The sequence below is a fragment of the Henckelia pumila genome, chromosome 1 (genome assembly GCF_033568475.1).
Source record: "Henckelia pumila isolate YLH828 chromosome 1, ASM3356847v2, whole genome shotgun sequence".
Lineage (NCBI taxonomy): Eukaryota > Viridiplantae > Streptophyta > Magnoliopsida > Lamiales > Gesneriaceae > Henckelia > Henckelia pumila.
The window spans coordinates 139,628,490-139,772,668 of NC_133120.1; the positions used below are offsets into that span (position 1 = coordinate 139,628,490).

General features: G+C 36.0%; 3 protein-coding genes and 1 non-coding gene across 7 annotated transcripts; 2 read left to right on the forward strand and 2 right to left on the reverse strand.

Annotated features, from left to right (window-relative positions):
• The first annotated feature begins 8,205 nt into the window (after window positions 1-8,205).
• Window positions 8,206-13,439, forward strand: LOC140879177 (G-type lectin S-receptor-like serine/threonine-protein kinase CES101). 4 transcript variants are annotated; one of them, XR_012149374.1, is made up of 9 exons: window positions 8,230-9,553; window positions 9,625-9,729; window positions 9,831-10,021; window positions 10,096-10,306; window positions 10,407-10,644; window positions 10,734-10,884; window positions 11,074-11,422; window positions 12,017-12,162; window positions 13,162-13,439. XR_012149374.1 is itself a non-coding variant. In XM_073282853.1 (8 exons), the coding sequence occupies exons 2-8, from the start codon at window positions 8,512-8,514 to the stop codon at window positions 11,383-11,385; spliced, it is 2,250 nt and encodes a 749-aa protein (XP_073138954.1). In that variant the 5' UTR covers window positions 8,206-8,317; window positions 8,483-8,511; the 3' UTR covers window positions 11,386-11,568. The 4 variants fall into 4 exon arrangements, 3 of the variants coding, with proteins under 3 accessions (XP_073138954.1, XP_073138950.1, XP_073138944.1); XM_073282853.1 differs by lacking the exons at window positions 12,017-12,162; window positions 13,162-13,439 and having other exon boundaries at window positions 8,206-8,317; window positions 8,483-9,553; window positions 11,074-11,568; XM_073282849.1 differs by lacking the exon at window positions 13,162-13,439 and having other exon boundaries at window positions 12,017-12,236.
• Window positions 13,440-53,606: 40,167 nt separating this feature from the next.
• LOC140874114 (uncharacterized) lies at window positions 53,607-62,673 on the forward strand. Its single transcript, XM_073277392.1, has 5 exons — window positions 53,607-53,626; window positions 60,555-60,697; window positions 61,421-61,615; window positions 61,817-62,173; window positions 62,420-62,673. The coding sequence occupies exons 1-5, from the start codon at window positions 53,607-53,609 to the stop codon at window positions 62,671-62,673; spliced, it is 969 nt and encodes a 322-aa protein (XP_073133493.1).
• On the reverse strand, window positions 58,428-58,538 carry LOC140876980 (small nucleolar RNA R71). The gene has a single exon (XR_012149202.1). It is a non-coding gene; the product is annotated as a small nucleolar RNA R71 (small nucleolar RNA).
• Window positions 62,674-86,835: 24,162 nt separating the features above from the next.
• On the reverse strand, window positions 86,836-90,145 carry LOC140874616 (uncharacterized). Its single transcript, XM_073277939.1, has 5 exons — window positions 89,926-90,145; window positions 89,583-89,680; window positions 87,755-87,836; window positions 87,568-87,653; window positions 86,836-87,279 (listed from the first exon to the last, which is right to left on the reverse strand). The coding sequence occupies exons 1-5, from the start codon at window positions 89,965-89,967 to the stop codon at window positions 87,039-87,041; spliced, it is 549 nt and encodes a 182-aa protein (XP_073134040.1). The 5' UTR covers window positions 89,968-90,145; the 3' UTR covers window positions 86,836-87,038.
• Between the last annotated feature and the right edge of the window lie 54,034 nt (window positions 90,146-144,179).

The following is a 144,179-nucleotide window of genomic DNA, read 5'->3' on the forward strand; positions in this document are numbered from 1 at the left end:
TGTAGTGTATTGTGTGTAGTGTTTTAAAATTTTACTTGTACTAGCAAAAGTACTACTTGTACTATTAAAACTTTATACCTCAAACTTTTAGCTATTTTCAAACTTCTAAATTTAAAATTTCAACTCACAACATTTTGATTGAAATTCCACTAACCCGGATTTAATAAAATCATATTTTATGAAAAATTTAGGAAATAACCCAAGAAAATGATAAAATTGCTTTTTGACCCCTAAAAATTCAAAATTTGCATTTTTGGCCAAAACCCCCCCTTTTACCTCTAACTTAAAATCTTAAAATTAAAAATCTTGAAAATAAACCACCGAAGCCCACCGTCGTCGCCTGCCTGGATAAAAATTACTAACTAAACAGTTCAAGGCATTTAATTCAAATAAGTCAAGCAAGACTAACTTTAACTGAAACTTAAACAATTAACTTCAAGAAATTTAAAATATAAATACTGAAAATAATTTTAGGCATGATTTTCAAATTTTAGAAGTTCTTGGTGCTACAAGAATATTAATTCTCCCATCATTCTCATTAAAAACTTATCCTGCATGAGTTTGGAAAACGTTTGACACATTTTGGGGTTAGTTGATCCAAAAATGATATCATCAACATATATTTGAACAAGTAAAATATGATCACCTTTAGTATATTTAAAAAGCATTTTATCTATAGCACCGAGAACAAAATCATGATCAAGAAGAAATTTAAAAAGAGTGTCATACCAAGCTCTAAGAGCTTGCTTTAGTCCATATAAATCTTTATCTAATTGATAAACAAAATGAGGATGAGTTGCATTGACAAAACCTGGTGGTTTTTCGACATAAACTTCTTCTTGAAGAAGACCATTGAAAAATGCTGACTTGACATCCATTTAATAAACTTTGAAATCCTTGATTGAAGCATAATCAAGGAAAATTCTTATAGCTACCAGTCTTGCGACTGGTGCAAATGATTCATCTAAGTCAATTCCTTCCTCCGATTTATAACCTTGAGCAAAAAGTCGAGCCTTGTTCTAACCACTTTTCCATTTTCATCCTGTTTATTTCTAAATACCCATCTATTACCTATTAAATTTTGACTTTCAGGTCAAGATACTAAATGACATACTTTAATTCGTTCAAACTGGTTGAGTTCTTCTTGCATTGCATCAATCCAACTTGCATCAGCTAATGCTTCATCAACCTTCTTAAGTTCATTTTGAGATATCAAAGCTGCATGCTAAAATTCATCTATATTTTGTCTTCTTGTTCTAATGAGAGCAGTTGGATCACCTATGACCAACTCAGGTGGATGATCTTTGTTCCATTGAATATTTGTTTCAATAGGGTTATTTAGAACTTGTTCTTCTGATTGAACTACTAATTGATTCATTATTTTGTTGCGATACATTTTCAACTATTTCTATTTCAACTTCAGCAGTTGGTATATAAGCATTGTTGTAAAGTTGTTCTGAGCAGTTGACTTCATCATCCTCCTCTATCATAGTATGTTCAAGTCTATGGCTTAAATCATTTAGATTTATATCTCTTGATGTAGTACATACAGAGGATTCATCAAATACAACATGGATAGTTTCTTCAATAGTTAGAGATTTCTTGTTAAAAAATCTATAAGCTCTACTAACTGCTGAGTAACTTATAAATCTCCCTTCGTCTGATTTATCATCAAAAGCAGTCAGGTGTGTTTTTCCATTATTGTGAATATAAAAAGTACAGCCATACACTTTAAAGTATGAAACATAAGGTTTCTTGTCATTTCAGATTTCATAAGGGTTTTATTGTGTTTATTGTTGATTATTGACCTATTTTGAGTATAACAAGCAGTATTAACTGCTTCAGCCCAAATTTTTTGAGATATATTAGAATCTGCAATCATGTTTCGAGCTGCTTCTTTAATAGTCCGATTTCTCTTTTCAGCTCTACCATTTTGTTGTGGAGTTCGGGCTGATGAAAATTCATTTCTAATTCCATTATTATCTAGATAGGAAGTTAGAGTTTTATTTGTAATTTAGTACCCCCTATCACTTCGAATTCTATTAATCATACTCATTTTGCAGTCGATTTAGAAGTTTGATCAACTAGATACAAGTTTGATCTTTTGGTGATAGAAAAATTACCCAAGTAAATTTTGAATAATCATCTACTACTACAAGAGTGTACCTCATTCCCCCTAAAATTTTTATAGGAATGAGACCAAAAAGATCCATATGCAACAATCCTAGACATTCAGAAAAAGAGTTACAACCCTTATTTTTAAAGGTAGATCGTACCTGCTTACCTAACTGATAAGAAGTACAAATCTTTTCTTTGATAAAATTTCCTTGGGGAAAACCAGTAACTATATCATTTTTACTCAAACTATATATGGATTTGAAATTAAGATAATTTAATCTCTTATGTCATAACCATTGTTTCACATTTTGTGCAATAAAACACGTAGGAGATGATGGTTGACTGTGATGCCAATTTATCTTATAAGTATTTGATCTCTCAAACCAGTTAATATAACATCACCATTCTTAGATTTTATCAAGAAATTTTGTTGAAAAAATTCTACTGCATAACCATTATCACATAATTGACTGATGCTAATCAGATTATAGCAGAGATTTTCAACAAGCAAAACATCATTGATAATAATATTTTCACAGATAATCTTACCCTTACCCACGGCTTTACCATTCGAGTTGTCTCCAAAAGTAATCTTTGGACCTTTGATTTCAATTATTTTAGACAGTATCTCTTTATTTTCAGTCATATGTCTTGAGCATCCACTGTCTAAATACCAAGTGATCTTTCCAACTTTTTGTTCAATAATGAACTTTGGTACCCTTATCTTGTTTGGGTCCTTGATAAGTGCATTTTATGCACTTAATTTGCATGCATTTTAACTTGGCTTTTGTGATGTATCGAGCGGTTTTATGCATATTTTTTTGTTGTTTTAGTGATATGCATGAGATTGACAAAATATGATAAGATCATGAAAAGAGGGATTAAAGATGCAAGGATTGGAGTTAAGAACCAAGAAGAGATGCAAGAAGGAATCACGAAGTAGCAATTGTACAGAAATTATTGCCGAATATAGAGAGATCCGAATCCGATCTCCACCGTTAAGAATGTAGTATAATATTTATAAAGATGATGTCCAAATTTTAGCCCGATCCAAAGGCTAGAACTCCGGATATGATTTTTTCAAGAATTCAGCGTGCTGGACATGAAGCAGTAGTGCCCCAGCGCCTTTACAAGAGCTGCAACGTTGATAGTTTGAAAGAAAAGCACCCAGCATCTAAAAATGCTGGTACGAAGCACAAGCGTTGAGGCACTAATTGGAAGCACTACAGTGCTGCCTGCGCGAAAACATAACATAATTTTGGATTTTCGAAAGACTCGACTTGCTATGCTTCGTTCAACGGGATTCGAGGAAACATAAAATAAGAGAATCACACGCAAATGAGGAGACATACAACACACACAAGAGCCACACATCAGAAACGAGAGCACATAATTCATGCACGAGAGAAGTGAGAATTGAGAGAAAAAGCTGTTATGTTGAAGAAGAACTCGGAAGAGAAGAGAAAATATGAAGATGAAGGACGCGCACGCTACTTCGGCTTTTTTTCCTTAATATTTTCTCTTAAATTTTGGAACTTGATGTCTAGTTTTATAAACATGTTTTTTTTTGCTTTTCTTGCGTTGGGAACTAACTTTTGATTCTAGAGGGTTGATGTAGCTTAGTTAAAACAACTTCTACAACTTTTTGATTTATTTGTTTGAATTCTCCTAATTTGATTGTGTTTTCTTGTTTTTATTGTCTTTCAATTTAATATCCATAAATTTAAGTGTTATATTTATTTGAAATCTAGCACTCGGGAGAGAAAATTTTGAATAGGATCATTGGAAAATACATTGTTAATGTTTATATAGTTCGGAAGGCATATAACGTTAACAAAGCTTGAATAAGAACATAGTTTTTCACATATCATTAAGTCTAGATTTTTAATAGAGATATTGCTTAACCTAGAAACCACCGGCGACCCTTGATACCAAGCCCTGGTAACCGACTGACCACTGATCTCGCTCCTGGTCTACCTACATGCTTGCCCCGTCGAATGGGTGTCCAAAAAATACAACAACATGGATGTGAGGGAATATGCTCAGAACGATAAGTACAAGTATACAAACCTAGTATGATGCATGCAAATAACTGGGTACTAGTTAACAAGATATTTGCTCAGACTAGGCGCCAATGAGTATGCAGTAACATCTGGGGTCAACTCCGCTGGGTACCTCCACACACTTTTTTGATCCACCTTGACACCTGGTTCTTGCATGAGTTCAGAAGGTCCGAACTACTTCGCTCCTTCCAAACTGTCCTAGTCACCCGAGACCCTCCCTACCATTTTCGAACGTTGCAGAGCTGAGTTTTTTTACTTATTTTCACCAAATAATGAATCCTTAATCATATTTTGCCACTTTTAAAATTATATGCCATTTGATAGCATGTAAAATAGAGCTCGGGTTACTACAATCCGAGTTTCGCTAATCTCACCGTTGATGCTCTGAGTCGGAAGGTGAGACTTTCCGCACATCAGACATGTGTTATCTCCAGCATCGTCCAAGATTGTTGTTCTTCTAGTTTAACGTTCAAGCACAAAAAAAGTGTTCAGGGCATTCACATGTATTCGATTCTGTCTAGCCGCCTTCGTATTCTTGAATGAGGGATGCTTAGATGTTTGATCCAAGACACAACGATTGAATTGTCTAGCTAAAGGGGATATTATGTTTGTATTCCATTATCAGTCTGATGGTTTGTTGTGCTTGTCTGTCCGAGTCGTAGTTCCTGATGATTCGGAACTGAGGAATGAGATCTTATCTCAACAAGCACACCAGAGCCGATTCATGTTTCATTGTGGCAGTATGAAGATGTATTAAGGACTTGTGATCCAGATTCTAGTGTAAGGGGATGAATCGTAGTGTGTATCAATTCGTCTTGAGATGCCTTTTTTGCCAGCAGGTCAAGGCTGAGTACCGAGGACCTAAGGATTGCTACAGAGTTTAGAGGTTACATAGTAGAAGTGGGATCATGTGACTATGGATTTCTTCACCCACTTTCCCATGTCTTACTGGAGAAGTGATGGGATCTGGGTCGTTGTTGATTGGTTCTAGAAGTCTGTACACTTCATTCCATAAAACCTATATTTCACTTTTGATCACATGGCCCGATTGTACATCCAGGGTATTTTACGTTTGAATGGATTCCATTGAGCATCGTAATTGATCGAGATCCGAGATTCACCTCATGGTTCTGGGGTAGTTTTTTTGCATGCTTTGGGTACCACTCTGAGTTTGAGTACAACCTATCATCTGGATACTAATGGTCAATCAGAGCAGACTATCCGTACCCTCGAGGACATGTTACGGGTATCAGTGATGTATTTTGGCTTGTATTGCAAGGACCACTTGCCATTGGTCGAATTAACCTATAATAACAGTTACCACTTTTGTGTTGGAATGGTACCCTTTGAGGATTTGTACGGGCTCTGTTGTCGACACCTCTGTTTTGGGATGAGGTCGAAGAGCAACAGGTTGAGGTGTCAGAGTTTGTATAGTAGATTGCAGATAAAGTAGACCTGACAAGACAGAGAGTCGGAGCTGCTCATGATAGACAGGCTAGTTATGCCAACACAGAACGCAGACCCTTACAGTTCAATCCGGGAGAGCATGTGTTTCTGAGGGTTTCACCTTTCTGGAATGTTATGGGATTTGGCCGGAAGGACAAGTTAACAATGAGGTTTATCGGGAAATTTTAGATTTAGAGAAGATAGGAGATGTTGCTTATCGTATGGTGTTACCGCCATATCTCTTCAGTATTCACCATGTGTTCAACGTGTCTTTGCTTAGAAAATATGTGGCTGATGAGTCACATGTGTTGCATCTGACTGAGGTTCAGTAAGAGCCAAATTTGTCATACGTGGAGAGACCGCTCTGAATCCTTGACATAAAGGACAAGGTACACCGGAACAAGTGAATACCTCATGCCATGGTTCAGTGGATGCGACGAGGTACTGAAGAGGTGACTGGGGAGTTACAGAGTCATATGCGCTCAGAGCATTCCGAGTTATTTTGATCTGTATTTTGTGCATTTCAACAGTTTTATTTGTAATTTTCAAATGTAATAAAGTATGTTTCTCACTGATATTTTGATTTGCTTGCCCTCATCCTGATTTCGAGGACGAAATCTCTTAAGGTGTGGGGAATGTGCTAACCCACACTCCGTTTCACGAGATTAAAGGGTAAAACATGATTTAGGATTCATAAATTTAATTAACTAGTTGTTAAATTGGATCAAAAATAAAAAAATAAATATCGGACCCTCCGAAGATTTCGGACAGCCCAAAGATAGTTCGGAAGAACCGAACTGGTCGAAAGGAAGTTCGGTAGTAGAGGATGGGATCAGAACTTTCTATCAAAGCTAAGTCATGCAGATCTGAGGTGTTAAGAGTATACAAACACATGGAGATCAGAACATCCGAAGTAAGGATCAAAGCTTCCGAAGTGAAAATCAGAGCTTCCGATCCACACCAGCCTGAGACGTGACAAACATGCGAAGTTCGGACCTTCCGAACTCTTCCTATAAATAGTCCATCCGAGGCTCTGTTCTTAATGTCAATTCCGAAGTTTCTCTCCCTATGTTTATCTCCCTCTTCCAGTCTACATTGTGAGTTATAACCATTCTATCAAGGGTCGGGCGATAGCGAGGCGCTTCTAAGATAGCAGTGGAGTCGTGCCCAAGAGTTAAGGAGCCTTCGGCATCAAAGGGCCGACGATGGATGCATGTATAGTCCAAGATCCTTTCTTAGAAAATAGAAGTATCTACTAGCTTTGTTAAGGCTTTTATATCATTAATAGTGTGATCCGATAATCACTTGACTTTAGTCTTGGACTCTAGACCTTGTTAGCACTCGATCAATTGGTTAGAGGTACGAAAGTACTGACTGAGATTGCAGCTGAGTATGCATTCTTATATGTTGCATTTTATGTGCCATGCTATATATTTTTACTATTTTCTATATATATGGTGCATGTGCATATTCATATTGAGCCTTATCTCCTTCGGGATAGTGTTTCGAGTAGGGTCGCTCAGCCCTAATTTGTTGTATATTGTCTGACACCAGGAGCTACCATGATGACCGAGACTGAGGATATGGTGATCTAGACGAGTGTTTGAGCTACCCTGCGGTCGAATTCTCAGATGACACTATGCACTCTTTGGTGCCTAGTCCGAGCAGGACTTGATCAGTCACTCAGTCATTTCATTTTGTATGCTTTATATCGGTTTGTATACTCGTATTTTTTTGTACTGAGCGTTAGTCACTCACGTCTTTGGTTTTATCTTGGACACCCCATTTGATAGGGAATGTCTTAGGTTGGACGAGGCAGGAGGCTCAAGGCAGGGTTAGGCAGAGGACTAGTGACCGCAGAGAGGTGTCGTTCTGTTTCGGTCAATTTTGAATACAATACTTTCGATATGGTTGTAGAACATTATTATTTTGGGTTTTAATGCTGTTATATAATGTCTTAGGTTGGACGAGGCAGAAGGCTCAAGGCAGGGTTAGGCAGAGGACCAGTGACCGCAAAGAGGTGTCGTTCTGTTTCGGTCGATTTTGGGTACAATACTTTCGATATGGTTGTAGAACATTATTAATTATTTTGGGTTTTAATGCTGTTATATCCCGTCGGTTTGCGTTATATACTAGGTTTATGTTTCTGCTGCTTAATTATTTGCTTTGATTAAGTTTTTAATTGCATGCTTAAATAATTTAAGTTTGTAGGTGATGTCGTAAGGATCACTACGTAATATGAAGGATATTTTCTACTATATTTCATGTTGTAAAATGTATAAGATATATTCCATCATTAACTTCTATTGTTTAGGAAGTAAAATTTCATATAATTGAAATTGTTATATCATATTTATATGTTAAAGGAAAAATAAAACATGGAAATGGAGGAAGTAATTTCAATTGATGGGCGGAATGCTCTCCACGTTCTCTTCTAGACAACCATCGACTTATCTCTTTAAAAACCATTGACTTCACCAAAAGGACAACAGTCAACAAGTCAATAACACGTGATAATAATTACTTTATATTATTTTAAAAAATAAGAAAGCTGTTTGAGTATAAAGCTATGGAGAAAAATCAGTCCACGACAAATAATATTCCTTGCAGATTATATATTGAAACTTGATCAAAATCCATTTTCAGAGCATTCCATGAAATCAGCAATCACAAACTAACATATTCAAAAGGTACCATGAAATCCCGTAAAGCATTTAGCACAAACACCATTTCCTTGATTCTTTGCAGCTTACTACTGGTCTCCCAATTAGTTGCATGTCTTGACACCCTTAAACAAGGGGAACACCTAAATTTTACTTCTCACTTGGTTTCTCATAACAATAATTTCACCTTAGGATTCTATACACCAAAAGACAGTGGTAAGATGTATATAGCAGTGTGGTACACAGTAGGCGGTTACCATCCTTTGTGGATTGGCAATAGGGATAATCCAGTGGGCAACAATTCAAGCCCGATTCTTGCAATAAGTGGCACCGGTGCGATGGTCATCATGCACAAGGGACGAAACATCACCCTTTATGAAGGCGGATCGAGCCGTGACGTGTCTGCTACTCTGTGGGATTCGGGGAACTTTGTGGTAACAGATGTATCTTCAAGTACCGTGTTGTGGCAGAGTTTTGATTATCCCACCGATACATTGATTCCAGGGATGAAACTGGGTTTGGATCGTAGGAGCGGGAGGAAATGGATACTCACTTCTTGGTTCGGGAGTGCCAATCCTGCATCTGGTCCTTTCACTCTGGAATGGGATGCGAGTGCCCGTGGACTTGTAGTTAGACGACGAGGGGTGGTTTATTGGACTAGTGGTGTTCTGAAGCGTTATTATGGAGACTATCATCATTTTAAATATCAAGTCAATGCTTTTGAGAACTTGAATTTTGAACCTGATCCAGTGTACCAGAACTATAACTTCACCAACGTAACCACTCGGAACCAGGAATATTTTGCCTATTCTCTGTTCCAAGATCCTGCCAGCACGCCCGATTACCGAAAGTTTATTTCAGGCTGGAGGCTTGCTTATAATGGGACTATTTCCGATATCTCTATCGCCAGATCTTCCTCCTTGGCAAGGATTACTCGTTGTTATGGTTATAGCCGTGACCAAGGGTGCGAACTTTGGCAACAACCGAGGTTCAGGAATAGTCGTGAGACGTTTGTTCTGAGATCTGGGATGTTCACAGAGAATGGTGCTGTTGTGGATTTTATGAGTCAGAAAATTGATAGGAATTCTAGCCTAAGTTTTACCGACTGTCGGGACAACTGCTGGAACAACTTCGAGTGCTTCGGATTTGACGGGGTAGATCTGGGGTGCCTTTATTGGACAGGCAAAGATTTGCAGTTCGAGCAGAGTCTTGATGGTTCTAAAGACACTAGATATGTTCTTACCTCCACTCCTTTGGACACAGGTAGTTTGCAAAAAATATTTCCAACTATATATCTTAATAAAGATTAGAACTAATCCCACTTGTAAATTTAGTGGCAGGAGCTAGTAAGCTGAGATGGATCATCGTTTCAGTAGGAGTTCCGATAGTGCTGCTTTTCTTGGGCACTGCTTTGTTCCTTCTTCTTAGATTTAGGCGAGGTAGGTTTCTTCCAGAGGGAAAAAAAAAGAGAGGGATTTCATTTCAATTCTATTTCAAAACCTCTTTATTTATCCATTTGGCATCGATGATAATCTATTAGGGAAAAAGAGAGAGGAAGAAGTTAAGCGACTGCTGACATTAGAGGGGTATACCAATACATATGAGATGGAAGACGGAGGAGCAAAGGGCCATGATCTTAGGCTCTTTACATATGCATCCATTCTTGCTGCGACAGACAACTTCTCCTCTGAAAACAAACTGGGAGAGGGTGGCTTTGGCCCTGTTTATAAGGTATAAAGTTATCGATCAACTTGGTGATGCGGCTTTAATTTGGTGTCATTTCAGTTAGGAAGTTTATTTTACAGGGTGTGACACTTGAAGGACACCGCATAGCAGTCAAGGTTCTGTCTCGAAGCTCAGGGCAAGGACTGCTCGAATTTAAAAATGAGCTAATACTTATTTCGAAGCTTCAACATGTCAACCTAGTGAAATTGATAGGCTTCTCCATTCATGGTGATGATAAAATTATAGTATACGACTACATGCCTAACAAGAGTCTCGACGTTTTCCTCTTTGGTATGTAGTAATAAACAAACCTAGTTTCGATCAAAGAACGACAGACTTAGATACCTAGCTAGTACAATATGTGACAGTATCTGTTTTTATGGGACAACAGATTCAACCAAGAGGAGGCTACTGGATTGGCCAAAACGTTTCGCGATCATTGAAGGGATTGCTCAAGGACTGCTGTATCTGCACAAGTACTCACGCCTAAGGATAGTTCATCGAGACTTGAAGTCGGGTAACATATTACTTGATGAGGATATGAATCCCAAGATTTCTGATTTCGGTCTGGCAAGAATCTTTAAGCAGAATACGAGCGAAGCCAACACTGAAAGGCGTGTTGGGACCTAGTAAGAAACATATGCTCAACTCTCCATGAATTTTCTTTTTTCCACGTGTCTTCATTTTCCTGATATTGATAGACTGTTTGCTCTCGTAGTGGTTACATGGCGCCTGAGTATGCAATGCAGGGGATATTTTCCTTGAAATCAGATGTTTACGGTTTCGGAGTTCTTGTTCTTGAGATTGTGAGTGGCAGGAAAAACAACAGCTTTCACGATGTCCAAGGACCTCTGAATCTTGTGGAACATGTAAGCATCTTTTTTCCCCCAATTTTGGTAGAGTGTCTATCTAATATCAGGAGAAAATTGGGTTTTAAGCGACCGGCTATGATCAAGATTTTAGTCTGTAGTTTCTCTATATTTTTCGCAAGCTACGTTCGGAGGAACTCCACTCAAAACAACCACCAATACTAACTAATGTAGGCTCTCATTTTTCAGGCTTGGGAGCTATGGAGCAATGATTGTGCAGCAGAACTGATGGATCCAACATTGGGGGGTTCATGCAATAGTGAACAACTACACAGATGCATACACATCGGCCTTTTGTGCCTCGAAAATCATGCGGTAGATCGGCCAAGCGTTGAAGATGTTATACTCATGTTGAAGAATGAGATGAAGAATCTGTCCATGCCCAAGAATCCAGCTTTCATCACTAGAAATAGCGTGGTTGAATTGAGAAAGAGGATATCATCACAAAAGATCGACTCAGTCAATGAAATCACACTTACTCAGACAGAGGAAGGAAGATAGATACCCGGATTGGAATAGTTTGGATTTTGATCTAAAGGTGGTCAATATTTGGTTTTAGGACTATAATGGGAGGTGGGGGAAAACAACAAAACCAAAAAAAAAAACCTTCTCCATACGTGTTTTCACGGTACTTGTCATGAGCCGTTTTCACGTGTCTCGGGATTTAGCAAGAAATAATCTATGAAATTGTATATAGTACATAATTATCATTAAAATTATAATAAAATAAATTATTTTTTAATATTATTATATTAAATAATAGAAATAATTACTTTATAATAATTATGATAACAAATAATATTATTTTAATAGTTAATAACAATACTAGTAAAAATAAATAGTTATTTTTAGTTGGTTTCCCAACAAATGATTATTAATTTTATTAATAAAAGGAGCTGAAATTGTCTTTAAATCTCAATTAGTAAATTGAAGTTGATCTGAATCCCTGGTTCAGAGTTTGTGTTTTCACTTCCTGATAAAAGCATATATTATGTTTGAACTCTTTAATTGGGGCTAAACTACGAAATTGTCCTCAATTTTAAATGAAACTCAATAATACACTTTATTTATTTTTTGAATAAATTAATAAAAGAGCCTAATGAATCTTGTTATTTTTTCTCGCTCCAAACAGCTTCATCTTTGAGAAGGAAAAAAATGATATCTGGCGAAAAGCTTTCAATACATGTTATCAATGATGACGAAGAGTAACATTTTTCAAGAGAAGAAAGTGAAGGACGACAAAGGAGAAGAAATCGTCGAAACTAAAGTGTAAAAAAGGTTCGAAGTTTTTTTTTCGAAATATGTTTCCATCTTGGAATTTGACCAAAATTTAGTTGTTTTTTCACAAGTATTTAAGGGTTTTATAGTTTTGATGTTGATTTTTTTTGCTTTTTTATATTTCTCGATTGTGTTCTTTCTCCCAAATTTTTAGAGCTTTTTAGCTGATTTTGTTGCTATTTTTATTGTTTACACTATTTGTTTGTTCCTTTGATTAATTATTCGAATTTGTTGAATAATTATGCTAAAGTTCGTAAATTTTTTGTAAAATGCTCAGCATTAATCCGATTATCTAATTTTATAAGGTTTTGATTTTTAATAATTTGATAAGAGCATAACTTATTTATTTATTCAGTTTTTCGCAGTAAAGTATTTACTTGAAATCCTTCAACAGTAACTTAATGTTCATAAAATATTTTTTAGTTCTTTATTTTTATTTGTTTATCCACAATTTTTATTTTGTGTTCTTGAATTTTTTTACGTGATTTCTGTTTATATTATTGATTGTTTCAATGGAAAGAATATTATTCATTTGAAATTCTTAAATGATAATGGTAAATCCATTTTTGACAAAAATTTATTTTGCTTCTTGAATTTTTCTGAAACCGCTTCTTAATATATTTCGTTGTTGCATTTGATCAATTTTGAACTACTGAATTATTTGCTTAATGTCATAAATTTTGATATAGTTCTCAATTCTCATTATATTGTTTCCAAACTTGATATGTTTGTTATTGACATTGTATATTTCATACTGTGATATTTTAATAGATTTTTGAAAATGAAGATAATTTGAGCAGTGTCCATATTTCGTCTAATTGTTTTTTTAATGCATATTTTATTAATGATATATAATGTATTATTTTACTTGTGTGACTGGATTTAAAACAACAAGAAAGCAATATTTCAAATGATTGTAAATTTGAAAAAAAATTGTGTAAGAACAGATGGATGAGAAAAAATGTTGAAACTAATTTGGGCTAAATTTCAATGGGAAAGTGAAAGACTCTGAGCGAGGAGGAAGCTGTTTCTCGAGAAAGAAGATGTCGTATTGCAGGCAGAAGTTGCATGAAACAGTAATGGAAATGGTGTTTCAAGAATTATCCGAGTTCTGATGAAGATGTTGATGGGGTCGATGAGACCACTGAAGAAGAGGACTTCAATATTATCATATGGCGTAGATGGTCATTTTGATGTTTTTGTTGATGTGTTCATGCATAATTCTGTTGATGAATTGTTGAAAGAAAAGGTATAGGTGATGATGGTTACGGGAAAAAGTATTAGTGTTGATTTCGAAGAAAAAGTGTTAGAGTTGATGTAAGTATGACAGTAATTAATTAGTACAAATATATTTTTAAACTCAAGGTTGTTCAAATGTTATTTAAGTTTCAGTAAAACCAAGCTAATATTAGATAATAGTAAATTTGTTTTTCATAATTGAGCATAATTAATTGTTTTTATGAGTTCAGAAATTGGTCTTACTAAGATTGAATATGTCAAGTAAAAACATTTAAGATCGAATGATAAATAATTCAGAATAATTTGAAATTAAAAAGGTACAATATTTGACATTTACAACACAAACAATTCTGCTTTAAATTCTCATCGTCCATTTTTTTTTCATTTAATCTCATTGTAAATTTTTTTTTCTGAGTAATGTAATTATTCAATTTTAAATTATCATATTCAATTCTTAGCATACATTAACATTGAATAGTAAAAAAAATTAAATAATTTAGAATTAATAAGACATAACACATGGACAATAAGAATACACATGTGAACTAATTCAACATAAATTATTCTACTTATCGGGATAAAATTTTGGGACACTAAGATTCCTCAAGAAGTAAAAACAAATTAGGTTCGAATTGTCTAAGATTAGGAATCATTCTATATTAATTTAAAACAACCTCGGACATTTGCTGCACAAGTATACAAAGAATTGGATATAAGAGAATCATTCTTTGTATACACACGAAAATGTTATGATTTTGTATATAACACACCTTATAATATTTATGATAATTTTTTCATTGTCGCATGAATTATCGCCCAATTACACTGGCATTAGTTATCTAATGTCATGCGCACTACTTTGGAAAATGTAGAAGATGAATACATTACTCATTATTGAATGAGATCACATATGGTGATATCATTGAGTGTCCAATGTCTATATAATTGTGTACTAGATGTAATTATAAACTTCAAAATTTGTTAAATATAATATTTATACATTGATTGGCCTAACTAGTAAGACGACACGTGTATTTGAACTCCACTATTAAAAGAACATGTGTCATCATGAGGCCTAGCACAACACATGAATAATAAAAGTATATATGCTACCTAATTCAGCATAAATTTTCCTATTTATCGGGATAAAATTTTAAGTCACTAAGATCGACCTTACCAAGTGAAAATAAATTAGGTTTGAATTTTCTCGGATTCAAAATATTTCCATATTAATTTAGAACAATCTCAGATATTTGCGGCACAAACAAAGAAGCAATTGAGTATGCGAAAGACTCATTCTCTGCACACGCATAAGATGTTATGATTTGGTGCATAACACACATTATGATATTTATGATGACTTTTCATTGTCCTGTGAATTGTTATTCAATTATATTGGTATTGATCAACTAATGTCATGTACACTACTTTTAAAAATATAGAAGATGAATGCATTACTCATTACTGAAGAAATCACACACAATGATATCATTCATTGTCCAATATCTACAATTGTGTAACTAGATGTAATTATAAACTTCAAAATTTGTTAAATATGATATTTAAACATCGATTTTACCTAACTAGTAAGATTACTCTTGTATTTGAACTTTGCTATTAAAAGAGAATGCGTGTTCATGGGGTGTGGCACAACACATGAACAATAAGAGTACAGATGCGGTCCAATATAGAATAAATAGTTATACTTATCGGGTTAAATTTCAGGTCACTAAGATCAACATTTTCAAGTGAAAAAAATTAGGTTCAAATTTTCTCGGATTCGTAACCATTAAATATTAATTTAGAACAATCTCGGACATTTGAAGCACAAATAGAGAAGTAATTTAGTTTGAGAGAGACTCATTTTCTACATACACACAAAGATATTACGATTTGGTGCATAACATACATTATAGTGCTTATGATGAGTTTTCATTATCGTATAAGAGGGTGTTTGACTAAGCTTATTAAAAAGAGCTTATAAGCTCCTATAGCTTAAAAGCTGTTTTACGAGCTTATAAGCTGTTAGAACTTATTTTAAAAATAAGTTGTTAAAGTGTTTGGATAAACTTATTTTAAATAACTTAAAGATGTTGATGTGTTTGGTATTATAAGATCCTTTTATCGTCGAAATTACCAAAAATGGTATAATTATATGAAAATAATGTTTTGAGGTATACATATATAAAAATAGTTTTAAAATAAACATATATTAAAAAATAAAATTTTTATAATATTTTATTTTAGAAAAAATTATATGATTTGTCATTTTTTTAAAAAATAATATTTAATATTTAATGGGTGGAGGATATGATGGAGATTTATTAAAATATTTAAGGATATTTTAGAGAGATGAAATGTTAAAATAAGATCTTTTTGAAAAAAGTACCTCCCCCTTACTTTTTTAAAAACAGCTTATAAGCTGTCAAATAGCTTATTTTGACAGCTTATAAGTTGTTTTTTAAAAAAATTATCAAACAAAAATTTAGAGCTTATAAGCTGTTTGAAAGAGCTTTTAAAATCTGTCAAACACCCTCTAAATTGTCTCCCAATTACATTGATGTTGGTCATCTAATGTCACGTGCACTATTTTGACAAATATAAAAGATGAATGCATTGCTCATTGTTGAATGAAATCACGTGTTGTGATATAGTTCATTGTCAAATGTCTATAATTGTGTAAGTAAATGTAATTAAAAACATAAAAAATTATTGAATATGATATTAAGGCCTCAATTAGCCCAATTTGTAATAGGATGCTTATATCTGAACTCTGTTATTAAAATTGTATCCATGATCATGGAATTTAGCACAAGACATTAGAAATGAGAATACATATACGGTCTAATTCATCATAAATTATTTTATTCATCGAGATAAAAATGATTACTAATTTATGCTGAATTCTAACCAATTAGTACCAAATTAATACCAATTAGAGATGAAATTTTTAAATTTATATAGATTCTCTATTCGAATAATAGTATGACAATGTATATCATGCATAACAATTTTCATTCATAAATAAAATAATAATAAAAAATTTGAAACAAATTAAAGCATTTTATACACATATTACACACAACCATTCTATAAATCAACCGCTAGAACCTCAATGAAAAATAACATGTACAAATTTCACATAATATATTACTTTAGTGTCTGGTATCATTTTTAACTACACAATAACTTCTAACCACAAAAGGTCCAATAAATCAGAATTACAGAATAACTGCACACGATACATAAAAATGACTCTCCACAAATAGTTTCTTGACTTCCTTGATAGTTCCGAGGTGTCTTACAGTACCATTATAACAGCATTCTTAATTTGTGCCATGAATATCATCCATCACCGACTCCTTGCCCTTTCACTTTTTGTGGTAGTGTAATTCTATGATATAATTTCTTTGCAAGTTCTTCTAAATAGTAGAAGGACGATAAGATGACTCTTATCTCAGTTTTCTTTCACCACATATTCGTGATCCAATATACATTATGTAGTGACTCGCACCGCGATCACCTACTAATAAAAAAACTTAAGCATACATTTAAACTCAAAAAAACTAATCAGAGTTAAACTTGCGGAACTAAATCAAAATTCTAAACCAGCAGAATATAACTGGTAATTAAATCCAATAATAAAACCCAATTGAAAAACAATAAATACTTAATAACATCTTTGTCTAAAAACCTCTAATGACCCCTGCTACCAAGCTCTGTTCACTGACCAACCACTGATCTCGTTCCTGGTCCACCTGCAAACCTGCCCCGCCAAATTGGGTGTCCGAGATAAAAGCAGGGACGTGAACGCTAACATCCAGTACGCAAATATCAAATATACAAGTCTATATGATGCATATAACATGAAGTATGAATGCTTTGGATAAACTGGAATCATATCTGGAATAACATGCTCAGAACATAGGCGCCTCCAGTATGCGAACACTGCTCCGAAGATTCAGTGGGTGACACACATACTGATTCTGATCTTGGACATAGAACTGTCCTAGATAAACCTCACACGCTGCCCTATCGGTCCAATGGGTGCCACATGGTACCCTATCGTATAATAAAAACAACCCTAGTGTTGAGCGACCCTAGAACAACTGCTATCTCGAAGGATAATAGGTTCAACATGGTATGCAAATGACGCATATAAATCATGAACAGTATATCAAGCATCTAATGACAAATAATAATGCAACACATAATCATGCAACACATAAACATGTATATTCAGCAGGCTATCTCAGTCTGTACTTACATACATCTATAAAAGCAGTCCTAGAAGCACCACTCTAGGGTCCAATCCTACAAGACAATATTTCCATGCATCACTAATAATGCTCTAAAAACCTTAACTATGCTAATAGCTACTCCCAAAGGCTAATCATAGTCTAGACCTATACATGCGTCCGTCGTCAGCCCGCTGATGTCGACGGCCTTGACCCAAGCACAGCTCCGCTACAAGCCCCGTAGTACCTCGTTAGTGCCCGACCCATGAGAATATTACCCAAAACTCTCAAATATAGACTAAGAGTTCGAAAACCCTCTGAATTTGCATATAAAAATGAGGTTTGGACTCCTATTTATAGGCCAGAGATCGGAATTTCCGATCTGGGTTCGGAAGCTCTGATCTGCGCATGATTCCCACGTGTAGAGAGCATATGGACACCTCAGGCTGTACTTGACCGATGATTTCGGTTGGAAAATTCTAGCAAGTGAACTAGGTCAAGTAATAATATAATTGGATTGAGTCCAAGTCGATCCCACAGAGACTATTGTTTAATTACTAGGACATAAACTATTTAATTTAATCTAGGCAAATCAAAATGAGATATTTTTATGAATTATTCAACTAAATAAAATAAACTAAATTATTCTAAAGCAGAAATTTTAATTAAATTTAAAAGCATAGTAAATTCAAGAAGAATTCAAATTTCAGAAAAATGACCAGGAACACACAACGGTACCAGATATCAATTATTTCCACGTATTGGAATAAATCAAGCAAGAATTATTCACATTAACGATGAAATTCCCTAGAATAATTATTAATCTATTTCTAGAATTTACAATCCTATTTTTATTTAACAATCCAATTATTTATAATTGAATTTAATTAAACAAAACCGCATTCGCAACTATGAAATTTCAACTTTCGCCTAAAATCACACACTGAAACCGAATATTATTTCTAGTTAGTTTAACCATGTGTTGATAAATATTTTTGAAGCTAATTTCAATCTTTTTTTTTTCAAGTCCAGATCGAACAACAAACATGCAATTAATTGGCCAGATTGAAAGCAAGAAATATGTGTAAATATTAATCAATAAATATATCAAAAAACAAAAATCAATCAATCCAAACATGAACAAAAATCGATAGTCTGGCTGGCCCTATCATGGCCCCGGTCAAAAGACGACTACTCCATAATATCAAAATCAAACCAAATTCTAATGTTTTGAATTAATCGTAAATAAATTAGAAGAATAATAATAAACAAATTCTCAGCAATGGTGCGCGGATCTTTCTTGTGTTCTTCTCTCTTCCAAAGCTCTAGCCGTCTTTCGAAAATTTGGCAAAAGGTTCTATAAAATTGGGCCCTAGTTTTCTTTTATACTTTTCCTTCAAAAAGGCCCTAATTTCGCCCAAAATATGTGTTCAATATCGCCCAAAATAAAAGAGTTTCAAAATTTCCAAATTCTGCGCGTAATATTTTTTTCAAATTCTGCGACATACACGGACCCCGGACATAGGTCTGTGCCTAGGTCCGTGTATTAAATTGCTCGCAAAGACCATTTTCGAATGTGTACGGACCCTTATCAAGACAATGCACGGGATCTGTGTATTATTCTGCTTCAAAATTTTGTTCCTTCGAAGGTGCACAGACCCTATTCCAAAATATGAACAGGGTCTGTGCATTTTTCTTTCTTCAATCTCTTGGCTTTTTATGATTTTTTCTTATCTCTCGGGCAAACTCCAACGTGGCATTGCAATGTTTGAATTTTTCTTCAATATTCAAGCTTCTACCAATTTCATTCAAACCTACAAACAAATGAAAGTGTGACTATTTATGCGCAAAACTAGGAATAAAAATGTCAAATAAGCACAAATACAACAAAATAAAGTGTCAAATAAACTATAGGATTCATGCTTATCAAACCCCCCACAATTAGCTTTTGTTTGTTCTTGAACAAATCAGAAAAAAAAAATTAGAGATGAAAAATATCAATGATTTACAGCACAGAGTGGCACAATCAAAACCTTTCCATCTACCAAATTTTGTCACACCCGATCAAAAGCTCATACTTCAAAAATCACAAGCCTCTCTTTCGTTGCAATTCAAAACTCAAACACTACCCAAAAAAGATCAACAGAATGAGACATGTGTAGTCTGAGTGTCAGAACTTATACTCCTCAAAAGTTATTTGGTTCAAGGATCCCTAATTTTTATTCATCATTTTTTTTCAACGCCCCATATGCTTGTCTTTCATATCCCTCTCTACTAAATGTGAAACGATTATGACTTGGTTAATAGGTCTTTTAAGCTTATAACGTTAGGTCACGGCTCATGGCTACAATAAAAGATAGAAAATCAAAAGTGAGAGAAAACAAATAAGTTCCTTCTCTAGCACAATTAAGTAGCTATAATCTCCATCACATGTTGAATTTCATCACATTCTCTTCATTCATTAATGTCAACCCATTTCCATTTTTTTTCAATACCCTTTGAATTATTTTGGGTATTTTTTTCACACGTCAATTTTTTTTTCATTCAAGAATAATTCACCAACTCCTTCAAATATTTTTATGTAAATCAATTAAGAGTTTTTGTAAATTTAAAAACGCTAAAGGGTTTGTTTCTCTCAAAATTTAGGTAGGAAAAGTAGTGTATAGACTAAAAAATCATGTAAGCAATGTAGGACAGAATAAATGACGAATGGGGTCTAATTGTGTGCCATTGGCACACACCATTCGATTTTTATCAAACTCAATGGGATTACTAGGGACAAAAGTGATGCATCACGTAGGCTCGAAAGGCTCGAAAGGCTCAAATGGTCCAAAGATCGCCTTAATCATCCCTAAGTAATAATCATTCAAATTTTTGCTTTGAGGACTAATCAGACAAGTTCTATGGATACCAACTGTTTTCTCTCGTTTTTTTCATGAGTTCACCTCTTCCCAATTCATACCCGCGGTGTAGATTTCACGGGCGAGTCCTCTCTTGCATCAGCACCCAGGCACGTGCTCACCACCAATGTGATGACTGTTATGTATTTTATCTTTCGACAGGTTGGATGGTATAAAAATCCAGCTAGCAGAAACACTCATACCCATCCACGCGATCCACCAGTCTCACCACCTACCACTGCAGAGCAAGCCCGAGAGGCTCGAGTCCAGGAAGCAGCTGCTCATCCCGCTGATGCCCCTGTGCACACCAGCGCACCGAGGTATGAATTACCTGCATCCCAATGATATCCTTCTCCTCAATATTTGGAAAAAAATTGCCACACTAACTCAGGATAGTAATTATCCCTTACGTCCAAGATAGAACCTGTAGTGACCCGCACCATGATCACCTACTAATCAGAAGCTTAAGCATGCATTTAACTTAAATAATAAATTATCAAAAATAACAGCGGAAAATCATAAAGATATACAGCCCCAAGATAATTAAATCTTAAATACAACCAAATAGAATAAATACCATTTAAAATCTTAATCTAAAACTCTTCTTGAAGACTCCTGCTACCAAGCCCTGGTCACCGATCAACTACAACTCTCGCTCCTGATCCACCTACAAACCTGCCCCATCAAATGGGGTGTCCGAGATAAAAGTAGAGACGTGAGCGCTGACGCCCAGTACGTAAAGTATTGAATATACAGGTCTATATGATGCATGCAACATGAACTATGAATGCTCTGGGTAACTGAGATCATATCTGGAAAATCATGCTCAGTACACATGCGCCTCCAATATGTGCATGCTGCTCCAAAGATCCAGTGGGTGCCACACATACTGAACCCGATCTTGGACTATCACTGTCCTGGGTAAACCGCACACGCTGCCCCGTCGGTCTAGTGGATGTCACACGGTACCCGATCGTATAATAACAATAACCCTAGGGCTCAGCGACCCTAGAACAACTGGCTATCTCAAAAGGATAACAGGCTCAACATGGTATGCAAATGCTACATACAAACCATGAACAGTAAATCATGCATATCATGACAGATAATAATGCAACACATAATTATGCAACACATAAACATGTATATTCAGCTGGCTATCTTAGTCTATACTTACGTACCTTAGTTCTACTAGGCAAGCTATACCAGCTCTAAATTCCAATCATATAATCCGCACTACAATGCAAAATACTCATGCATTAAAACCTTATTCTAAAAGCCATAACTAATCTATAGCATACTCCCTATTTACTATAAGGAGCCAGAGCTATACCTGCGTCCGTTGTCAGCCCGCTGATGACGACTGCCCCAGAACTTGGGCACCGCTCCGCCACAACCTCGGAGCACCTGGCCAACCTCCGGACCAAGCCTAGGAAGGTTGGAAACACCCCTAAACCCCTAAAACCAAGCTAGAACCGAGAGAGAGAAAGAGAGAGTGAAATTGTGTGAGAAATGAGGCCCTCGGATGGCCTATTTATAGGCGAAGTTCGGATGGTCCTAACTGCCACTTGTCCGAGCCTTTTAGATACCTGGACCCTGCGGAGTTCGGATGGTCCAAACTCGGGTTCGGAGGGCCCGAATTGGTTCGGAGGGCCCAAAATGGTCCGTATGCTCCGAACAGTTTTGGTCCTTGCGAAGTCATTTTTGGACCCCCGGGACCTACCCTACCATTTTTGGACGTTTTGGATCTGATTTTCCACTTATTTTCACCAAATAAGGACTCCTTAAACATGTTTTTACACTTTTAAAATTATATGTCATTTTCTAACATGTTTAAAATCACTTAATCTTGTAAAATGGAACCGGGCTACTACAGAACCCCACCCAAAATTTTCAAATTTCTCTCTAATCGGCACTTGGACATCAATGGTTGGGTGGAAAGACTTTTCAATAATCATGTTATTCCCCTTTATTTTCTCATACCAACGGAAATTCTCCAAACTAGTAAACCGACTAACATAAAAAACACCACCTTGGCCACTGCGAGAGGACGAAGCGCCTCCTCTCGTGCGCTTACTAACGGTCTTCCTTGGCAGCATGACGAGATGCAACAAAGTGTAATACAACAATATCACCAAACTTTCCAACACAAACCAATAGAACCTATCGGTCAAGCACGACAACAATTCAATCAATGACAATGCAAGTCCTTCACAACTTCACCAATTATCTATTTCAAACAATTAACTCAAACCAAGCCGTCACAGTCAACGAACAAGAACCAAAACAAACCGCACAACCAAAAAAATTCAAAATAATGCCTTTACATCATCACCAAACGCCAAGTAAATCTCAACATTATCTCAACTATAAAAAAACACAACCCAAACTCAATCATGATAGAAACAAAAATCAAGAAATAACTATATGTCATTGGAGGATTCGAGCCACGCTTACCCTAAATGAAACCGAGAAACAGACGGAAAAGTACAAGAATTAGAGAAATAGGGGCGACGAAGAAGAGGCGGTGGCTCGGAGGTGGGTTTGCGGCGGTGAAAAACGGAACGACACCGGCACAGATGTGGGATGACAAAGGCACGGAGGTGATGGACGGATGTGAGTGACAGAGGCTGTGGATCCGAAGAACGGGGTCTGTGTGAGGAAGAAATGGGAAAGGGAAAGATTTGGGGATTTAGGGATTTGAGAGTGAGATGAAAGAGATATCGTGATTCTTCCAGATTTAAAAAGAAAATCGACTTGCACGGACCCCAGATATGGGTCCGTGTCCACCTTCGTGCACCTTCGAATGTTGTGAGAAAAATACAGGCACAAACCTCGGATACTGGTCCGTGTCTACATCCGTGTTCCCACGCATTTTAAAGAGAATGAACATGAACGGACCTTGGAGACAGGTCCGTGTACACCTCCGTGTTCCTACGTGGTTCGGAAAATTTTTTCTCGTAAATCTTTTCGTACATGGATTACGGTGCTTGTTGTACACGGACCCCGAACACTGGTCCGTATATGGGTCCGTGTACCTTCGCATTTTATTTTATTTTATTTTTAAAATGCACGAACACCCTCAAAAATTTGAAGTCAACATCATAATGACAAATTATCATGCATCAGAATTTTTCAGATAAACAATCAAGCACACAAGATTCAATATTATAAAGAGACTTCCCTGAATGATACGATGCCTAACAATGCGCGTGCTCCTCCTCAATTATTGATTTACTCAGCTTCAGTAATTTACCTGCATCCGCAACAAAATCGCTGGAATTAACTAAAAGAACTGATAAAAAATGAAATAACTTAAAATAAAAGAACAAAAGTAAATAAAACTGGGTTGCCTCCCAGCAAGCGCTAAATTTATAATTTATAGCCCGACTTTGCTTCCCTTTTAATTTGGATCTTGCAAATTCACAGTGATCTGCTCATCAACCATCACTATGGGTCCAAGTCCTTTTATATCATCGATGCTCCACCCCATTGTGCGAATATAATCGCGTAATATCCTAGCAAGATTTGTTTTTTCCTGACCTGCCAAAGATGATGATATTATTTCAGGTATACTAGAATCGTCCAACGTCAGTATTTCAAATAAGAGGGTAAGGATTTAGATTCAAGTCCAGGAGGCTCTATGATAGAAAATTTTGGATTTTGTGAGATTGTAGTTAATCCTTTCATCTTCAGAGAGGACGATTTCACTATGTTTCTTACCTCAAAATTTCCACCAATACAAGTGCTAAGAGCATCACAATTCATGCAATAATAATTGATTTTAGGATAATAAGAATCATTATTAAACACAACTTGCTTCTCATTCAGCCTAAATATTAATTCTCCTTTCTGAACATCAATTAGTGCTCTACTGGTTGTTAAGAATGGACGTCCTAAAATCAAAGGTGTTTCACGATCATCATCCATATCAAGTACCACAAAGTCCACAGGAAAGATAAATTCATTAACTTTAAGCAGCACATTCTCCACTATTCCTTTAGGATATTTAATTGATCTATCAGCAAGATTGAGGGATATAGTGGTAGGTTCCATCACTCCTATACCAATTTTTTTTGCAAGTAAATATGGCATTAAGTTTATACTAGCACTTAGATCACATAAAGCCTTATCAAATGACAACTACTGATAGCACAAGGTATAGAAAAATCCCTGTATCTCGTAGTTTTGGTGGGAGCTTGTTTAGAATTACCGCCGAACATTCCTCATTCAAAGTCACTGTATCCAAGTTGGTTAGTTTCCTCTTATTTGCTACAATTTCTTTCAAGAACTTAACATAACTCGGCATTTGAGCTGAGGCATCTGCAAAAGGGATGTTAATATGGAGTTTCTTGAAAATTTCAAGAAACTTATTAAATTGATAATCAAGATTTAATTTCCTAGATCTTTTGGGGAAAGGAAGACTAAAATATTAACATTAGAATTTAAGTCATCTTCCTTACCTTTCTTACCTTTGCGTGGAGAGAAAATGACTTGTTTTGGTGCGTGCTCTACCTTGAATTCTTGCTCCTTTGTCTTGATTGTCATGGATTGTTGCACAAAGATGGCATTCACTTTCTTAGGATTCTTCTCTGTGTCACTAGGAAGTGTTCCGAGAGCTCGAGAAGATATCTGGTTCACCAACTGTCCAAATTGAGTTTCCACTCTTTGCATCATGGCATCATGATTCTGTCATCTCATATCGTTCCTAGCTATGTATTTTTCTAGCATATCTTCCAAACTTTAGTTATTCTCAAATGATTTGAAACCCAGTGGCATAGAAGGTCCAACACCTTGTGGCTGTTTAACTGCTTGCTGAGGGGGCCTTTGTTGTGTAGGCTGTTGAGTAGGATTGAAATATTGTGGCTGGACCGAATTTTCAGCTTGTTTCCATCCAAAATTTGGGTGATTTTTTCAACCCGAATTATACGAGAAACCGAATGGATTATACTATTGTCGCCCTTGGTTCCCCACATAATTCATCGAATCTCCTTCAAAAACTGGCATCCCCTCAAAAAAATACATCTAGCATGAATGGAACATTACTTACTGGTTCTCCAATCACTTCAGTGTTTCTTTGGACTTGATTAACCTGTTTTAATGGTGCTGATTTATTCGCTTGCAGTTGAGATACTTGATGAGTCAGTCCATCAAGTTTCTCAGTAATTGCTGTCAGAGCATCCATCTCAAGAAATCCGACTTTCTTTTCTCTCATGCTGTCTTGCCAACCCACATTACTTTCAGCCATGTTTGATATGATTTCAAGTGTTTTTGTTGGAATTTTTCTATAAAGACTACCATTGGCAGCTGCATCAAGCATAGAACGAGCAGATGAATCAACTCCATAGTAGAAAGTCTCTACTTGTTGGCCTACTGAGATACAATGTACAGAACACACTCTCAACATCTTTTTGAATCTTGTCCATGCTGCATTCAATGATTCCCCATCCTTCTACCTAAAAGACATGATTTCATTCCGCAGTTGTGTAATTTTAGTTGGTGGAAAATACCTGTGCATGAAGACTTCAACCAGACCATCCCAAGTAGTAATCGATCATTCTGGTAAATCTCAAAGCCATTCTATCGCTTCTCCTTGTAGAGAAAATGGAAATAGCCTCAGCCGAATAACATTAGTAGTCACTCCATTGAATTTGAAGGTGTCACATATTGACAAGAATTGATCCAGATGAGCATTTGGATCCTCAGAAGGCGCCCCTCCAAATCTAACTAGCAATTGAATCATCTGAATGATAGATGGTTTAAGCTCAAAAGTATTCGCCTGAACTACAGGGCGAACAATGCTAGATCCATATCCTTCAACTACTGGTCGATAAAGTTCCATCAAAGTGCGGTTATTCTCATCTTCAGCCATCTCTTTAAACTCCTCTTCAGATTCAAAATCAAGAGCCAAGTTATTCTGCCTATGAGCTCTACGTATGTGACGAAGAGTGCTTTTAATTTCCAAATCAAGTGGTATGAGGTTTTTAATATCTCGAGCACGGCTCATATAACATGAGAAATACTCCTGAAATAAAAAAAAATAAAGCCCAAAAATCAACCATTAGATTAAAAATTAAACAAAATAAAATAAAAACCTAGTCTCAAATAAATAATCGATCCTATTAGTAAACAAATAATATCTGGCAACGGCGCCAAAAACTTGACCGACGATTTCGGTTGGGAAATTATAGTAAGTGAACTAGGTCAAGTAATAATATAATTGGATTGAGTCCAAGTCGATCCCACAGAGACTATTGATTAATAACTAAGATATAATTATTTAATTTAATTTAGGCAAAAGAAAATGAGAGATTTTTATGAATTATTCAACTAAATAAAATAAACTAAATTATTCTAAAGCAGAAATTTTAATTAAATTTAAAAGCAGAGTATATTCAAGAAGAATTCAAATTTCAAAAAAATGACCAGAAACACACAACGGTACCAGACATCAATTATTTACACGTATTGGATTTAATCAAGCAAGAATTATTCACATTCATGATGAAATTTCCTAGAATAATTATTAATCTATTTCTAGAATTAACAATGCTATTTTTATTTAACATTCCAATTATTATTTTTAATTGAATTTAAATAAACAAAAACGCATTCGCAACTATGAAATTTTAGATTTCGCCTAAAATGGCACACTGAAACTGAATACTATTTCTAGTCATTTTAACCATGTGTTGATTAATATTTTTGAATCTAATTTCAATATCTTCTTTTTCAAGTCTAGATCGAACAACAAACATACAATTAATTGATTAGATTAAAAGCAAGAAATTTGTGTAAATATTAATCAATAAATATATCATAAATAAAAAATCAATCAATCCAAACATGAACAAAAATCGATAGTCTGACCCTATCATGGCCCCGATCAAAAGACGGCTACTCCATAATATCAAAATCAAACCAAATTCTAATGTTTTAATTCATCATAAATAAATTAGAAGACGGAGAATAAAGAAATTTTTAGCGATAGTGCGCGGATCTTGCTTGTGTTCTTCTCTCTTCCAAAGCTCTAGCCGTCTTTCGAAAATTTGACAAAAGGTTCTATAAAATTGGGCCCTAGTTTTCTTTTATACTTTTCCTTCAAAAAGGCCATAATTTCGTCCAAAATATGTGTTCAATTTCGCCCAAAATAAAAGAGTTCCAAAATTTTCAAATTATGCGCGTAATATTTTTTTCCAAGTCTGTGACATACACGGACCCCGGACATAGGTCCGTGTATTAAACTGCTCGCAAAGACCATTTTCAAATGTTCATGGACCCTTATCAAGACTATGCACGGGGTCCTTGTATTATTCTGCTTCAAAATTTTGTTCCTTCGAAGGTGCACAGACCCTTTTCCAAAATATGCACAGGGTCCGTGCATTTTTCTTTCTTCAATTCTCTTGGCTTTTTATGATTTTTCCTTATCTCCCGGCCAAGCTCCGATGTGGCATCGCAATGTTCGACTTTTTCTTCAATATTCAAGCTTCTACCAATTTCAGTCAAACCTACAAACAAATGAAAGTGTGACTATTTATGCGCAAAACTAGGAATAAAACTGTTAGATAAGCACAAATACAACAAAATAAAGTGCCAAATAAACTATAGTATTCATGCTTATCAGTGAGTTTGGAAGCTTCGAACTACCACTTGTCCAATCCACCTTAAAACCTGGTTCCATTCGAGTTCGGAAGATCCAAATTGGTTCGGAAGCTCCGAACTGTTGCTCCTTTCGAACTGTTTTGGGTACTTCCGAATTGGTTTGGGACCCCGAGACCTTCCTTACTATTTTCGGACGTTCCAAAGCTGATTTTTCACTTATTTTCACCAAATAATGACTTCTTAATCATGTTTTGCCACTTTTAAAATTATATATCATTTATTAACATGTTTCAATCACTTAATCTTATAAAATGGAACTGTGTTACTACACATTGGCTCTTGGACATCGTCTGTTATGTAGCTTGTTTTTGCCGCATGTATCCATTTCTCTATTCTTGATTGTACGTCTTCCTCACGAACCCTTATAAATTGAATATAAAATTAAAAATATTTATAAGGAACAATAACTATAAAATTTTATATACGAGATACATAATGTAAATAATATTAGTGCTAAGACATTGATAAAATATGCAAAACAATATCAAAATACAATTTCAATCTTAATAGATGTAACATAAAACATTATCAAAACTTCAATATGAAGACATATCCAATATATATGTGTTTTACCTCCCAAAATTAAAATTTTCAGATTTTCATGTTTGCTCTTTTCTCTCGATTCAATCGTTGTGAGCTTCATATACATATAAAGATGAATTATATTAAGTACATCATTATCATCGTTTAGAGACATGAACATCTTATATTGTGGTGCTATGAATTGAAGAATCATGGATTCAAGAGAAATTTATGTACGTTTTTTGCTGAGCATGAAGATATGGCCACTATAGATTGGGGATCACATACATCTGCTTCTTATACTTACAATAGCCAAAAAATGCAAGATTGCAATAATCATTTTCAGATTCCATTCTCAATCCAATCAATAAAAGCATAACATTCAATACAATAAGATAAAAAATGAATACCATTGCTTTATTCATAACACATTCCAAAAAAAATCACAAAATCACAGTTTTAAGCATCAAATTTGAATACTAGACTATCCATATAATATTTATAATCCAGTACTAAACTATAAAAATTGGCAATGAAAACGTTATAATCGAGAATAATTACGAGGTTCAAATAATCAATCCACAATTGGTTAAGATGAACCACAGACCCACTCATATACGTAAAACATAAATATTGTCCATCAAATCTGTATAATTCACGCGATGTACGGAACTTCAACATAACCAAAATACAACATACACAACCCTCAAAGAATCATTCAATTGGAAAATAAAAAATCTCAATCATCAAGACGAAATTGCATCTAAAAAATTTCTAAAATTTTCAGAAAAAATTATACCTTGTTGTTTCGATGCTGGTTTTTCGTAAAGATTTTCAAAATCTTACTCTTCTTGGCTTTAAACTCCTTTCGCCTCAGTATTTTTGCACCAAACGTCGACACAAATGTATAGATCGTCGTTGATTTAGCTGTTAAGTGTTCAAGTGAATACATATTGGAGAAACATTGGATTAGAAAGAGAGAAGAACTGTTATTAAATAAATATTTATTGTTCAAATGATATTAATGTGTTTTCATATTATTTGAGGGTAATTTCCTAATTATACCTCAATTAGAGAGACCAAACAAATGATAGGCTTTTGTCAGGGAGTTAGAACAAATAAACTCTGAACTAGGGACTGAGAGACAACTTCAGTTTGCTAATGGGAATTTAAAGACAATTTCCCGTTAATAAAATTATATTATTACTATTATAAATCTAAGGCTGTCAATGTTTCTTGTGTGAAACTAAATCCAGGCGGTGGTTTGGAGATTGTAGGTGGGTCTCCATTGCGATTATTTTCTTGAGATGTTTGTGATGGAGTATGCATTCTCAATAATGTAGTAAACAAGTTCCCACGGACGGCGCCAAGCTGATGTAGCAAAAAATTGATATTACCCGATTGAAGAAAATCTGGATAACTTTTGGAGATCTGGATAGCCGGATCAATACTCGAACTGTTCCAAAGTCCGAATTTCGTGGGTTGTTACCTGCATCACAAAGCAAAGTGAGTGGCGCCGGGGGTTGCCCGGCAAAAACACTCCGACGCTCAAGTCAGTATTTGCCCAATAAAAGTTCTATAGAACTAGAGCATGTGACTATAGAGTGTGTACCTTAATAATAAGAGGACTTTAGCTATTTATAGATAGTCGGAGAGTTTCATGTGCTTGAGACTTTTATGGGCTTTTAGGAATTTATGAGCCTTGATAAAACATAAAAATAAATATATCGGAGTAATATGAGCCATTGTGTTTGGGCCCGGGAGAAAGTCAAATTAGGTAATAACCCATCAGTTATTATTTCTTATTAATGTTAAATATTATTAATATAAGTAGTGATAATAATATTATCAATAATTATAGTAATTGTTATTATTATATTTTTTAAATAATGAAATAACTATTGGATTAAAACAATACCCGAGACGGTCTTATTTGCGCTTCGATTAGTTCATGGCAAAAACTTGATACTTAAGGTCGAAATATGATAGCTGCGTGTGTTATAAATCCACCAAAACAATGAGCCAAGTCTAGTTGATGTTGTCTGTGGATGATATGCTATTGGCTAGTAAAGATAGACAAGAAATTGATATGTCGTAACAAAAGCATGGTGAGGAGTTTGAAATGAAGGATATGACACTACAAAAAATTCATTGAGTAGTAACGGTTAAATCGGTTACAAATCCGTTACGAGCTCAACTTATTAACGAATTATCCAAATAATAAAGTTGTGAGTAACGGAATTAAGTTACTAAAAATTTGAGACGGATATAATATTTTCATCACTAATATTAGACAAGGTTCCACCATTATATTTCTGATATTTGTGATAGAAATTTATAATATTTCACTAGTTTTAGTAGCAATAATATTAATTATGTCTCTAATTTTTTAACGAAAATTTTGAATTCTGTTACTAATACTGATACCCCTTCCCCACCCGTGCAAAAATTGCTAAACCCTTAAATAAAACATTCAACTTCAATGTACACAATCAACTACAATTCAACATAAAATATACAACAAATTAAATCACAAGTCAAATTCAGGTGACAATATTAAAATATGTAGATAAGTAATTGTTCAAATGTCAAGCAAAAGCACCCCTTAGGTATCATATTCGAGTTTATCCCATCCAAATGCTCATGTTGCGTATTTTCTGCTCGCACATTATGTCAATTTTTAATATATGATAAACAAATTATCATTCTCACGAGGAGCATGTATTCAAGATTATATTAATATCCATTCACCTTGAATATCTTTGAAGTTTCCAAACTTTGAATTTCAACTGCAACATTAGGACATTAGTAACAATAAAAGTTTCAATCCATCTTGAACGCAACTTATCTAGAAATAACCGAAGGCGTGAATGGCACATGAGGACTTTCTGACCAACTTCAAATTCCTTTCTAGAAATCATCTTATTATGAAAGGCCTTCATCTTTTCCTTGTTGATCTTTGAACTGTCATAGGCATCATTGCGTATTTCATCTAGTTCTTGCAATTGTAACTTCCTATGCTCTCCACTTTCATCCATCTTCATATTGAAATTCTTGATAGTCCGATATGCTCTGTGCTCCAACTACAATGGAAGATGACAAGGCTTCCAAAAAATTAACCTATAGGTTGACATTCCAATCGGTGTCTTGTAAGCAGTTCTGTAAGCCCACAAAGCATCATCCAATCTCAATCTCTAGTCTTTTCTAGTTGGATTCACTGTTTTCTCCAAAATGGGCTTGATTTCCCTATTTGACACTTCAACTTGTCCATTATATTGAGGATGATATCCAGTTGAAATCTTGTGTGTCACGTGATATTTCTTCTATAAGCTTTCCACTGTCCAGTTGCAAAAATAAGTACCTCTATCACTTATGATTGCTCTTGGAATCCCAAACTTCGAGAAAATATTATGCTTGACAAAATCTGCAAACCACCTTAGAATCATCAGCCCGGGTGGCTTTAGCTTCCACCCACTTTGAGACATAATCAACAACAAGTAATATATAAATATACCCAAAAGAACTAGGAAACGGTCCCATTAAGTCGATGCACCACACATCAAAAATTTTACAAACAAGAATGGGGTGTTGAGGCATCTCCTTGAGTTGGATATGTTATCCATCTTTTGACATTGATTGCATGACTTGCAAAAATAATCGGCATCTCAAAACATGGACGGCCAAAATAATCCACAATCTAATATCTTTCTTGTCGTTCTCTTGGCTCCAAAGTGACCTCCACAAGCATAAGAATGACAAAATGTAAGGATAGAAAGCCTTCAGGAACATATCTTCTCATCACTTGGTCAGCGCAATGCTTCCATTAGTAAGGATCATCCCAAACATAGTACTTGGCGTCACTTTTGACCTTATCTTTTTGAGCTATAGAAAAATCAGTGGGTAACCCACTAGTAACCAAATAATTAACGATATGTTCATAAAAAGGTAGTGTTGTGCTTTCAAAAAATAGTTTCTCATTAGGAAATTCGTCTTCCAAGAACAATTCCTCATCAACATGGACTAAACGACTCAAGTGATCTGCCACTCTATTCTCTAACCCTATTTTGACCTTAATTTCCAAGTCAAATTATCTTAGGAGCAGTATCCATTTTATTAATCTTGGTTTTGACTCCTTATTTTCCATTAGATAGCGAAGATTTACATGATCAGAATAAACAATAACTTTAGTTCCAAGTAAATAAGATCTAAATTTTTCCAAAGAAAAAACAACGGCTAAAAGATCTTTTTTTGTAGTTGAATAATTTCTTTAGGCATCATTCAGGGTTCTTGAGGCATAGTATATTGTAACGTCCCGTTTTTATCTTAAATGAGTTTATTTGAGTTAATCGGAGATTACAGAGTTCTCGAGCCGATTTGATTTTGATCAGGGTCCTTTTTGCAAATTTTGGAAATTTCAGGGACTAAAACGCAAATATTGATTTTTATATATTATCTACACTTAGATTAGAATTGAGAAAGTCTTCTTATCCTCCCCTAACCGAGATCCTCCATTATAACGCGTTCAAGCTTTTCCCAAGCTTTCAAAATCCAGTCCGAGCTCGATCCGTCCGTTAGAAATTATTTCTGAAGGCAAATTAGCGATCACTGCAGCGAGAGCTCCGTTATATCGTAAGTTTTTTCTACGATTGGATACATTCTAGTTTTTGGATGTTGTTAGAATCGTTCTAGATTCGAGTATGTTGTTCTCGACAGAGTTCTGATCGTTTATTACCTGTCGGTTTTGAAATAGAGCGACGTTCGGATTTGTTATGATTTTTGGAAGCCATTTTCGAAAATCATGGTTTTGAGATTTGTTGGGTTTGCATTGTTATGGTTGTATTGGTTTTGATATGAGTTGATATCGGTATTGAACTGCTGTCTGCGTTGTCATTTTGTTCAGTTTATAGCCGTTATGCCGTCGGTTTGAGTTTTGAGATTTAGAACCGTTTTGAGTTGTTGAACTTGGCTTGTAAGTTGATCATGGTAATTGATCTTTGATTTGTATCTGAACAGATTCATTTGGAGTTTGTCAAGCCCAGGGTTAACAGCATTTTGATCGTGAAGAGTTGGACGAAGATTGGTAAAGAGTTTTCCTTGAGTCGTCATTTGTTGTTTAGGTTGTATAGATGTTGATACAATCTTTTGTTGTAGCTTTTCCAGAGATTGGAACTACTTGCCTTGAAAGGTAAAAGCAGTCATCGTAGAGGGATAGCATACTCTGGATTGTTGGTTCTCGAGTTTCCCTTTCAAATCACATATTGCATCAATACTTGTTCTAGCATGTGGAACTTGTATTTTGGTTGTTATTTGAGTTGTTTATGTGGCTTATGTTTATGTTTTGTTATGCATTCATCTTGAGTCAATCTTGTTTCTAGCGGGCAGAACTGTCCCTTTTTGTTTAGACGTTTGGGAACTATGATTGAGTGGCCTAGGTCGTAGTCGTTTTGCCTGTGCTAGCATACTCATTATAGTTTCTCAAAGTCTAGAGGAGTGGGATACGTGGCACCACCTCGATTGGGAGAGTCGGTGAGTCGTTACGTGATCTCATCCTTGGGATCCCAAAAGCACAGCAGCAATCCCTCGTTTATCAGATTTGATGTCCCGGTTTAAAGACATGCATTTCATTACGTTGTTATTGATTTCGTTGTTGTCTTGAAAGCATGTTTATTGTTGTATTACTTGTTATGTTGCTTTTACTGGGATTATCATTCTCATCGGTTATCCGGCTGTTGCTTTGTTTTATATGTGTACTTGGCAACAGGTGGGGCAAGACCAAGTCAGCGAAGGTCTGGTTAGCATCAAGAGGGAGAGCTAGTAGTGAGACTCGGTTTAGAAGTCGTGTCAGCATGTCTACCTAGTGATATTGGAACATGTTTAGATATCGAACTTCGTTATGTTGTTGTATTGATTATGCGAGCTTTGTTGAAATGTTATAGTTGCATATTCTATAATTGGAGCGAGTGAGTGACTCCAATTCTTCTTGTATTAGTTGGAGAATTTGTGATGGTAATGCATGATAATATTATGATGGTATTGTACTTAAATTCTAGCATGAATTCTGCTGTTATTACTCTGTTTCTGTCACCGCTCGATCAGCAGAATGTTACCGATCGAGCGATGGCAATTCTTGCAATTCTCTATTTCTGCATTTCGTTGGCCGCTCGATCGGCAAGATCTTACCGATCGAGCGGCACTGGTTTTACCCAGGCAGAACTTGTGAAGTTTTTGGCTCGCTCGATCGGTAAGATCTTACCGATCGTGCGGAGCACTGTTCATTTTTAAAAAAAAAAATTAATTGATTTTAATCTTGGATTATAGTTTGCCTTAATTGTTTTTTAATCCCGAGATTAGATGTTTAGAACCGAGGTCTCACATATATGGCATGAGATGTTTTCCTAACTCTTTCTCCCAAAACTACTCTCACTGCACAGTCATTGGCATCAGACATAATCTCAAAAGGCTTACTCCAGTCTGGAGGTTGAATGATGTGTCCAGAAGTCAGCGAATCCTTCAATTTGTCAAATTCAATCTTGCATGCATCATCAAACTCGAAAGCCACTTCTTTTTTCAACAACTTGAAAATGGGTGATGCGAGTTTAGAAAAATCTTGAATGTACCTCCTATAAAAACCTGCATGTCGAAGAAAATAACGAACTTCTCGCACAAAATTGGGATAAGGTAGTGACTAAATAATATCAGCCTTAGCTTTATCTACCTCAATACCATTTGAACAAACAATATGACCCAAAACTATACCTTGCTCAACCATAAAATGACATTTTTAAGAATTTAACACAAGGTTAGTTTCTACACATATTTTGAGAACAAGTGTAAGGTTAGGCAAACAACTATCGAATGAATTTTCATACACCGTAAAATCATCCATAAAAAAATCCAAGATATGCTCAATATAATCAGAAAATATACTAACCATACATCACTGAAATGTGGCTGGTGCATTGCAGAGTCCGAAGGGCATTCGTCGGTAAGAAAAAGTTCCAAATGGGCAACTGAACATCGTATTTTCTTGATCTTACTGTGCAATTGCAATCTGAAAATAACCAGAACAGTCATCAAGAAAACAATAATAAGAATGACAAGCTAATCTCTCAAGCATCTGATCAATAAAAGGTAAATGTAAATGGTCCTTTCGGGTTTCAGCATTTAGTTTCCTATAATCTATAAAAACCCTCCACCCATTTTGAATTTGGGTGGGAACCAACTCATCTTTCTTGTTCTTCACCACTATGATTCCTGTCTTTTTGGGAACAACTTGAACAGGGCTAACCCACTTGCTATCTGAAATAGGATAAATCACTCCAACTTCAAGAAGTTTGAGGATTTCTTCCTTCACCACATCCATCATAAGTGGGTTCAGCTTTTCTGAGGCTGACTTCTAGGGCTAGCTCCTTCTTCCAACAAAATCCAATGCATGCACGTGGAAGGACTGATTCCCTTGATATCTGTAATGGTCCATCCTATCACTGTCTTGTGCTATTTCATAACTTGTATGAGTTTATCTTCTTGCTCGTTCTCCAAATTGATGGATATGATAACTGACAATGTTTTTCCTTTCCCAAGGAAAACATATTTGAGATGATCAGGAAGAGGCTTGAATTCAATAATGGGTGCCTGCAAAATAGATTGAACATGCCTAGTATTAGAAATTGGTAGAGAAACATAAGATACATTATCTGACTGCAATAGTTCAGGAAAATGATTCAAAGTGACCACAATTTCTTTCAATTACTCCTTCGAACAAAAGTCCTGGTCCTCTTTCTGAATGAGTGTAGTAATAGAAACCTCCAATTGATCTTTTCCTGCAAGGTCAAAAAATTCTTGTGATAAGTAATCAACAATATCGATAGAGTAAACATGGTCATCACCACAAGGATATTTCATGGCATCATAAATATTAAATTTGACGACTTCACCATCAAATTCCATAGTAAGTTTTTTGCTGTGAACATCACCATTTTCCATATCAAGCACATAAAAAATCAGCAGGGAAGACCAAATTATTTACTTGCACAAGGGCATCCTCAACTACACCATTAGGGTATGCATTAGATCTATCAGCCAACTAGATAACAACTCTAGTTTTATTCAAAGGACCGAGTTTCAAGGAAGCATAGATAGAATATGACATGATATTGATTAATGCTCCTAAATCCAACATGGATTTTTCAAGTTAAACGTTACCTATAGTCCAAGGAATAGAAAATATACCTGGATCCTTGCATTTTGCTGGAATCTACCTCTGAATCACAGCAAAACCATTTTCTCCTAACTCCACTTTTTGGAATCCTTTCAATTTATGTTTTCTTTTCGCAGTACACAATTATTTTAAAATTTTAGCATAGCGAGGTATTTGTTTAATAGCATCTAGCAAAAAATATTTACCTCACATCTACGAAAAGTATCATAAATTTCCTTAATGCCCTTACCTTCCTAGAATCCTTCAATGCATGGGGAAATGGGGGTATGGGCTTGTACTCGGAAAGGGGAGGAAACTTAACGTTTGGTGCATCTTCCTGAATAGGCTCATTCTCTTCCACCTTAGAGTCCTCCTCATTTTAATTCTTTGATGGTGATTTTACCACTTTTTCTTGAATCTTCAACTCCCTCCCATTCCTTAGTGTGATTGCACTTGCATTTTCTTTTGGATTTGGCACTGTCTGGGAGGGTAAACTGCTAGAGTTTTGTGCCTCCAACTTATTTATTGTTGTCGCCAACTGTCTCATTTTATTGTTCAAGTTTTGAATGCTTTCCATCGTTTCCTATTGAAAGTTTAAGGTATTAGTGGCCAGTTCCTTAACAATATTCTCCAAAAACTCACCAGGTGTTTGAATTTGAGGGGATTGCAGTGTAACACCCCAAAAATTAGCCTATTTGAGATTATAGGAGATTAACTTTGATTTTTAGAGATTAAGAGATTCGAGGATTAGATTGTAAGTTTCGGATTTTGATCAGGGACTGAATTGCAATTTTTGAAGAATTCAGGGACTAAAGTGCAGAAATGGACTTTGTTAGATATTTAAGCATGCTCTGACTTCTTCTTCACTCCATTTCTTCTTCCATCCTCCCTATCTCATGCCTCCAACCTACATTAATGCCTTCAAGATTTCTTTAATTTTTGGGTTTGACGATCCGTCCGTTAGAAGTTCGATCGGAAGGCATATTCGCGATCACAGCATTGAGAGCTCCGTTCTGAAGTAAGATTCTTTTATTTCTGCGATGTTTGAATTTTTGAAGGTTGTTAGAATCTCATGATATTTGGAGAGGTTGTTCTTGAGCTAGCACCTATCCTATATTTTATGTCGGATCGGAAATAGAAAGTCGTTCGGATTTGTTATGAATTTATAAGCATAATTCGAAATTGGGGCATTATATTTTGTTGGATTTTGAAGTGTTTTGGATGATTTATGGATGATGGTAGTTCGTTTGGATTGATATACTGCTGTCTGTGATTTTCGGTTTGTCCGTTTATAGCCGTTATGCCGCGATTTTGAGTTTTGGAATATCAATCGTTTTTATTGATGAGATTTTTGGATTTAGGAGTAGGAATTGAGTTTGAATGGTTTGAATTGGATGGATTGACATTGGAATTCTTTTATATCTCCTTTCAAATTCAGTTGCAGATCGGGGAGTCCAAAATTGACAGAATTCGAATCGTTGAAGAATTGATCGAGGTTTGGTATCGAGGTTACTTTATTCTTTGACTTGAATCGAATGATGTTTGATTGAGTCTTTTGTTCTTGTAGCTTGTCCGGATTGCAGCTACGTCAATCAAAGAAGAGGTAAAAGATGACTTAGACTGGAATGGAATGAGTGACTCGAATGCGACTTGATTCGAGTGTTCCAAAGAATCATATACTTGTATGTTATTTGTTTTACTTGAATTTAGTTGAATGAGTTATGAATTGCAATGCATTCATATTGAGCCAATTACCTTTGTTTTACGGGAAAGAGAGGCCCAGAAGAGTTAGATGTTCTGAGGACTATAGTCGAGTGACATTGGTGAGCAGAATTTTACCATTTGTCGAGAAACACTCTCTATAGATGCCCAGAGTCTAGAGGAGAAAAATATGCACCGTCCACCTCGATCGGGAGAGTCGGTGTGTTGGTGATATTTTTGTAACGCCCCGTTTTTATCTTAAATGAGTTTATTTGAGTTAATCGGAGATTACAGAGTTCAAGAGCCGACTTGATTTTGATCAGGGTCCATTTTACAAATTTAGGATTTTTTAGGGACTAAAATGCAAATATCAAGTTTATTAGATGTGACGACCCGAGTTCTAATCTTTCAATAAACATTAATCAACAATAATAGACAACAATCAATGTCTAAACAAAAGAATAAAAAAAAATTTTTAAATGGATTGCTCTGCGCACGCGCGGGCATCGCCCCTCGCGCGCGCGCCGGCCAATAAGCCAGAAGTCTCAAGGGCTGGCTCGCGCGCGCGCGAGTACTAGCTCGCCCGTGCGCAGGCCACGACACCAGAAAAAAAAAAAAAAAAGTGCTCAGCTTATGTCAAAAACTGTTCTTCATGCATTTCCATCCAAGCATCAACTCCTAATGTTTCCATACATGATATAAATCATATCAACATCTATCATGCTATACAATGGATACAAATAAATCAATACAAGGCCTTAAAATATAAACAAGTTATCACAACAAGCAAGAAGCATTGTTATACCATTCAAGGTCATGATACCCAAGTTGATTCAAAGGATTTACATAACATTTCAAATCCTATAAACATCAACCAAACCACAACTAGATCATTTATAAGTTGTGAATCAAATAGCTATAACAAGAACATGTTTAAGGCTCAATTCTACAACATGACAGCTCATTCAACTTCTAACTCGGATCATCACGCTATATTCTCTCCTCCTTTGTTCTTCAATTCCGCTTTTGTCCGGATCCACTCCCTCCTATTGCAATGACACATACAACAAAACAATAGCCGGATAACTCCGGTGAGAAATAGATTTTCCAGTAAAATCAACTAAACATGCATACAAACATATATCAAGATCATGATATAAAGGTAAATACAATGCATGTTTTCAAAACAAGGTTCATTTCGTCATTCGTCGGTTGGGATCCCGAGAAGTAGATATCATAACTAATCCACCGACTCTCCCAATCGAGGTGGGGTTACTTATCTTGCTTTTCTAGACTTTGAAGCAATCATATATGCAAATCAGACGCTAGGCTAAAACAACCACCCAGGCCATACATATACGATTCCACAAATCGTCTATTCGAACGTTTCCGTTCATTTCAAAATCAAGGAATAAGTCTTCAAGATGAATGCAACATATATCATCATCAAGGCATTCATAACATCAAAAACTTATTCAACAACTCAAATGAAAACACATAAGAGCAATTAAGCAACCAAGTATGTGATTTAGGGGAACTCGATACAAATCATCTCAAGTTGTAATCCCAATCAATTAGTAGTCCACTTTTACCTTTCAAATATGGTGTTTAGGATATCTTCGAAGTTTTCAAAGTCTGTAAAAGATCAATCACCAAAAACTCATCTCAAAGTCTGCTCACTATCAACCCAAACTTCAACAAGAACTTCAAGGCAAACTGTACCAACCTTGTTCTATCTTCTATCGGTTTCGGAGTCGACTTCTTGAATTTATATACACTGTTTATGCACTGAAACAATAGCATAACAATCAAGGAATCATCAGCTAATAGTTCAGCAACTTCTAAATTCAAGAATAATAGCAAATCACTTCAAATCAAGAGTTCGACGGCATATCGGTACAAACTCGGCGATTCTGCACATATCTACAACTAAACAAGTCTATAATCATATACATCTTTTCATCAGCTGAATATGACTCAAAATCAGCATAACATAAGGTATTGATTTCGACATAAGTGCTGGAGATTCATAAGAACATGATATACAACTCAATCCTCAACCCAACTTTGATAAAACAAGTTATAAAAGCTCTTCAACACCAATTCAACCATAATTCTGATATCTGTCATTTTCGAAATCTCAAACCCTGAAGAACAAAAAAGAAACTTACATCAAATCGAAGGTCTCGTTTCAAGGATTCCAAAACATCTTTCGAAATCTAAATTGGATACTCGAGTCAAAAGATATGGCAATCGCAAGATGAAGAAATAAATTGGAAAGATTTTTGTTCTTGCCTCTCGGTTCCTTCCTCTGATTTTCTGAATAATCTCATGAATTGAAAGAGAATCACACGTGCACAAGTTTAAGAATCACAAGTGTCCCACTAAAATTCAAGATTTTGCACTTTGGCCCCTCAAGACTTCCAAAATTGCAATTCAGTCCTCCATTTCTCTTTTTATTCAATTTCAATCCTAATCAATTTAAGAATATTAGAATTTAAATCAAAACTCCAAATATTCCCAAATTAATTATTCTTGGATTAAAATTAAATAATTCCGGGCGTTACAATTCTCCCCCACTAAGACACGATTTCGTCCTCGAAATCTAAAGTAATATCAACAGATCATATATCAAATATCAGATAATAGAAAATTAAAGAAGACTCACATCAATGAAACATCTCAGGAAATCTTTGCTTCATATCAGATTCAGTTTCCCACGTCGCTTCTTCAATACCATGACAACTCCACTGGACTTTCACAAGTGGAATAGTCTTCGTTCGTAGTTGCTTCTTTTTTCGATCAAGAATCTGAATTGTCTTTTCAAAATAACTCAAGGTCTCGTCGAGTTCAGTCTCATCAGATTGAAGCACATGAGATTCATCAGCAAGATATTTTCGAAGCATCGATACATGAAAGACATCATGTATTCCAGATAACGACGGAGGAAGAGCTAATCGATAGGCAAGATTGTCTATTTTCTCCAGAATTTCATAAGGACCGATGTAGCGTGGAGACAACTTTCCTCGTTTGCCAAATCTGACAGTGCCTCTGAACGGAGAAATCTTCAAAAATACACGATCCCCCTGTTCAAAAGACAACGGTCGACGTCGAATGTTGGCATATTTCGTCTGTCTATCTTGAGTTGTCTTCATTCGTTTCTGAATAAGCTTCACCTGATCATTTATATCACGTATCATATCAGGACCAGTATCAGGTACTTCAGAAATATCATCCCAGTACAAAGGAGATCGAAATTTTCTTCCGTATAAAGCTTCAAAAGGAGCCATTCCTATACTCGATTGATAGCTGTTGTTGTACGAGAATTCACAAAGAGGTAGTGATTCTTGCCAACTAGTGCCAAAATCAAGCACTACAGCTCTCAACATGTCCTCCAATGTTTGAATAGTACGCTCTGACTGTCCGTCAGTTTGTGGATGATAAGCTGTGCTCAAGTGTAACTGAGTACCCATAGCACTCTGTAAGCTGTGCCAAAAATGTGATGTGAATCAAGGATCACGATCTGATACAATAGATTTCGGCACTCCGTGCAATCTGACAACTTCACGGACATAAATCTCTGCCATCTGGTCGTGTCTATACGTCATACGATAAGGAATAAAACACGCTGATTTCGTCAATCTGTCAATAATCACCCAGATAGCATCACAGCCTCTAGAAGATCGAGGTAATCTAGTCACAAAGTCCATGGAAATAAGATCTCATTTTCATTCCGGTACAGACAAACTCTGTAACAAACCAGGCGGTCTCTTCCTCTCAGCCTTCACCTGTTGGCAATTCAAACATCGAGCTACAAAATCAGTGATATCAGTCTTCATTTGCTTCCACCAATACTGAGCTTTCAGATCGTTATACATTTTCCTACCACCAGGATGAATACTGTAACGACTACAATGCGCCTCTTTCAGTAGTTGTTGACGTACATCAGAAATATCAGGCACTACTAGGCGATTGTGAATGTAAAGAAGATCATCTCGAACCCGGTATTCAGATACATGCCCTGATCTAACTTTCTCAATCGAGTTCTGTACATTCTGATCAAGTTTCTGAGCATCTCGAATTCTTACCAATAAAGCTGGTTCAACTTGAATTTGATAGAGTCGTAATGGCTGATAGTTTGTATCAAATACTAATCCAGATAAACAAAAGTTTTCAATCAAATTCGATACACCAATCGTCGATAAGGATAAAGAACATACCTTTCGACTCAATGCATCTGCTGCTGCATTCGATTTTCCTGGATAATATTTAATCTCGCAGTCAAAGTCTTTCAGCAAATCCAGCCATCTCCGCTGTCTCATATTCAGTTCTGACTAAGAAAACAGATATTTCAGACTCTTGTGATCAGAATAGATTTCAAACTGTTCCCCGTACAGATAATGTCGCCAAATCTTCAAAGCAAATACAATGGCGGCCAATTCAAGATCATGAATCGGATATCTGGTCTCATGAGGCTTCAATTGTCTCGAGGCATAAGCAATCACATGACCTCGTTGCATTAAAACACAACCTAAACCTCGGTGAGATGCATCACAATAAACAGTGAAACCACCAGTACCTGAAGGAATCGTCAAGACTGGTGCACTGGTCAATCGTTTCTTCAACTCCAGAAAACTGGATTCACAAGCATCAGACCAGACAAATGGAGTATTCTTCTGAGTTAACTGAGTAATCGGCTTCGCAATACTGGAAAAATCTTTAATGAATCGACGATAATACCCAGCCAAACCCATAAAACTACGAATTTCAGGAACAGATGTCGGTCTCGACCAACTGATCACTGCTTAGACTTTACTTGGATCCACAGAAATACCATTTCCAGATATAATATATCCAAGAAAGACAACCTGTTTCAGCCAAAACTCGCATTTCGACAGTTTAGCATACAGTTTCTCGGCTCTTAAAGTCTTCAATACTGTTCTCAGATGTTCAGAATGATCAATCAAATTCTTTGAATATATCAGAATATCATCAATAAAGATAATCACAAAATCATCTAGATACTTCTGAAATACACGGTTCATCAAAGCCATAAACACAGCTGGAGCATTCGTCAAACCAAACGGCATAACTATAAACTCATAATGGCCATACCTGGTTCGGAACGCAGTCTTAGGAATATCAGAATCCCTAACTCTCAGCTGATGGTATCCAGATCTCAGATCGATCTTGGAATACACAGAAGAACCCTGCAACTGATCAAATAAATCATCAATACGAGGCAAAGGGTATTTGTTCTTTACCGTAGCCTTGTTCAGTTGCCGGTAGTCGATACATAATCTCATTGAACCGTCTTTCTTTCTAACAAACAGTACTGGAGCTCCCCAAGGAGAAATACTGGGTCGAATGTATCCCTTGGCCAGTAAATCTTCTAACTGTTCCTTCAATTCTTTCAGTTCAACTGGTGCCATTCGATAAGGTGCTTTCGAAATCGGTGCAGTTCCTGGCATCAGTTCTATGTTGAAATCAATCTCTCGATACGGAGGTAATCCTGGAATCTCATCAGGGAAAACGTCCGCAAACTCACTAACCACTGGCAAATCAGCCCGTTCGGGCTAGTTTTCAACACATCAACTGCATAAACAAGAAATCTCTCTGCTTCTTTCTGCAAAATTCGGGTCATAGATAATACAGAAATAAGAGGAATCTTGGCACGTGAACCCTTACCATAGAACCTCCATTCTCCAGCCATTTCAGGTCTGAATCTCACTATCTTCTGAAAACAGTCTACGGTAGCTCTGTACTTATTCAGCATATCAATCCCAATAATACAGTCGAAATCAGACATACCAAGTACGAAGCAATCTATCTCAATTTCATTACCCTCATACTGTAGTAAATAATTCTTAACTATCTGAATCGAGATAAGACCCCTCCCCAAAGGAGAAGAAACAGATACTACAACAGGTAATGTTTCAACAGACAAAGCATGCAATGCAACAAATTTGGCAGATATAAACGTATGGGATGCACCTGTACCAATCAAGACATATGCGGGATAACCATAAAGAGAACAGTTACCTGCAATCACGTCATCTGGTGCTCCCTGTGCCTGTTCCTTCGTCAGTGCATAGACATGAGCCTGCTGTCTCTGTGGCTGACTGCCTGCCTGACTTCCTCCTGGCCTCGACTGTTGCTGAGGTGGTAATGGTTGAAAGGAATGGACAAAGGAGGCTTGCCTCGCGGGTTGAGCCACTGATCGTGATGACTCTGCACCTCGTGCCTGTCCAGCACCTCTCTGAGGGCATACTCTCGCAAAATGGCCAGTCTGATGGCATATATGGCATCTCCCAGATACACCTCGACACTGATCAATTGGATGTCCTCCACCACAAGTGTTACAGAATACCCCAGAATTCTGTTTCGTACCACTGGAACTTGAAGAACTGCTTCCAGATTTCTTAAATTTTTTTCCTCTAGTTTGCAAATATCCCTTCTTGCCACTGCTACTGCCACCACTGTCAAATCGAGACAACTGTTGCTGAGTTGAAGCTGAAGGTTGTAACTGTCTCGGAGGCTGTGCAATATACGAAGCTCCTCGCTGCTGTATCAAGCCAGATTCTGCTCCTTTGGCACTGTTCAAGGCATCAGCAAAATTATTCGGTCGCCTTGTATTCACCAGTGTAAAAACATCAGGATTCAGTCCAACTGATCAGCCATAGCCTCGTCACTATCTGCAACATGTGGAGCAAAACGTAGCAATGTAGTGAATTTTGCAACATAGTCTTCAATATTCAAGTTTCCCTGCCTCAGGTTAGCAAATTCGGCACCCTTGTCTTTACGATAAGATACCGGAAAGAAACGTTGATAAAACTCTGTCTTGAAGACATTCCAGGTCAAAATAGTTCCTCTACGCTCCAGAGATTTCTTTGTTGTGAACCACCAGTTTAGCAACCTCATGCAACTGATGACCAACAAGTCTGACTCTTCGTTCATCATCGTAGTCAAGTGAATCAAATAACATCTCCATGTCATCAAGCCATCCTTCACATTCAACTGAATTCTCAGTACCTTTCAAAGTTGGCGGCTTGTAGGATTGAAAATGTTTCAACAATGTTTCCATTGGAGTTGCAGTCATATCTGTCATATCTCGTGATGTACTGCCCTGTTCATTACTCGGAACTGCAGTTGCAGGCACTATCGGTGTGACAACTGTCGGTGGAGTATGAACTGTCTGTTCTGGTAGAGAAATAAGAACATGGGGTCTCAGAGGAGGTCGTCCTAGTCTTCGAGACATATCTGATTATCAAAATGGTTAGGATACCAAATCATCAAATTATCTCAGTCCTCCTCTGATCATCTTACCTCTGATCAAGACTCGGTTCTGATTCAATCTTAAATAAATAATCACAACCTTCAAATAAAACATGCTTCCAATCAATGCAGATAATCAGGTAGCATGTCATAATTCATCTAGATACATGCCTCTATCAGTTCAGATATTCCAATAAGCATGCATCTTTAATCATCGTAATCATACTTTCAAATAAAATAAATACAACATCTTGTAATAAAATACTTGAAAGTAAATCATGCTAGCATTTAAAACAAGTAATTCAATCACGTAATTAAATCATAGCATGATAAAAAAAACATAAATAAATAAGGCAGAAGACTCGATCTACCCCACTCACTGTCTATCTAAGTCCAGAATTGTCTTGCTCTGATACCACCTGTTGTGACGACCCGAATTCTAATCTCTCAATAAACATTAATCAACAATAATAGACAACAATCAATGTCTAAACAAAAGAATAAAAAAAAAATTTAAAATGGATTGCCCTGCGCACGCGCGGCCATCGCCCCTCGCGCGCGCGCCGGCCAATGAGCCCGAAGTCTCAAGGGCTGGCTCGCGCGCGCGCGAGTACTAGCTCGCCCGTGCGCAGGCCACTGCACCAGAAAAAAAAAGTGCTCAGCTGCTGTCAAAAACTGTTCTTCATGCATTTCCATCCAAGCATCAACTCCTAATGTTTCCATACATGATCTAAATCATATCAACATCTATCATGCTATACAATGGATACAAATAAATCAATACAAGGCCTTAAAACATAAACAAGGTTATCACAACAAGCAAGAAGCATTGTTATACCATTCAAGGTCATGATACCCAAGTTGATTCAAAGGATTTACATAACATTTCAAATCCTATAAACATCAACCAAACCACAACTAGATCATTTATAAGTTGTGAATCAAATAGCTATAACAAGAACATGTTTAAGGCTCAATTCTACAACATGACAGCTCATTCAACTTCTAACTTGGATCATCACGCTATATTCTCTCCTCCCTTGTTCTTCAATTCCGCTTTTGTCCGGATCCACTCCCTCCTATTGCAATGACACATACAACAAAACAATAGCCGGATAACTCCGGTGAGAAATAGATTTCCCAGTAAAAGCAACTAAACATGCATACAAACATATATCAAGATCATGATATAAAGGTAAATACAATGCATGTTTTCAAAACAAGGTTCATTTCATCGTTCGTCGGTTGGGATCCCGAGAAGTAGATATCATAACTAATCCACCGACTCTCCCAATCGAGGTGGGGTTACTTATCTTGCTTCTCTAGACTTTGAAGCAATCATATATGCAAATCAGACGCTAGGCTAAAACAACCACCCAGGCCATACATATACGATTCCACAAATCGTCTATTCGAACGTTTCCGTTCATTTCAAAATCAAGGAATAAGTCTTCAAGATGAATGTAACATATATCATCATCAAGGCATTCATAACATCAAAAACTTATTCAACAACTCAAATGAAAACACATAAGAGCAATTAAGCAACCAAGTATGTGATTTAGGGGAACTCGATACAAACCATCTCGAGTTGTAATCCCAATAAATTAGTAGTCCACTTTTACCTTTCAAATATGGTGTTTAGGATGTCTTCGAACTTGTCAAAGTCTGTACAAGATCAATCACCAAAAACGCATCTCAAAGTCTGCTCACTATCAACCCAAACTTCAACAAGAACTTCAAGGCAAACTGTACCAATCTTGTTCTATCTTCTATCGGTTTCGGAGTCGACTTCTTGAATTTATATACACTGTTTATGCACTGAAACAATAGCATAACAATCAAGGAATCATCAGCTAATAGTTCAGCAACTTCTAAATTCAAGAATAATAGCAAATCACTTCAAATCAAGAGTTCGACGGCATATCGGTACAAACTCGGCGATTCCGCACATATCTACAACTAAACAAGTCTATAATCATATACATCTTTTCATCAGCTGAATATGACTCAAAATCAGCATAACATAAGGTATAGATTTCGACATAAGTGCTGGAGATTCATAAGAACATGATATACAACTCAATCCTCAACCCAACTTTGATAAAAACAAGTTATAAAAGCTCTTCAACACCAATTCAACCATAATTCTGATATCTGTAATTTTCGAAATCTCAAACCCTGAAGAAAAAAAAGGAAACTTACATCAAATCGAAGGTCTTGTTTCAAGGATTCCAAAACATCTTTCGAAATCGAAATCGGATACTCGAGTCAAAAGATATGACAATCGCAAGATGAAGAAATAAATTGGAAAGATCTTTGTTCTTGCCTCTCGGTTCCTTCCTCTGATTTTCTGAATAATCTCATGAATTGAAAGAGAATCACACGTGCACAAGTTTAAGAATCACAAGTGTCCCACTAAAATTCAAGATTTTGCACTTTGGCCCCTCAAGACTTCCAAAATTGCAATTCAGTCCTCCATTTCTCTTTTCATTCAATTTCAATCCTAATCAATTTAAGAATATTAGAATTTAAATCAAAACTCCAAATATTCTCAAATTAATTATTCTCGGATTAAAATTAAATAATTCCGGGCGTTACATTAGATATTTATAGGAGTTTTGACTTGTTTCTTGACTCCATCTTCTTCCTTAGCCTATTTCCCTCCATTAGAGATACCTCTTTTGGTTTTCAAGCTTTGAGATTTCAGTCCGAGCTCGATCCGGCCGTTGGAATTTATTTCTGAAGGCAGATTAGCGATCACTGCAGCGAGAGCTCCGTTATATCGTAAGTTTTTCTACGATTAGATACGTTCTATTTTTTGGATGTTGTTAGAATCGTTTGAGATTCGAGTATGTTGTTCTTGGCAGAGTTCTGATCGTTTATTATCTGTCGGTTTTAAAATAGAGCGACATTCGGAATTGTTATGATTTTTGGAAGTATTTTTCGAAAAAGAGGTTTTGAGATTTGTTGGAATTGCTATATTATTGTTGCATTAGCATTGATACAAGTTGTTATCAATATTAAACTGCTGTCTGCGTTTCCGGTTTGTTCAGTTTTAGCCGTTATGCCGCCGGTTTGAGTTTTGGGATTTCGAACCGTTTTTGAGTTGTTGAACTTTGGTTTGTGAGTTTGATGGTTGTTGTTGATCATCTATTGTCTCCGTACAGATTCGTTTGGAGTTTGTCAAGCCGGTGTTAACAGCATTTGATGAGATTGGACGAAGAACGGTAAAGAGATTTACCTTGAACCGTAGTTGTTTAGATTGTATAGTCTTTGATACAATCTTTTGTTATAGCTTATCCGGAGTTGGAACTACTGCATTGAAAGGTAAAAGCAGTCATCGTTAGCGGGATAGCATACTCGGGACAGCTAGTTCTCGAGTTTCCCTTCAAAATCACATATTGATTCAATACTTGTTCTATCATGTGGAACTTGTATTTTGTTGATTGAATGAACTCTTATTATGTGGCTTATGTTTATGTTTTGTTATGCATTCATCTTGAGCCAACTTTGATTTCAGCGGGCAGAACATCCCTTTTTGTTTAGACGTTTTGGGGGCTATACTGTGAGTGGCCTGGGTGTAGAGGTTCACCTAGTGTCAGCATACTCCTTATAGTTGCAACAAAGTCTAGGGGAGTGGGATACGTGGCACCACCTCTATTGGGAGAGTCGGTGAGTCGTTACATGATCTCATTCTCGGGATCCCAAGAGCTCAGCAGCAATCCCTCATTTATCAGAATTGATATCCCGATTTAAAGACATGCATTTCTTTTCGTTGTTACCTTGAAAGCATGTTTGTTGTTATATTGCATGTTATGTTGCTTTTATTGGGAATCTCTTTCTCACCGGTTATCCGGTTGTTGCTTTGTTTTGTATGTGTACTTGGCAACAGGTGGGGAAGGATCAAGTCAGCGAAGGCCCGGTTAACAAAAAGAGGGAGAGTTAGTTGTGGGACTCGGTTTAGAAGTCGATTTCAGCATGTTAACCTAGTTATGTTAGAACATGTTTAGTTATCGAACTTTGTCGTTATGTTGTTGTTTCATGTTCTCTACTTTTGAGCAATTGTTGAACTCCAGAATTTCATGTACTAATTGGAAGAATTGAGTTGTAATGTATGTTTATGTTTTGAGTATTGAATGGCCTTGATTGTAATTGGTTAGCCTTGCTAAGTGTTCTGTTTTTATTTTCTGGGCAGAGGGCGCGCTCGATCGCATGAGTACGTAGGATCGAGCGCGTCCCTTCAAATTTTCGAGCCGGAGAAGTTCAAATTTTTGGTGCGCTCGATCCCATGAGTTCGTAGGATCGAGCGCACGGATTGATTTTCCCGGCAGAACTTGAGGAATTTTTGGTGCGCTCGATCGCACGAGTTCATGCGATCGGGCACAGCCCTATTTTTAAAAAAAAATAAAAAATTTCTTGCTTTCTTTTTAGTCTTGGATCTTGTATGCTTAATTGTTGACTAATCCGAGATTATTTGTTTAGAACCGAGGTCTCACATTAAGTGGTATCAAAGCGTTAAGATTCTTGGTTGAACTAGAGTGAGCGGGGTAGTTCGAGTCCGCATGTATTGGCTCCTCGCATGTGTTTGAGTTCTTTAATTGTTTAATTAATACCATGCGAGCATGCTTTATTATTTGAGAATTAATCTAATTACATGATTTGCGATTTAATTTATAAAGCATGAACTACTTGAGATATAACTGCTTCTGTTATCGACTGATATCCGGTATTCCAAGTGGTTGTAAGGGCACCGAATTGTAGCGATTGAGATATATTGTGTCCTAACCTTTGATTATCAGATGGGTCCTCATCGAGTGATTAACAGAAACACACCTCCTGTCATTCCTACAACTGAACAAGCTAGCACTGAAGTTGATCAGTTGGATGCTACAGCAATGCCAATGGAAACCTTGCTGAAGAGGTTTAAGTCGTTTAATCCACCGTTGTTGATGGGTACTGAGAATCCAGTTGACTGTGAGAGTTGGTTGGATGACATTGATCAGTTGTTTGATTCCATTGATTACACAGATGACCGCCAAACCAGGTTAGTCATTCATCAGCTTCATGGTGTTTCCAAGAACTGGTGGATCACTACAAAGAGATCCATGGAGAACAGAGGTACATTTGTCAATTGGTCTCTTTTCAAAACTGAGTTTTATAAGCGGTTTTTCCCTGTTTCATACCGGAAGGACAAGGGAGCAGAGTTTTCCAATCTAAGGCAAGGGAATCTGAATATTGAGGAATACGTAGCCAAGTTTGACAGCTTGTTGCATTTTGCACCGCACATTGCCGACAGTGAAGAAGCCAAAGCCGATCAGTTCATTAATGGCTTGAATCCCGACATCTTCACGTTGGTGAACACTGCTAGGCCAGATAACTTTGCGGATGCCATGAATCACGCAAAGGGAGCTGAAGCGGGCTTGTGGAGGCAGAGAGGTAATCAGATGGTGCATCAGCAGCAGAGGCAGTCTCAGAACCAACCATCTCAGCATCAGAATCAACAACCTCAGTATCAGAATCAACAGCAGAGGTACGAAGGTGGAAATAGTGGGGGAAACAGAAGGGATTAGTACAAAGCAAGGGGGAAACAGTTCAAGAGGCAGGGGAATAGTTCTTCTAGTTCCAGTGGTTCCAAACAATTCGGTCCAGGACAGAGTTCTGGATCTTCATCCATGTACTGCAGCAAGTGTGGGGGAAGACACTCACCGGATCAGTGTGTGGGAGTCTTCGGGAACTGCAACACCTATCAGCAATCGGGACACTTTTCTAAGGTGTGCCCTCAGCGTAGTAGAGATCGAGCTCAGAGTGGGAGTTCATCTAGACCTACAGCTCAGCCTGAGAGGCAGTCTTCTGCAGTTCACTCTTTACAGCTTCAGCAGCAGAACAGACAGGGAGGTAACCCTAGTGCGAACCAGCCTTCGAGACAGCAGGCACGAGTCTTTGCTCTGACAGAGGATCAGGCTCAGGCAGCGCCGGATGATGTTATAGCAGGTAACTGTTCGATTTTTGGTTATTTTTCTCATGTTTTGATAGATACAAGTGCTTCCCATTCCTTTATCTCGGAGAAATTTGTGTTATTGCATGCTTTGCCTACTGAGTTGTTGCCTACTGTAGTAGCTGTTACTTCACCTTTGGGTGGAGGAATTGTTTCTGTCCGATTGGTCAGGAACTGTGAACTCTGTTTTGAGGGAAATTTGTTAGAGTTCGACTGTATTGTACTTGGGCTGTCAGATTTTTACTGTATTGTCGGTATAGATGCTTTAACCAAGTACAGGGAAACCGTCGATTGTTTTCAGAAAGTTGTCAGGTTCAACCTGAAATGGCATACGAGTGGAAATTCTTTGGTAAGGGTTCTCGCTCTAGAATTCCTTTGATTTTAGTGTTATCTATGACTCATTTGTTACAGAAAGGTGCAGAGGGATTTTTGGTGTATGCAGTTGATGTACTGAAATCTAGACCTGATTTGGTTGATATACCAGTGGTTAGAGAATTTGCTGATGTGTTCCCGGAAGATGTTCCTGGATTGCCACCTATTCGATAGATCGAATTCAGCATCGATTTTGTGTCAGGTACTCAACCTATTTCCAAAGCTCATTATCGTATGGCACCTATTGAACTGAAAGAGTTAAAGGAGCAGCTTGAGGATTTGATTGCCAAGGGATACATCAGACCTAGTGTATCGCCTTGGGGCACTCCTGTTATGTTTGTTCGGAAGAAGGATGGTCCTATGCGGCTCTGTATTGACTATCGTCAGTTGAATCAGGCTACAGTTAAGAACATGTATCCTTTACCCCTAATTGATGAACTTTTTGATCAGTTGCGGGGTTCTTCTGTCTATTCAAAGATTGATCTGAGGTCAGGTTATCATCAGCTGAATGCGCTTTTTGTCTAGACTGCAGATTGTGAGGCTAGCTTTGTTGATCTGAAGAGGAGACTAACCAGTGCTCCGATTCTTTCTATTCCGAAAGGTACTGGAGGTTTCACAGTCTATTTTGATGCTTCTAACCGAGGCTTGGGTTGTGTCCTTATGTAGCATAAGCATGTGATAGCGTATGCATCGAGGCAGCTGAAACCGCACGAGACTCGTTATCCGGTTCATGATCTTGAACTAGTTGCGATTGTTTTTGCTCTGAAGATATGGCGTCACTATCTTTATGGTAAGTCTTTCGAGATATTTTCTGACCATAAGAGCCTTAAGTATTTGTTTTCACAGGCAGAGCTGAATATGAGATAGAAAATATGGTTAGATCTGTTGAAGGATTTCGACTGCGAAATCAAGTATTATCCCGGAAAGTCGAATGCAGTTGCAGATGCCTTGAGCCGAAAGCTATGTTCTTTATCTCTTTATACTATTGGTGTTTCTCAGTTGATTGATGATTGTTGCACTTTTGGTTTAGAGTTTGAAACAGATAGAGAGACTATTAGAGTGTTTGCTATTCAAGTCGAGCCGGAGTTGTTTATTGCGATCAAAGAAGCACAGAAGTCTGATCCGAGCATTCAGGTTTCAGTAGAGAAAATCAGATCTGGGCATCAGTCTGAATTCCAGGTTAGATATAACGTGTTGTTTGTGAATAACCGTATTGTTGTGCCTGATATTTCTGAGTTGAGACAGCGTGTTCTACGAGAAGCTCATTGCAGTCGGTTCGTGTTCATCCTGGAGGTTGGAAGATGTACAACGATCTGAAGAATCAGTTTTGGTGGAAGAAGATGAAGATCGATGTTTCGAGGTTTGTATCTCGGTGTTTGAACTGCCAGCAAGTGAAAGCAGAGCGGAAGCGACCTGGTGGTCTATTGCACAGTCTATTTGTTCCTGAATGGAAATAGGATCACATCTCTATGGATTTTGTCACGAAGCTACCACGATCTGTTCGAGGATGCGATGCTATTTGGGTAGTGATCGACCGATTGACGAAGTCTGCTTGTTTTATTCCGTGCAGGATGATGTATCATCATGATCAGATGGCTGAGTTGTATGTTAGCAACGTTGTAAGATTGAATGGTGTGCCGAAGTCGATCGTTTCAGACCGAGACCCTAGATTCACTTCGCACTTTTGGCATAGTCTGCAGGAGGCACTTGGTACTCGATTGCATCTGAGTACAGCTTATCATCCTCAGACCGATGGACAGTCAAAGCAGACTATCCAGACGTTAGAAGATATGTTGCGAGCGGTAGTGCTAGACTTTGGCACTAGTTGGCAAGATTCTTTGCCTCTTGTCGAGTTTTCTTACAACAACAGCTTCCAAGCGAGTATCGGTATGGCGCCTTTTGAGGCTTTGTACGTCAAGAAGTGCCGATCTCCTTTGTTTTGGGATGATTTGTCCGAGTTATCTGATTTGGGACCGGATATGCTTAGAGATATGGCAGAGCAATTTAAGATCATTCAGTTGAGAATGAAGTCAGCTCAAGATAGACAGGCGAAGTATGCGAATGTCAGGCGCAGACCTTTGAGTTTTGAGCAGGGAGACCGTGTATTCCTTAATATTTCTTCTTTCAGAGGTACTGTCAGATTTGGGAAGAAAGGGAATTTATCTCCGACATTCATCGGTCCGTATGAGATTCTCAAGAAGATAGGCGATCTTGCTTACAGACTTGCACTTCCTCCGTCTTTATCTGGTATTCACGACGTTTTTCACGTCTCTATGCTGCGGAAGTATCATCCAGATCCTTCTCATATTCTTCAGCCTGATTAAGCCGAGTTAGATGAGACTCTGAGCTATTTTGAACGACCGATTCAGATCCTTGATCGGAAGGAGAAGCAGCTCAGAACCAAGTTGATTCCATTGGTGAAAGTGTAGTGGAGCTGTCATGGGGTCGAGGAAGCGACTTGGGAGACAAAATCTGATGTGAGACAGCGATTTTCGGAGTTATTCGGATGACGTGAGTTTTTCTTACTGTCTTTAGTTCTTTATTCTATCTTATGAGTTGTGATTCGTAATGATTTCGAGGACGAAATCTCTTTTTAGTGGGGGAGAATTGTAACGCCCCATTTTTATCTTAAATGAGTTTATTTGAGTTAATCGAAGATTACAGAGTTCAAGAGCCGACTTGATTTTGATCAGGGTCCATTTTGCTAATTTTGGATTTTTCAGGGACTAAAATGCAAATATATTAGATATTTATAGGATTTTTGACTTGTTTCTTGACTCCATCTTCTTCCTTAGCCTATTTCCCTCCATTAGAGATGCCTCTTTTGGTTTTCAAGCTTTGGGATTTCATTCCGAGCTCGATCCGGCCGTTGGAATTTATTTCTGAAGGCAGATTAGCGATCACTGCAGCGAGAGCTCCGTTATATCGTAAGTTTTTCTACGATTAGATACGTTCTATTTTTCGGATGTTGTTAGAATTGTTTGAAATTCGAGTATGTTGTTCTTGGGAGAGTTCTGATCGTTTATTATCTGTCGATTTTGAAATAGAGCGACGTTCGGAATTGTTATGATTTTTGAAAGTCTTTTTCGAAAAAAGGTTTTGAGATTTGTTGGAATTGCCTTATTATTGTTTTATTAGCATTGATACAAGTTGTTATCAATATTGAACTACTGTCTGCGTTTCCGGTTTGTTCAGTTTTAGCCGTTATGCCGCCAGTTTGAGTTTTGGGATTTCAAACCGTTTTTGAGTTGTTGAACTTTGGTTTGTGAGTTTGATCGTTGTTGTTGATCATCTATTGTCTCCGTACAGATTCGTTTGTATTTTGTCAAGCCGGTGTTAACAGCATTTGATCGTCAAGAGATTGGACGAAGAACGGTAAAGAGATTTACCTTGAACCATAGTTGTTTAGATTGTATAGTTTTTAATACAATATTTTGTTGTAGCTTATCCGGAGTTGGAACTACTGCATTGAAAGGTAAAAGAAGTCATCGTTAGAGGGATAGCATACTCGGGACAGCTAGTTCTCGAGTTTCCCTTCAAAATCACATATTTCATCAATACTTGTTCTAGCATGTGGAACTTGTATTTTGTTGATTGAATGAACTCTTATTATGTGGCTTATGTTTATGTTTTGTTATGCATTCATCTTGAGCCAACTTTGATTTTAGCGGGCAGAACAGCCCTTTTTGTTTATACGTTTTGGGGGCTATACTGTGAGTGGCCTGGGTGTAGAGATTCATCTAGTGTCAGCATACTCCTTATAGTTGCACCAAAGTCTAGGGGAGTGGGATACGTGGTGTTGGAACACGGTCGTTCTTCGGATCGAAAACGAAAGTGATACCCATTGCAGCGTGATGAAACTTAAAATTTGTAATTATTTATATGTTAAAAAGTGTGTTTTAAAATTGAAGTTTAATTAAAATTATGAAGTTGTATTATTTTAGTGTTATGTGTTTATATTTAAATGTTTTACTAAAATGTCGTATTTTACGGTTTGCGCAGGTTTGGTAAAAATAAAATTACTCAAGCTACAGAGGTCATAATGGAGTAATCTCAAAACCTGTAGAATCCCAAAAGAGGCATCTTCAACTTTGTAGAAGACAAGAAATTCCAAAAACTTCATTAAGATGATCAAAATAATCAAACATCAAAATGGAGACAGATTTACTTTTACTATGACCAGCTTGGAGTAAAAATATCATAAGTATTTCATATTTTATCCAAAAGGGGTGAATGAGTTGTCAAAACACATCTACAGACAAAGGGCTACGTGTTATATGTTTTGTGCAGAAGCAAAATCGGAAGTCTAAGGCATCAAACATGCCAATTAAAGTTGGGTCAATGTATTGACATTCAAGGAGACAAGCACCCACCAACTTTACTATTCCATATTTAATGAGTTTTGGACCCTTGCTCTCATTTGGCCTATAAATAGATGTGTTGTATAAGCTTTGTAGTGTGCAAGAGTGTAGAGAAGTCCTCATTTGTAAAATAAATATTGTGTGTGTGAGAATAAAATTTTGAGTGTGCATATTTCTCAAGTTCAAGTATGAAATTTATTTTATCCTTACTCTTGAGTTTCATGTTCATGGCAAGCTAAATCTTTTTATGTCAAGGTGAAAAGGTTTCATTGTTGGTCAAGTAAGATTGTTTATATTTTGTATATTCTTCTCTTTTTCTATTTCTATTTTGTTTTTCTAATTGATCCTTATTTGTAGGTATAATTTTGGAAGATTTGTTGTTATCTATTTACATCAAATACTTGGTACCTTGAATGTGGTTACCTTGATTTGTTGTCAAATATGATACAATAAATACTACAATAATTATATACTATAAATATAAGTATCTATTTATAATAAGTCATATATATTATTTAGACGATAGCGTGACACCGTCGGTTGTTCTAAATAATATATTGTGATTTGAACTAACATTTACTTTTTCGCATCTAACTTTTACTTTATCGCAACTAACATTTACTTTTCTGCAACTAACATTTACTTTCTCGCATATAACATTTATTTTTCCGCAACTAACATTTACTTTATCGCATCTAACATAAAGTCATATATTTTATTTAGACGATAGCGTGGCTCTGCCGGTTGTTCTAAATGAAATATTGTGATTTGATCTAACATTTACTTTTATGTCAATTTATATTTATGCATTTATATATATATTATGGGTACCGTGTATTAAATATCGGCTGATATTAATATAGTGGGAACTATATTATATGATATACTTGTTTAAATATTTCATTGTTCTTTTATGTTTATTCTTATTTTAGTTTCTTTTATTTATTTTTATTAAGCAATCTTAAATAAACCAACAATGAACCTTTGAAACCTTGACAATTTTATAATTTGTGTATTTAAAGTTTCATAATAATATTTCCATCTATAATATATCATGCTAAAATTAAACTTACAGCATCCTCTCCGTGGATCGATCTCGTACTCACGAGTATATTACTTGCAGACAACCTACACTTGGGTGAATTACAATTTAAGTTGTAGCAAGTTTTTGGCGCCGTTGCCGGGGAGGTATAAATTAAGTTTAATTTTGTTATTATATAAATAGTATGTTGTTTTTAATTGTATGATTGTTTGGAGTCGTAAACAAAGTGGTAGACTTGTTCGTGTAACTGAAAATATTTTAAACATGGACGATAATTCTAATAATCAAGATGATAATAATAATAATAATAATAATAATAATAATAATAATAATAATAATAATAATAATAATAATAATAATAATAATAATAATCATCATCATCATCATCATCAAGAACATGAACAACCAAGAACACTTAGGCACCATATGAATCCAATAAGAACTAGTACACTATCTTGTTTAGTTCTTCCTCCTGATGCATCTAATTTCAATTTTAAGCCACAAGTCATTCAACTTTTACCAAATTTTCATGGCTTAGATTTTGAAAATCCATATTTGCATTTAAGAGAATTTGAGGAGGTTTGCAACACTTATAATGATCAAAATTGTAGCATGGATACTGTTCGATTAAAGCTTTTTCCTTTTTCCTTAAAAGATAAAGCTAAAACATGGTTGCAAAATTTGAGATCAAGTTCAATAAGATCATGGGAAGAAATGCAACAACAATTTCTAAAAAAGTTTTTTTCTTCCCATAGAACAAACTCTTTTAAAAGACAAATTACAACTTTTTCTCAAAAACAAGGGAAAACATTTTATCAATGTTGGGATAGATATAAAGAGTTACTTAATACATGCCCACATCATGGTTTTGAAATATGGAGGATAGTTTCTCACTTTTATGAAGGTTTAATACCTAAAGATAGGCAAATGATAGAATTCATGTGTAATGGAACTTTTGAAGATAAAAACCCAAATGAAGCTATAGAATATTTGGAGTCATTAGCAGAAAATGCTCAAAATTGGGATAATATAGGCTCAATTGAACCACCAAGTAAAACCAATAATTCAACAAATGGGGGTGGTATTTATCATCTTAAAGATGATGTAGATGTTCAAGCTAAACTTGCATCTTTAGCAAGAAAAATCGAGTCATTAGAAATGAAAAAGAGTGATCAATTAAAAAGTGTTCAAGAAATTGTTTGTCATATATGTGACACACATGATCATCTTACAAAAAATTGTCCTACTTTGCCTTCATTTAAAGAATGTCTCCATGAACAAGCCAATTATGTTAACAATTTTAAAAAACCAACATTAGATCCTTTTTCACAAACATATAATCCTGGTTGGAAAAATCATCCTAATTTTAGTTGGAGGAACGATAATAATGCACAACCTTCACAACAACCTTTTCACAATAACCAAAATCATCAAGGTTATGCTCCTTATATCCCACCTCCAAGAAAACATTTTGAAGATGAAATTCATGCATACATTCAAAAGCAAGAGTCTATCAATATTCAAAACATTCAATCTATGAATGATTTGAAAGAAACTCTTGCAAAATTTGCATCTGCACTTAATATTCATGAAAAAGGAAAATTTCCATCTCAACCACAACCTAATCCTAAAAATCAAGAAAAATTTGATCAAGTAAAATCTGTTATTACACTTAGAAGTGGTAAAATAGTTAATGATCCATATAGTGATGAAAACAAAGATCAGTCAAACTCAAAGAGTAAGGATGAAAATCTTGATACTTTCGAGAAAGATGATACTTTGAGTCCTAAGATTAAGAAAGTTGATGATAAATTATCTGAAATAATATGTGAGTCAAATAAACATGTTCCTTTCCCTCATGCATTAGTTAATAATAAAAAACAAAAAAATGATTTTGATATTTATGAAGTTTTTAAACAAGTAAAAATAAATATTCCATTATTAGATGCTATTAAACAAGTGCCTTCTTATACAAAGTTTTTAAAAGATTTATGTACTGTGAAAAGACAATTGCATGTAAAGAAGAAAGCATTCTTAACGGAGCAAGTAAGCTCTATTATTCAAAATAATTCTACCTTGAAATATAAAGATCCCGGTTGTCCAACAATTTCATGTATTATTGGAAAAAATAAAATTAAAAAATCTTTGTTAGATTTGGGAGCAAGTGTGAATTTAATTCCTTATTCAGTTTATGAAAAGCTTAAGTTGGGAGATTTAAAACCTACATCTGTTACTCTTTTACTATCCGATAGGTCAATCAAAATACCTAGAGGTATTGTAGAAGATGTATTAGTTCAAGTCGATAAATTCATATATCCCGTGGATTTTATTGTCTTGGATACACAACCAATAGAAGTACATAACGAAATTCTAGTAATATTGGGACGTCCATTTCTAGCAACTTCAAATGCTTTAATTAATTATCGAAATGGAATAATGAAATTGTCTTTTGAAAATATGAATTTAGAACTTAATGTGTTCAATTTATGTAAACAACCAAGTATTAATGAAGATGAAGATGATAATGCAATAGAAACAATCGTGGAAGAAAATATACACCAAGAAAACTTAAATCAACAATCTGAAGTTTGTTTAGTGAAAAGTTTTGATTCAAAAAATGTTTTTAAATCAAAGTTATTTGAAGAAATTAATGAACTTGAAGAAGTAAAAGAAAATGATCATCCAAAACTTGAATTAAAACCCTTACCAATAGAACTAAAATATGCTTTCCTTGGTGAAAATCAAACATATCCTATTGTAATATCTTCTACCCTCTTACCAAAACAAGAAGAAGATTTAATAACACTACTTAAAAAACACAAAAATGCAATTGGATGGACTTTGCAAGATATAAAAGGTATAAATCCTTTAATCTTCACACATAGAATTCACTTGGAAGAAAATGCTAAAACATATCAACAACCACAAAGAAGATTAAATCCACACATGAAAGAAGTTGTTAAAAATGAAGTTTTAAAACTATTAGATGCCGGAATTATTTATCCAATCTCGGATAGTAAATGGGTAAGTCCAACACAAGTAGTACCAAAAAAATCAGGCATCACTGTTATAAAAAATGAAAAGGGAGAATTATTACAAGCTAGGATTCCATCTAGTTGGCGTATGTGCATTGATTATAGAAAATTAAATGATGCAACTAGAAAAGATCACTTTTCGTTACCATTTTTAGATCAAATTTTAGAGAAAGTGGCAGGTAATCCTTATTATTGTTTTCTTGATGGGTATTCGGGGTATTATCAAATACCAATATCATTAGAAGATCAAGAAAAAACTACTTTCACTTGTCCGTTCGGAACTTTTGCTTTTAAAAGAATGTCATTTGGTTTATGTAATGCCCCGGCTACTTTTCAAAGATGCATGCTAAGTATTTTTAGTGACATGATTGAAGAATTTGTGGAAGTTTTTATGGATGATATAACTGTTTTTGGAAACTCATTTGAAAACTGTCTTAAAAATTTGGAAGAAGTTTTAAAAAGATGTGAAGAAAAAAATCTTGTTTTAAATTGGGAAAAATGTCACTACATGGTTAAATCCGGAATTGTGTTAGGGCATGTCATATCTGAAAAAGTAATTGAAGTTGATAAAGCTAAGGTTGATGTTATTGCTAATTTACCATCACCAAACACGATCAAAGAAATTCGATCATTTTTGGGTCATGCGGGATTTTATAGAAGATTTATAAAAAATTTTAGCATAATATCAAAACCAATTTCAAATCTTTTAACAAAAGATGCACAATTTGAATGGACTCAAGAATGTGAAACTGCTTTTAAAAAGATAATTAATCTTTTAACTACATCACCTATTTTACAACCTCCTGATTGGTCTTTACCATTTGAATTAATGTGTGATGCAAGTGATTATGCTGTAGGAGCCGTGTTAGGACAAAGAAAAGAAGGTAAACCTTATGTGATCTATTATGCAAGTAGAACCTTAAATAGTGCTCAAATCAATTATTCAACAACTGAAAAAGAATTACTTTCAGTAGTGTTTGCATTAGATAAATTTCGATTCTATTTAATTGGTTATACTACTATTGTTTACACTGATCATTCTGCCATAAAATATTTATCAAATAAACAAGATGCTAAGCCGAGATTAATAAGATGGATTTTGTTGTTACAAGAATTTGATCTTGTAATAAAAGATAAAAAAGGAAAAGAAAATGTAGTAGCCGATCATTTATCAAGAATAATTTCTGAATCATCTCAAAATGAAATACCAATAAATGAAAATTTTCCGGATGATCAACTATTTTATGCTACTGCTATGCCTTGGTTTGCTAATATTGTAAATTTTCTTGTGACAAATAAAATGCCTTCTCATTGGAGTTCACAAGATAAAAATAAATTCTTGAAAGAGGTCAAAAAATTTTATTGGGATGATCCTTATTTTTTTAAGTATTGTCCTGATCAAATTTTTCGACGATGCATACCCGACAATGAGGTAAGTAGTGTCATTAAATTTTGTCATTTTGAGGCATGTGGAGGTCATTTTTCGTCAAAGAAAACAGCTGCAAAAATCTTTCAATGTGGATTTTATTGGCCTTCTTTATTCAAATATACACATTCATTTTGCAAATCTTGTGAAAATTGTCAGAAAATGGGTTCAATTTCAAAACGAAACATGATGCCTTTAAATCCAATCATGATTATTGAAATATTTGACAGTTGGGGAATAGATTTTATGGGTCCATTTCCATTATCTTTTGGATTCACTTATATTTTAGTGGCTGTCGATTATGTTTCAAAATGGATTGAAGCAATTGCATGTAGAACTAATTATCATAAAGTTGTGATAAAATTTTTGAAAGAAAATATTTTTAGTCGATTTGGAATACCTAGAGCTATAATAAGTGATGGGGGAAGTCATTTTATAAATAAATCATTTTCTTCGTTGTTAAGAAAATATGGTATTACACATAAAGTTTCTACTTCATATCACCCTCAAACGAATGCTCAGGTTGAACTTGCAAATAAATAAATAAAACAAATTTTGGAAAAAACAGTCAATCCAAATCGAAAAGATTGGTCTTTAAGATTAAGTTATGCATTATGGGCATATAGAACTGCATTTAAAACATCATTGGGGATGTCACCATATAGATTAGTTTTTGGAAAGCATTGTCATCTACCTGTTGAAATTGAACATAAAGCTTATTGGGCAATTAAAGCGTTTAATACTAATTTAGATGATGCATCTAAATTAAGAAAATTGCAATTAAATGAACTAGAAGAATTAAGAAATGATGCATAAGAAAATGCAAAGATTTATAAAGATAAAACAAAAGCATTTCATGATAAAAATATTATGAGAAAATCTTTTGAAATCGGACAAAAAGTTTTACTTTATAATTCTCGCTTGCATTTGTTTCCAGGAAAACTTAGATCGCGATGGTCTGGACCATTTATTGTTAAATTTGTCTATCCTCATAGTGCTGTTGATGTTGAAAATCCTAAAAATAATAATGTATTTAAAGTTAATGGGCAAAGACTTAAACCGTTTATAGAAAATGAAGTTCTTAATGAAGAGTTTATGCCTTTATATGATCCAACTTAATTGTTACTTATATTTTTATTTTATTTTTGCAGAATTGAGTTCACTTCCTGGTTAAGTGACGGATAACGGTACTCCGTGACTAATTTCAGTCGGTTTTATTTCAATTTCCCAAAATAATTGAATATATATATATATATAAATATATATTATGGATGAAGCTATCAAAAAACTTGGTAAATATTTTCCATCTGTTTCTAAAAGAATTCTGAGAATGATTTATGAAGGCAGATGTGAAAGATTGAGAATGCTTATGCAAAAAGGAATCCCGGAGGATATTCGTCTTATAATTGAAGCCAAGGTTCGATTAGGTGGTGAAGTTTCAAAATTCTTACTTGTTCGAAATATGTCTGGACTAGGTAAAAGTACCTATGCGAAGAAAAGAAGGGCTAAAAGGTTAGATGTTTGTCATAATTGTGCCAGATGAACTTGTAATAGACAATGCAGATCTTTGGGATATGTTTCCACAAATAGAGAAGATAAAATTGATTTCATTAAGAATGGGCTGAGTAAAGAGTCATTAGATGATATCTCATTGACTCTTGAGACGCATTCTAGTGGAGATGTTCAAGGTCAACTTCTCCATTTATGAAAACTATTCCAAGCGCAGCGTCATGGTAATGGTCTTGAGAATCTGACTAAAAAAGACCCTATTTTCCAATTTATAAGAAAATTGGATGGTAAGCCAACCCTCGACTCATAAATATTGAAGGAACACTGTGAGCCACAATCACATCACTATTTATACGCATGCATGTTATTATTATATATTATTGTTTTTTACTATTTTCATCATTTTGTTCACATCTGTATTCCTATTTCTGTCTTATTCCTTGTTTTCCTTATAAAATCACTCAACTCTCTCTATTTTTTTGAAAAGAAAAAAAAACATGACAGGATCTTCTTCACAAAAATTGAAAAATATTTGTGTCTTTTGTGGTTCTAATACTGGAAAGAATGAAATATTTGTTGATGCAGCAATTAATCTTGGAAAAAAGTTAGCAGAGAGAAAAATTCACTTGGTTTACGGAGGAGGCAATATTGGGTTAATGGGATCTATTTCAACAGCAGCTCATCTTGGAGGTAGTCAGGTTTTGGGTATTATTCCTACAGCTTTAGCTGAAGGAAATATTACAGGTGTTACGGTTGGGGAAGAGTTGAAAGTTTCATCAATGTACGAGAGAATAACTAAAATGATAGAAAATTCTGATGCTTTTATTGCCTTACCTGGTGGTTTTGGTACTTTAGAAGAAATTTTTCATGTTGTTTCTTGGGCACAACTTAATATCCATAATAAACCTGTTGGCTTGTTGAATATCAATAACTATTATGATGGTTTGTTGACTTTTCTTGATGTAGCCGTGGAACAAAATTTTATTTCAGAAAATTCACGAAGGATGCTCATCTCTGCTTCGAATGAAGACCAATTAATTGATGATCTCCAAGCTTTTGTTCATCAACCTGATTCGGCTATAACAAAGATCAATTGGTCTCAACCAACCAGTAAGAAAAGAAAACTAGATCATTGATTCAACATGTCACGAAATGGTTTGTGTTTGTTCCTCATCTTCAATAAATTTCAGGTGATATCTCTTTCATCATGTACTCTTTATTTTTCTTTTAAAAAAAATGTCATATTCAGGTTTGGGGGAGGGTTTATTTTTAAAAAAAAATTTAAAATTTAAAAAAAAATATATTTCTATAATAATATTTATTTTTCTTTTTCAATGGCAGAGTAAGGAGTCAAAAACTCCTGACACGCATTAGTTTTTATTTATCATCTTATCACAATAGATTAGATTTTAATATTCCGTATATATTTAAATTACAAACTACTAAGAAAATGAAGTCTTTTTGTATAGATGTTTATTTATCCTTCTTTTTATCAATTTAATAGAAAATATATAATTGATGGGATATAAGTTATAAATAATATATAATTGTGTGTTTTCAAATAAAATATTTTCTAAAACTTTTATGAGTATATAATTAAAGTGATATTGATTGAATGAATAATAACATGTATAATTGAGGGAATTAATTTGTAAAAGTGCAATATTTACTCACATAAATTTTGTGAGTGAGGGGTGAGAATTGAGAAAACAACTTATAAGCTATTATTGATTATTAAGAAATGGTTGATTACTAGATTAAACCCATTTTGAAAAAAAAAAGAAAAAAAAAAGAAAAATGAAAATTGACTGCAAAGTTGTTTGAAGTTTGATTGTAAAGATGTAGAGTATTAATATCTCTACTATAATTATTAATGTAATAGATTTACCTCATAAAAAATAAAAAAAAATAAATAAACTTTGAAAAAAAAAATGTTACATTTTCAAAGTTTATTGGAGGTATTTGATTATGTAAAAACAATTTTGTAGCCAAGCAAAAAAAAAAACAAACAAAAAAAACAAAAAAAAAATGGGTTTATTCTTTGTAAATCATCCTATCTTATTTTCAATATTAGGTTATTTGATTGTCTGCTTTACTAGCCATTTTCAAAGAGTGTATAATTTTCTTCCAACTCCATGAGTGAAAAACAGCTATATATGAAATACTTTAACCCGAGAGAATATGGAGTTGAGACTTTTACATTAATATTCCTGATGATATACATGTTATGAAAATGATTTCTATTATCCTTTTAATTATATTATTCTCAAAATTTTTAGAAAATATTTATGTAAAAAAAAATTATATATATTTAATATTTTGATATTGTGTGAAATATATATGTATAGCCCATCCAATTAAATATTAATATATTAGTTGATAATGAGATTTATAAATAAACATATGATCTCCTCACAAGTGTGTTTTTAAAATTTCAAAGTTTGCATATTTGAATATATATATATATATTAAGGAATAAAAATCTAACTTATGATTTTATGATATTTTATTACTAAGGGACTAGTAATTAGCCGGTTTGGGGGTGTGATGAAACTTAAAATTTGTAATTATTTATATGTTAAAAAGTGTGTTTTAAAATTGAAGTTTAATTAAAATTATGAAGTTGTATTATTTTAGTGTTGTGTTTATATTTAAATATTTTACTAAAATGTTGTATTTTACGGTTTGCGCAGGTTTGGTAAAAATAAAATTACTCAAACTACAGAGGTCATAATGGAGTAATCTCAAAACCTGTAGAATCACAAAAGAGGCATCTTCAACTTTGTAGAAGACAAGAAATTCCAAAAACTTCATTAAGATGATCAAAATAATCAAACATCAAAATGGAGACAGATTTACTTTTACTATGACCAGCTTGGAGTAAAAATATCATAAGTATTTCATATTTTATCCAAAAGGGGTGAATGAGTTGTCAAAACACATTTACAGACAAAGGGCTACGTGTTATATGTTTTGTGTAGAAGCAAAATCGGAAGTCTAAGGCATCAAACATGCCAATTAAATTTGGGTAAATGTATTGACATTCAAGGAGACAAGCACCCACCAACTTTACTATTCCATATTTAATGAGTTTTGGACCCTTGCTCTCATTTGGCCTATAAATAGATGTGTTGTATAAGCTTTGTAGTGTGCAAAAGTGTAGAGAAGTCCTCATTTTTAAAATAAATATTGTGTGTGTGAGAATAAAAGTTTGAGTGTGCATATTTCTCAAGTTCAAGTATGAAATTTATTTTATCCTTACTCTTGAGTTTCATGTTCATGGCAAGCTAAATCTTTTTATGTCAAGGTGAAAAGGTTTCATTGTTGGTCAAGTAAGATTGTTTATATTTTGTATATTCTTCTCTTTTTCTATTTCTATTTTGTTTTTCTAATTGATCCTTATTTGTAGGTATAATTTTGGAAGATTTGTTGTTATCTATTTACATCAAATACTTGGTACCTTGAATGTGGTTACCTTGATTTGTTGTCAAATATGATACAATAAATACTACAATAATTATATACTATAAATATAAGTATCTATTTATAATAAGTCATATATATTATTTAGACGATAGCGTGACACTGTCGGTTGTTCTAAATAATATATTGTGATTTGAACTAACATTTACTTTTTCGCATCTAACTTTTACTTTATCGCAACTAACATTTACTTTTCCGCAACTAACATTTACTTTCTCGCATATAACATTTATTTTTCCGCAACTAACATTTACTTTATTGCATCTAACATAAAGTCATATATTTTATTTAGACGATAGCGTGGCTCTGCCGGTTGTTCTAAATGAAATATTGTGATTTGATCTAACATTTACTTTTATGTCAATTTATATTTATGTATTTATATATATATTATGGGTACCATGTATTAAATATCGGCTGATATTAATATAGTGGGAACTATATTATATGATATACTTGTCTAAATATTTCATTGTTCTTTTATGTTTATTCTTATTTTAGTTTCTTTTATTTATTTTTATTAAGCAATCTTAAATAAACCAACAATGAACCTTTGAAACCTTGACAATTTTATAATTTGTGTATTTGAAGTTTCATAATAATATTTCCATCTATAATATATCATGCTAAAATTAAACTTACAGCATCCTCTCCGTGGATCGATCTCGTACTCACGAGTATATTACTTGCAGACAACCTACACTTGGGTGAATTACAATTTAAGTTGTAGCACAGCGGAAGTTTTAAAATTTTATATGGAACAATTCCATATCATGGGTATCAAATTCCTACGATTAAAATTGATAACATAAAATTTAAACAATGTAAATTTTACCTTAAAATCTCGAAGCGATATTATGAACACCAACAGATTAATCTGCTCTTGTTGTATATCCCAGGAACTGATGAACAAACGTTTCTTCAATCAGGTCCACGAACGGAGATTTAATCCCTCTGATAGACTGCACTAGAAAGTCTATCAGAAGTTTCTACGAAGAGAAATTAACAGATTTGATCTGTTAAACCAGACTGCAATTTCGAAAATTACAGGCTGGATTTTCGATGACAGAGAGGGAGAGGAGCGGCGGCCACCTAGAGAGAGAACCCTAGGGTTTTCGAAAATTTTTATGCCTTATTGTGTCAATTTTTGTACTGCAATAACTTATTTATAATGTGGGCTGCTAACAGCTTAGGGCCCATTAGTCATAAGTTCAAGCTTGACAAGCAAAGCCCGCATGTTCAGAAATTAATATAAAATTCATCGTGACTCAGATTGATAAACCAATTTCACCAATGTGCACAAAAACCATTTCTGCATCTTTTAAAGTCAAGACAAATTTTCTGAATCCGAATTCAGTGGTTTCTAAAAATGTCCATCAATATGTCATTTTAGGAAATCTTACTCCCTCTAATTTTAAATAAGAAGTCCTACTTCTTTATCCACTAAATTTAACTCTTTAAATTTAATTATCTCAACGGGGATTAGAAATCCATTACTTGTGTGACCCTCAATGGTTCAGGGATACACCTAGCCGTGGTCTTACAAATCCTTGTGACTCGGAACAACAATTTCCGACTTGCCCATCGAATCATGGTAAGAGCGTCTAGCAACATCGCCCCATGATTCCCTAGGTATCACTGATAGTTCCTGCAAGAACCAGTAGATTTTGGTTAGCGTACAGTATGGTCCCTTCATCCATATATCCCGATTGAATCAACAACCATTGGTACAACGAGAGTCGTTCGAGATTCGATAACTATGCAATGCATCTTGAAGATCAAATAGTGACATCGCATGTGCTACTAAGAAACCAAGTAACCTAAAACACATCATGTACTCTGTCCAGAGATTTGTCACACTAATATCTCCTCAGATTGCATAGGATATCCACACTCGCAAGTGTGCGGTGAATCCTTGACAACAAAGCATCGAAACCTATATGTGTCGTAACTGTACCCAATCCCGACACCTGATGACCCTAATAGAGTCGGTAAACGAGTCAAAGCACAATACTAGCATATAGAGTCTCAATGATGTTTCAAGTAATAAGGACTAATGGTGTACAACCAAAACCGCGGACTATATCCACTCGATAAGTGATAACCACTTGGAAAGTCCGAATAGGGTAGTTCGATCATTCATCATATGAATATCCATTTGCATGCTTCGAACATCTCTATGTTCCATACCAATGAAACATGGTACTCGGCATCGCAAATGCTAGTCTCAATCTCGAGCGATCCTTATCCTTATTTGTGGACGGCTCAATTGACTAGGAACTGTTTAGAATATACAGTGAACATAAGATGTGTTTCATGATAGTGATCTCTCTATATTCACTATCTCATCTTACTTTAGTATATTCAAGGTCTTTATCAAAATAGCAATAGTATATCATTATATAATAATAAGATAAAGTGAAAGCCATTTAAAGAACGTATATTCTATTAAACAAAGATTGTTTACAAAAAGAGACTCTCAAAGCCCTTAGCCACAAGTTGGATAACAGGGCATCAACTCTTTCACGTGGCACCACCTCGATTGGGAGAGTCGGTGAGTCGTTACGTGATCTCATCCTCGGGATCCCAAAAGCTCAGCAGCAATCCCTCGTTTATCAAAATTGATATACCGATTTAAAGACATGCATTTCATTTCGTTGTTACCTTGAAAGCATGTTTGTTGTTATATTACGTGTTATGTTGCTTTTACTGGGAATCTCTTTCTTACCGGTTATCCGGTTGTTGCTTTGTTTTGTATGTGTACTTGGCAACAGGTGGGGCAGGATCAAGTCAGCGAAGGCCCGGTTAGCAACAAGAGGGAGAGTTAGTTTTGGAACTCGGTTTAGAAGTCAATTTCAGCATGTCAACCTAGTTATGTTAGAACATGTTTAGTTATCGAACTTCGTCGTTATGTTGTTGTTGCATGTTATCTACTTTTGAGCAATTGTTGAACTCCAGAATTTCATGTACTAATTGGAGGAATTGAGATGTAATGCATGTTTATGTTTTGAAGTATTGAATGGCTTTGTTTGGAATTTGGTTAGCCTTGCTAAGTGTTCTGTTTTTATTTTCTGGGCAAAGGGCGCGCTCGATCGCATGAGTACGTAGGATCGAGCGCGGCCCTTCAAATTTTCGAGTTAGAGAAGTTCAAATTTTTGGTGCGCTCAATCCCATGAGTTCGTAGGATCGAGCGCACGGATTTATTTTCCCGGCAAAACTTGAGGAATTTTTGGTGCGCTCGATCGCACGAGTTCATGCGATCGAGCGCAGCCCTATTTTAAAAAAAAATTCTTGCTTTGTTTTTAGTCTTGGATCTTGTATTCTTAATTATTGACTAATCCGAGATTAGTTGTTTAGAACCGAGGTCTCATAATTTTTGTCCTCGGGATCCCAAAAAGAGCAGAGAACCTTTATCTTTTGATTATCCAGACTTGATAATCCCAGATTTTAAAGACATGCATTTCATATTAGAGTCTCATGAATTGCATTGTTGATGTTTGTATATCGCGAGTTGATATATTAATTGATATGAATGTTTTGTCTCTTTTATTGGGAATATATTTCTCACCGGATTTATCCGGCTATTGTCTTGTTTTGTATGTGTACTTGGCAACATGTGGGGCAGGTTCGAGTCAGAAGCTGCATGACTAGATCGAGTTGGAAGTGATAGAAGTGAGGCTCGGTTTAGAAGTCAAACTTAGTATTCAAACTCGTTTGTTTTTATTTATCGATGAATTGTAGAACTTATAATTGATCATGTTCTACTAGTTCGATTATTTTATAACTCTAGAACTACCATGTGTTGTATTTTGAATGTCGTTTTTGTTGATTATTCTTGTTGAGATTGAAGTTTAGAGGAATTCATGCCTTAGATAAAATTCTGAATTTTTTAGCAAAGGGGTGCGCTCGATCGGGTGAGTTCAACCGATCGAGCACGAGCCGCAATAATTTCGTAGGCAGTGAGCCCGGGTTTTCGCCGCGCTCGATCGGGAGCGGTGGCCCATTTTTTAAAAAAAAATCTCTTGAGTTCCGCCTTGGCTTTTGTCCAAGCTGTTTGGTTTTATTAAGTGCTTAGATGATTAGAACCGAGGTCCTCACATGCGGTTTTGGAGAATATGGCGGCCTAAATGGTTGATTATTTGGCTTCACGTGAAGTGCAGGCTGGTTCATCGCAGGATTGTCATATCTAGGTTTGGATGATCCCTCCAACCTGGATTATACGTGTTTGATTTAGGATCATACTTTCTTTTTGGTTGGCCCGAAAATCCTTCTGTTACATTGACTTTATCCTGAGATTCCTATTGAAGTGTTGGACACATGTCAGTTGAATTCCCACATAGCACAAATTCCACATATCTTCACAATTTGTCCATTTCCTACAGCAATTTGACGCACAAAAGACGTCAGATCAATAAGTTGCTGTTCAAGGGAAGAAACATTTACCTCATTGTTCTTCTTGGGCGAGGGTTCAAGCCTACTAGTACCAAATTGCTGAGAATTGGTTGTCATATTTGAAATTTAATTTCTCGCATCTTGCGGTGTTTTGTCTACAAAAACTACTCCACTGGAAGCATCGACCATGCTCCTATCATGGGGTAAAATAACTTCATAAAAATATTGAATTAAGAGATTTTCACTTACCTGATGTTTCGGACAGCTAGCACAAAGTTTCTTGAAACGCTCTCAATATTCATGAAGTGACTCCTTGATAACTGTGTTTTCATGCATCATTTTGTTCGGTGTTTGAGTTTATTCTGCATGCATATGTTATGAGTTTTAGTTTATTTTGTGTTATTTCGTGCATTTTATCTTCACGTCATTCCCCTTGGTTTATTTATATAAAAATAGAAGGAAGCTCGGAATTTTTGTTGAATAAAAAACAAGGTGCACCACGATGAGGATTTGAAGCATAGCAGCGTTGGAGAGTTGAACTTTTGCGCATATCTGAAGTAAGCAGAATAAAGATAGCTGTGTTTCTGCTAAGCCGTGAAGAACATGAAGATCAGAGCTGCTGCGCTTGATAAGAAAGAATAATGAAGGGTGCGTCTGCGAATGGAGTTGCGCATCTGCGCCGAGAAGTAAAAGAACAAAGCGCTTCTGCGTGAGGAATTGTGCAGCTACGCATACTGAAGAAAAAAATAGGCGCATCTGCGGCGTGAAGGGCGCTTCTGTGCAAACGGAGAGAAACAAGGAACGCGCATCTGCGCAACAAGATAGCGCAAATGCGCCTGATCTGTGTTGGAAGAATTCTCGAGAAGAACACATCTTGCTCGAGCGCAAGTTCTTGCGCTCGAGCGAGCTCGGAGAAACGTGAAAAAATATATTGGGCAGAAAACATCTCGCTCGAGCGCAACTTCTTGCGCTCGAGCGAGAGATCGCGAAACATTAAAAAAAATAGATTTTTGGAAATTAAAAATATTAACTTTTTGGGCTTTATTTTATGGGCTTTCAAAGACATGTGAATAGGAGACATCAGAACGTGAGAAGGGGTTCCGCATATCAGAGAAGGCGAGAGACGTCTAGGGCGGAGGATTGAAGCTTTCGACATCTGTTTTATTCTTTTTTCTTCTTTTACTTTTCAGTTTATGTTCAAAAACTTTGTTTGAATTATGATTTTAATTATGGAGTAGTCGTTTTTATTCGATTGAGGCCGCGAGATTGGGCCAAACAAATTATTTTCGAACACGTGGATGTTTATTTAGGATTTTTTATTTCTATCAAAATTATTGATTGTTGAATTTATATTTTGTTCTTGTGAATAACCTGATCAATTATTTACTTGCTTGTTAATTGATTTCGAGTTGACAGATTAGGAATTAATTTCGATCGCTCTAATAATTGATATATGGTTAAACCAACTAGAAATAGTATTCGATTTCAGTATGCGGCTTTAGGTGAAAACTGAATTCACATAGTTCCTAATGCATTTGAGTTTGATTAGAATTATGAAAATTAATCAGTCATAACTTGAATAGGTTTAACAAATTCTAGACATAGACTGTTAAACAGATTAGGAGAATTCGTTGTGATTTAGATTAAAATTGTATCTTAGATTTTGCCACATGTTTGTTAAATTTGTTTGGTACCTGTGTGCGCCTTGATCGAGTTTTTCTTCATTGAATTCATTACCCATGTCCTTTGCTGCGTTTTTATTTGTTTAGTTATTAATTTATTTCTGATTTTTTTAGTTTAATTGAATAAATCAAATCACTCTTTTATTGCTTAGTCTAGATTAAGTTTTAAATAATTTTATTTTGGTAATCATATAATTCAGTCCATGTGGGTTCGACACTTGGACTCTCTGTCCACTTTCTATAACTTGACCTGGTGTGTTTGCTAGTAATTATTTTTAATACCGATTTAAGTGATCACTCCCCCGCATATTTCTTAATTCCATATATCTCTTTCCTGATGTTCGCTGCTCTCGAAGCTGGAAAATACTTCTCCAAGAAAATCCTCTTCATCTCATTCCAAGTTGTGATGAATCTAGGAGGTAGATAATATAGTTAATATTTTGCAGCATCCTTTAGAGAAAAAAGAAAGGCTCTTAGCTGAATTTGTTCTTCCTTCACTCTAGTTGGTTTCATGCTTGTGCAAACCACATGAAACTCCATAAAATTTTTATGGTAATCCTCACCTGCAAGGCCATGCAAAAAAGACAATAAATGTATTAGTCCAGATTTTAGTTCAAAAGTGGCAGTAGCCTCTAAAGTAGGAAAAGTAATGCATAAAGGCTGTTAATTCAAATTAAGGGTGCCAAGTTGTCTCAAGCTCATATTTGCAGTCATCTCTTCTCTAGGTTATTCAAATGCGACCTCTTCTTCTTCTTCATATTTTTTCCGAGACTCTTTCTTCCGTCGATGAAAAGTCTTTCTATCTCGGAATCGTAGGGAAATTCTTCTTCTTTTGAAGATTCACCTGCATGCATGAGCAAACAAGAAACCAATGGAGAAAAGAAAATAAAACAAAAACAAAAACACAAATAAATCAAACAACGCCTCCCCGGCAACGGCACCAAAATTTGGTAGCGCTTTGTCATGTCACACCCAAATTAACCCCCACTCAAATCAAATAAATAAATATGTAGCAACAAGAGTAGGGATCGTTCGCACGAGGAGGATTGAAATTTATTGTGTTATAAATTAAAAATACCAACAGTAAATAAAAGAGGGTTTTTTTATCATATTAACTTCCAAAAATTCAAAAAATAAATAAATATTAATTCTAACATTCAAATTCACTAGCATGCAAGATTAAAATTTAACTTTACTAACAATGAATTAAACAAGCCTTGGTATCGGTCGAATACACTTTTGAAGTTTATTAAATCGATCATCGATTCTCTAAAAATAATCAATTCACATTTGATATTCGTCATTGAGATATCAATTTCTATCTCACTTTAATTTTTAGTTAAATAGAAGCAAGCGTTCTAATATTAACTCTTACCAATGAATCAAACAAAATACAAGCGATCAAGGTTTAAATCCAAGGTAGCATTAAAACTAATGAGATTGATGAATCTAAATAACAAAAATACAAGCGGTTGTATTTAATATAGTCAAGCGATGCTCCTGAGAATTAATAAATTCAAAAGCATAAATTATCAATCGCAGTTGCTTCACAAATTATAGAGATCAAACAATTACGGATTTGATATCTAATTTAGCTTTAGATTGTATGAAAAATTACTAGGTGAGCAAGCTAATAATCAAACACACAAGCATGATAATAAAATTCAAACAACTCTTCATATTCAAACCAAAAATCAAACAATGAACGTATCAAAATATCACAAGAAAAATAAAACTTCAAGGTATCGTCTTCCTCAACCAAAAATTAAAACTTAGCCACGAAGAGCCATGAAAAACTAACTATAAAATTGAAGATCAAAAGGAATCTAAGAATCAAAGGGAGAGAAACCTAGCCGCCAAATATGTGTTCCACCCTTTCTGCCTTCAAAAACCTCTAATTTTCGTGAGTTTCCAATTAATTATAGTCTAGAGTCCTTTCCATCCTTTTTTGCTTTTGAAAAATCTTTCCTTATCTCGGATGTGCTCAGCGGATAAAATTTGCCGCTCGAGCGCGGAACTTTCTGCCCATATATTTTTTTCTCGCACAGGTGGCGCCTAGGTGATACAGATCAGCTCCTAGGCGCTGAATTATTTTCTTCCATGGCGCGCCTTTCCTACGGCGCAGGGGAGCTGCTCGCTCGTCTTCAACAACGCAGGGTCGCTGCCCACTTCCATCATCGCGGAGCAGGGGTGCTCATTCCTAGCACAGGGTGCTGCGCCTTCTATATTTTCGTAGTCGAGCGGCCAGAATTTACGGCTCAAGCATGAATACTTCTGTCCAACATTGAAAATTCTTCTTTTTGTTAGCTTGAGTGGTTAGATTTGCAGGCTCGAGCGCAAATACTTCTGTTTTTCTTCTCAATTTCTTCTCTTTTTCTCAATCTCTTCTCTTTCTCCATATCAAACCAAAAACCATGATAAGGAACTATAAAATCAATTTAATCAATGCAAATTCACCTAATCATAACAAATTAACTCAAGTAAACATAAGCAAATATGAACACATCACATGTATAATCCAAGAGATAAGAATGAAGCATACAAGTGTGTATACTACGCTTGGATATCTCAGTCAGTATATCACGTACATCACTAAAATATCTTAACAAAGTATACTCGTCTGAACCTAAACAATACCAACATACTAAAATTACTATTATACCAGATCCAAAATTACTAAACATGATTCTTAACTCATTACTGAAGGCTTTAGGGTTATACATGCATCCGTCATCAGCCTTCTAATGGCGTCTCGATCTAATGGTAATCCCTCCTCAAGCCGAAACTAGCTTCGAAGCTGTTAGGATCAAATATATGTGTAGAGGGGGGTGAATACACACTTAAAATATTTCAAAATATTTTCCAAAACTTTTCGCAAGCAGTCTCGATAGTGTTAATTATCAAGACTATTTCTGTTGTTCTCAAAAGTAGTTTGGACTACTAAAATAGTGCGGATAGATAGTCTAAGTTCCTTTGTGATATCTATATATGTACGAGTAAGAATAACTTGTGCAGATAAAATAAATGAGACAAGATATTATGGAAGTTCGAAGCAAACTGCTTCTACGTCTCCCCTTCTTCCACTTAAGAAGGAATTTACTAGAAGAATTTGGTTTATACACTTCTTTGTATACAACTCACTTCAATAGTAGAACTTATCATTTGCCTAGATTGAAACTCTTAGTAAACCACACCAAATAAGACACAAAGTCTTAACAGCAACAAGTGAAACAAATTGGGGTTTGAATGAATTTGTAGATTCAATCAGTTGAGCAACTCTTCTTTCAACACTTCGTGAATAAGCAGTTGAGAGTTGTCTTGATGCTCTTGATGATCATTTAGATGATCTGATGAATGACTTGTATATTTGGGATTTTTTGAGCAAATGAGATCTGTAGATTCAAAGTTCTCAGAGAGATAGCTTTTGTATTTTCTTCTTTGTGTGTATCTTAACTAACTCTTTTCTGAAGCTTTCTCTCTAGTATTTATAGTCATCTTTTGCAACGTTCTTCTAGATGTCTTAAATTCTCTCTTAATTGTCTTGTTATATTTTCTAGAGTCTTCATAAATATCTTCATAAATGCGAGACGAGATCCAAGATGAGTGAGATTTAATCCTTGCGGGTTATTAATATGTTCAATAAATTCTCTCTTGGAAATCTTCAAATATAACAAAGAGTCTTCTTGAGCTGAAGAGAAGCCTTTAATGCTTTGATCATTTCAAAGAATCATTTGAGCAGTTCAGGCAGTTCGAGGATATGATTAGTTCAAACTTTGAGTAGTTCAGATATTCATTTGAGCAGTTCAAGCAGTTCGAAGATCTTGTTGAGCAGTTCAAGCTTTTTACCTGTTTTACAAGACTTTGCAGTTCAATTTTGTGATCACCAAAAATAAAGGCCCAACAGAAGCTCCTAAACACTAAACTGCCCTAAATGGATAGAAAACCTAAGGTATATGGCTAGAACTTGAAAGAGAACTGAGGGAAATCGATGAAGAAATCCAATGAAACCGACCCCTATTTATAGGATGGATCCGGACTAGTTCATAAGATCCAAACTTCACAATCTCGTTCGTCTATTTGGATTAAATGAGATAAGATAATCTGAATTAGATTGGTCGATGGATCCCTACATGTTGATCCTCAATTAACCGATTCATTAACAATGCTTAATTAACAACTCTTTAATAACGACTTAAATTATACTTTATTCAAATAAATATTTTGGTTATTACACTTTTTTGCTTGAGTAAGTTTTAAAAATGTTATGTTGTTGAACAAAACATTGGATTTAGTTTGTGTAATTGAATGCATCTGATATGATCGATTTGGGGAGACTCTTTGAGCTATAATAGCTTGTTCTTGAAATGTTAAAAAATGAACCGAGCATCGAGAGATTAAATCGAGTTTGGATTTCAAACCAAGAGGATGACACTCAAAATAATCCTTTGAATAAACTGATTAATCAATTTGTAAATCATTTTAAAAGATATGCAAGTTGAATGTGTAAAAACGTTTGGTTGAATTATTTTATCAAAAACTTTGTATGCTACATTTTTGTATTTGAAGAACAAATAAAATGATTCAACAATGCAACCTAAAAAACAATAGCGATAGTAAAGTAAATACAATAAATAAATAGACACAAATTTTTTTTATGGATGTTAGGAGATAAAACTCCTACGTAATCCCTTCTTCCTCACGAGAATGATCAAGTAGAAGACTTTGGATTATACAACCCTTGTATACAATCCACTCCAATCGTAAGACTTATCCCTCGCTAGATCGAAACTCCTAGCACTCTCGATTGTAGGTCTCAACCTCTCAATCTGCATAATTTTTAACGTCTCTTATGTAAAGACTACAAATACAATATTTAACGTCTTTGTGTGAAGACTCGCTCAACTAATCTTTGAAGCTCATCTCTCTTGTATATGTGAGTGACTATGTGTGTGAGAAAATGATTTTTTACATTGTATTTATCTCTCAAATTTATCCTCACACATTGGGGAAAAAACTCTCACAAAGCTAATATATATATTTTGGCTCCCCTTCTTGGGTTTGCTCTTATTTAAGTTAATTTTCTTCATATATGTTGCACATGCTTTGAATACTCTTCCAAAGCTTGTATTTATCTTCAAAATGTTGTATATATATATAGGCTCCAAAAGTGATATATATGTTAGACACAATAATATGCCTGTTGGAAAATATTCTGTATTGTTTTTGACAACACAATGGTCATATTTTCCTTGCTGGCCATTTTTCCCGTCTTGGATTGCTCTTGGAGTAGTCGACCTGAAGCAGTCGGCTTGGAATGGAGCAGTAGGCATTTGAGTGAGCAGTTGGAATATGATTCGTTGATTTATGTGCAAAGTGATGAACATGAAAGTTGTAGCCCTTCGTCTTATAGCTTTCCAACGCATCAAGAATCAATCAATTTGGATTTCATATGAGAGAGTTAAGATTGAAATACCAGACCTGCTCCAAAATAGTCGAGAACAAGACAGTCGGGGAGCAATCGGCACTGGAGTGAAGCAGTCTGTACTTTAGGGAGCAGTGGAGCATGATTTGTGATTTCTGGGCAAAGTGATGAACTTGAAAGTAGTAGCCCTTCGTCTTATTCCATGGAATCAAGAATAACTCCATTTCAAGTTTTTATGAGAGATACATGCTTGAAATACTAGACTGTGCCAGAAATACTGGTCTGCAGAATTTCAGTGCAGACCTAGAGACTTCAATGTCGTTTATCATCTCTTTATGCTCTGATTCAGACATTGACTTGTGAAGATGATTTGTATAGAATTGTCTTATCTTCGTAACACATACTGAATCATCTTTGGGATAACTGGGCTGCAAGATATGGCCAAAATACCAAAATTGGTCTGTCAAACTGTTTGTTGTCATAACTTCGTCCAGTTTAATGTTGAGACACCGGTTTGACCTAGCTAACATCTGAATTGGTCCGACTAGTCTGAAATATGACTTGAAGCTTTTTGAGTTGGTTGTTCAACGATTTTTGGGGACTTGTCATTTGGATCGCCGAACTATGAGATATGATCAAAACAATAAACTGAGCCAAAAACTAAGTTATCACTTCTAATTTGTGATCAACCAACTACACACTCAAGTAAATATATTAGAAACAAAATAACAAGTTTTATTATCATCAAAATCAAGATTGTTTGCATATTCGTTTATGCATTAATCATTAAATTATGTGTTCGATAATAGTTTTATGTATGTTTTGTTTTGTCGTGGTTTCTTAAAATTACAAATAAATCGTGTCAAATATTTTCCAGGAATGGTTTGCAAAAGTACTCACTTTTAAGCTTCGGTACGTAATTTTCTCAAAGTGACACCCAGTTTTGTTGTTAATTAATATTATAATTTTAAATATCGATTATTTGTCATTCACCATAAATTCAGTCGCTCATAGCGTTTTCAAACAAGATGCATTTGGATGATTTATTTATGTCATTCCTTTTTATTTATTTTTAAAAAAAATATGTTCCTAATTAATCATGGAATATTTTTGATGTATTTAGTTTTACTAATGAAGTGTGCCTGATTTGAGTTTTCAAATACTTGATTTGGTCTTTTAGATATTCAGAAGACGTAGTAAAATACTAGATCTTCGAGTTGACACCATAAATTCAATAAATGTTGGTATTTCCAAGATAGATGTACTTAGATGACTTATTCATTTAATTTAATTTTTTTTTAAAAAAATTGTTCACAACTAATCGTGGCATTTTTTAAGTACGTACTTGGTTTACTTCAAAAGTACCTAATTTGAGTTTTCGAACATTTTATTTGGTTTTTCAGATACTCCAAATATGTAATAAAATACTGGATCTTCGAGTGGGCATCATAAAATCATTAAAGTGGTGTTTCCATGAAAGATGTATTTAGATGACTTATTCATGTCATTTAATTTAATTATATATATATATATAAACAAATTCCCAACTAATCATAGAATTCTTTTAAGTACTTAGTTTTACCAACAAAGTACCTAATTTTAGTTTCCAAATACTTAATTTTTTTCTTACATACTCATAATATGTAATAAAAAAAACTAGATCTTCGAGTGTGCACCATAAATTTACTAAGAGTCGGCGTTTACAAGGAAGATGCATTTGATGACTTATTATGTAATTTTTTTTAATTTTTTTTTTTAAAAAAAACAAATTTCCAACTAATCGTGGAATATTTTTTGAAGTACTTAGTTTTACCTTCAAAGTACGTGATTTGTGTTTCCAAATACTTGATTTGTTCTTTTAGATACTCCAAATATGTAATAAAACAATGTATCTTCGAGTGAGCATCATAAATTCACCAAGTATTGACATTTTCATAGAAGATGCATTTGGATGACTTATTAATGTCATTTAATTTTATTTTTTTTGAAAAAAAATAACAAATTCTCAACTAATCATTGAATTTTTTTAAGTACTTAGTTTTACCTCCAAAGTATCTAATTTTAGTTTTTAAATACTTTTTGATCTTTTAAATACTCTGAATATGCAATAAAATACTTGATTTGACTTAAAAAAATATTAATAACTATCATTATGATGAGAATATTCATTATAACATCGACAATGTATACCTAGACATTGCGAGACATGCAATATGATGAAAGTATTCATTAATTAGCAATGATTTTAATAAATATTTACCCAAAATAAGTTAATAAGAAACAAAATTCTGGTATTTTGTTGTTAAATCTTGAGTTCCAAATAAGTCATTCTGGATTATGATCCAAGTTTATTTTTCGACAAAAAAATAGTCGAATATAAGTATTTATAGGCTTATACACTATTTGAGACATATTAGGTACTTTTTGTACTAATTCCAGTATCTGTTTCTTAATCTTGCATGTCGAATAAGTCATCGAAGAGTAAGTCTCAATAAATATTATGAATTATTACTATTAACTATAATTGATTATTATCAATAAGTATAATATCAAATTAAGTATCCTTTTGTTGTTTCATTAAAATCAATTAGTATAAATGAATGCTACCAATAAGTACAATATCAACTTAGGTATCCTTTTGTTGTTTAATTAACACCAATAATATCATGAATGAATACTAGTAACTATAATGGATAATTATCAAAAGGTATTATGAATATAATATCAAATTAAATATTCTCATGTTGTTTCATTAATACCAATAAGGATTATTAATGAATACTATTAACTATTATGGATAATTATCAATAAGAATTATGAAACGATACTACTTATTGTATGATATCAAATTAAATATTTTCTTGTTGTTTTATTAATATCAATAAGTATTATGAATAAATAATATTAATTATAATGACTGATTGCCAATAAGAATTATAAATAAATATTAATACGTATAATATCAAATTTTTTATCTTCTTGTTTCATTAATACCACTCAAAAAATCAGTATTTTATTACATATTATGAGTATCTAAGAGGCCAATTCAAGTATTATTTGCTAAATAATAGATACTTTTTATATCAATTGAAGTATCTTTTATTTTTATTTCATGATTGTCAAGTCATTCAAAATTAAATCTCAAATGTACTTTTGCCCAATAAATAATCGAATATAAGTATTTACGGGGCCAACACAAGTATTATTTGATAAAAAAAAATATTAGATACTTTTTGTACCAAATTAGGTATTCACTTGTTAAATTTTGAATTCCAGATAAGTCAGTTAAGATCAAGTCTCGTGTTTATTTTTTTTTACAAAAAAATAATTGAATAAGGGTATTTATAGAGCCAATTTACGTACCATTCGAGAAATATTAGGTATTTTTTTGTACCAATCCAGATATCATCTTCTTAAATCTTGAATGCTGGATAAGTCGTTCAAGATTAAGTCCAATAAATATTATATATGAATTTTAATAACTATAATTGATGATTGCCGATAAATATTATTAATGGATACTAATAATTATAGTATCAAATTAAATATCTTCTTCTGGTTTTTGCAATTCTCAAGGGACTCAATATCTGTGAGGACATGGATTTTTTTTTCCGCAATGGTTAGAGGTTGACTCGAGGGTTGCTTTGGCCATTATTGATGCAGATTGTACTTGTTGGGATTTAAGCTTTACGTTGGTTCAGATTCAAAATAGTATTTATAACCACTCGGTTTACAAAGCTCACATCTACTGGGAGGCTAAAGCAGCGGCGGATGAGCTCGCTAACATGGGAATTCTCCAGGCTTCGACAGTTCTGCTTTCGGGATAGATACATGGCAAACTTAGAGGCATTTGCAGATTGGATATAACAGGCTTCCCTTATATTAAACTCACTTCGAAAATTTGTAACTTTTGATTTTCCTTAGTGTTTTTTTGCAAGCTTCCTTTTTTTAGGTTTGTAATTTTCTCCAGAGGTTTTGGTCTAGTTCTCTCTTGTATTTTCTTTTTTTTTTTTTTTTTAGAATAAAAGATCCGCCAAACTCTCCGCCACAAAAAGCAGCTTTCTTAAAAAAAAAAACGTATTACGAATGAATACAAATAAGTAAAATCAAATTAAGTATCCTCTTACGTCCAAAAAAAATTGAAGTATCATCTTGTTGGAAACGACAAGAGTGACTTAATTTATGGTGAAAACTTGAAGATCCAATATTTTATTATTTTGAGTATCCAAAAAATCAAATCATTTCTGGAAAAAAAATTTGAAAGGATTTATAATTGTAAAAAAACACAACAAATCACATCAGATTTTAAACTATCACTGATCATAATACTTTAATTATTAATGGATGAACCAAATCATAATGCATCTCCGAATTGCAATTGCACAAACAAAATCCAATTGATCAACGGCATAATGTTATTAAATCTTACTCAAGCAAATGAATTTGATACCAAACCAGTGATCTTGTTGAACACAAATAAAAAAATTAATCACAAAATGGCACCAGATCTCTCTCGTACGTCATTTTCAACAACCTTCAGTACAGCTTTCTTGGTTGAGCAACGGCTTATGCCCGCAAGACATTAAAAAAAATATTGATTTGGAATTTTGAAAAAATAATATATATTGATTATATTTGATTTCAAACAACTATGAAGATTATCATGTTTCGGACATCATCATCTTCATTTAGAATTAATGTAATCTTCTCATGAGGCACTATGTATTACAATACCGTTAATTTAATATTAATAGCATCACATTTTCGTCCTAAACTCTGGAATATCTCTAATAGAGTGTCACAATTAGGACGTGGGAAGAAATTTCTCAGCGTTGCGGGTTCGATCTTCGTGTGAAGCATATTCCTCATTGAAATATTTGGGGGTATGCTCTGGGAGTTGGACCATGTTGTTCCCTCCCTCAGGTCCCTGCCTACTCGTGCACATCCCTCGATTTAACCCCGCATGAGCCAATGGGCCTCTGACTCATGTGGGATGGGGTCCCCTTCGAGGTCAATCCTTTTTCTTTTTTTTTTTTAATTCTAATATACTAAATTAGCGCTCCCAGATCCGGATTCCATCAATAAAATGACCGTGAAATATTTGAAAAAATAAATATTATTTCATCGATCTAGGCATGGTCAATAAAAATGGACATCCAAAAGATAAAATGATTTCTACAGTGTTTTAAATTTTTTAACAGCATTAAATTTGTATTCAATATCAACTTTTTTGGGAAAAAAAAACATTGAAATTCAACAGCGCAAGTATGAAAATAGCAAATAAAGACAATATTTTTCATGTTTCGATGCATGAATTTGGAAAATATGATTCAAAATTCATATACAAACCCTCCTTAGGTAGGGAATAATAGCTCAAATAATTTGGAAAATCACAACCGAACCAAATTGTCATATATGCTCTGCCAATATTGAAACAGAAACTCAAATTATTCACATTATATTTCAACAAAATCATCCAAACATTTTGGTACGAATTTTAGAAATTATTTACTGCAGGATCATCCCAACATTTCGACAATTACTTTCATAATTGTTTGATAAAATGTTAGTGAAGTCACGTGAAGAAAATAAATCAATTGTGAAGCATAAAAAAGGTATAAGATAGCTCAAATTAACTCATACTCGAAACAAACTCATAATAATCAATAAAATCATGTACGATGACCACTACCAACCGTAACTGAATTTTTCGTGACTACTCAAAAATCCAGTATTTTCATACATATTTGAGCTCAAAGGACAAAAGCAAGTATCAAAAAACTCAAATTAGGTACTTTGTAGGTCAAAATAAGTATTTACTCGAAACACACACATAATCAATAAGATTGGTTGTTTTGCTTATCACAACTAAAGCAAATCATCAAACACATAAAATGCATCACATGTGACCAACAATAACCTCATATCCATGAAAATACAGATTGATTATTTTCTTCACCATATAGGTTGAACACACTCTCAAGACTTCTAAATAAATAGGTAGGTTGAACAACAATAATCTCACATCCATTAATCACAAAAAATTTAATCACTATGAAAAAAAAAAAGCAGAATTCATTTTTTTATAAATTGACTTTCATAGATATTTTAAACTTGAAATTCGAAATTACTGAAACAAAAGGACAACAATGAACTTACCCTACTGAGCTTCACCTTCAATGGCCTTTTTGAAGCAAGAAGGGAGGATGAGAGATCGAGCAAATGGATTTTCTTGGGAGAGGGGCCGATGGTATGTCGAGGGAGGAAACATTTATTTAAGAAATTATTTGGGCCAATGGATTTGGGTTGAAGGGAAGTATATTTAGGGAGTGTTTTGTAAAAGATTATGCTTTTGTATAAGCGATTAAATTTATAGATTATAAAAAAATTAAAGAAAAATCAAAAGTTGGTAGTGTTTAGAAACAAATATAAAAATTTAAAAATCAAAGTTAGGTAATATTTGATAAATAAGTGATTAGAGTGATTTTACATTGACTTTTTTTATTAGAATCACTTTTGAAAATCATAATCACTATATGACTAATTTTAAAATTTCAATTAAGTTAAACATAAGCTAACACATAATTTGAGTTCAAGAAACACACAAAAGTAATTTTTTAAGACAAAATATAATCATTTTTTTATTGATTGCAAACACTCTTAATATTAATGTAAATAATTTAAATTTAAAGGGTAAAAATGAAAAATTGTTTGTGGAGAGTTAGAATTATGTTTCGACGATTGTCATATATCAATTGCCAATTTATATTTCATAGGGACTGAATTCTAAAAGAAAAGATTTGACAGGAATTTTTCTTTAATTTACCCTCGAAACTACGAAGAAAATAGCGATATTCGAGAAGCAAATATATTTTTCTTCTTCTTACGATTCTTTCACGTTTAGAAAATTGATGCAAGATAGTGTTATATTCTAGTAATACATGCGATTTCATATTAATTTCAAAGAGAAACTTGAAACTATTTATAAGATTGTATTATGAGTTTTTCCCCCCATAGAATTGGGGAATTAATGCAAGTAGATGTGTCTGCATAACATATACTACAATTAGGGCTGAGATACTGTACCAAAATACCAAATTATCGGGATATCGTATCGAAAACTTTTCGATATACAGACATTTTTTTGGTATTTTTACGGTATCAATATGGATTTTTTCCACACCAAAATTTCGGTATCGGTATCGATATCAATACCGATATGAATTTTTTTATACCGATATTTTTTATACGGTATACCAAAAACTCACTCCTAATTACAATTAGGGGTACAAACGAGTCAAGCTACTCGTGAGCAGCTCGTGAGCAGCTCGGTCAAAACTCGACTCGAGCTCGGTTTAACCAAACTCGAGTAGCTCGAGCTCGAGTATTAAACATGTGTGTTCGAGTAGCTCGCGAGCTACTCGATAATATATATATATTTTTTTTTTTCGAGCTCGAGCTTGAGTAACTCGAAATATACACGAGTCGAGTTCGAGTATGAAATTAGTTAGTCGATCGAGCTCGAGCTCGAGCTTGAGTAGACAAATACAAGTTGAGCTCGAACTCGAATAGTATGATACTCGAATCGGCTCGACTCGTTTGCACCCGTAACTACAATACATGATTTTGCTCGTGAGTACATTGTCCCACCGCTGTTTTTGTGAACCACAGGATCTCAAATCGGGTTCCAAGGATCGGGATTTCTACACCCTTGCACGTAGTTCTTGGCCTGTTAGGAGCCGGTTCAATTTTAGATTTTACCGTCCACTATTTTAAAATTTAATTTAAATTTAAAAGTAATTTTAATTATTATCTAGCTTGAAGTATACATTAATTTTAATTTTGTAAGTGCCGCACACAAGTACGAGTATGAAACATTGGGAGATTATTCAGCCATTCTACAGACCATTGGACAAATGCCCAATTCCAAAGAATGTGAAACACTGATAAGGAAGCGGTGCCCGCGACATTTTCTAAACAAATATATGATGACTGTCAAAACAGTATATAAAAGAAACTAAAATCGGGTTAAGTGGTGTTTGTGAAATTTCCTAAACGACATCCGAATAGGCCTGTAGCTAGGTAATGACACAAACTTCGGCACAACTGGGCATATCACATTCAGTGGAGTGATTTGGGTAATGATAAAGACCAAGCCTAACCTTTTTTGCTGGAACCGAATGGCTTAAATTACATGAGACCGAAACAAAAATCACATATAGCTTCAACAGTATCAATGTTAAATAAAGATATCAAGAATCTAGGTTTAATCGATAGACCAATCAATAAAAAGAGAAAAATGCAAAAGCAAGAAAGTTACTACAAAAAAGGTATTCCAGATTGCTGAAAAGAATTTGTAAACACCATCCAACAGAAAATGTAAGAATATAACGGAGAAAACTACCACAATTCTTAAACACTTACCTCTTCTTGTTCTGATGCTTAGGAGGTCGAAGAACGTTCCAGTCCAGCTTTTCACGTTTTTGTTGTTTCTGAGAACTGTGACTGCTTCTAGGAGATGAATCTTGATGGTCTAGGGAATTTTTCCATGACTTGTTGGGATAGGATGGATCTGAGGAAAGATCAGGATGCTTCCTCTTCATATCCCCGACATTAATTAAAATATCTGATTCCAAGTTGTCTTGCGGGGAGGTGTTTTCTCTATATTGACAAAGAACCAGGTTTACTTGAAATTATAAATAGGAATATTCAATCTCAATAACAGAACATTATCCTTGAACCATTTCAGAAATGATAACAATGAACCATCTTTAATAACAATGTCAATTCGTGCATCTCATTCTCAATCCAGTACACAACATTAGAAAGGGATACCAAGACTGTTTGAGCAGGAAGCAGAAAGTACGAACAAAAGTTATTTGCATAATATTTAGCAAGAAAATTAAGAAGATAGGATATACATAATAAATAGGCTGATAAAAAAGTGACCTTGTGGATGATGTTTCAGTTAGCCTGCCAGAACTAGTGGCCGTGGATCCATTTTCACCGAGGCCATATGCCTCTTCATTGAGTTTCTGCCAAGATAAGCCTATGAAGTGAGATGCCCAAAAATTGAAAGATTCTAAAATCTTGAAGTCCTTTAGGAATTGCAGGTCATTTGAACCCTTGTACTCACATCAATAGAAGGATTAAAACTTAAAAATGACATTCGACCTCTTCTTGCCCCTGGATGGGGTTCACCTTCAATTACAACCACACTGCATATGAAGAGATGCGGAATTAAAAAAAAATGCTCAACATAGTGTTAATGAAAAGCTAGCTTCAAAGGTTAGTAGTTTTAGCGACTAACGAGCAAATACGTTCAAAACCCAGAAGATGTTACATCGGTGAACCAAACATATTAGCAGGGGGATTTATCGAACGAATGATGCGATTAAACATCAATATGGAGCCCAACTTTAAAGTCCAATATTGCGCAAGATCAGGAAAATTAAAGTCTGCATCTAACTACTCAACTGCAAATAAAGAGCTGCAATTCAGGGGACCTCCGGGGGGGTGGGGAGGGAGAGGATTGCATGGACCCAGATGATGAAATCATGTGGAATTATTGAGGCATCTATAGTGCATCACTGGGTAGTTGCAGAGAATGTGCTAATGTGATTTATTCAAATCATGTAAATTCCCTACCCATAAAGCATCCTCCTCGGTTGACCCATTCAATGCACCACCAAAACCCACTTCATATTTCATCAATTAAGGGTCTGAATTCTTTTTCCATCTCATGCTTGCAACCTTGAACCAACCATAGATCAAGATATGCAAGACAGCAAGAATGTTATCTTTCAACACAATTCAAAATGCATGGAAAAGAAAGGATAAGAGAGCAACAGTTCATGTCTGCGGTCCAAATTTGCATACACAACTATATGTCCACTAAACTTGCCATAAGGTTAGAATACATGGTGTTCATATATGATTATAATTTTGAATTTTATTCAGGGGATTCAAAATCCCTACATGGGCTGTCGATCAAACAGGGGTTTTCTTATAAAATAAGCTACCGGAAAAAATCATGTTTTTTCGGTTAAGGAGCAACTATTCGTTGCTATCACTCCATCTCAGCAAATGATCATCTTAACAGCACTCAATAAGCAGATGCCCATACTGTATTATAAAATAAGCTACCAGGAAAAAATTTGTATTTATTTTCCAGTAAAGGAGCAACTACCCCTTGTAATCGCTCCATCTCAGCAAATAACAACAGCTTAACAGCACTCATTAAGCACATAATCATCCCAGTATTCAGGAACCAGGTTATAAATATCATAAGATCTCAGGAATTCCCATGATAATGATACAATATGCATGCGAAACGAGAAAATGTTTTCGAATGAAGTACGATCAACTTGGCATTCAATAGTCTCATTCATATCCCTTATAGATTTTTTAATGATGGAATCAAAATTAATTTAACTGTCCGCTTGAAAATTCATCCTTTCATCTTTCCATTTATTTGCAGAAGGATGAAAGACAGATAACAAACTCCATGGTCAAACTGAAAATAACAAGACTATGAGCGTACACTTCTCTACCCGAAAATTCAATACCACTTTGTTTAAGTTTAATTTGTAATTAATTATCACTCCAGTCCAAGACCAACTTCCCATCAACATCACAACATCAGTACCTGGAAAGTAAATTCTCAGGTTTAAGATATCTCAACTAAATTCAAAACTAAATTAATTGTACTTCTGAATAGCAATAAAACAAATCAGCCTCCATGAATTTGAGCCAAATCACAGTTCACAATAATCTCGCGCCAATGCCCCTCCACTATTGTTTTTTAATTAAGGTGTATTATACGCTTAAAAGTCTTAATCCCTCCCAAATTGAAGTTTCAGCTCCATTCCTCAGAAATCAGCAAAGTTTAACAACTAAGTACGTTCAAGAAACAGAAATTAAACTAAACTGAAGAATTTGAAACATAAAAGCACAAAAAATACCATCTCTTAGGGGCGCTAGATGAGGGGAAATCTCCAGCAGTTATAACCTGTTCTTCCTTTTCAAGTTTCTCAACTTTCTGAGACGCCCTTTGCATAAACTTAACGCATAGAAGAAACACGAAAACAATTAAAAATCAAGAATACAGTTTTGATGATTCCTACAGACTAAAAAATTGCTGTAACAAGTAGAATCGACGAAATAAATTGAACCCAATTAAACAACCACTAATTAAAAAAAATTGCACCCAGATGAACTTACCACCAATTAAACACTTTCAAGTGTGATACAGAAGGGAAAGAAAATCTAACTAGTAACTACAATAGCTTGAATTGTGTTGTCTACCTTCAAGTTCTTCAAAGTACTGGATAGCTCACGCTTCGCCATTCTTCAAGATAGTGAAATCGTAATCAAGGCAAAAAAAATTGTTACCGCAGTTTTCTTCTCTCCGTCTCAATCCTCAGTTCTTGCGAATCGTGGAGTAACAGAGAGAGGGCGCCCGGGGCGAAATGTCTCCTCAAGCCCTAGTTATTATCAGGAGTCAAAATCGCCTAATTCACAAAAGATTCTATTTTTTTTTTTTTAAAATCACACAAGATTCTCTCTCTCCAAATAAAAGAAAAGAAAAGGGGAAATTTCTTTTAAATCTACTTTATAAAACTTCACTTTCTGTCCGCCTCCATGTATGATAAAATTTTTTACAAATTTCTGACACGCACACAATATTTGTTTTAACTTTCTATTATATTATTTTGTTAATGACCCAAACTAGATCACGTATAAATTACAGTCTTAAGCATGCAATGATCTTAATATAAAATATTTATTAAAACACAGAGTTTATTGCGAAAACTTAAACAATTTAATACAAACAAAACTGGCTGAATACAATCGGTACTAAAAACCTAATTATTTTTCCCAAGAATATTTACAACATAAAAACCGACTGTAGGTAAAACTTCCAGCAGCGTCTGGACCTGCATCTAACTCTGACTGGATCTTCCTGCTCCGTCCAGTCTAAGACCTGTCCCGTGAAATGAGGTGTCTAAGATAACACCGTGGATGTCAGCGACTAAAGCTCAGTACGTAAAAATAAGAATACCAAACCAATATGTTGCATGCAATGTGAGATGACTGAGGTGACTGGTCAACTACCAAGTCCTGCTCAGACTAGGCGCCAATGAGTATGTAGCACCATCTGAGAATTCGACCGCTGGGTGGCTCACACACTCGTCTAGATCACCGTAGTATCAGTCCCCGCACATTGCGGTAACTCCCGATGTCAGACAATATAAATAGGTGTAGGGCTGAGCGACACTACGAGAAAGACTATCTCGAAGGAGATACGACTCAACATATATGTTAGCATGCAGTATGTATGAAAAATAGTAAAATATGTATCATGACACATAAATGCAATATATAAGCATACTGTTGTGACATGCACCGTGATCACCTACTAATCAAGACCTTAAGCATGTGTTTATCTTAATTAAAAAATAATCAGAATTAAACAGCGGAAAACATAACCAAACACAATTCTAAGGAAAGGACTATGTAAATACTTAAGTTATACAACCATATCGAAAAGTGTATCAACAGCTCTCAACAAAACCAAACTAAAGTACCCAACTCCACCACTGCATCCACCCTACATCTATGGTCTCCCTGAGTCTCCTGCTCCATCAAGTTTGAGACCTGCCCCGTGGAATAGAATGTCCAAAAATAGTACGAGGACGTGAGCATAAAACGCTCAGTACGAGAGTATGAGTATACAATATTATATGTGCATGAATGCAAGTGTACTGGTTACCAAGACTCAAGGTCAAGAATATCAAGATCGAACATGGGCCCTGGGTAATGTAGCACTCTGCACTGTCGCACCAGGAGGTGGCTCACATACCCGACAGTGAAAATAATACCAGTGTCCTGACATGAGTCTATGTGTCCAACCAAAATGCCGGTGACCTGATACTGATCAACATGTCCAACCATCCACTAACAAGATAGGGTCAATAACCCTTATTCCGGATATCACAAGGATATAGCTCAAAATGCTCATGGAATGCAGCATAATAACATGTCATAATATATGCAAATAAAAATCATGTCATACAATCAATGAAACACATAATACATGCATACTTAGTCAGGGTATCTCGATCAGTACTTTCGTACCTTAATTCTATTAGGCAAGCCATAACAGCTCTATGTCCAAGCCTATAGTCCGCACTACAATGCAAAATATTCATGCATCATAATTTTTTTTAAAAAGTCTTAACTAAGCTAATAGATACTCTCAATTTATTTATAAGGAACTTGAGTATACCTCCATCCATCGTCAGCCCTTTGTTGTCAAATGCCTCAAAACTTGGGCACAACTCTGCTACGACTTCTGGACGTCTTGCCAAGGCCCCGCCACTTGATAACTAAGGCTAGGAAGCCCCTAAACCATCCAAGAATCGAGAGAGAAAGTGTTTGTGTAGTGACCCAACAGTGAGTCACCTACTAACTGGCAACTATGACATGCATTAAACTTAATTAAAGCATAAATACTAAACAGAGAAATATGTGCGAAAAGATAACCCATAATTTACATATCAACTTAGTAAAACATATCCAGGCTTATTCTCAGTAATGATACAACCATATCGAAACAACTAGAAAGTAAATATTATACAGCTATATCGAATCCTACTGTATAAATAACTCCTCAAGGCTCCTGCTCCCTAGTCCTGCCTCGAACTCCCAGCTCCGTCCATCATGCAACCTGCCCCGTGGAATGGGGTGTCCAAGATAATAACTAGTACGTGAGCGCTAACGCCCAGTACATAAACATGAGTAAACATATGTATATGATGCATGCAACCGTGATGACTGGTAAAAGGTCATCTGATAAATCATGCTCAGTACATGCGCCACATGAGTGCTGTAACCTCACGGATCAACCTCTGGGTACAACCACACTCGTCAATTATACCAGAGTAGTCAGACATACATGTCCCTGCCTTCGCGGTACTCTCAGTCAGACTAACAAGTATAGAGCTGAGCGGTTCTATAATCAGGTATAAAAAGGTATAGGCTCAACGTGTATATGCACATGACATATGAATATGAAAAGTGATAAATCATATATCATGTCATATAATAATGCCAAATAAATGCAACACATAAACATGTATACTCGCTGACAATCTCAGTCAATGTGTACGTATGTAATGCCCCAAAATTAGCCTAACCGAGATTTTAGGAGATTAAAATTGATAATCGGATATTAAGAAATTTGAGTATTTAATTGATATTCGATAAGGGACTGAATTGAAATTTTTGGAGAATTCAGGGACCAAAGTGCAAAAATGGGATTTAATATATATATTCTTGGCCTTGACTTGGTCTTCATTCTTCTCCTTCCTCCCTCCTTGTTCCTCTCGACCGAAACCTCCATCGAAACGCCTCTCCAAGCTTTGAGATTTCATTCCGAGCTCGACCCGTCCGATAGAAATTCAATCTGAAGGTATATTCGCGATCACGCTGAGAGAGCTCCGTTGTACCGTAAGTTTTTATTCGATCCAGTATACTCCGATTTTGGGATGTTGTAAAATTTTGTCTAAATTCGGATATGTTGTTCTTGAGCTAAGATAGATCGTATATTTGAAGTCGGATCGGTTAAAAAAACGTCGTTCGGATTTATTATGATTTTAGAGGTAAAATTCGAGAATTGGGTTGTGAGATTTGTTGGATTTTGGATTGAATGGGATAATTTGTTGTTGTTGGGAGTTGTATTGGATCTTTTTATTGTTGTATGTGGCTTTCGATTAATCTGATTATAGTCGTTATGCCGCTGGTTTGAGCTTTGGGTTATCGTTTGATTTGAATTGATTGAACCATGTTAGTTTGGATTTGATTGTCGTTATTGATCCTCTATTGCCTCCGTACATATTGGTTTGAAGATTGTTGAGCCCAGATTTAGCAGAATTTGAATCGTCGAAGAGTTAGTCGAAGAGCGATAAAGCGTTTTACCTTGATCGTTTTGAAATATTCGTTGATTAGATTTTGATATAAATCTCTTATTATAGCTTATCCAGAGTTGGAGCTTTTGAATCAAAAAGGTATAAGCAGATATCGGTTAAGCGGGATAGAACACTCAAGATAGATGGTTCTTAAGTTTCCCCTAAATCACATACTTGCATCAATACTTCTTCTAGAGTGGTGAACTTGTATTTTGTTGATTGAACTCTTGTTATTAATTGGATTATCGTTTACTGCATTTCGTTTTCTATATTCATTCATCTTGAGCCTAAATATTTGATTTCAGTGGGCAGAACGACCCTTTTATTTTAGATGTTTTGGGGGATATATTCGAGTGGCCTGAGTTGTAGAAGTTCACCTAGTGTCAGCATACTTATTATAGTCGCATCAAAGTCTAGGATGGAGATACGTGACACCACCTCGATCGGGAGATTCGGTGGGTTGTTTACGTGATCTCATCCTCGGGATCCCAAAAGAATAACAAAAATTCCTTCGTTTATCAGAGTTGATATCCCGGATTTAAAGACATGCATTTACTCGTATTAACATTTGAATATGTTGTTATTGTATCATGTTTTTGAGATATTACTTGGTGTTGCATGTTATGTTGTTTTTACTGGGAATATTATTCTAATCGGATTATCCGGTTGTTGTCTTGTCTTTGTATATGTACTTGGCAACAGGTGGAACAGGTTCGAGTCAGAGACAACATGACTAGATTGGGATTGTGGTGATAGAAGTGAGGACTTGGTTTAGAGTCGTTTGTATTTCGAACTCGTTGTATCTTGTACTATATTTGAATTATAGAACCTATAGTTGTTGTATGTTCTACCTTCCGAATAGTTGATCAACCTTAGAACTATCATGTACTGTATTATGTGAGTTGTACTGGATTTATGCATGTTAGAATGAAGATTTTGAGTGTTGGATTGGAGTTGAGATAAATTCTGGATCTTGGTTCAGAGTTGATCTCGCTCGAGCGGAGGATTCTTACCGCTCGAGCGAGGCGTGTTATTTTTTTGAGGCAGAGTTTGCCTCGCTCGAGCAGATGATTTCTACCGCTCGAGCGAGCGCTTTTGTTGGCTCTCAGGTAGAGTTTTTCTCGCTCGAGCGGAAGACTTTTATCGCTCGATCGAGGCCCCTTTAAAAAAAATTATTTTATTTTATTGATTAATCTCTTGGTTCTTGTGGTTGATTGTTTGATTTATTTTGTTTAGATGATTAGAACCGAGTTCCTCACATTAAGTGGTATCAGAGCGATAAGATCTTGGATTGAATTAGAGTGAGCGGGGTAGATCGAGTCCGCATGAATTGAATTCTCGCATGTGATTGAGTTATTTAAATGATTATTTAAATGTCATGCGAGCATGCTTTATTATTTCATGAACTATGTTGTGAAAATTACTCGCAAGCGTACGAGTGTCAAGTTTTAATATAGTGATAAAATCAAGTATCGATCCCACTAGGGGTGGGCATAATTCGGTTAAAACCAAAAAAACCGGCCGAACCAAAAAATTCGGTTTATTTGGTTTGGTTTTTTCGGTTTTTCGGCCAGTTTCGGTTTTAGAATGAATGAAAACCGGTTTTTCGGTTCGGTTTTCGGTTTTATGCCCCCAAAAAACCGAACTGGACGAATTTTGATTGAAATAAGAATTTTATGAATATTGACCATTGGGCCTTAAAAATGAGCCTTTTTTTAATCACTTCTATGTTTTTTCCTTACAAGATGTAAGCCTATTTTAATTAAATATGATTTTTATAAAACTTAATAGTCGCTTTATTGTTTTAATTGAAGTTCATATTGTTAATTCTAATGGAATAATTTATGTTTTATTGTTATTAGTTCTCTATTATGTATTACATGCATCAAGTGAGATATCATTTTAGTTCTTAATTTTTTTTAGTATTAACCTTTTTATATTTTGGTTTTTATTTTAGTTTTAAATCCATAATTATTTTAAACAATTCATAATTTTCTTTGTCCCTAAACTAATATATGCAGTCGTGCAAAATAAATTTAATTCATTACTTAAACCGTATAAAATCGACCGAAAAAACCGAACCGTATCACAAAAAAAACCGAACCGAACCGTAATAAAATGGTTCGGTTTCGGACCAAAGATTTTGAAAACCAAAACCGAAAAAACCGAACCGAAATAGAGTAAAACCGAACCAAACTGGCCGATGCCCACCCCTAGATCCCACAGAGAGTAAAATGAAAATATTCAGTGCTTGTAATTAAAATAGTCCAAACTTTATCTAGAAAATCAATATTTGAGAATTTTGCAAAATAAAATAATTAAATGAGTTTTTGATAGCACGCACACAACTTTCAGATAAATATCAATCAGAGAAAAATGATCTAGAGGTATAGATTTCACCTAGTTTCAACAACAATCAATCCTAATTAATTAATCTTCATGAATTTCAATCAATTAATAGCCAAGAACACTTAAGTGTATTATACCTTCTCCCGAGTGCCGAATAAAATATATCAACTACAATTCAATTCCAATATCCCTATTAAGAATCTACTTGCAGTGATCAATTCAAAACAATTTTTTTTTTAAAAAGCTCTGTTAAAATCATACACTCTCCCGAGCGATATAAATAATTAACAGTGTATTTTCTATTGATCCTATTCAAAATCTCCTCTCCCGAGTGCCAGATTTCAAATAAATATTACAAATCAATTATTGATCAAGTAAATGAAAAGACAATCAATTCTAGAAAAAAAAAACAATTAATCTAAAAGAAACTAAATTCAATAAAATCAAAAATTCATGAAAGCGTCTACACCAGGTTCCATCCGACCTCTAGACTCTAAAAAATTATTTCATAATAAAATTCTGAATAAAACAATAATTCATAAATCCAGACATAAATTCAGAATTAAATAAATAAAAGATAAGAATCAAATCCGTCGTCGATGTCGTGTCCGGTCTATCGATCTCCGTCTTTGTTCTTCAAGTTAAAAGCTTTAGAATTTCCTCCCAAAAATCTCACAATCACGATCAAGCTTTTCTCTGATATGTACGTTTGTGTCTGTGGCGGCTTCTCTTTTCTGTCTGATAAAGAATACCTTTTATATCGTCACACAAAAGCCCACAAAATCAAGCCCATAAAAATTGCCCGAAATAATTAAAATCTGAGATTATGATCGGGGCGGGCACTCCAAGGACACCGCGTGGGCACGCATAGAACTCAGTCAAAACTCTCTCGCTTCAGGAAAAGTTAGCGCGATAGCTCTAGGAATCTCCTCTTTAGCGCTAAACAAGCGCTAACGTTTCCTTGGGCCCAAAAACCAAAAGCCCAATACTCTTATCTGTACGTTCTTTTCTTTTCCTGTTCTCTTCATTTCTTCATTTCTTTTTTTTTTCTTTTAGTCTTTTCTCCATTATTTTCATAATTCTCTGCAAGCACAAAAACAAAAAAATCCAGAAATAAATCTGCTCGAAACAAATATTTAACAATTAAAATCATATATAAATTAAGTGTATAAAATACACTTATCAAATACCCCCAAACTTACACTTTTGCTAGTCCCGAGCAAAACTATCAAAAAAAATAAATTCTAAAAACTTCATATCACAAAAACCAACAAAAATAGCCAAGAAATATTATGGAGCAATGGCCTCAGCAATGATTTCAAAGAATTTTCAAATCCAATCATATCACACCCAACTAACACTTGAAAGTTTTCAGTCATAACAAAATAACCGCATAAACTCATAATCCCCGCAACTCACGTTTCAAAACACCCTTATCCAAGTTCAATTCAAACATTCATAGATCATGAGGACTTTTCAAGGTAGAATAGGATCAAATAAAGGATATGAAATAAAAAACACTCACAATTAGGTAAATGCAAAGAATAATAGTGTGTGTGTGTTTCGATCAAAATTCATAATCATTAAAGCATCATTCAACAGTCCATAGGCTAAATTTTCGCAACTCTTATCCACTAGTATATTGGACAACTGAGACTCGGTCAATAGGACTTAATTAGCTTATAATGTAAGCTCTGGCTCATGGATACAAATGAAGGAATAAGAAGTCAAAATAAGGTGTAATTTATATTTATGATTAATTCTAATTTCAACTCCCTTCATTCACAATTTCACACTTTTTTTTTTCTTCACTTCAATGATTTTTTCAACTTTTCACAACTTCTTTCACAACTCTTTTCATACCAACAATTTTTTTTTCTACTACCTTCTTCATTTTTTCTTTTCAAATCTTCCACCACACCATTCCATTTTTTACAAATAACACTAGGAACATATAACAATTTAGCATTCAAATTACTCCCTTAAAGGTAGGAAATAGTGTTTAGGCTATTCAGGTAGTCAATGTAGGACCTTGAAATAATGACGAATGGGGGTTTTATCATACGTTTACACGCATGCCATTCGATTTTCAATAAAGCTCAAACAAGGTACTAGGGATAAAAATATTAATAGGTAGCTTGAAAGGCTCAAACAAATTCAAAAAAATCGCATAAATCATCCCTAATCACAGTTTTGCCCGTATTTCACCTCGAAGAGTGTCCGAACTAGTTTTAGACAAGTCTCAATCCACAATTAAATCATACAAATTCAATCAGTGCAAAAAAAAATAATCATCAGCAGTTAACGATGATTTTCCAACAATTTCAGAATTTTGTACCTCAATGTACTCATATACGTGTAGCTCAAATGGGCAACTAAGGATAAATTTCATCAATAAAATTCTGGCCCAAAAATTTTCAAACAATGCCTCAATCTATGTCTATATGTTTCAAAAATCAGATTCAAGTATTAATCACAGAGTATATAGGAAATTGTTCATCTAATTGGTTCCATTTTTTTCCAAAAATATTTGTTAGATAGGTAGACAATAATGGATTTCAGTTATAGCACAAAAAAAATTATTATTTCATCATCAGCCATTCTTCCAATTCTTTCTCGACTTCTTTTAAACTCAACTCTCAACTAACACAACAAATAAATTCAACAAAAATTTTTTATCTATGAAGCACACAATAAACTCAACTAATCAACTATCAACCAAACAACTAAATCAAACATTGATTCACCCCCCCCCCCCCCCCCAAACTTAATGAAATTATTGTCCCTAATGATTAAAAACAATAAAAAGAACAAGGAACACGTACCTTCGATACCGAGCATCAGTACTCGGTGTAATATCAAAATTTCCAGTAAATGCATCATCAACCTTCAACATTATCATCAGCATCCAAACATCGGAGAAGCTGATAAATAACCACCGCAACAATTTGAATCCTATAAAAAAAAACGCTTAGCACACGGTCAGATAATAGCACAAAAGTGAAATCCAAAGCAATCGATAAGCGATTTAGTGGATTTATTATGCATGAGGTGATGCTGCATATTGTGTGGCTCCGCTGACTTGCACCATTGTGCATGGAAATTAGATGTTGGGATTTGTTAGCGCATGATAATGCGCGATTGAGGAAGTCAATCACGCATCTAAAGTGTGACACCTGGGGATGCAATTTGTAAGGCCCGAAAATATTACGTTCTTAATTACAGGATTTAAGATTTAACTTCCTCATATGAGAGAAAATATGAATTTAACAATGTATGGAAATTAGAGATTTTAATTTCGGGTCAAAAATATTTAATTTGAGGATTTTTCGAATTTTAAGATTTTAATATCCGGAATTCTTAAATTAAAAAGATTAAAAATATTTGAATTGATATTTATGGAATTTAAGATGTTAATTCCAAGATTATAAATATCAAGGATTGAATTTGAGGATGAAATCCGAGCAAGGACCCATTTGCAAATATTGAGCAATTCAAGGACTAAAATGCGATAAGGTCCGAAATAATTTAATTTTAATCCGAGAATATTTAATTTTAGAATATTTAGAGTTTAGAATTAAATTCTATTATTCTTAAATTATTTAGGATTGAAATTGAATTAAATCGCTTGTCCGGAGACTGAATTACAATTAGGTCAAAGTTCAGGGACCAAAGTGCAATTTACCTTGCAACTTGCCATAAAAACGTTTAAAGAAGGGAAAAGCATCAGAATTCCCAGCCAAGAACCGAGAGAGGAAGAGAAAAGGGGTTCCAAGCCATTTTGGCACTTTTAAACTCCGATATCTTTCGATCCGCCCGGTAGAATTTCTGATTGAACATATATTTGCGATCACAACTCCGAGTGCTACATTTTGACGTAAGTTTTATGAAGTTCTACCATGTTTTAATTTTATGATGTTGTTATAATTAAGATTTGATTGTATAAACATGTTCTAGCATATACGACGATAGCATATCTAAGACAGATCGAGAAAAGATCGTCGTTTAGACATGTTTTGAATTATTGAAGAATTTTGTACAATCTGAATTTTTAAGAGCTGCTGGTCACGTGTATAAGTGGATGAATTGGTGATGATATTGAGCTTAAATGATTAACAAGATGATGTTTATGCTTTTGGAATTTCCGGTTTTGATCCGTCACGCCGTCGGTTTGAATTTCGGTCACGGGATCAAGTTGTTAGATTGTTTGATCCTAAATAAGAATGAAATGATATAGAAAGCTCTTCTTGAATGATATATCAATGCATTTCAGATTTGAATTGCAAGAGATCGAGTTCGAGTTGACGAGTTCGAGAAGTTAGCCTTTGAACCAAGAAAGAGGGAAGAAGGTTTGAAGCTAGTTCGCCTTGAATGATTGCAATGATATGAGCAGATTTTGATAAGAGTTCTTTGATGTTATTGTCAAGAATTGGAGCTTCTCAGATTCAGAAGGAAAGGTATGAATACACATTAATAAGATGGGCAGAATAACTCGAGATTGTTTCTCATTATCGAGTTGCCTAAAATCACATACCTACATGTTTTAATATATGTTATTGTTTACGTTTACATAGATGGGATAGATTATTCAAGATAGCTATTTTCTTGACTTCCCAGAATATTTATGTAAATGTTTACTTGTTTAAATTGATTTATAGTATTTTTTGTATTGAACATTTTTACGTGTATTATGTGATCATACAGATTTATCAATATCCTTATGTGATTAGATGCTTTGATTGCTTTGTTGGTTTAATTGAGTAAGTGTTCAAGGTGTTTTATAGAATTTAAAGCATACAGAACATGTTACATTCATCTTGAACTCCAGCCTGTAAAGTACAGAGGGTTGAAAGGCCTAGAGTGCATATGACGTTTGGAGGGCTGTAGTTGAGTGGCACGGAATGTAGACTTACTTCCAGAGCCAGAAGACTTACTATAGTTGCACCAAATTCAGGGGAAATGAAGTATTCAACTTCACCTTGATTGGGTGAGTTGGTGTTTGTTGAAGATTTTATTTCCTCGGGATCCCAGAACTACAATTTATTGATATCAGATTTGATAGCCTATTCCTTGGCACATGCATTGCATTTATGCATTAACCTAGAGATTTCTATGGTTTAGAATATGCATTTATAAATGCTAGCATGTTATTTAACGTTCATGATATGAATGAGTTATATGCTTAAATGATGTATATGCATGTTATTCATACTGATATTTATTCTCACCGGAGTTATCCGGCTGTTGCTTTGTTTGTATGTGTGCATTGCATCAGGTTGGGGCATGAGAAAGTCAGTCATAGCTTGGATAGCTCGAGAGAAGAGAAATAGCACGTGGTGACTTCGGGTCTTAGCAGCTGTCGTATGATATGGTGAACTTAGATAAGATGACATCTCTTTTGTATTTATGAGTTGTTGTAAACAATTGAGATTTAGATCTATATATCACCAATGTTTCTTGTAATTCTTCATTATATTTCCTATTTGTTATATCTAGATGGTTAGACAGGAGAAAACCAACTAGAATTGCTCAAGAGTAGAATTTCAGCAAGCCGGGCAGAGCAGGGCTCGCTCAAGCGGCACCCTAGGCTCGCTCGAGCGAGCCATGGTTTGGTGTGTCAACCCGAGAATTGCTCGCTCGAGCGAGAGGGGAGGCTCGCTCAAGCGAGCCACCTTGGTTTAAAAAAAAAAAAAAATTTGTGCTTGTTGATTGTTCTTGAGTCTTGATTGAATTATCATACTTTGTTGTTGATTATTCATTAATAGCCCCTTAAGATGAGATTAGCAACCCGAGGTCCCCACTACAGGTGGTATCAGAGCATAAAGTCTTGGACTAAGATAGAAGTTGAGCAGGATAGATTGAGTCGCATGCATTTATAGTATTGCAGGAGTATGCTTTACTTGCTTTACAGAATTATATGCTACTATGATTGTTTGATTAAACACTACTTGCTCTATTGAGATAAGAATTACATGCTTATATGCTGATATGTATGCCTGATTTCTTGAATTCATTTGAATACATGAATTCATTGCAAGCATGTAATATGTGAAAAAGCATGAGAATTTGCAAGAATGTGTTTTATTCAGAAGCATGAGAGTATATGTATGTTATTTATAATCTCTGCCATATATATTGCCATATATATTGCTTCTGTTATCGAATAAGACAGACTATGCAGATAGCATGAGAACCACAGATAGAACAGAACCGCAGATAGAACAGAACAGTGTTGAGGTAAGTTTTTGAGCCGATGCACTGAGGAGTATGTGAGTTGAACAACTCCAAAGCTATTACTCACCAACTCAAAAAGATACAGAACATGCTATGTCTAGAAAGGAGTTGATTTAAAGAGCTGGATCCGTTGTTCAAGAGAAGAATATTCTGATGAACATATAATCAGCTTGATTTTATATCAACTTCGAGACTTAACAAGAAGTTGGTGAAGTGGCCAGAAGAAGTACTGAAATTGTTTGGCAGGTAAGTAAACAGAATTGTTTCTTTCCATATATGCTAAAGAAGATAGAACAGTAGACTTTGCAGACTAGAAGCATAAGTTGATTTCAAGCCAGTAATAGAAGAACGAAATCATGAACTGGTAGTATGAGGAAGAGTTGAATTTTTTTTTATTCACGCCTCTGTAATTGTGGAAACACTATAATCATCACCTTCACTAAACTTTCATAGCAGTATAGCTATGAAGCAAGCGATAGTGACAATAACAGCAAAGATCGAGTCAGTCTAAACGCCAGCAGATGAAGATATATAAGTATAGCTCCCCTAACTGAAAGGCTCAAGTTGTATCAGATAAGAATATTATAGGTAAGTGAGTTAATTCTAGTTAACCGCTTATATATTGATTGCATAACATACATTCATAGATCAGTGATTTGTTATGCTATAATCTGTATCTGATGAGCCTGTATTCATCGTATTTGCTGAAATTTTTCCTTTGAGTAGATGGAATACATTTGTAAGATTAGTCATAGAAGATGAAATACAGAATTGAGGAAATAAGATTGAATGTGCTGATATCAGGCGTGAGATATTAAGCTAGAATGCATTATAGATATTAATGCAATAACTGAGTACCAGTTACCAGTTGATTGAATCCGTGCACTGATAAAGAAATAGACATGACTAGCAATTTATGATATGAGTTTCAGAAAGTAGATTTTGTTATTTCGGTACTGGTTATATCATGTTTGACCGTGGAAGAATGTCAGTAGAAGTCTAGTCGATATATTGAACTAGTGCAGAATTAACCTAGAATTGACAGCTATGTCAGTGGTTAGAATGTACAGACATAGTTCAATGACATATTTCGACCTTTCTACGACATGAATGCAGTTCTATATAGAGTGGTGTCTAGTACAATGGTATTATGACAACTTGTATAGAAGAGCATTACTTAAACTGAAGAACTTAAAAAACAACTAGCAGATTGAGTAGAAAAGAGTTATGTAGTACCGAAATGATGATTAATTCTATGACAATAAGTTAAGTTGAAAATAGTATATTCGACTATTGTCAGCTGAGACGTAAGAATTAATAAAAGAACTCATATCAATAGAGAATAAGAAAAATCAGTTACAGTTGAGCTTTTTCTTCAATTTTGCTGAAGCTATTCCATCATAGAAATCATGATTCTTGAATTTCTTGCTATCGATTCAGAGGTTTTTGTATTCGACCTCGATCGATTTTGATTGACTCTTATTTCTTTGCTAGAGTTTGTTTTGATTCATTTGCGTTGAGTTTTGAAATGCAAGTGAGTTGTTTTCACTTAGCAGATTTTGTCATTAAGAATAGTTGATTTTGGATGACTTTGAATTGAGCGAGTTCCTTTGATTTGAAATTTGACAATTATTGATTTATTGATGTGTTTATTCAGTATATCTTGATGTATTTGGCTCGTAACTGATAGAAATTCAGATTCAGATCATCAGTAAGATTTATGGGTTTTAGCTAATTGCTGGATTTATTGAGTACAAATATATACTTGTTGAATGTTTATGCTTGACAGATAATCAAACGATCAGAATTGTTGCGATCCAAGCTAAACTCGAATTGGTTTGGAAAGATAAAGCAACATATTGCTTGAGAATGGTAGATTAAGATAAGAGATAAGACAGCAGAGCAGAACAGATGAATTTTTGCGGTGAATAATCATTTGATTATGCCAGATATTCTAGATATGGAATATCAGATTCTGAAAGAGGCATATGACAACAGATGTAATATCCATTCAGTTGTCTAAACATGTATGACTTACACGTAGTCAGTACTTGGAAATTAGTATTGGAAGAAGAACTGAAAACAGATACGACAGAATTGACATTACAAATACTAAAATTCCAGTAAAAGAAGCAGAAAAGAAGAACGCAAGTGGTTTATGTAACAAATTAGTTACATAAGAGTTGAAAACAGATCAACTTTGTGAACGACTTTATTTTGAATCTACTCGAATTGTCATGATTTTGTGGTTTAGAGTGTAGTAGATTTCGACAGATTTATGAATATGTTGTATTAGATATGATACAAACATAAAAGATATTTGTCATGCATGTAGCAAGATGATCAGATTACAGAAATTATGGAAATCTATTGTCAAGATAGAGACTTTAGATTTGTTTTCTAGATTGTGGCATTGATTGTTAGATGTTCTGAGTGTTTGGTTATATGAGATTTCATTATGCCATCCTCTGATTAGTAGACTATCAGATGTGATTATCCAGATTTTCGAGGATATGCTCAGAACTATAGTACTAGATTCGGTACTAGTTGATTGATTATTTGCCACGTGATTACTATGATTCCTGTGACAGTTATTTGATAGATATAAAGACAATATTTTGATGATTTATTGATCAGAAACACAAAATTGTCTTTATATTGAAACAATCTTACAGAAATATCAGCTATCAGACCAGATATGAGTCAAGAAATGATAGAGAATGTGAAGATTGCTTCGAACAGAATAAGAATAGAGCAGCATTAACAGAGCTAGTAGATGAGTAACAGATAGAGATTTGAAGCCTGAACAGAATGATCAGAAAAGAAATTCTTTCCCAAGCATCATTAGGTTCAGAAAGATATTTTAGAAGCTATGAGTATTTGATCTAGCTAGTTGATTAATACTCAATCGTGAATTGTCAGATAGATGAATTGTTATCCATATGCATTGGCTGAAGAATATCAGCTAGAATATGTATGTGCATTCAATTCAGATACAACAGAAGTCGATAAGATTGTACGCAAGACAGACTAACTAATGCAGAGTTAGATAACGAGAAATAGCAACTTAGATATAAGTTGACTCAGTGATTATATGTATTACATAAGCGATCAGAAAGAAGAATAAGATACTATAGAAGAGAAGATATCAGAATAGATATCAAAAGCTCAGAGAATTGAAGTACTTATTACTTCAGTCAGCTATACAGCTTACGAGAATCAGCAGTAAGATCGAATGCAATTTCGAGGACGAAATCATTCCTTAGAGGGGAGGAAATGTAAGGCCCAAAAATATTACGTTCTTAATTACGAGATTTAAGATTTAACTTCCGCATATGAGAGAAAATATGAATTTAAGAATGTATGGAAATTAGAGATTTCAATTTCGGGTCAGAAATATTTAATTTGAGGATTTTTCGGATTTTAAGATTTTAATATCCGGAATTCTTAAATTAAAAATATTAAAAATATTTAAATTGATATTTATGGAATTTAAGATGTGAATTCCAAGATTATAAATATCAAGGATTGAATTTGAGGATGAAATCCGAGCAAGGACCCATTTGCAAATATTGAGCAATTCAAGGACTAAAATGCGATAAGGTCCGAAATGAATTAATTTTAATCCGAGAATATTTAATTTGAGAATATTTAGAGTTTAGAATTAAATTCTATTATTCTTAAATTATTTAGAATTGAAATTAAATTAAATCGCTTGTCCGAGGACTGAATTATAATTAGGTCAAAGTTCAGGGACCAAAGTGCAATTTGCCTTGCAACTTGCCATAAAAACGTTTAAAGAAGGGAAAAGCATCAGAATTCCCAGCCAAGAACCGAGAGAGGAAGAGAAAAGGGGTTCCAAGCCATTTTGGCACTTTTAAACTCCGATATCTTTCGATCCGCCCGGTAGAATTTTCGATTGAACATATATTTGCGATCACAACTCCGAGTGCTACGTTTTGACGTAAGTTTTATGAAGTTCTACCATGTTTTAATTTTATGATGTTGTTAGAATTAAGATTTGATTGTATAAACATGTTCTAGCATATACGACGATAGCATATCTAAGACAGATCGAGAAAAGATCGTCGTTTAGACATGTTTTTGAATTATTGAAGAATTTTGTACAATCTGAATTTTTAAGAGCTGCTGGTCACGTGTATAAGTGGATGAATTGGTGATGATATTGAGCTTAAATGATTAACAAGATGATGTTTATGCTTTTGGAATTTCCGGTTTTGATCCGTTACGCCGTCGGTTTGAATTCCGGTCTCGGGATCAAGTTGTTAGATTGTTTGATCCTAAATAAGAATGAAATGATATAGAGAGCTTTTCTTGAATGATATATCAATGCATTTTAGATTTGAATTGCAAGAGATCGAGTTCGAGTTGACGAGTTCGAGAAGTTAGCCTTTGAACCAAGAAAGAGGGAAGAAGGTTTGAAGCTAGTTCGCCTTGAATGATTGCAATGATATGAGCAGATTTTGATAAGAGTTCTTTGATGTTATTGTCCAGAATTGGAGCTTCTCAGATTCAGAAGGAAAGGTATGAATAGACATTAATAAGATGGGCAGAATAACTCGAGATTGTTTCTCATTATCGAGTTGCCTAAAATCACATACCAGCATATTTTAATATATGTTATTGTTTACGTTTACATAGATGGGATAGATTATTCAAGATAGCTATTTTCTTGACTTCCCAGAATATTTATGTAAATGTTTACTTGTTTAAATTGATTTATAGTATTTTCTGTATTGAACATTTTTACATGTATTATGTGATTCTTACAGATTTTTCAATATCCTTATGTGATTAGATGCTTTGATTGCTTTGTTGGTTTAATTGAGTAAGTGTTCAAGGTGTTTTATAGCATTTAATGCATACAGAACATGTTGCATTCATCTTGAACTCTAGCCTGTAAAGCACAGAGGGTTGAAAGGCCTAGAGTGCATATGACGTTTGGAGGGCTGTAGTTGAGTGGCACGGAATGTAGACATACTTCCAGAGCCAGAAGACTTACTATAGTTGCACCAAAGTCAGGGGAAATGAAGTATTCAACTTCACCTTGATTGGGTGAGTTGGTGTTTGTTGAAGATTTTATTTCCTCGGGATCCCAGAACTACAATTTATTGATATCAGATTTGATAGCCTATTCCTTGGCACATGCATTGCATTTATGCATTAACCTAGAGATTTCTATGGTTTAGAATATGCGTTTATAAATTCTAGCATGTTATTTAACGTTCATGATATGAATGAGTTATATGCTTAAATGATGTATATTCATGTTATTCATACTGAGATTTATTCTCACCGGAGTTATCCGGCTGTTGCTTTGTTTGTATGTGTGCATTGCATCAGGTTGGGGCATGAGAAAGTCAGACATAGCTTGGATAGCTCGAGAGAAGAGTAATAGCACGTGGTGACTTCGGGTCATAGCAGCTGTCGTATGATATGGTGAACTTAGATAAGATGACATCTCTTTTGTATTTATGAGTTGTTGTAAACAATTGAGATTTAGATCTATATATGACCAATGCTTCTTGTAATTCTTCATTATATTTCCTATTTGTTATATCTAGATGGTTAGACAGGAGAAAACCAACTAGAACTGCTCAAGAGTAGAATTTCAGCAAGCCGGGCAGAGCAGGGCTCGCTCGAGCGAGCCATGGTTGGGTGTGTCAACCCGAGAATTGCTCGCTCGAGCGAGAGGGGAGGGCTCGCTCGAGTGAGCCACCTTGGTTTAAAAATAAAAATAAAAATAAAAAAAATTTGTGCTTGTTGATTGTTCTTGAGTCTTGATTGAATTATCATACTTTGTTGTTGATTATTCATTAATTCCCCTTAAGATGAGATTAGCAACCCGAGGTCCCCACTACACAATTGCTCTTGAAGTTGAGGCACAGCGCGCGATAGCGCATGGAATTAGCGCAGATGAGAATCGGTGGCGCTGGAGGGCTGCGCAGTATGGTTGCACGATTGCTCTGAGATTAGCGCTATTGGGGAGATGGGACGCGCGATTGCGCCTGAATGTAGCGCACTTGAGGAATGGTTAGCGCATGGATGAGGCACGATAGCGCTAAGGTAGGCGCAGATGGTAGCTGTTAGCGCTATGGATGAGGCGCGGTTGGTGATTGTTAGGGCTAGGAGGTGGTGCGCGATAGCGCTAAGGGAAGCACTAATTGTGTGCACGTTTGCGCTAGTTCTTGCACTGTTGTTGCATCAGTGTGGCGCAGAGGAAGCGCGGGTGGTAGCGCTTAGTCGCGTCACTCCCAAATTACCCAACTCAATTAGATAATCACGAAAAATGTATTAGTGTGAGTAGGGATCGTTCCCATGAGGAAAGGAAAATTTAATGTGTTCTAACCAACTTAAAGTGGATTTTTGAGTTTTGGATTAACTACTGAAAATTAAACAATTAAAATTAACAAGATTACTAGCATGCAAGATTGAAAATTAAAATAGATAAATCAATAAGAGACGAGACTTGGTATCGGTCTACTACACCCTTGATATTCATTCAAGCAATCATCGATTCCCTAAAAATAATTAATCTTATCAAATATTCATCATTGGAAACCAAATTCCTGTTTCACCTTAAGTTTAGCTAATCATAAAACAGCATTCTAGATTAACCCTTACCAATAAATTAACCCGTATTCCAGCTATCTAGATTTAAATTTATGATAGCATTCAAACTAGTAAAACTGACGAATCTAGACAACACAAACACCAACGGTTGTATTTAGCCTAGTCAATAGTGACCCTACGATTCAATAAATTCAACAGCAGAAAATATCAACGTAGTTGCTTCACAAATTAGTTGATTCAAACAATTACGGATTTGAATTCTAATTTAGCTATAGTTTTCAAAACAAAATCCTAAGATGGCCAATCCTAAAATCTCGCATATAAGCATGAAATAAACCAGATCAAATATTGATACTTAACAAGAATTAAACACTGCAAATCGAATCTCATGAATAAACTATATCAAGGTTTCGTCTCCCTAAACAGAGTAAAAAGGTTTAGCTACAATGATTCATCACCAATTCCATAAAAATTCAAAAGAAGAGAAGAAAACTAGAGAGAAAATTGAAAGAATAAAACCTAGCCGTCTTTTTGGGTCTCCAAAATCTGATAATAATCCCCCAAAAACGGAATTAAAAGCCTAATAAAGTCTAGAGTCCAACATAAAAGAGTTTCCAAAATTACAAAATCCTTCCCGAACAGACCCGCTCGCTCGATCAGTAAACATTGGCCGATACAGCGAGCGAAAATATTTAAGCTACTGCCTGGAAAAAACGTGCGCCGCTCGATCGGTAGAATGTTGCAGATCGAGCGGCACAAAATTCAAAAGCTACTGTCTTCAAAATAAAGACGCCTGCTCGATCGGTAGAATGTTGCAGATCGAGCGGCGCAAAATTCTTCAGAAATTCCAGCTTTTCCATTGCTTCAAAGTTCCATCCTAGTATCCGCCAAAATGTACAACCTAACCACAAAATCGGGAAACCAATCATGCAAACACGGAAAATGAAATACGAACAAAATGCATAAATAAAACACGTAAACAAATGCAAAACAACAGCAAAATGACACTAACAAATGCAATGAAAACATAACTATCAAACTCCCGCACACTTACTCCTTACTCGCCCTCGAGTAAGTCATGCAAAACAAAATGAAACAAAATAAATACACAAGCAAGAATGAGCATACACAACATAGCCTCAGAGAAAACCACTGTCATCTAAAACAAGTTCATAGCTACTCTCAATCATCAATGATACACCTTCAGTCGAATGCGAACGTGTGTGTGTATCATGTGTTGTGAAAATTTACTCGCAAGCGTACGAGTGTCAAGTTTTAGTATAGTGAAAGAGAGAGTGTCGATCCCACAGGGAGTAAAATGAAAATATTCAATACTTGTAATTAAAATAGTCTTAATTTTATCTAGAAAATCAAACTTCGAGAATTTTGCAGAAGAAATAAAATAAATAATGAGGAATTATCAAGCTCACACACACACAAATTTCAAGGAATTATCAATCAGAGAAAAATAGTCCAGAGGTTTTGATTTCACTTGGCCTCAACAATATTCAATCCTAATTAATCTATTTTATGAATTTCCTTCGATTAATAACCAAGAACACTTAGATTATTCTATTCCCCTCTTTCGAGCAACAAATAGAGTGTATCAACTACAGTTCGATTTCAATATCCCTATTAAAAATCTAGATGTAGTGATATGTGTAAAATGATGTTCCTTAAAGGTTCTATTAAAGCTATATACTCTCCCGAGCTATATAAACAATTAACAGTGTAATTCCTATTGATCCTACTCAAAATCCCCTCTCCCGAGCAATGATTCTAAGTAAATATAACAACTCAATTTATGGCCAATAAATTAAGAAGACATTCAATTCTAGAAACACAATTAATCTATAGAAATTCAATTTATTAAAATCAAAGATCCATGAATATGTCTCAACCAAGATACGTCAACCTCTAGACTAGAAAAGTTTAGTTCATGCTCGAATTCAATAAAAACCAAATCATGTTTAATATTTCAAACATAATTTCAAAAATCAAAAGAAAAATAAAAAGAAGAAACAAAGCCGTAGTCTTTCTTCCGTGTTCGGTCGAACAGTCTTCGTCTTCGTTCCAAGAAATCTTCAATTCTTCAACTCCAAAAACTCACAAAAGTACTCTCTAGAATATTGTGTGTATTGGCGGCTGATAGATCCATTAATGACTCAGAAAAAAATCCCTTTTATATGACCTAACAATCGTCCAAAATAAACCCAAGAAAACCCCAAAGTTTCCATAAACAGTCGGACTCTAATATTCCATACAGACGACGGCGCAGGCGCGCAGGGAACAGGGCGGGCGCACCTCCAATTCGGAAAACAAACTTCAGAATTTCTTCATCAGTGCGGGCGCGCCTTAAGCTCGAGATTTCTTTTTGGGTTCTTCAATAACAGCGCGGGCGCGTCTATGAATAGGGCGGGCACCTCTTAAGCTCGAACTCAGCCTTTTTCTTCTCTTTTTCAAGTCTTGAATTTCCTTGTAAACTTTCATCTTTTAAGCTTATTTCCACTTGAACACATCGAAGTCCATAACTTTCTACAAACACAAAAACAACAACAATTTCACGCAATATCTACCAATAAATTCCAAAAGTCAAGTAAAACCATATACAAATTAAGTGCACAAAATGCACTTATCAAATTCCCCCAAACTTGAACTTTTGTTCGTCTCGAACAAAACACAAACTCCACTCAAATGCAAGAACAACAACCATAAAGAATTACTCTGGATCAATGACCTTAGTTTGAAATTCCAAAACAATTTAAATCCAATCATATCTCTCCTACTAACACTTGAAAAATACGTTTGCCAGAAAAATAATTCAACCTCATAAACTCATAAACTCCGCAACTCACGTTTCAAAATACTCTTCTCTTAACTCAATTCAAAAATTCACAAATCATGAGGACTTTCATGGTAGAACAGGATCAAATTCAAGGATATATCATCACAACCACACTCAATTGGTTTAATTCAAAGAACGTAGTGTGTGCGTGTTTCGATCAAGAATCCATAATCATTAAAGTTTCAATCAACAGTCCATAAGCTAAATTCTCGCAACCCCTCTCCACTAGTATATTGGGCAACTGTGACTCGGTCAATAGGACTTAATAAGCTTATAATGCAAAGCCTGGCTTATGGCTACAAATGAAGGAAAAGAATTCAAATAAGGAGTAGGTAGAGCAGGCGCCCCTTCGGCTCGAGATTGGCATCCAAAATATTGAAAAAATCATAGAAAAAAACAAATTACTTCCAAAACAACAAAATTAATAGTAAAAACTAAAAAGCAAAATTAAAACGAGAAAGCAAAAACAAAAACTAAAAAGTTTGGGTGGCCTCCCAAAAAGCGCTTGGTTTAAAGTCCTCAGCCCGACTTGCACCAGTCTTTAGTTGAGATCATTAAGCAATGCGCTGGATGCGGGTGGTACTTCATTGCCAAAGTAGTGCTTGACTCTCTGCCCATTGACCTTGAAAACTCTTCCATCTGTACATCGCAATTCAATGGCACCATGTGGATAAACGGTCTTTACGAAAAACGATCCTGACCATCGCGATTTCAACTTCCCTGGAAATAATTTCAAACGAGAGTTAAATAGCAAAACTTTCTGACCCGTTTCGAATTCCCTATGCACAATGTTTTTATCATGCCACTTTTTTGTTTGATCTTTGTATAGCTTGGCATTCTCATATGCTTCACTGCGAAATTCATCCAATTCATTCAACTATAGTTTCCGCAACTCCCCGGATGCTTCGAGATCCATGTTTAGCTTCTTGATAGCCCAAAACGCCTTGTGCTCCAACTCCAAACGTAAATGACATGCCTTACCAAAAACCAGCCTGTAAGGAGACATCCCAATGGGCGTTTTGAATGCGGTGCGGTAGGCCCAAATGGCATCATCTAACTTGATTGCCCAATCTTTCCGATTTGACTTAACCATTTTTTCCAAGATTTGCTTGATTTCCCGGTTAGAGATCTCCGTCTGGCCATTGGTTTGAGGATGGTATGCACACGCCACCTTATGCCTGAAACCATACTTAGTGAGCAAGGTATTAAAAATTTTATTGCAGAAATGCGTACCTTCATCACTGATTATTGCTCGTGGAGTTCCAAACCTCGTGAAGATATTCTTTTGCAAAAATTTAACTACAACACGAGCGTCATTAGTCGAGGTGGCAATGGCCTCCACCCATTTCGAAACGTAATCAACTGCTAATAAAATATAAGTGTACCCAAAAGAAGGGGAAAAGGGACCCATAAAATCAATACCCCACACATCAAATAATTCTACTTCTAAAATATTTGTGAGGGGTAATTCATGCCTTCTTGAAATATTTCCCATTCTTTGACACTTATCACATGATTTCACCAAGGTATAACTATCTTTAAACAACGTAGGCCAATAAAAACCAGATTGTAGTACCTTAGAAGCAGTTCGGGTGGCTCCAAAATGTCCTCCATAGGGTGAGGAATGATATTGTTCCAAAATTTTATTTGCCTCTTGCCCCGCCACACATCTCTGAATCACTTGATCGGCACAACATTTGAAAACATAGAGATCATCCCACAAGTAGAACTTAACGTCATGGAAAAATTTCTTTTTCTGATGTCGGTTCAATTCTGGAGGCATGGCACCACAAAACAAGAAATTCGCAATATCAGCAAACCATGGAATAAAGGAGCTTACCTCAAAGATTTGTTCATCCGGAAACAATTCCTTTATGCTCTCCTCCTCCTTCACGTCTTCTAGCTCCAATCTTGACAAGTGATCAGCAACTTGATTTTCACTACCCTTCTTGTCCTTGATCTCAAAATCAAACTCTTGTAAAAGTAGAATCCACCTTATCAAGCGTGGCTTGGCGTCCTTTTTGGCAAACAAGTAGCGAATCGCTGCATGGTCAGTATAAACAACTACTTTAGTACCAATTAAGTATGGACGAAATTTATCAAAAGCAAAAACTACTGCAAGCATCTCTTTTTCTGTAGTAGTGTAGTTTTGCTGCGCGACATCCATGGTTCGACTGGCATAATATATGGCTCGAAACATCTTATCTCTCCGCTGGCCTAATACAGCGCCCACTGCATAGTCACTAGCATCACACATAAGCTCAAAGGGCTCCTTCCAATCTGGCACAATCATGATGGGTGATGTGGTCAATGTCGTCTTGATCTTTTCAAAGGCCTGCAAAAAATCATCATCAAAAATGAATGTAGAATCTTTTTCAAGTAAATTACATAAGGGTTTTGTGATTTTAGAAAAATCCTTGATGAAACGCCGATAAAACCCTGCATGGACTAAAAAACTTCTGATGCCCTTGATATTCTTTGGAGGTGGAAGCTTCTCAATTGCAACCACTTTGGCTCGATCCACCTCTAATCCATTGGATGACACTTTATGTCCAAGGACAATGCCCTCTTGAACCATAAAGTGACATTTTTCTCAATTGAGCACTAAATTCTTTTCTTGGCATCTCTGCAAAACAAGAGACAGATTATGCAAGCAATGATCAAAAGAGGAACCAAATACTGGAAAGTCATCCATAAACACTTCCTTCACGTCCTCCACCATATCTGCAAAAATCGCCATCATACATCGCTGAAAAGTTGCAGGTGCATTACACAGTCCAAACGACATCCTCCTGAAAGCAAACGTGTCATAGGGACACGTAAAAGTAGTCTTCTCCTGATCCTCCGGTGCTATGGAAATTTGATTATAACCTAAATACCCATCTAAGAAACAGTAATAGCAATAACCAGCAAGTCTATCAAGCATTTGATCAATGAAAGGAAGTGGAAAATGATCTTTACGAGTAGCTTTGTTCAACTTCCTATAATCTATACAAACTCGCCAGCCAGTTACTGTACGTGTGGAGATTAACTCATTATTCTCGTTTTTAACTTATCTTTCTCTACAGCAGACAAATGAGCAGATATAATAACAGGACAAGTAGAATTTTCACCAAGGAATTCATAACATAGGTGCGCAGGCAATGCTTTCAGATCATGAGTTTCAGGGGATACCTCTGGTGCACTATTTTCCAATGTTTCAGATTCCTTAGAACTCACCATTTTTTCTTTTGGAGCGCTGTCTAGGAATAATTTTTGTTCATGTAACTCCCAATCTTCTTCCTTATCAACCACCTTGTCCGCCACCAAACATCGTTCGAGCGGATCAGTACTTCCTGCACATGAAAAAGAGTTATGAGAATCAATAATTTCAATGCTCTTACATGTACTTACCTCATTTGGGCCCCTCATGGTGTGATAAATATTAAAAATCACCGCTTCACCACCAACTCGAAGTGTGAGTTCTCCCTTGTGGACATCGATCAATGCGCGTGCAGTAGCTAGAAAAGGTCTCCCAAAAATCAAGGGTGTTTCTTCATCTTCATCCATGTCCAAAATCACGAAGTCTGCTGGAAATATGAACTTATCGACCTTTACCAAAACATCCTCCACAATACCCCGTGGGTATGTGATACTCCGATTAGCCAGCTGTAATGTGATGGTGGTCGCCCTAACTTCTCCAAGCTCCAAAGTCCTGTAAACAGAAAAAAGGCATTAAATTTATACTTGCTCCTAAATCACATAAAGCTCTATTTACCTTAGAACCACCAATAAAACAAGGGATAGTAAAACTCCCTGGATCCTTCAGCTTTTGTGGCAACTTTTTCTGCAGGATTGCGCTACATTCTTCTGTCAAATTCACCATTTCGTTGTCTTGCAATCTCCTCTTCTTAGACATTACATCTTTGATGAATTTTGCATAATTAGGCATTTGTTCCAAGGCATCTGCAAATGGAATATTGATGTGTATCTTCTTGAAGATATCTAGAAACTTGGAAAACTGCTCATCAAGGGCCTTCTTCTTAAATCGCTGTGGTTAAGGAAGTTGTGGCTTGTACATCGGTTTAGATTCAGCTTCCTTCTGGGCTCTTCAACCACAATTTCTTCAGCCACTGGTTCTTCACTTTCTTTGGCTTTGCTATGCTCTTTTGCTTCTAACTTCTTCCCACTTCTCAACTCAACTGTTTTGCACTGCTCTTTTGGATTCACTTCAGTATTGCTGGGAAACTGTCCTCTGTTTTGATCCTTCAAAGCATTTGCAAGCTGTCCAATCTGTGTCTCCATGGATTTCATCATAGCTCCCAAACTGCACATATGTGTCTCCATGCTATCCATTCGAGTTTCAGTCCTCGACATCCTCTTGTTAGATTCAGTAACAAATGTAGACACAACATCCTCCAAAGACGCTTTACCTTCCCCTTGATTTGTATTGAATCCCGGAGGGGGTTTCAACACATTCTTGTTGTTGGCATAAGAAAAGTTTTCATGGTTACGTAAACCAGGATGATAAGCATTAAGTGGAGGGTTACCTCGATAGTTTCCATAGCCTCTGGGATTGATATATTGAGCTTCCTCAGGTGGATGAGATTCATCTATGGCAACTGACACACCTGCAGGTTCTGCGATATTCACCTTGTTCAGAGAAGCCACTTGTGTACTCAACGCAGATAGCTGTGCAGTAATGGATGTAAGAGGATCCACACTGTACACTCCTTTCTTGACTCCCATACGTTCAGATGGCCATTGATAACTATTGATAGTCATCTATTCCAGCATATCATAAGCCTGAATGGGGTCCTTGGCAAATATGGTACCTCCAGCAGCAGAGTCCACAGACATTCTTGTAGGCGTATTCAGTCCATTGTAGAAAAACTCTATTTCTTCCCAATCTGCAAAATTATGATTAGGACAACGCCTTAACAAATCTTTGTACCTTTCCCATGCCTCGTATAGCTGTTCTGAATCATGCTGTTGAAAGGTACTGATCTCAATCTTCAGCTGGGTTGCCTTGGATGGTGGAAAGAATTTCTCTAAGAATTTTACAGCCATGCCCTCCCAAGTTGTTATGCGTCCTAGTGGCAATGACTGCAGCCAACTCCGTGCCTTGTCCCTGAGAGAAAAAGGAAACAAACGTAAGCGTATTGTATCCTCAGAAACACCATTTATTTTAACAGTATCAGTAATCTCTAGAAAAGTGCGCAAGTGTAAGTGAGGATCAGCGGTGGCAGTTCCATTGAATTGGTTCTGCTGAACCATGTTTATTAAGGCCGGCTTCAACTCAAAGTTGTTGGCATTTATTGTCCCTCTAGCAATTCTAGAATAGTGAGCCTGGATCGTTGGCCTGAAATGATCTCTAATTGGCACCAAAGGTAATTCATTGACATCTTCTTCAGCCATGTTTAATTGTTCTTCTCTCCTAGCTTTTCTCAAAGCTCGTGCAGTTCGTTCAATCTCTGGATCAAAGAGCAAAGAATTCGCACTTTGAGATCTTCGCATAAACTGCAACTAAGACAATAGCAATTTATTAGTACTTAATTCAAAATAAAGAAAAGCTCTAAATTAAAACTTTGACTAATTGGTAACAAGACTAAAAAATAATCAAAATTACTCCCCGGCAACGGCGCCAAAAACTTGTTGTGAAAATTTACTCGCAAGTGTACGAGTGTCAAGTTTTAGTATAGTGAAAGAGAGAGTGTCGATCCCACAGGGAGTAAAATGAAAATATTCAATACTTGTAATTAAAATAGTCTTAATTTTATCTAGAAAATCAAACTTCGAGAATTTTGCAGAAGAAATAAAATAAATAATGAGGAATTATCAAGCTCACACACACACAAATTTCAAGGAATTATCAATCAGAGAAAAATAGTCCAGAGGTTTTGATTTCACTTGGTCTCGACAATATTCAATCCTAATTAATATATTTTATGAATTTCCTTCGATTAATAACAAAGAACACTTAGATTATTCTATTCCCCTCTCCCGAGCAACAAATAGAGTGTATCAACTACAATTCGATTTCAATATCCCTATTAAAAATCTAGATGTAGTGATATGTGTAAAATTATGTTCCTTAAAGGTTATATTAAAGCTATATACTCTCCCGAGCTATATAAAAAATTAACAGTATAATTCCTATTGATCCTACTCAAAATCCCCTCTCCCGAGCAATGATTCTAAGTAAATATAACAACTCAATTTATGGCCAATAAATTAAGAAGACATTCAATTCTATAAACACAATTAATCTATAGAAATTCAATTTATTAAAATCAAAGATCCATGAATATGTCTCAACCAAGCTACGTCAACCTCTAGACTAGAAAAGTTTAGTTCATGCTCGAATTCAATAAAAACCAAATCATGTTTAATATTTCAAACATAATTTCAACAATCAAAAGAAAAATAAAAAGAAGAAACAAAGCCGTAGTCTTTCTTCCGTGTTCGGTCGAACAGTCTTCGTCTTCGTTCCAAGAAATCTTCAATTCTTCAACTCCAAAAACTCACAAAAGTACTCTCTAGAATATTGTGTGTATTGGCGGCTGATAGATCCATTAATGACTCAGAAAAAATCCCTTTTATATGACCTAACAATCGTCCAAAATAAACCCAAGAAAACCCCAAAGTTTCCATAAACAGTCGGACTCTAATATTCCATACAGACGATGGCGCGGGCGCGCAGGGAACAGGGTGGGCGCGCCTCCAATTCGCAAAACAAACTTCAGAATTTCTTCATCAGCGCGGGCGTGCCTAGTGTCGGCGCGGGCGCGCCTTAAGCTTGAGATTTCTTCTTGGGTTCTTCAATAACAGCGCGGGCGCGCCTATGAATAGGGCGGGCGCCCCTTAAGCTCGAACTCAGCCTTTTTTTTTCTCTTTTCCAACTCTTGAATTTCCTTGTAAATTAACTTCCATCTTTTAAGCTTATTTCCACTTGAACACATCGAAGTCCATAACTTCCTACAAACACAAAAACAACAATAATTTCACGCAATATCTACCAATAAATTCCAAAATTCAAGTAAAACCATATACAAATTAAGTGCACAAAATGCACTTATCATCATGTTACCCCAGCTACATGCAACTTGAAAAGACAAAGTTTCAAGACTGTTTGCCGACCTATAACAATTCAGTGTAAGTCTCAGAATCAAGAACTCTCCTCCCAACAATCCATCAACAAAACATAAACTCTCTCAAGCAAAATACGCACCAATTATCTAGATCTTTTGACAGTCCCAATAATTACCCGCAAACTTAGCTATAACTAGATAGGATTCGAATTTCAATCCCCTCGCCTATAGTCCGGATGGAACTGATGCCTTACTAGATTTTTTTTTTCAAGGCTTAACCCCATTTAGCCACAAACAAGATGAATAGGATTTCAAACATCTCGCTCGCAACCCGGATGGAGTCGATTGCTCAAAAGCATGTTATAAAAGTTTGTTCCAAAAAAACAAGAGAGTGAATGCTCTATCAATAAGATTATCAAGACTTAAGAACCTTCAAGTTATACAAACACCTAATGTCGTGCAATGGTCCAACAGACATCCACGATATCTAATACCTCACTACACTTCACTGGTTAAACATGTGTGTTTAAGAATATTCAACAATCAACCTATGGTTTCTCATATCCAATCAAGAGTAAAAAGTTTTCAAAAATTCATAACTTTTCAACTATCTCATCATAGGCTAACAATTTCATCCTCAACTCATGCATTTGAACAACAACAAACGACAACAACAACACAATAACATAACAAGATAATGCAATACACCGAAATGAAACAATATGCATGCAACTCCCCCCATACTTAAACAAAGCATTGTCCCCAATGCAGCACAATCCAAAACACAACCAAACAAATTAAACATAATGCTATGCAAACAAAAGAAAAACAGAACTCCCCTGGTCTAGTGGTCGGAGTCGTCCTCCTCTTCGAGCTCGGGTGGAGGAACAGGAGCAGCATACTGAAATGGGAAGCATGGAGGATAGGGCAGCGCAATAGGAACGGCAGAAGTGTCAATTCCCAAGTGCGTAGAAATATCGCGGATCAGAGAGTCAGTAGCTTGAGAGTTGTGAGCCGCCACAGCGTTGTAGGCATCTTGGTGATGAGCGAAAGTGGTCAGCTCACGGATATCATCGGCTTGAGAGCGATGAGGGGGATAAGGTGGTCGCTGGGGTACCGGAGGAAGATGAAACTGGCCATTGTGCACAAAATGCTTAATGCGATAAGCCCTCTTTGCTTCTATAAAGGCTACATCAATTGGTCGCATAGGCTGCAACCACTCTTCATCGTTGCGAATGGAAACACCGGCATGGATGCACAAAAAAGAGATGATCATGGGAAAGTAGATACCCACGGTAGGAGAAGTGATCGATCGGTGAATCTCACTATGAATGACGTGCCCCACGTTAACTGGCCATCCCATATCAAGCGCATAAAGAAGGGGAGCACGCTCCAGACTGAACTCGCTAGAATGTAAAATCGACATCAGACGCCGATTCACAAAATCACACCATGTAGCAGGAAGCACATGCAGAAAACTCTCTTTAAAAGTCAATGACAACACTGGGTCAACCCACGTAGCTCCAGGATATGCCAGCTGGACAAGCAACTCATCCAAGTCCGGGGCAAGTTTAATGCTTTGATAAAGAGAATCGTCAACCTCCGGGATTTCAAACAAAGCATTCAACTCATGGGGCAAAAAAGAAATCAGTTTCCCCCTAACAACCGCCTTGCTATCCGTCCGTTCTGCTGCATTGGCATAAAATTCTCGGACAATCGACACTACAGCGGGAGGACGTGGCTCGCAAAATTTTGTCCAACCACGCTCTTGAATTATTCCAAAAATTTCACTATCGCCATATGCTAATTCGAATCCACGCTCGGGAATGGGAGAGCGAGTTACCTTAGCGGTGATGTAGCGATCACGAGCTGCGTCATTGACAAAGAGCCCGGTGAATTCGGCGTAAGAGCGATCTGCTGCCTGGGAAGAAGACTTGCCACGAACTCGGGTGCGTTTAGGGCCCATGTTCAGTATGAAGATGACACCGATAGTAGAAGAGACAAAACGTCGAACACTTGGTGTGCAAACAAAATCCGGTGACTCCTAGAAGAAACGTGAGATCAAAAACAGAAGACGAAGTCCGGAAGATGTGACTGATAAGATGGATAGCACAAGGAGGATGACTGGCGACTGAAAAAGCAATATAGCCGAACCGGCGGCGTGAGCAATATTTCGGCGTGAGTGAAGATCGGAGAAGATGATCAGAGATGATGGTGCCTGGAGAGTCGTAGTGTTGCCTCCAATAAATTCCCTGCGGATTAAGAGAAAGATCAAAGAATCATACGAGGTAAATTGATAGAAAGGGTTTTGGGGAATTAGGGAGGTGAGAAAATAAGTGAGGATGAGATAGAATAAGAAAGGAGAGAAGGGGAATCTGCGCTTTAATATGCGTAAAAAAACGTGTCGCTCGATCGGTAAGATGTGACCGATCGAGCGACAAGGAAAAACAAACTTATTGCCTTCGAAAAAAAATGCTCGTTCGATCGGTAGAAATATGACCGATCGAGCGAGCCCAGAAAAAAATTTGATTATTATTTTTGAATTTTCAAAAATTTCCGAAAAACTCATTAAAACAAAAATAAGCCAAAACAATAAAAATAAATAAAATCAAATAAAACAAAAGGAAAAAAAACACTGGGTTGCCTCCCAGTCAATGCTAAATTTGCAGTCAGTCTATAGCTCGGCTGCATGCCGCGATTTAGTCGACATTTGGCGCAGCATCTAGAGTGATATCATGCTCGTCCCCTCCGATGTTCTCTTGGACTCCTTCATATTAGTGTTTGAGTCGGTGACCATTCACCTTGAATGTCTTGGATGTGTCCAAACTTTGAATTTCGACTGCACCATGGGGAAAGACATTAGTAACAACAAACGGACCATTCCAACGTGAACGTAACTTATCTGAAAATAACCGAAGTCGTGAATGATAGAGAAAAACTTTCTGACCGACTTCGAATTTCCATCTAGAGATCATCTTGTCGTGGAAGGTCTTTGTTTTGTCCTTGTAAATCTTGGAGCTGACATAGGCATCATTTCGGATCTCTTCCAATTCTTACAACTGCAGCTTTCGGTGCTCGCCACTCTCATCCATATGCATGTTGAAGTTTTTTATAGACCAATAGGCTCGATGCTCCAATTCCACAGGAAGATGACATGGTTTTACAAAAATCAGCCGATATGGAGACATTCCAATCGGCGTCTTGAACGCAGTTCTATATGCCCACAAAGCATCATCCAAACGCAAGCTCCAATCCTTTCTTGTTGGATTCACGGTTTTTTCTAGGTTAGACTTGATCTCTCTGTTCGATACCTCAGCTTGACCGTTGGATTGTGGATGATATGCAGTGGAGATCATGTGCGTCACATGGTACTTTTTATGCAAACTAGCCACAGTTCGGTTGCAGAAGTGTGTACCTCTATCACTGATGAGGGCTCTCGGAATTCCAAACCTAGAGAAAAGGTTATGCTTGATGAACTCTGCAACAACTTTAGAATCGTCAGTACGGGTGGCCTTTGCTTCCACCCATTTTGAAACATAGTCCACAGCAAGTAATATGTAAATAAATCCATATGAACTTGGAAAAGGTCCCATGAAGTCGATGCCCCATACATCAAAGATCTCACAAACTAGAATAGGTTGTTGGGGCATCTCCTTTCGTTGGGAGATATTACCTGTCTTTTGGCATTGAGCGCACGACTTACAGAACAGGTAAGCGTCTCGAAATAAGAAAGGCCAGAAAAAACCGCTGTCCAACACCTTCCTTGCTGTCCTTTTCGCTCCAAAATGGCCCCCACATGCATAAAAATGACAAAACGTGAGGATAGGGATTACCTCGCTCGCGGGTATACATCGACGTATAACTTGATCAGCGCAGTGTTTCCACAAGTATGGATCATCCCATACAAAATACTTCGCATCGCTCCGCACTTTTTCCCTTTGCGCCTTAGAAAATTTAGAAGGAAACCCTTTAGTCACTAAATAATTAACAATATTTGCGTACCAGGGTAATTCGGCGCTTGTTGAAAATAACTGCTCATCCGGAAATTCTTCTCGCAACTTCAGCTCCTCATCAACATGATCTAGACGACTCAAGTGGTCAGCAACTCGATTTTCTGTCCCTCTTTTGTCTTTGATTTCCACATCGAATTCGCTCAAAAGTAATATTGTAACGTCCGGAAATTTGCTACGTAAATCCGCAGGCATAACTAGGGGATTTTAATAATTTTAAAATAAATGGAAAATGTGTTAAATTGTTTTATGAGTTATTATGTGAATTAATTGATTTATTTGCATGTTTTAAATATTATTTCGGCATTTAAATCTGTATGATGTGATTTATGAATTTATTTGAGAAAGTTTATTTTATGATCGCGTAGGCGGGACCGTGGACGGACGAGATGTTAGTTTTCACCCAAAATATCTTATGAGATTTTTAGGAGCCTTAAAATATTATTTTAAGGTAAGATTTTAAGAAAATTATGGTATTTATATATATGTATATTTATATGTCCGTTTTTACCCAAAATAAGTCATTTTAATGACTTTTATTAAGCTTTAAAAATCCAATTATTTATAATTTCGGGATTTACTTAGTTTTAGAAAATTAGAATTTATTTTTTTTAAAAGTTTAAAATTTGAGTATTTAATTATCCTAATTATCTATTTATTTATTAAACCTAGATTATCTTAAAAATCTACCCTAACCCTCCTACCTCCATTCACGTTTTCTTGCTAGCCGCCTCCTCAATCTTCTCCTACTCCCTTCATCGTTCCTTCAACAGAAAACCCACCCCATAGCCGATCGTTAAAAGTTTTTGGAGTTGTTGGAAGATCCGTTCGTCCCGGCGAGCCCGATACGTGTCGTTTACGTCGTTACGTCTAAATAATTCTCAAGGCACGTTTGATTTCCATTCTTGAACACCATTTAGATCATATACACTGATTTTAACATGAATGATTGTTGAATGCATGTGTTCTTCAGATTTGAATGAATTTTATCATAGTTCATGCATGTTCACGGTTTCGAGTATGTGACCCATTTTGTTTTGGCATCATGTCTAACCATGGTTGTTCGGGTCTACTGCTCCGCTGTCAGGGGTCTGAGTCGAGGTCCTTAGGGTTGATTTAGCAAGGTGGTTCAGACCTATAAGTGGCCGGGTAAGCTACTGGGCGTGGGGTGCGTACAAGGGAGACGCATGGTGATGATGCGTTTGGGTCTTCGTTCTGGTTCATGGTCGGACCAGGGATGGACTGAGGGCTAAGGGTTCGAGTTAGGGTCCTTAGGGGCTGGTCTAGAGGGTGGCTTGGTCTTGGAGAAGGCAAGAGAAGGGGCTGGGCGTGAGTCAAGCAGTAGGTGGTTAAGGGTTGATAGTAGCAAATCGCGGCAGCTTCGGGATTCCCGAATCGTGTGTCGCTAGGGCGGTGTAGGGATCGGTTCAAGGCGAGGCTTGGTTCGTTGGAACCGCCCAGACGTGGGCTACGTCTGGGCGGTGGAGCTCCAGCCATTCGGCGACCGGAGCTGGCCGGCAGCAGGCCTCAAAGCCTGCTGCTACACGGCCGTGACCTGCACAATTTTTGTGCAGGTCACGTTGGGTATTGGGGAAGTGGGCCGTGGGTTTGGGGTGTTCTTGGGTCGGGCTTGGGTCCTTGGATCCGGGTCCGGTTCGGGTCTAAATTTTAATGGGTCAAATTATTTTGGTTCGGGTCCGGATTATATTATTTGGGCTCGGTTATTTTTATTTTAATTAATTAAGAGTTTAAGTTAATAAATTATGGGTTGGGCTCGGTTAATTAATTAATTAGACTAATTTAATAGGCTTTAATAATTATTGAGGTGAGCCCACTAATTTGTCATGGACCGTGTGATCCATGAGAATTATTGGGTCAAGCTGTGTCGGGTTTAATAATTTTATCGGTCTAATTTATAAGTTAATGGTTAGTTAATAATTTTATTAATTTAATTTTTAGTTAATTAGTTAATGAGCCTAAATTATGTTTTTAGTGAGCCCATTAGTTTCTCATGGGCCTGGGGGGCCATGAAGCTTAATGGGCCAGGTCAGGTTGGGTTTTTTGGTTTTTGAGCCAGTCTAGGAATTTTTGAGTTAAGTCTAGTGGTCAGCAGCTCGAACAAGTCCTTGGAAAAATAAATGTTCGTAAATATATATTTAATTCATGCATGCATTTTTATTAGATATATAAGTATTATTTTTTTAAGAAAATAAATTAAATATATATTTACGGACAAATTTTCATGAAAATAAAGAAATAATGAGAATTTTTATGTTCATGCATCATGTAACAATTTTTATGATAATTTTAAATGCATGTTAAGAAAAATATATTTTTATGGAAGTTGAAGTGAAGGTGGAAATTGATGTGGTTGGAGGCCGGGATACCTGGGCCCGGTGACCTTCCTAATGATGTATAAGTATGATGGGCTTATGGATCCAGCTGAGAGGGCTGGTGAAGTGGCAGCACAGAGGTGGAAACCCCACCGCCGCGTATGTTGGTTTAAGATTGATCAATCGCTCAGTATGATGCCACCGACATGGATACGACCTGTTGAGAACTAAGAAATCATGATATGTTATTTTTACGAAAATTATAAAGTATGATGAATTATGTTATAGCATGATGATTTAGCAGTATGATTATTTATTTATGTTTATATGCATATAATTTTAAGATCATGCATGTATAATTATTATTCATGTATTTTATATGATGTGTGCTTGTGTGTGGTTTCATTTTGTTATGTAAGGATAGAATGTGCTAGGCCTCTAGGCTCACTAGATTTAAATGGTGCAGGTGAGCAGAATGTTAATGAAGTTAATGTGTTCCCGACTCGCGACGAGGGCGTATGAGTATCCAGGCGGCTAGAACCCGTGACCATTGCTCTAAGATGAATTTTATGTTGAGATTAGAACATTTATTTCCGCATATGTTTTATTATTATAGATTTTTCAGTATATGCATGAATTTTAGATTTAAGTATTTATTTTCTAAGTTTTCCTGAAATTTTTGTGAAAGAAATATTATTTAGAAATTGTATTATGGCATTCTTATAAATTATTATTTAGTAATTAATTTTAAGTATTTGATTGCATGCGTGTACTTTTATTGTATCCTTTGTGTATTTGTATTTTAAATTAAGTAAAGTTATTTTTATGTATGATATATATATGTATGGGCATATATATATTTATATTCATTATTTTATTATCAGAGAGTTTTAAAAAAAAAAATTCAATAGGAGTTTTAGGATGTTTCATTTGGTATCAGAGCCATGGTCCTTGGAGGGTAACTAGCCTGCTACACGGAGCTCAGAAGCCGCACTGCCAGTCTGTAAGTTTTAAATGTTTTAAATTATGTTTTATGCATGGGACACATGATTTTTGTTTTAATGATTTATGAAAATGAGAATTTTAAGTTATTACAGTATTAAAGTTAAAAATACTTAGTTATGCAATGCGGTTACGTAGAGAATTTATGGAAATTAGAGTATGCCTTTGAGACGCGTTACACACCAGGATGACTAGAATGATATATGTTTAAAAAATTAAGTTTGATAATTTATGAGACGTAAGTTTGACACTTAGATTTGTAGATTAAGTTATGATTTTAGATTTAAGTTTGACAAGTTAGAATTTTTTTTTTTTTTTTTTTTTTTTGAGATTTAAGTTGAATTTTAGATATATAAATTAAGTTATGTTTTTGGGATTTAAGTTTGAAAATTAGTTTTAAAAATTTTTAGTCATGTGTTATTAGACGACTAAGTTAAATCAAATTTCGAGGACGAAATTCCATTTAAGGGGGAGAGAATTGTAACGTCCGGAAATTTGCTACGTAAATCCGCATGCATAACTAGGGGATTTTAATAATTTTAAAATAAATTGAAAATGTGTTAAATTGTTTTATGAGTTATTATGTGAATTAATTGATTTATTTGCATGTTTTAAATATTATTTCGGCATTTAAATCTGTATGATGTGATTTATGAATTTATTTGAGAAAGTTTATTTTATGATCGCGTAGGCGGGACCGTGGACGGACGAGATGTTAGTTTTCACCCAAAATATCTTATGAGATTTTTAGGAGCCTTAAAATATTATTTTAAGGTAAGATTTTAAGAAAATTATGGTATTTATATATATGTATATTTATATGTCCGTTTTTACCCAAAATAAGTCATTTTAATGACTTTTATTAAGCTTTAAAAATCCAATTATTTATAATTTCGGGATTTACTTAGTTTTAGAAAATTAGAATTTATTTTTTTTAAAAGTTTAAAATTTGAGTATTTAATTATCCTAATTATCTATTTATTTATTAAACCTAGATTATCTTAAAAATCTACCCTAACCCTCCTACCTCCATTCACGTTTTCTTGCTAGCCGCCTTCTCAATCTTCTCCCACTCCCTTCATCGTTCCTTCAACAGAAAACCCACCCCATAGCCGATCGTTAAAAGTTTTTGGAGTTTTTGGAAGATCCGTTCGTCCCGGCGAGCCCGATACGTGTCGTTTACGTCGTTTCGTCTAAATAATTCTCAAGGCACGTTTGATTTTCATTCTTGAACACCATTTAGATCATATACACTGATTTTAACATGAATGATTGTTGAATGCATGTGTTCTTCAGATTTGAATGAATTTTATCATAGTTCATGCATGTTCACGGTTTCGAGTATGTGACCCATTTTGTTTTGGCATCATGTCCAACCATTGTTGTTCGGGTCTGCTGCTCCGCTGTCAGGGGTCTGAGTCGAGGTCCTTAGGGTTGATTTAGCAAGGTGGTTCAGACCTATAAGTGGCCGGGTAAGCTACTGGGCGTGGGGTGCGTACAAGGGAGACGCATGGTGATGATGCGTTTGGGTCTTCGTTCTGGTTCATGGTCGGACCAGGGATGGACTGAGGGCTAAGGGTTTGAGTTAGGGTCCTTAGGGGCTGGTCTAGAGGGTGGCTTGGTCTTGGAGAAGGCAAGAGAAGGGGCTGGGCGTGAGTCAAGCAGTAGGTGGTTAAGGGTTGATAGTAGAAAATCGCGGCAGCTTTGGGATTCCCGAATCGTGTGTCGCTAGGGCGGTGTAGGGATCGGTTCAAGGCGAGGCTTGGTTCGTTGGAACCGCCCAGACGTGGGCTACGTCTGGGCGGTGGAGCTCTAGCCATTCGGCGGCCGGAGCTGGCCGGCAGCAGGCCTCAAAGACTGCTGCTACACGGCCGTGACCTGCACAATTTTTGTGCAGGTCACGTTGGGTATTGGGGAAGTGGGCCGTGGGTTTGGGGTGTTCTTGGGCCGGGCTTGGGTCCTTGGATCCGGGTCCGGTTCGGGTCTAAATTTTAATGGGTCAAATTATTTTGGTTCGGGTCCGGATTATATTATTTGGGCTCGGTTATTTTTATTTTAATTAATTAAGAGTTTAAGTTAATAAATTATGGGTTGGGCTCGGTTAATTAATTAATTAGACTAATTTAATAGGCTTTAATAATTATTGAGGTGAGCCCACTAATTAATTATTGTCATGGACCGTGTGATCCATGAGAATTATTGGGTCAAGCTGTGTCGGGTTTAATAATTTTATCGGTCTAATTTATAAGTTAATGGTTAGTTAATAATTTTATTAATTTAATTTTTAGTTAATTAGTTAATGAGCCTAAATTATGTTTTTAGTGAGCCCATTAGTTTCTTATGGGCCTGGGGGCCCATGAAGCTTAATGGGCCAGGTCAGGTTGGGTTTTTTGGTTTTTGAGCCAGTCTAGGAATTTTTGAGTTAAGTCTAGTGGTCAGCAGCTCGAACAAGTCCTTGGAAAAATAAATGTTCGTAAATATATATTTAATTCATGCATGCATTTTTATTAGATATATAAGTATTATTTTTTTAAGAAAATAAATTAAATATATATTTACGGACAAATTTTCATGAAAATAAAGAAATAATGAGAATTTTTATGTTAATGCATCATGTAACAATTTTTATGATAATTTTAAATGCATGTTAAGAAAAATATATTTTTATGGAAGTTGAAGTGAAGGTGGAAAGTGATGTGGTTGGAGGCCAGGATACCTGGGCCCGGTGACCTTCCTAATGATGTATAAGTATGATGAGCTTATGGATCCAGCTGAGAGGGCTGGTGAAGTGGCAGCACAGAGGTGGAAACCCCACCGCCGCGTATGTTGGTTTAAGATTGATCAATCGCTCAGTATGATGCCACCGACATGGATACGACCTGTTGAGAACTAAGAAATCATGATATGTTATTTTTACGAAAATTATAAAGTATGATGAATTATGTTATAGCATGATGATTTAGCAGTATGATTATTTATTTATGTTTATATGCATATAATTTTAAGATCATGCACGTATAATTATTATTCATGTATTTTATATGATGTGTGCTTGTGTGTGGTTTCATTTTGTTATGTAAGGATAGAACGTGCTGGGCCTCTAGGCTCACTAGATTTAAATGGTGCAGGTGAGCAGAATGTTAATGAAGTTAATGTGTTCCCGACTGGCGGCGAGGGCGTATGAGTATCCAGGCCGCTAGAACCCGTGACCATTGCTCTAAGATGAATTTTATGTTGAGATTAGAACATTTATTTCCGCATATGTTTTATTATTATAGATTTTTCAGTATATGCATGAATTTTAGATTTAAGTATTTATTTTCTAAGTTTTCCTGAAATTTTTGTGAAAGAAATATTATTTAGAAATTTTATTATGGCATTCTTATAAATTATTATTTAGTAATTAATTTTAAGTATTTGATTGCATGCGTGTACTTTTATTGTATCCTTTGTGTATTTGTATTTTAAATTAAGTAAAGTTATTTTTATGTATGATATATATATGTATGGGCATATATATATTTATATTCTTATTTTATTTCCATCCTGCGACCTGCCCCATGGAATAGGGTGTCCAAGATAACAACTAGGATGTGAGCGCTAACGCCCAGTACATAAACATGAGTACACGTAAATATATGATGCATGCAACATGATGACTGGTAACGGGTCATCCGAAAATCATGCTCAGTACCGGCGCCACATGAGTGCTGCCACCGCACGGATCAACATCTGGGTGCAACCACACTCGTCCAGTACACCAGAGTAGACAGACATAAATGCCCCCGCCGTCGCGGTACTCTCAGTGACAGACTATCGAATATAGAGCTGAGCGGCTCTATAGTCAGGTATAACAAGGTATAGGCTCAACGTGTATATGCACATGACATATGAATATAGAAAACGATAAATCATATCTCATGCCATATAATAATTCAAATAAATGCAACATATAAACATGTATACTCGCTGGCAATCTCAGTCAATGTGTACGTACCTCTAGGCTAGTTCAAGTAAAATAGGATCCTAGGTTCCAAGCCTATATTCAAAAGTTCACCGTATCACTACATAAATTCTATAAGCCTTAACTAAGCTAATAAGTACTCCCAAAACATAAACAGATTCCCGGACCATACCTTCGTCCGTAGTTAGCCCTTTGGAGTTGCTAGTCCCGGATGACTATAACCACACCTTGGTTATTCCAGAACCTCTATTATAACCGATAGGGCCCTCAAGTGTATATCTCACACTATATAACTGAAGAAAGAAACTCGGGAATTCGTATTTAGAAATGAATCTGAGAAGCCCTATTTATAGGCAAAATTCTCGGCCAGGATCGGAACTTCCGATTTCAGGATCGGAGCTTCCGATCCAGCTCACTGCGTGCATGTGTGACACGTCGGGATCGGAACTTCCGATCGGGCGATCGGAGATTCCGATCTGCTCTACGTTCAACACTTGCCAAAACTCGCGGCTGAGTCATCGAGCATTGCTGGCAGCTGGAGATCGGAACTTCCGTTCTAGGATCGGAGCTTCCAATCTCTGTGCTTCCAATGAGGTTCCGAAGTGGCTAGGATCAGAGCTTCCGATCTGGGTTCGGAGCTTCCGATCCGGCCCAAAATCAAAAGCCCAAATTAAACTCCAGAATCAGTTAATTACTAACCCTTAATCATGTTTAACATATTATTATCTTAAAATAGAATCTGGGTTACTACATTCTCCCCACCTTTAGATATTTCGTCCGCGAAATAACATCTAAAGACAAATCAAGATAACAATATGAAACATCAAACCATGTTTTATTACAACAACTGTAATTACATCTTACATGGTAAATCAAAAGTACAAAGCAAACAACTCAGGATATTCCGCTTGCATATGACTTTCAGCTTCCCATGTTGCTTCTTCAACGCCTCGGCGCTACCACTGTACCGTCACAAGTGGTATAGTCTTGTTGCGAAGAACTTTCTCCTTCCTGTCTAGGATACGGATTGGTCGTTCAACAAAAGACAGATCTGGCTCTAGCTGAATATCAGTAGACTGAATCACATGAGATTCATCAGCTATATACTGTCGAAGTAACGACACATGAAAAACATTATGTATACTGGAAAGAGTTGGTGGTAAAGCCAAACGATATGCAACATCTCCGATCTTTTTCAGTATCTGGAAAGGTCCAATAAAACGAGGAGATAACTTGCCTTTCACGTCGAATCTCATAACCTTTTTGAAAGGTGATACTCGGAGAAACACATATTCACCAGGCTCAAACAGAAGTGGCCTGCGACGAATATTAGCATAACTGGCTTGTCTATCTTGAGCAACTTTGATCCTATGCTTGATCAAATCTACCTTGTCTACAATCTGCTGCACCAATTCAGGACCCTCAACTTGTCGTTCCCCGACTTCATCCCAGAATAACGGAGTATGACACCGTCGACCGTACAATGCCTCGAAAGGTGCCATATCAATACTACGATGATAACTGTTATTGTAGGCAAATTCGATCAAAGGTAACTGATCCTGCCAAGATAAGCCAAAATCCATGACAGAAGAACGTAGCATATCCTCCAGCGTACGAATCGTCCGTTCTGACTGCCCATCAGTCTCCGGATGATATGCAGTGCTCAAACTCAGAGTGGTACCCAACGCCTCCTGAAAACTACCCCAGAAACGTGAGGTAAATCGCGGATCTCTATCACTGACTATGCTCACTGGAATCCCATGTAATCGCACTATCTCCTGGATGTATAAACGTGTCATGCGATCATAAGAATACTCCCGGTTATAAGGAATAAAGTGTGCTGATTTTGTCAAACGGTCAACAACGACCCAGATAGCATCACACTGACGTGAAGTCATAGGTAAGTGGGTAACAAAATCCATAGTTACGTGCTCCCACTTCCATTCGGGAATCTCAAGATTCTGTAGTAATCCACCTGGTCATTGGTGTTCAGCCTTGACCTGTTGACAAACCAAACATCTTGAAACAAATTGATACATACTTCGCTTCATCCCTTTCCACCAGAATCTAGTTCGCAAGTCCTTATACATTTTAATGCTTCCAGGATGGACTGATAATCGACTCCTATGAGCTTGAGAAAGAATATCATTCCTGAGCTCCGTAACATTAGGTACAACCACTCGATTAGATAAGCACAATAAACCATCTGCCTGAAAATGGAATCCAGATGTATTAACTCTATTGGCTAGACGTGCCAAACGCTGAGTCTTAACATCAGATATCTGAGCATCTCTGATCCGAGAATACAATGCTGGCTCAGACAAAATAGTATACAACCGAATTCCATTTCTCCCTTTCTTGTGCTTGAGCGTAAAACTCAATGAACAACACTCTTGAATCATATGAGATATTTCACTTCTGAAGTGCAGAAAGTCTCACCTGCCGACTCAAGGCATCAGGAGTAAGATTAACAGAACCTGGATGATATTTAATTTCACAATCATAATCCTTCAGAAGATCCATCCAACGTCTCTGTCGCATATTCAACTCCGCCTGAGTGAATAAATACTTCAAACTCTTATGATCCGTAAATATCTCAAATTTCTCGCCATAAAGATAATGCCTCTAAATCTTGAGTGCAAATACAATGGCGGCTAATTCGAGATCATGTACTGGATAATTACTCTCATGCGTCTTCAACTGTCGAGAAGCATAGGCAATAACATGTTCATGCTGTGTCAGAACACATCCTAACCCCTGACCAGAGGCATCAGTATAGACAACATAACCTCCTGATCCAGAAGGTAGAGCTAGCATAGGTGCAGTAGTAAGATGTCTACGCAGCTCGTGAAATAACTCCTCACAATCCGATGACCAAATGAAGGTAACATCTTTCCGAGTAATCTGAGTCAAATGCCTGGCCAACTGTGAAAAATTCTCGATGAACCGACGGTAATATCCAGCTAGACCCAAGAAACTACGAATCTCAGCAACCATCGTCGGACGAGACCAGTTCAGCACTGCCTCTATCTTACTAGGATCAACAGATATCCCTTCATTAGAAATCACATGACCGAAAAACACTACCCGATCAAGCCAGAATTCACACTTGCTCAATTTCGCATACAGCTGCTTATCTCGTAACGTCTGTAAAACCATCCTTAGATGTTGTGCATGCTCATTCTTGTCATGAGAATAGACAAGAATATCATCAATGAAGACGATGACAAATCTATCCAGATACTCTCGAAATATCTGATTCATCAGATTCATAAAGACTGCCGGTGCATTCGTCAAATCGAATGGCATCACCAGAAATTCATAATGCCCGTATCTTGTTCTAAAAGCAGTCGTAGATATATCTGAGTCTCGTACCCGCATCTGATGGTATCCAGATCTCAGATCTATCTTCAAGTAAACAGAAGTACCCTGTAATTGATCGAACATATCATCAATCCGCGGCAAAGGATACTTATTCTTGATGGTGACACGATTAAACTGCCTGTAATCAATACATAATCGCATCGATCCATCTTTCTTCTTGACAAATAAAACAGATGCTCCCCACGGAGAAACACTCGGACGAATACATCCCTTATCAAGCAAATCCTGTAATTGCTGTTTCAATTCCCTCATCTCTGACGGTGCTAGATGATAAAGTGCTCGGGATATAGGCGTAGTTCCTGGTACTAAATCAATACAAAATTCAACCTATCGCACCGGAGAAAAACCAGGAATCTCATCAGGAAATACATCAGAAAACTCGCTGACAACCGGTAACTGATCAATACCCGTACTACTCATGGACATATCAACTGCATAGATAAGGTAGCCCTCCTCACCTGACTCCAAGACATGACATGCCTTCAGAGCCGAAACAAGTGGCATCGGAGGTCGCGCTCCCTCACCATAAAAATACCAGCTATCACCCTCAACCGGATGAAACTGTACCAGACGCTGATAACAATCCATAGTAGCGTGATACAAAGTCAGCATATCTATTCCCAAGATACAGTCAAAATCTGCCATCGCTAATATCATCAAATTAGCTGCTAACACATTACCCTCAAACTCCAGAAGGCAACCCATCACTAGATGCTTATTTACTATCTATTGCTCCAATGGAGTAGATACAACTAAATCCATATCTAATGATACATAAGGTAATCTATGTCTCTTAACAAAGCGACTAGAAATAAAGGAATGCGATGCTCCAGTATCAATTAATACAAGTGCAGGAATACCACATAACAGGAAGGTACCTGCCAACATGCGATCGCTTCCCTCTGTAGCCTGCTCCTGAGACAGAGCAAACACCTGCCCTTGAGTCTGGGGATGATAACCAGAAGAACTCTGTGGTGCTGGCTGCTGACGTGGAACAATAGAAGCCTGAGATCCAACCTGTGATCCCAATCCACAAGCAGAACCCATGCGCTGAGGACAATCTCTCCGCAGATGTCCCTGCTGACCACAAATATAACAAGCACCAGTAGCTCTCCGACATGAAGCTGCAGGATGCTTCCCTCCACAATGACTACAAAACTCCTCCTTCTTCTTATTCTTCCCAAAACGGAACATACCTCGTGAACCACGAGATCCAGATGAAGTAGTAGGAGTAGAAGAAGACGTAGGTCCAGATTGCACAACAGATTGAGCTCGAGGCTCAAAAGATCCACTAGGCTGTGCTGACATCATCAAATGTGCCCACCTGTTGCTAGTCTCCACAAGATGGCAACGGTTCACCAAAGTCTCAAAAGATACCGGGTCATCACAGACGACAACCTAAGAGTAGATATCTTGGTTCAAACCTTGTAGAAAGATATCATACTTCGATGCATCACTCTCATTAATATGAGGACTGAAAGGTAGCAGATCAAGAAATCGTTGCTGATATTGATCAATAGTCATTGATCCTTGCCTCAGAGTAAGCAACTTCATAGATCGTGCTTGGCGAATAGCCGGAGGAAAATACAATTTCTGAAACTCCCGACAGAAATCCCCCCAAGTCACCTGTCCTCACTCAGTACGTGCCTGATCAGCTTTGGCATCCCACCAAAAATGTGCTCGATCCTCTAGAACAAATTCTAGAACTTCCAATTTCTGATCCTCAGTACAATCGAAAGCACGAAAAGTACTCTCGAGTTTAGACATCCAACTCCTCGCCTGTTCAGGATTCTCGCCTCCCACCAAGGGTTTCGGTCCTACTTGCATGAACTTATTGATAGAGTAGCGACGTCTACCTTCATGAGGACGATGTCTATCATCCTGATGATGATGGCGATGATGATGATGACCACCTTCCTGGCCAACACTACCGTGACTCTCATCAGCCATATCCTGAAAAGAATTACACATCCCAATGCGCAAGAATTACTCAAGACTAAACTAAATCCCAAGTACTAGTTTCAAAATCTAAGCATGCTCTGATACCAAAAATGTAGTGACCCTGCATGGTATCACCTACTAACTGGCAACTAATAGAATGCATTAAACTTAATACAGCGAAATAACTTAACAGAGTAAAACATGCGGAAATAAAACCATAAAATACATATCAGCTTAGTAATAAACTCCAGGCTTAAATTTGTAGCGATACAACCAAATCAAAAACTTAAAATGTAAACATTATACAGCTATATCAAATTCTACTGTATAATAAAATCCTCAAGGCTCCTGCTTCCTAGTCCTGCCTTGAACCACCAGCTCCGTCCATCCTGCGACCTGCCCCATGGAATAGGGTGTCCAAGATAACAACTAGGATGTGAGCGCTAACGCCCAGTACATAAACATGAGTACACGTAAATATATGATGCATGCAACATGATGACTGGTAACGGGTCATCCGAAAATCATGCTCAGTACCGGCGCCACATGAGTGCTGCCACCGCACGGATCAACCTCTGGGTGCAACCACACTCGTCCAGTACACCAGAGTAGACAGACATAAATGCCCCCGCCGTCGCGGTACTCTCAGTGACAGACTATCGAATATAGAGCTGAGCGGCTCTATAGTCAGGTATAACAAGGTATAGGCTCAACATGTATATGCACATGACATATGAATATAGAAAACGGTAAATCATATCTCATGCCATATAATAATGCCAAATAAATGCAACATATAAACATGTATACTCGCTGGCAATCTCAGTCAATGTGTACGTACCTCTAGGCTAGTTCAAGTAAAATAGGATCCTAGGTTCCAAGCCTATATTCAAAAGTTCACCGTATCACTACATAAATTCTATAAGTCTTAACTAAGCTAATAAGTACTCCCAAAACATAAACAGATTCCCGGACCATACCTTCGTCCGTAGTTAGCCCTTTGGAGTTGCTAGTCCCGGATGACTATAACCACACCTTGGTTATTCCAGAACCTCTATTATAACCGATAGGGCCCTCAAGTGTATATCTCACACTATATAACTGAAGAAAGAAACTCGGGAATTCGTATTTAGAAATGAATCTGAGAAGCCCTATTTATAGGAAAAATTCTCGGCCAGGATTGGAACTTCTGATTTCAGGATCGGAGCTTCCGATCCAGCTCACTGCGTACATGTGTGACACGTCGGGATCGGAACTTCCGATCGGGCGATTGGAGCTTCCGATCTGCTCTACGTTCAACACTTGTCAAAACTCGCGGCTGAGTCATCGAGCATTGCTGGCAGCTGGAGATCGGAACTTCCGTTCCAGGATCGGAGCTTCCGATCTCTGTTCTTCCGATGAGGTTCCGAAGTGGCTAGGATCGGAGCTTCCGATCTGGGTTCGGAGCTTCCGATCCGGCCCAAAATCAAAAGCCCAAATTAAACTCTAGAATCATTTAATTACTAACCCTTAATCATGTTTAACATATTATTATCTTAAAATGGAATCTGGGTTAGTACAAGAATAAAAAATGACTTTAGCACCAAGTACATAAGAGCGAAATTTTTCTAATGCAAAAACAATAGCTAAAAGCTCCTTTTTTGTGGTGGAGTAGTTCCATTGGGCATCGTTAAGGATACGCGAAGCGTAGTATATAGCATGCGATGCTTTCCCAACTTTTTGGCCTAAAACAACGCCAACTGCATAGTCACTGGCATCACACATAATCTCGAATGGTTTGCTCCAATCCGGTGGCTGGATTATTGGTGCAGATGTCAAGGAGTCTTTGAGTTTATCAAAAGATGTTTTGTATGAATCATCAAACTCAAACGGGACATCCTTTTGCAACAGTTTGCACATGGGAGATGCGATTTTGGCGAAGTCTTGAATATCTCCTGTAGAAACCTGCATGGCCAAGAAATGAACGCACTTCCCGCACACATGTGGGATAAAGGAAAGACTGAATAATATCAATTTTAGCCTTATCTACCTCTATTCCCTTAGAGGAAACGACATGACCCAATAAAACACCTTGCCCAACCATAAAATGACATTTTTCAGAATTTAAGACCAAATTGGTTTCGACACACCTTTTAAGGACAAGTGCAAGGTTAGACAAACAGTTTTCGAATGAATCACCATAGACAGTAAAATCATCCATAAAAACTTCTAAGATATGCTCAATGAAGTCTGAAAAGATACTAACCATACACCGTTGGAAAGTGGCCGGTGCATTGCAAAGTCCAAAGGGCATCCGTCGATATGCAAAGGTGCCAAACGGGCAAGTGAATGTCGTTTTTTCCTGATCCTCTGGTGCGATAGCAATCTGAAAATAACCAGAATATCCATCAAGAAAACAATAGAAAGGGTAACACGCTAACCTTTCAATCATTTGATCAATAAATGGTAAAGGAAAGTGGTCCTTTCGGGTTCCAGCGTTCAGCTTTCTATAATCAATGCAAACCATCCACCCATTTTGAATATGGGTGGGAACCATCTTGTCATCTTTATTCTTCACCACAGTAATCCCAATTTTCTTGGGTACCACTTGGACCAGAATGATCCACTGACTGTCAGAGATTGGGTAGATGACCCCAACCACAAGTAGTTTCAAAATTTCAGCCTTGACTACCTCCTTCATCGGTGGATTCAGCTTTCTTTGCGGCTGACGTGAGGGATTCACTCCTTCCTCCATCAAAATTCGGTGCATGCATGTGGAAGGGCTAATTCCCTTAATGTCTGCTATAGTCCACCCAATAGCAGTCTTGTGCTCTTGCAGTACTTTGACTAGCTGTTCTTCTTGGTCGGCTTTCAAACTATTGGAGATGATGACTGGTAATATGTCGCCTTCTCCAAGGAAAATATATTTGAGATGTTTTGGAAGTGTCTTTAGTTCGACCACTGGTGCCTGCAAAATATATGGAAGACGCTGAGTATTAGAGATTGGTAAAGAGATGTAAGAGACATTACCTGACTGGGGTAGCTCAGGCGAATTATTCAAAATTCGCGCAATCTCGTTCACTTCTTTGCTGAATCCAATTCCATCATCCTGCTGAATGGGTGTAACGAGAGCCACCTCTAGATCATCTTTTCCTGCCTGCTCACAATAATCTTGCGCCAAGTAATCTACAATATCAACAAAAAATACGCAATCATCACTGTCAGGAAATTTCATGGCATCATAAATATTGAATTTCACAACCTCGCCATCAAATTCCATAGTGAGTGTGCCACTGTGAACATCAATTTTTGTCATGGAAGTTTTCAAGAATGGTCTGCCTAACAAAATAGGACTATTATGATCACCGTTTTCCATGTCTAGAACATAAAAATCTGCAGGAAATACCAATTCATTTACTTGCACTAGCACATCTTCTACTACTCCCCTAGGGTATGCATTAGACCTATCAGCTAACTGAATAAAAATTCCAGTTTTGTTCAATGGACCAAGTTTCAAGGATGCATAGATAGAATATGGCATAACGTTGATTGACGCTCCTAGATCCAACATGGCCTTCTCAAGTCTAACATTCCCTATAGTGCATGTGATAGAAAACATATCTAGATCCTTGCATTTTGCGGGCAATTTTCATTGGATCACAGCAGATACGTTCTCACCAAGTTCCACTTTTTGACAACCCTTCAGTGTCTGCTTCCTCTTTGTTGTACACAATTCTTTCAAGAACTTCGCGTATCTAACAACGGAATATTCATCTCACATCTACGAAAAGTTTCATAAAGATCCTTTATCCCTTCATCTTTTCTAGACTCCTTAAGTGCTAAGGGAAAAGGGGCAACAGGCTTATATTCAGAAAGTGGAGGAAACTTACCTCTTGGCGCTTCTTCCATAGATGCTTCTCCATCAGTCGCCTTCGGTTCTTCTTGTGGCTACTCCTTGGTTGAAGCCTCCACTTATTTTTCCTTGATCTTCAACTCCTTTCCATTCCTTAGAGTGATTGCACTTGCGTTTTCTCTTGGGCTCAGAATTGTTTGAGATGGTAAAGCATGAGAATGCTATGCTTCCAACTTATTGATGGCGGTGGCAAGTTGTCCCATCTGAGTATTCAAGTTTTGGATACTTGCTCTTGTTTCCTATTGAAAAGCTACAGTGTTAGTGGCAAGATCCTTAACAATATTTTTGAGAAATTCACCCGGTGTTGGTATCTGAGGTCGCTGCTATTTTTGAGGGTACGGTGGCCTATAAGCTTGATTGTGCGGTGGTGCTGGAGGCCCGATTGATTTGCCTGAGGGTTCCCATATCTCATATTTGGATGATCCTTCCAACTAGGATTGTATGTGTTGGAATAGGGATCATATTTCCTCTGTGGTGGTCCAGGAAATCCTCTAGTAGCATTGACCTCTTCAACTGACTCTTCTTGAAGTGTGGGACACGTATCGGTAGCGTGTCCCACTGCAGCACAAATCCCACATGCCTTTGTAGTCTGTCCATTCCCTACAGCCATCTGGCGCACAAGAGTCATCAATTCAATTAATTGTTGTTCAAGGGAAGAGACATTTACCTCGTTGTTCTTTTTCATTATATGCTCGTTCCTGATGGTGCCAAATTGTTGTGAATTGGCAGCCATACTCTCTATCAAGTTCCTTGCTTGTGCCGGCGTCTTGTCCACAAAAACTCCTCCACTGGCTGCGTCTAGCATACTCTTGTCATGATGTAACAAACCTTCATAGCAAAATTGTATCAATTGATTTTCACTTATTTGGTGTTGCGGGCAGCTAGCGCAAAGCTTCTTGAACCGCTCCCAATACTCATGCAGTGACTCTCCGGAGTATTACTTGATTCCATAGATTTCCTTCCAGATGTTCGTAGCTCTAGAGGCTGGGAAATATTTCTCCAGAAAGATTCTTTTCATCTCCATCCACGTCGTGATGGAACCAGAGGGAAAGTAATACAGCCAATCCTTAGCAGCACTCTTTAAAGAGAAAGGAAAGGCCCTCAATTGAATCTGCTCCTCTGTTACTCCATGGGGCTTCATACTCGTGCAAACCACATGGAATTCCATCAGGTGTTTATTCGGGTCCTCACCTGCAAGACCATGAAAGGAAGGTAATAAGTGAATTAATCCAGATTTGAGCTCAAAAGTAGCATTATTTTCTAAAGTAGGAAAAATAATGCATAAAGGTTGTTGATTGGGGTCAGGAGTGCCCAATTGTCGAAGACTCAGATTTGCATTAGCAGCCATCTCTTCTTCCGAAAAAGCAGCTCGAGCAGCGGCTTCGTGTTGTTGCCTACGGAGTTCTCTCCTTCTCCTGTGCAAAGTTCTTTCAATCTCCGGGTCGTAGAGAAAATCTTCTTCAGCAAAATCACCTGAAAGCATGAACAAGAGAGAACTAGAAACAAAGAAAAGAGATGAAAGTGAGATAAAACAGAACAAAATAAAAAGAAATAGAACACAATAAATTAAACACCGTTTCCCGGCAACGGCGCCAAAATTTGTTAGCGCTTAGTCGCGTCACGCCCAAATTACCCAACTCAATTAGATAACCACGAAAAATGTAGTAGTGTGAGTAGGGATCATTCCCATGAGAAAAGGCAAATTTAATGTGTTCTAACCAACTTAAAGGGGATTTTTGAGTTTTGGATTAACTACTGAAAATTAAACAATTAAAATTAACAAGATTACTAGCATAAAAGATTGAAAATTAAAATAGATAAATCAATAAGAGACGAGACTTGGTATCGGTCGACTACACCCTTGATATTCATTTATGGAATCATCGATTCCCTAAAAATAATTAATCCTATCAAATATTCAACATTGGAAACCAAATTCCTATTTCACCTTAAGTTTAGCTAATCAGAAAACAGCATTCTAGATTAACCCTTACCAATAAATTAACCCGAATTTCAGCGATCTAGATTTAAATTTACGATAGCATTCAAACTAGTAAAACTGACGAATCTAGACAACACAAACACCAGCGGTTGTATTTAGCCTAGTCAATAGTGACCCTACGATTCAATAAATTCAACAGCAGAAAATATCAACGTAGTTGCTTCACAAATTAGTTGATTCAAACAATTACGGATTTGAATTCTAATTTAGCTATAGTTTGCAAAACAAAATCCTAAGATGGCCAATCCTAAAATCTCGCATATAAGCATGAAATAAACCAGATCAAATATTGATACTTAACAAGAATTAAACACTGCAAATCGAATCTCATGAATAAACTATATCAAGGTTTCGTCTCCCTCAACCGAGTAAAAAGGTTTAGCTACAATGATTCATCACCAATTCCATAAAAATTCAAAAGAAGAGAAGAAAACTAAAGAGAAAATTGAAAGAATAAAACCTAGCCGCCTTTTTGGGTCTCCAGAATCTGATAATAATCCCCCAAAAATGGAATTAAAAGCCTAATAAAGTCTAGAGTCCAAAATAAAAGAGTTTCCAAAATTACAAAATCCTTCCCGAACAGACCTGCTCGCTCGATCGGTAAACATTGGCCAATCGAGCGAGCAAAAATATTTAAGCTACTGCCTGGCAAAAACATTTGCCGCTCGATCAGTAGAATGTTGCAGATCGAGCGGCACAAAATTCAAAAGCTACTGTCTTCAAAATAAAGGTGCCCGCTCGATCGGTAGAATGTTGCAGATCGAGCGGCGCAAAATTCTTCAAAAATTCCAGCTTTTTCATTGCTTCAAAGTTCCATCCTAGTATCCGCCAAAATGTACAACCTAACACAAAACCGGGAAACCAATCATGCAAACACGGAAAATGAAATACGAACAAAATGCATAAATAAAACACGTAAACAAATGCAAAACAACAGCAAAATGACACTAACAAATGCAATAAAAATATAACTATCAGCGGGCACTCAAGAGGAGTGGTGCGGGCGCGCATGAGCTGCTGCCAGAAACTCTAAATTCCTGAAAAAAAATTTCAAAAAAAATTATAAAATCCGGCCTCCTAAATTCCCAATTATAATTCAAAAATAAAAAATTAACAGATGAACAAAAATAAAAATAAAAGAAAAAATTAAAAAATAAATAAATAAAGAAACTAAAATAACACAAAAATTTTGGGTTGCCTCCCAAAAAGCGTTTGGTTTATAGTCGTCAGCCCGAATTTCACCGGTATCAAGTCTTTCCCTTCTCTTTCACTCGCCAAATAAATTCCACGAATCTGCTTTTAAATTTCGCGTTGTTTTTCTTGGCTTTCGTAGTTAAATTTGGCGCTTTCTCCTTCAATGAATCTACTGCAAAATCAGCTCTTGAACAGCTCTCCAACTTCACAACCAGTTCAATTAAGCATAATTCTTCTATGGGTGGAGTGGGTGCTTTCCTGAATAAGTTAAAAATCACTCGTTCGCACTCCACACCCATTGAAAATTCACCGTTCTTAACATCTATTTTGGCATCAGCAGTAGACAAAAATGGTCTCCCAAAAATCAGTGGAGCACCATGATCCGCTTCAATATCCAAGATCACAAAATCCGCAGGGAAGATTAATTTATCCACCTTGACTAGCACATCTTCAACAATTCCTAGTGGGTATGTAATGCTCCGATCTGCCAACTGCAATGAAATCATAGTCAATTTCATCTCTCCCAACTTCAAGGTCCTGTAAATAGACAACGGCATTAAATTAATATTGGACCCTAAATCACAAAGTGCATTATTAAAATGAGAACCACCAATAGAACAGGAAATAATAAAACTCCCTGGATCCTTAAGCTTTTGTGGCATTTTCTATTGAAGCACCGCACTGCACTCTTCAGTCAGATTGACCACCTCGTTCTCTAGCAGCCTTCTCTTCTTGGACATCACCTCCTTGATGAACTTCGCATAGTTCGGCATTTGCTCCAAGGCTTCAACAAAGAGGATGTTGATGTGGATTTTCTTGAAAATCTCCAAGAACTTCGAGAACTGCTCATCCAACGCCTTCTTCTTGAACCTTTGTGGGTAGGGGAGTGGCGGCTTGTACATCGGTTTTGGGTCAGGTTCAGGCTCCTTCTCTTTCTCCTCGAATTTTTCCTCAAATATCTTCTCTGCAACAGTAGGGATTTGGACTCCAACTTCTTTTCTACTCCTCAACTCTATGGCATTGCACTGCTCCTTGGGATTTACCTCAGTGTTGCTTGGAAACTGTCCTCTGTTATTATCCTTCAGTGTGTTCGCCAACTGCCCAATGCTAGTCTCCATGGATTGCAATACTGCACCCATGTTGGCCATGTGCATCTCCAAGCTGTCAAGGCGAGACTCAGTTCTCTCCATCCTCTTACCTTATTCCTGCACAAAGGTACTAACCACATCCTCCAAAGACAACTTACCATCACCCTTATTAGTATTGTTAGCATATGAAAAATTTTCATTATTCCGCAAATTAGGGTGAAAATTATTGGGAACAGGATTACCTCTGTAATATCCATAACCTCGGTAGCCATTAGGATTAATATAATTAACTTCCTTTGGGGTATGTGATCCTTCAACTCCAATTGAATTAGCAACATTAATCTTATTCAAAGAAGCTACCTGTGTAGTTAGTGTAGATAATTGAGCAGTGATGGATGTGAGAGGATTCACTGCATACACTCCAGCTGGCTTCTTGACTCCCGTACGCTCAGATGGCCATTGAAAACTGTTGATCGTCATCTGTTCCAGCATATCATAGGCTTGAGCAGGGTCCTTTGCAAAAATAGTTCCTCCAGAAGCAGAATCCACGTTCATCCTTGTAGGCGCATTCAGTCCATTGTAAAACCACTCGATCTGTTCCCAATTTGCAAAATTATGGTTAGGACAACTTCTAAGTAATTCTTTGTACCTTTCCCATGCCTCGTATAGTTGTTCAGTGTCCATATG

What these genes read in the sequence shown, in the direction of transcription:
- LOC140879177 (XM_073282849.1), top strand. Translation starts at nt 8,323, where the DNA reads ATGAAATCCCGTAAAGCATTTAGCACAAACACCATTTCCTTGATTCTT. An exon ending in GCTTTGGCCCTGTTTATAAG is followed by an intron (nt 10,022 to 10,095) that starts GTATAAAGTTAT and finishes TTTATTTTACAG; the next exon opens with GGTGTGACACTTGAAGGACA. An exon ending in TCTCGACGTTTTCCTCTTTG is followed by an intron (nt 10,307 to 10,406) that starts GTATGTAGTAAT and finishes ATGGGACAACAG; the next exon opens with ATTCAACCAAGAGGAGGCTA.
- LOC140874114 (XM_073277392.1), top strand. Translation starts at nt 53,607, where the DNA reads ATGAAGATCGATGTTTCGAG. An exon ending in TTATGTGATCTATTATGCAA is followed by an intron (nt 61,616 to 61,816) that starts GTAGAACCTTAA and finishes TGTTGTTACAAG; the next exon opens with AATTTGATCTTGTAATAAAA. An exon ending in ATTTTGTCATTTTGAGGCAT is followed by an intron (nt 62,174 to 62,419) that starts GTGGAGGTCATT and finishes CTTATATTTTAG; the next exon opens with TGGCTGTCGATTATGTTTCA.
- LOC140874616 (XM_073277939.1), bottom strand. Translation starts at nt 89,967, where the DNA reads ATGGCGAAGCGTGAGCTATCCAGTACTTTGAAGAACTTGAAG. An exon ending in GTACTTTGAAGAACTTGAAG is followed by an intron (nt 89,681 to 89,925) that starts GTAGACAACACA and finishes CTATGCGTTAAG; the next exon opens with TTTATGCAAAGGGCGTCTCA. An exon ending in GTTTTAATCCTTCTATTGAT is followed by an intron (nt 87,654 to 87,754) that starts GTGAGTACAAGG and finishes TTATCTTGGCAG; the next exon opens with AAACTCAATGAAGAGGCATA.